Genomic DNA, 121,896 nt, shown 5'->3' with positions numbered 1-121,896 from the left:
GTCACCCTCAGAGGGAAGAAGTTCTTCCTCGGGTTCAGAAAAGGGACAAGACCTCAGCGTCGCAGCACGCTGGTTGTGCCGGGCTGCACCGCGCTGTGCTGCAGCTATCCCCGTGCTGCACAGGACCATCGCACCGTACCGTGCTTCCCACGCCATCCCGCACCGTGCCGGCTGTACCTTGCCAGGCTGCACCACGCTGGCTGTGCCACGGTGGCTTGCCAGTGCGGGGCTGCAACTCGACAGCCATGGCAACGTCATGCCACGCCACGCTGCATCATTCTGGCTACGCCGTGCCGTGCTGCGTGGTGCTGCCCACGCCGACGTGCGCCGTGCCAGCCGTGCCGTGCCAGCCGTGCCGTGCTGGTGCTGCCGCGCCGTGCCGCGCGGCACTGCCCGCGCTGAGCTGCACCGCGCTGGCCCCTGGCAGTGAGGAAGCGAAGCCGGCGCGAAGGGGAAGTTGTTGGAAAGTCAGACCGGAATGGCTGATAGGGAAGGCAGAGCTGGGCTTGGTCGCAGATGGTTCCTGTTGGGGAAGGACGCGGGCGCAGCTGCCCGGCCTCCCCCCGCCCGCCGCATTATCGCTGCCCAGCAGCTGTTCACCTTCCCCCTCGCCATGGGACACGGCCCTGCTGCCACCCCGGCCCCGGCCGTCACATGAACGGCCCTCGTGGCAGGGCAGGCGCCGAGCGGGCAGGACACCCCGCGCCCCACCGCGCCCCGCATCTCCCTCCCCGGCGCGGGTCCCGCACCGACACGTGGCGGCAGGCTGGCTGTGCCGGCCCCTGCGAGGCTCGCGGCAGCGGGGTGCTGACACCCATCCCCTGGGATGCCCGGGGGACTCCCCAAGCCGGACAGCCATCCCTCCCGGACCAGGGCGGCGGGCAGGACCAGCCACGGTAAGGCCATGGCGGCGGTGGGAGGAAGGCGGTGGGTGGCCGTGGCTGCGCCATGCCCAAAGCCGTGGCGCAGGTGGCCTCAGCCCAACTTCAAGCACAGCCAAGGGTGGGCAGGAGGTCGCCAAGGGTGGCACGCGGCCGGTGCCCATCGGTGCATCCCTACGGGCACGGCCAGCGGGACTGGGGAGCCAAGGCATGGCCAAGCCCACAGCACCAGCACCACGAGCCACCGTGGGGTCTCTGGCACAGGGACCCATTCGGAGTCTGCTCTGCATTAATCTGAGTTCATCAGCCACGATTACGTTTTATTTACAGGGTTTAAATCCTCTGTTTACTGGGTGTTTTTGTTCATTCTCGGGTCAGCGGCTCGCGTGCGGCTCGGGAGCGCGTTCCCACAGTCACTCCCTGGCAGTGGCCGGAGCAGGATTGTGCCGCCGGGGTCAGGATCCTACCCTGAGGGCTCTCCGGGTGCTGCTGGTCGCTTGCAGCGTGGCAGCATCGAGACTCCGCAGGGCCCCGTGTCGGAGCATCGCCCCGGCACCGGCACCGCCGCACATGGGGTGAGGGGCACCCCGCAGCCCAGCCTCGGCCGAGGGGCTGCAGCGGCTCGGGGAGGGGGGTTCGGGGGGCTCCATGCCTGGTGTGGGCAGGAAAGCGGCTGCCGGCTGAGTCACCGGCGCTCGTCTGCCCCGAGCGAACAATACTGGCCCTCTGCCTCGCTTCGCCTCACACACCCCTCTCCCCGCCGGCACCACGCTCCGGCCGCAGCCCCCTGCCCCGCTGCCATCCTGGCACCCACCCCGCGGGTCGGGGACGTGGCGAGGACCGGCTGGAGGGCACGGTGTGCCGTGCGCCCTGGGTGCTGCACCCATCGTGCCGTGCTGGCTTGCCGAGGGTGGGAGCTGCGCTGGGGTCCCTGCCCCCAGACCCGCTGCCCGCAGCGTCATTCGGCGCATCCCGGGCGAGGGGCACGCAGCGGTACGGCGCTGGGGACCGGGCGGGCGCGGGGCTGCCGCGGCGGCTCGGCGGGCACCGTTGACCGGAAGGCTGAGCGAGGGGAGCTGGGCAGATTGACGCGGGCTCGCCAAGCTGCTGGTTAGGAGCTTGGCAGGGGAAATGTTTATTTTGTTGGCCAAATATCTCTGCAAACTTCCTGATTTCCTCGCGGCCGGGGAGGCGGCGATAGGGCTGGCGAGGCCGTTGCCTGCGCCGCGCTCCGGCTTCGGCGTGGAGAGCCGTTATCTCCGATGCGCAGCGGGCAGGGAAGAGGTGGGGAAAGGGAAATGAAATACAACAGAGGTGGCACATTTTTTGCTCTCGATAACGAGCCCTGCTTTTAGCCTGGGAACTTGGAAACGACGCAGGTGGCCAGAGACAGCCGCAATGTCCCCCGCTTGCATCTGGACCTCGCAGCGAATCCCAGACCTCCCCGCCGCGAGGCTGCGGCTCCCCACGGCACGGCACGGATCGGCGCTGACCGCTGCCAGGCCAGAGGCCGGTGCCGGGGCATTTTGGCCCCGGGGGCTTTCTGAAAGCAGCCCTGGGGCTCTGCTCCGCGCGTCGGGCTGCACCGCACCGCCTCCCGCTAGCTCCGATTGGTTTTTGCAGGGACCCGAGGTGTTGGAAGTGCAACGCGAGCTAATTAAATTCCCATCGTTAGAGAGCCCTGTGCAGGCAGTTGCAAGCCGTGGGATGGCGAGGGCTGGCAAGGAGACAAGTACCATGGTTTGGGGGTGAGGGGGGGAGTGTGAACCCGCTATGAACCCCACCGGGGCTGCCCGCTGGGCGAGGGGCAGGGAGGGCGGCCGTGGTGCCACGGCAGAGCGGAGAGATGCTCTCACCTCCCCAGACCTGGGCATTGCACGGGGGTCTTACATGGCCCAGGCAGCGTTAGGAGCAAGGCCTCGAGGACGTGGCTCTCATGGAGGCTCAGCACCTCCATCCTCCCTGCCCAGCCCTGCGAAGGCGAGCAGTGCCGTGGAGAAGGGAGCTCCCGGGGTGAGGGACCGGAGGAGCCGGAGGGGCCCTCCGCACTGCGGCGGGGTGCACAGCTCACCCAGGGTGCTGTGCTCACCGGGGCAGCTCGGGGGATCCGGCTCAGCATCTCCCAGCGGTGAGGCTGGCAGGACTCACCGACAGTGATGCCATCGGGTGGGTGACCCCGGGGGGGTCAGCAGCATCTCCGTGCCCCCCAAAGCATCAGCTCCCAGAGGCAGGGCAGCACGTGGCAGTCTCCGCTTCGAAGCTAAAATACTTTCTAGACTCCCCGTAGCAAAGATAAGCTGGAAACTTGGCCCTCAGCAGCCCCAAAACCATAAAGCACCCAGAGGAATGATGCCCTGTCCCGAAGTCTCCCGATGTTTCAGCCAAGCCAGTGATTTTTTCGGAGCCTGAGGTGCAGGGTGAGCGGGGATGGTAATCAGCAGGGGCCGGTTTCCCTTCGAATGCCATGGAGCAGGAACGAATCTGTCAGCCAGGAAAACAGTTTGGTTGGGGTTTTTTTTTGCTTTTAATTTTACAGAAGTTGTGCAAAAGCCGCAAAGCCCCCAGCTCTGCTTCCCAGTGGCGACGGCCGGGGGGGATCTGCTCCTTCCATCCCTTGACCAAGGAAGCGAGGGGCCGGGGCGGCTGCGGAACGGGTGGCCCCGAGGCCGGGGACCCCCGTGGGCGGGCGCGGAGGGAGGCCAGGCGCAAACGAACCCCTTTTCTTCAGAAAGGCTGGCGAGAGGCACTTCCTGCCGAGCAGATGTCACCGCGGCGGATGCAGCTGCGGCGGGCGATAGCCGGCGGGCGGGCGAGCCGTCTTCCCCGGCCGCTGGCTCCCCACCAGCCCCTTATCTCCCCCGCGCATTCCCCGATGAATTAACGCGCAGGGAAAGGCAGCGCCAGCCAAGGCTCCCGCTGCGAGCGAAACGCCAAGGGAAGAGCACCGGGCGCTGCAGCCCGGCTCCCAGAACTTGCTTTGGGCTGGATTTAGGCACTGAGATTCAGACCCCCGCGTCCGCGCACGCAGCCAGGGCAACGGGGCCGCCTGCGGTCACAGTGACCCCTTCCCGGCCCCGAGCACGGTGTCCCCGCGGGGATGCTCTGAGCGAACGGGGCCCTGTGCGAAACGGGGACCCCGGCAGCGGTGTGAGGCTTTGCATCGCTGCAGCTGCGTGCGAGCACCCGGCCCCACGCCGTCCCCCAGCTCCGCTCGGCGCTGCTGGCACAGCCACGTCTAGCGAGTAGCACAGAGAGGCACCCCGGGGATGCTCTGCACCCCGGCAGGGAGCAGACAGAGGTTGAGAAACCCAGACGGACAGACAGACTCGCTGGGGGTGACACAGGAAACCTGTGGCACGGCCGGGGCTGAGCGCCAGCACGGCTCGGTGCCTTCGCCTCCAGACAAGCGTCCCGCGAGAGGCAGGAACCCCCGGCGTGGTGCAGCGGAGGGGCTGCGGGTGGGTGCTCACGGGTGCTGCCCGCAGCGGGACAGGCCTGCTGCGGCTCCCGGCTGCGCGGCACGCCGGCGAGGGGGTGACTCAGCAGCGCGGAGAGGGGGAAGGTGTGAGAAACCAACACTGTTGGGCTTTTTTAAAAAGCCTGAGGCTTGCGAAGGGGGGATGCAGCCTGAATAGCAATCAGCTCTCGCAGGCACGCCGGGAGGCGATGGGGCTGAGCAAGAGCTCGGGCTGTGGGGGCTTGGGAGAGCTGGGGAGAGCGGAGACAACGCGGTGCCGGTGGGACGCAGAGTGAGGGGCTGAGCCAGAGCTACAGGGAGCGAAGCGGTGGGGCGGGAGGGATGGTTGGGCACCCACGGGGGGTGAAACGGGACCCCAAAGCCATGGTGGATGCAGAGACGTGAGTGGGGCACGGGGCTGCAGCTGCCCCAGTGGCAGCGTGAGCCGGTGGCACCCACCACGTTGCCCCCAGCCCGCGTGCGTGGCCCCGATAGCGGGCAGGGGTCATGTGCGCGGGCAGATACGGGGCCCGGACAGCACGTGGTGGTGACCATTTCCTGCGAGGGTTGGTGCCGGTCACCCTCATCTGCCCTCAGCGAGCACCTTATCTGCTGGTGGGTCCGTGCCAGGCCCCAGAGCCCCCCCCTCGACCCCGGGCTGTGCCTCGGGGAGCCCCTTCGCCTTGGGCAGATCCTTGGCAGCTCCCCGAGCCGCCCCGCTGCAGCCTCTCCCAGCGCACACCCAGCAGGGGGGGAGCACATCCCTCCTCCCCGCTGGTCCCATGAGCGGGAGCGATGGGTGACGGTACCGAGACATCCCACCCATGGGACCGAGACATCCACGGCACCGGCGGGAGCGGGGAGGACCGGCAGCGGCGGGTGCAGGGCAGGATGCGCGCTAGCGGGAGATGTCGGCTCCTCAAAAACAAAGGGACCACAAATCGCCGTGACATGTGCAGTTCATCCCCGATGCACGCCGCGCCGGCGTGACCGACACCGAGCCATTACAGGAGTTTCCACCCTCTCCGCCGGGTGGGAACCCGCCGGGGCCCCATCCTTCCCCGGCTCCAGATTTGCCAGGGGACAGATTGCCAGGCTCTGGGCTGGGACGGAGCCAGGCAGGCTATCGGGCCCTGGCAGGCGCTTATCGCCCGGCCTGGCCGTTGCTTTCCTGCCGCAGTGGAGCCCTGCTGAAGTGGGGCTGGTCCCATCGCCTTGCCCCACTGCCCCATGCACCCAGGGAGCTGAGCGATGGGGGATCACAGAATCACAGAATGTTGGGGGCTGGAAGGGCCCTCTGTGGGTCACCCAGCCCAGCCCCCTGCCCAAGCAGGGTCACCCAGAGCAGGCTGCACAGCACCGCGGCCAGGTGGGGCTGGAATATCTCCAGAGAAGGAGACTCCACAGCCTCCCTGGGCAGCCTGGGCCAGGGCTCCGTCACCCTCAGAGGGAAGAAGTTCTTCCTCGGGTTCAGCTGGAGCTTCCTCTGCTTCACTTTGTGCCCGGTGCCCCTTGTCCTGTCGCTGGGCACCACTGAACAGAGTCTGGCCCCGTCCTCCTGACCCCCACCCTCAAGATATTCACAGGCATTTCTAAGGTCCCCTCGCAGCCTTCTCTTCTCCAGGCTGAACAAGCCAGCTCCCTCAGCCTCTCCTCACAGGAGAGATGCTCCAGTCCCCTCACCATCCTCGCAGCCCTGCGCTGGACTCTCTCCAGTAGCTCCTCATCTTTCTTGAACTGGGGAGCCCAGCACTGGACACAGCACTGCAGATGGGGCCTCCCCAGGGCAGAGCAGAGGGGGAGGAGAACCTCCCTCGCCCTGCTGCCCACACTCCTCTTGATGCACCCCAGGATCCCATTGGCCTTCTTGGCACCCTGGGCACGCTGCTGGCTCATGGTCACCCTGTCGTCCCCCAGCACTCCCAGTCCCTCTCCGCAGAGCTGCTCTCCAGCAGGTCCCCCCCAGCCTGTACTGGTGCCTGGGGTTGTTCCTCCCCAGGGGCAGGACCCTGCCCTTGCCCTTGTTGAACCTCATCAGGTTCCTCTCTGCCCAACTCTCCAGCCTGTCCAGCACCAACCCCAAGGATGCCAGACCCTCCCCTCCAGCCCCATCCGTGGGACCCACGCCTGTGGCAGACGTGTGGCCGTGGGGAACATGGCAGCACCCAGCTGGCAGCCACCAGCCGGGCTGGGCAGGGAGAAGGGCTGGGGGGGGGGGGCACGAAGGGGTTAACCCGGGGAAGTTTGCTCACTCTCGGCAGTGATTTAAACCAGACAGCAAGGTTCTGTCATCCATCACGCTAACAGCCAGATCATTGTGTTTTAAAGTGTCTGTAATTGCAGCAATACAGAGACCGGGAGGGAGATAAAGGCTGGGAAGATGCAAATGCGGAGGGGAAGCACCAGCCCCCCTGCACCCAGCGGGGAGAAACCCGGGGAGCCCCGGGGCCAGCCCTGCCCCGGCTGCTGAGCTGGGACGGGGTGGGGACGGCCGTGGGGACAGCCGGAGGGTGGCCCGGGCGTCCTCCTGCCCGCCCCAGCTCGGCCATGGCACAGGGTGGGTGATGGGGCACCCACACTGCAGGTGGGAACACCCACGAAGCAGCACCAGCAAACAAAACCTGGGGCAGGCGTGGGCAGGGAAGGGTCCGGAGGAGGTGCTGGACTTGGGTTCAACCAGGGCAAGGGCAGGGTCCTGCACCTGGGGAGGAACAACCCCAGGCACCAGTACAGGCTGGGGGGGACCTGCTGGAGAGCAGCTCTGCGGAGAGGGACTGGGAGTGCTGGGGGACGACAGGGTGACCATGAGCCAGCAGCGTGCCCAGGGTGCCAAGAAGGCCAATGGGATCCTGGGGTGCATCAAGAGGAGTGTGGGCAGCAGGGCGAGGGAGGTTCTCCTTCCCCTCTGCTCTGCCCTGCGGAGGCCTCATCTGGAGTCCTGTGTCCAGTGCTGGGCTCCCCAGTTCAAGAAAGATGAGGAGCTACTGGAGAGAGTCCAGCGGAGGGCTGCGAGGGTGAGGAGGGGACTGGAGCATCTCTGCTACGAGGAGAGGCTGAGGGAGCTGGGCTTGTTCAGCCTGGAGAAGACAAGGCTGAGAGGGGACCTTAGAAATGCCTCGAAACATCTGCAGGGTGGGGGTCAGGAGGATGGGGCCAGACTCTTTTCAGTGGTGCCCAGTGACAGGACAAGGGGCAATGGGCACAAAGTGAAGCAGAGGAAGCTCCAGCTGAACCCGAGGAAGAACTTCTTCCCTCTGAGGGTGACGGAGCCCTGGCCCAGCTGCCCAGGGAGGCTGTGGAGTCTCCTTCTCTGGAGATATTCCAGCCCCGCCTGGACGCGGTGCTGTGCAGCCTGCTCTGGGTGACCCTGCTTGGGCAGGGGGTTGGACTGGGTGACCCCCAGAGGGCCCTGCCGACCCCGACCATTCTGTGATTCTGTGATTCCCCCTGCTTTACTCCAAATATTACCTTTCTATTACCTTTACCTCCCTCATCACCCCCAGCTTGGTGCTATGCGGCACTGCTGTCCCCATCCCTTCTGTCCCACGGATGCCCAGGGACAGCGCGCGCAGGCTGGCGAGATCCCACCCGGAGCGCACGAGGAGGTGGCCGCGGGCACCCAGGCTTTGGCCGAGGACACGTGCAATCACGCTGGCGGGGAATTATTAACATTCAGACGAGGCCCGCCGAATAAAGCAAGCGAACACAAATGTTTATTTTCACAGTAGTGAATTATGACTTCAATAGACCGAAATTACAGGCTGCGCGCGCGGAATGGAAACGAAGCAGACCCCGCCACCCAAACGCCTCTGGAGGGGAAGGGGGGACACAGCGTGGCTCCCACCCACCCACGCTGCCCCACGCGTCCCGCCGTGCTGCTCCCTCCCCATGCCACCGGTGGGTGGGCACCGTCGCCTTCGCCGCAAAGACCCCGCGGACTCACGGCTCAGCCGCTTGGCTGGTGCCGGGTGTTTGACAGCATCCTTCACCCCAAATTAAACCGGAGCCGGAGAGGGTGTGGCTTGTCCCGGCAGGTCCCCGCGAGGTGCCCGTGGTGGGGATGGGGTCGACAGGGTGGCAGCAGGTCAGCGGGGACGGTCACCGCTGGGGTCTGGCTGGGCTCGTGGCACGGCACCGGCTGGGCGTTCGCGGGCGGGTTTCGCGATGCGTTCGGTGGCTTGCACCGCGTCGGGGTGGGTGTGTTCGGCCGAGAGCGTGGGCACCCCCGTGGGCAGGTCCCTGCTCTCCCAGTGAGCAGACAGAGCCCGAAGGAGCCCTGTGCTGGCACCCCAGCAAACCAGTGCCCTGCCTTGGGAACGTTCTCGGGCTGCCTCGGCAGCGGGTGGTGTCCCGCAACGCCTCGACGCGTGTGGGCACCGCGTTGCGTGTCCAAACGCACGCCGGCGTTTGCATGTGCCGGCCGGTGCCACCGATGCAAAGCTGGGCGGGCGGCGAGGCGGGCACGCAGCTGTGCACCAGCGTGGATTTTCCTCGTGGGCTGGTGGGGCCGTGACACCCACCCCCGAGAGGCTCCTCCAGCGAGGCCCCGCGGGGAATGAGGGCAGCGCACGCAGGAATGGGGACAACCCCAGCGCTTCGGGGTGCAGGCGGGTGCGCAGAAGGAGGGGGTGCAGTGCTGCCCGGGCACCGTGCAGCGGGCACACACCGTGCCAGCCGGCGTGGGCACAAAACCTGCCGAGACCTTCGTGTTCCCGCAGCCCAACAGCGGGGCAAGGTCCCCCCCCACCCCCCCCGTGGGGCTCCCTCTGGGAACGAGGGGTGCAGAACTGGAGCTGGAGGCTGGGATGGCCAAGAGCGGGCGGAGGGGGCTGCGCTGGGGGGGCTGCAGCACCGTCCGGGGGTGCTGGGGGCACGATGGGGAGCCCGGCCGCGCAGTGCCCACGCGGCGGGCGGTCGTGCCTGGGCCATGCACCGCCGGTACAGCGTCACCCAGCACCCCAGCAGCGGTTGCACGATGGCCGCTGCGGTCCCCAGCACCCCAACCCTGGGCAAGCGGGCGAGGATGAGTAAGACAACAACCACACGGGCGATGAAGGCTCCGCGCAGCAACTCGCAGAGGGAAGGCAGCTGCCAGGCGGAGTAATTACGCAAAGAGGCAGGGCTTGGGCTCGCAGGGAAATTAGCAGGGCTTGCGTTACCCGGCGCAGAAGCGAGCAACAACATCGTAGTAGGACTTGGGAGGGGGAATTTTTCGTGCCCCCCCACAGCTGGCACCCGGCACGCCGGGGAGTCGGCGCCCACGAACGCACGCGTCGCTGCCAGGCATCGCTGTCAGAGGAAGGACCGCGCTGGTGCCACGGAGCCCACCGAGAACGAGTGGGGTGGGGGCACCCCAAGGCCAGGTCGGGATGGGAACGTGGACCTTGGGGTGCCAACGGGGGCTGTGCCTGTGGGGTTTGTGGCTGCTCCTGTCGCAGCCTCGGCCCTCGGGCCTCCAGAGAGGGGAGTCGGGCAGCCACAGCTCCAGCCCCTGCAGCCCCCCAGCCCCTTGCAAACACCCCCACCCCACTCCCACCCCTGCAGACCCCAGCTCCAGCCCCTTGGCTGTTCCCACGGCCCCAGACAAGCCCTGGCCCCAGCCCCTTGCGGTCTCCCAACCCCATGCAAACAACCCCTGGCCCCATGCAGCCTTTCAAAACGTATGCAGCCCCCTACCCATGCATCCCCCCCCACTTTCGCAACCCTCAGTCTTCAGCACCCCCAATCCCTTGCGAACGCTGAGCCTTTTGCATACCCCTGCCCACTGCAGCCACCAAGCCCCATGTACCCCCCACATGGCCCCCCACTCCCCGTGCAGTCCACAGCCCCTGCGCTCCTGTGCAGCTCCCCCCCGTGCCATGCAGCCCCATGTCCCCTGGCACCCCCAGAGCTGTGCAGACCCCCCCCCGGAGCCATGCAGCTCCCCGTTGCGGTGCAGACCCGTGTCCTGGTGCAGACCCCCGGAGCCGTGCAGCCCCCCGGTGCGGTGCAGCCCCGTGCCCCCATGCAGCCCCCCGGCTGCGGTGCAGCCCCCCCCCGGTGCGGTGCCACCCCATGTCCCCAGGCACCCCCAGAGCCGTGCAGCCCCCGGAGCCGTGCAGCCCCCCCGGTGCCGTGCAGCCCCTGGTGCGGTGCAGCCCCCGGTGCGGTGCAGCCCCGTGTCCCCGCACCCCCGCTACCCCCGTGCCCCGTGTCCCTCCACCCCTGGTCCCCCCCGCACCCCGTGTCCCCGCACCCCCGCTCCCCCCCCGCACCCCCCGCTCCCACCCCCCGGTCCCCGCTGCGGTGGCGGCGGCGGCGGGGCGCCCCCTGCCGGTGGCGGCGGAGGCGCCGTCTAAGGCAGCGGCGCGGGCGGGCGGCGCTCACTCCGGGGCGGGCGGGCGGTGCGGCGGCAGCGGGCGGTGCGGGCGGGTGCGGGAAGGAGGGCCCGGCCCGGCACGGAACGCGGCCGCGGGCTCCCCATGGCCGCGACGCGACGCCGGAGGATGCGCCGGCGGGCAGGGAGCAGGGGGTGAACCGGCCCCGAGGATTTACCGGCGCCTCCGCCCTTCGCCGCTTCTCCGGTGCCCGCCCTCCGGGGGCGGGGGGGGGGGGGAAGCGCCCCGACCCCCGGGCTGGCGGCCCCCGGCGGCCCCGGGCGCGGCGAGCGGCGGCGGGCAGGTTCCCGGGGCAGCCGCCGCCGCGGGGCCGCGCTCCCCCCGCACCGGCCTTAACCGGGCCCGGGGCCGCCGCCGCCGGGGGCCGCTACCGGCTCTGCCCGCTCCTGCCGGCCCCCGCCTTGGGACTTACCTCACGCCTTCGCCACACCTCAGGACGGTAAGTGCCGACGGCGGCCGCGAACAGGGCGGGGAGGGTCCCGGTGACCGGGGGGGGGCCCCCGGGGAAGAGGCGTTGAGGGTGCTCCCGGTGCCCGGGGGGTGCTCCCGTTGTCGGGGAAGCTGTCGGTGCTCGGGAGTCGGGGATGCTCCCGGTGCCCAGGGGATGCTCCCGGTGCCCTGGGGATGCTGCCGGTGTCGGGGATGCTCCCGGTGCGCGGGAGTCGGAGATGCTCCCGGTGCCCGGGAGATGCTCCCGGTGTCGGGGATGCTCCCGGTGCGCGGGAGTCGGAGATGCTCCCGGTGCCCGGAGGATGCTGCCGATGTCGGGGAAGCTGTCGGTGCTCAGGAGTCGGGGATTGTCCCGGTGCCCTGGGGATGCTCCCGGTGCCCGGGGGGTGCTCCCGGTGCTCAGGAGTCGGGAGCGCTCCCGGTGCCCTGGGGATGCTCCCGGTGTCGGGGATGCTCCCGGTGCGCGGGAGTCGGGACCGCTCCCGGTGTCTGGGAGATGCTCCCGGTGCCCGGGGGATGCTGCTGGTGTAGGGGAAGCTGCCGGTGCGCGGGAGTCCGGACCGCTCCCGGTGCCTGGGGGATGCTCCCGGTGCCCGAGCCAGCGCGGTCCCCGCCGCCTCCGTCTCCCCGGCCCCGTGCTTGGCCGCGCCGGGGCCGCGGACCCCTCTCCTCTGCCGCGCCGGGGCCGGGGCTTTGCCTGCGTTCCCCTCCCCGCACCCCATGGCTGCTTTCCGAGGGCCGGAGCGGCATGGGGGTGGCCCAGCATCCCCGGGAACCCACGCGAGTTTGTGGCCCCCCCCCCCCGCAGAAAACCCTCGTGGCTCCCGACTTCTGCCCGGCGGGAGAAGTCGTTTCCACCCCCGCATGCCTCCCCGCAACCCGCCGGCTCCGCATCCCGCTCCGTGGCGAGGAGGAGTTCCTGGATCCGCTCGGGAGAGTTCGTGGGAGGAAACCCGGGGCTGGTTTGGGAAGTTCCAGCTCCGGGCAGCCGGATTCTGGGGTTCACAGGCGAGGACCCGCGTCCGCGCTTGGGGACACGCGCCGCGTCCACGCGTGTGGCGGGGGACGGTCACGTTGGACGCGGGTTTAGGAGGGAAGGTTGGCTTGGGGGTGGCCTCTGCCTCGCCGCTGCCCTGCTTCTGGTCCTCGCAGCCGTTAATCACGGTCCAGCTCCGTTGGGCGGCCTGGCTTTGCCAAGGGGATGCTGTCGGTGTGGCCATGGAGCGGGGCTGGGACCGCGCTCCTCCGTGGCTCCTCCGTGACGCCGGGCCCGAGCACGGCCGGCTCTCCCCATCGCTCCTCCACGCAGCCCTCGCCGCTGGATGGTGCCTTCAGATACGGCGGAGCCTTTGTTTCTCCGGTTAAACGCACCTTTGGTTGGATTCTTTGGGGTTTTTTGGTTTGTTGGTTTTTTTTTTCCGCTTATTAGCCAAGAAAAACTTTGCAACTTTCCTTCGCTCTCGGAGAGGAGCCGCTGCTGGGTTTCATTTTGTTTTTTTAATTTGAGGTCACGTGCACGTTGACAGCGCCTTTGAATCGAAGCGATGGTCTCGTCTCTAGCTGAGAAAGAGCTTCGGAGCTCTTCCCTCCGTTGTTTTCTCTCTGTTCAGGAACAAAGAGATTTTTCTGCCTTTTATTAAAAAGGAATATTCATCCTCCGCTCCTTTGCCGGGCGACTTGAAGACACTCTGCAAACATCCCACTGCGGCGGGGTGAGCTCTGCTGTGGAACGGGGCACGGCGATGCGGGGGAACCGGCCCGAAACCCCGCGGCGAGCGCGGAGCAGCAGCTGGGGAGGACGCTGACAGCCCCGGCGCCCGCGGTCCCGCGGTGAGGAGCCCGGCGAGGCCAAGCTGCCGCCCGGGACAGGCGCTCGTGTCCCCGGGGACGGATAGGGCAGGTCCCCGCGCGGCGCGTTTCCACGCGGGGAGAAGTTTTGAGCGTTGCTTTTTGCCGTGGTTGGGGGAGGAAAGCGGAGATGAACTTGGCTGTGCGGGGGGGGGGGGGTTCCCTGCCTGCTGCCTCCCGGCCGGTGTCTGCGCTGGCAGGTAAGGTTTCACCCGGGGATGGCCAGCTGTCGGGTGTGTTTTGTTTGAAGAACGTGTGACTGCAGATGTTGGCTCGTAGGGAGGAAAACCCGAGAAGCAGGGAGGTGGGGGAAGGAGAAGGGGTTCTCCCGCGGCGCTGGGTGGGTGCCAGGTTCGGGCAGGGTAGCAGTGAGGCCTCGCGTGGGCGCGGGATTTGCCTCTTCCGTCGGGAACTTCCAGGGCGCAGGATGGAAAAATACTCCGGTGCTCAGCCCTGCTTCGGGCTGGGAGGTCGAGCGGCCCCCCCAGCCTCTGCCCGTCGCTGCAGCACCCTCAGCACCGCTGGGCTCAGGGACAGCCCCGTGGGCACGGCCAGGGTGGGCTGCCCGTGTGCCAGGGACGGGCTCTGGCAGAACCCCTGGGGGACACAGGGCTGGCGGGTCTCTGCCGACGTCCCCCATGTCCCTTCCCGTGATTTCTGCTTCCGAGCCGCCGTTGTTTGCATGCGTGGAGAACCCCGGGCAGGATCCAGGCAGTGTGGCTGCGCGGCATCCGGCTCTGCCGTGGGAATGGGGTCTCAGCTCCGCTCACCGCCGGCAGCCGGCTGGAATCCCCGGCATGGTCTGGAGGCTGCGTGGTGTCCCCTGCCCACAGCCCCCCGGGGAAGGGGTGCAGGCTGCTGCAGGACCCTGTAAATATCTGTTATTCCGTCTCTTAGCCGGGGGCTGTTGATCGCTGGCGAGCTGGCCGGGGGGCACGGGGCTGCTGGCGAGGCATGGGGAGCGCTGGCAGTGGGGCAGGGAGCTGGACCCCCCCCGGGGGGGGACACACCACACCAACCCCCGCCGCCAGCGCTGCTTCTGCCCCCGGCCCGACCAGCACAGCGTGCACAAGGATTTGGGCAGGTCGGGGCCTGATCCTGCAAACGGGGCTGCCTGGGCCCGGGGAGGGAGCGGGATGCCCGTGGGTTGCACCGCTGAGCTCGGTGCCAAGCTGGGCTTAACCGCTGCCGCTGGGACCGAGGGGATGCGGGTCGGATGCTGCGGCCCCGGCCTGGGCTTTCCAAGCTGGACCATGGGTGGGGGGTGGATTTATTTGCCCCACCAGGCTGGGGACGAGGGGAGTCCCCAAGCTGGGACAGGTCCTGGAGAGTTTCACGATGGCGAGACCAGGCTGGTGGCACAGAGCAGGACCCCCCTGCCCGGGCGCTGCTGGCGTTAGTGCCATTGCCCGGTTCGTGGTTTATATTTAGATTTCCCGGAGCTTGTTTTCTGCCGTCCCTCCCAGCGCGCTTGGGCTCCCCAGGGGCAAACCCACCTTGAGAAGCCCGCAGCTTTCCTTTGGAAGATGCTGACCAACGTTTCCAGAAAACATCCACAGGATTTCCTGTTTATTTTGCGAAATTCTCGTTAATATTTTTTCCTCTGTTGTTCGATTCAATCTCACGTGGGCAAAATCGCCTTGAAATGGAGCCCGCGGTTAAAAAATAGACATAAGAGTCGGTAACGCAGCGGCGGCTGTGGGGATGCACGTCTGGATTCAGCACCCCCTCGGAGCTGTTACCACGCGGGCGTCTGCAGGGCAGGATCCGGCCCGGGGGTCCCTGGGGAGCCGGCAGCGCCTCGGCGTTCCCACGCTGCAGGGACCTCGCAGGGAGCTCCCGGCCGGCGCTGGCATGGGGAAGGGGATGTTTTCCCTTCCACAGCCGCTCTCCGCCTCCGGAATGCCCCGAGTCCCCTGGCTGCTGGTGCCACTTGTCCCCGCTCCTGCTGTCAAGGCCACCCTTGGGCACGCGTGTCCCTGTGCACGCGGCTGGGTGGCTGCAAAACATGGCGTTTTAGCCCGAGCCTCTCCCTGCCCTCGAAGAGCACCCGGCTGGGGCATCGGGCTGGTTTTGGGGTGCCCCTTCGGCCCCTTCCAGCGCAGCCGCCGTGGTGATGCGCCCGCAGCCCTTGCGCCGCGGAGGTGGTCTGCAGCCAAGACGTGGGTGTCTCCTGGGTGGGGGGCAGCTCCGGCCGGTGCTGCCGGTGCAGGCAGCCCCGTGCCACCCGTGTGCCTCCAGGCGTGCCGGGCTGGCGGCGGCACTCTGTTTACTCCCGGTGTTTAGCCAATATATTTAACTTCCAGGAGCGTAAGGCAGCTGGGGAGCAGCGAGGGCGTGTGTGTGCCCACCTCCTCCCACCGCCCGGGAGCTGCTGGCACGGCGGGTCAGGCGCTGCCGGCAGCGTTTGCAGCAGACGCTGTGCCCCGGCTGGGCGGCTGGGTGGGGGTCGTTGGGCGTCCTGCCACTCCTCCAGCACCAGCGGGTCAGAGGGACCCCCCCAGCGTGACCCTCTGCGTGGTGGGACCCCGCTTCCCAGCCCCGGCCGCGTCGCCGCCAGCCGCTGTTGACTCACAGGCTCTGACATCGAGTCCCAGGGCTGAGCCCGAGATGCTTTTACAGGCAAGGCTGAAACGCACAAAATGTTCGACTTGTAAAATATGTAGCGTGAGAAAATTGCCTTTTCTGCTCTCCTCCTCGCTGCCGCCGCTCCCCTGCCCCATCTGCTCACTTGGAAAGCTTCCCGCAGCTGGGGGGGAGGCGAGGGGCTGACGGCACCCAGGGTCCCTCGGCCGTCGTCGCTGGCCCGGCTCGAGGATGGCATCCGTGCCATGCCCGTGCGGAGGTGTTGCCCACCCATGGCAGGAGGGGTCCCGGGGGCAGAGCATCGAGGATGCCCTTGGTCCCGAGGTTCCTCTCCCCTGGGACACGTTTTGAGGGCAAACCCGGGGCCGGCGCTGGGAAAGCCAGCCAGGCTGCGCCGCGGTCACCACCGGCACGGGCGATGACGTCGGCGGCGTTGGTGCGTCCCGCGGGGCCCGGGGTTTCCGAAACAGGATGGCGCGACGCCTCTCGGGAGGGTGCTGGGAAATACCCCGGTGAGGCACCCGGCAGCACCCGGCCAGGCCGGGAGGGAGCTGCCACGCCGGAGCTGGCCACGAGCCACGGCTCTCACCAGCCACCTCCATCCATCATTATCTGGGCGCATTTCGGATCCTTGCCAAGAGCAAGGTGGGAAGGGGGGGTTGTGAGCATGCTTTCCCTATTCCCCTGCCATCCTTTTTGCTGCCTGTGTGTAATTAACAGAGTAATTAAAAACAGGATGAGTTAATTGGTATTCATTTATGTGGCAGATGTTTTTAATTGAGATACGAAACAATTTACCTGTTTACATAAACAATAGCAAATGAAGGCTTGTAAAACAGAGAGGGCGCCTTTTTTTTTTGGCTTTTTTATTTTTTTTTGCTGTTGTTTTGATGAAAATCAAACCCATCCCCACCCTCCCCGGCCGCACCGGCTCGGGGGGAGCGGGAGCCGGCTGGCAGTGCCCGCGCGCAGCCGAGGCAGCGGGTTTGGGTCCCCGGCTGGCTGGTGGTGGCTGGAGAAATGGGGGTTCTGTGGGGCTCGGGTGAGCTGATGTCCCACGTGGAGCCGCACTGTCGCTGCCCAGGGGAGGTGGAAGGGGTCCAGGTGTCGGGGTCTCTGCCGGCAGCCACCGCTCCGGAGCCCAGCGAGCACCCCGTGGCAGCGCTGGATGTCCCCGAGGTGCTGGCATCGCTGGTGCACCCAGCGCGGCCGGGGGCTGCTCCTGCGGTGGGGCTGGGGGGGAAGCAAGGCAAACCGGGGGGTATCTGAGCATGGTGAGCATCTTTAGTCTTGATTTTGGGTGGGTGAGGAGTGTCCCAGCCCGGCCAGCAGCGCGGGACCCATCGCAGGACAAGGGTCCTGTGGCATGTGGGCAAGGCGAGGGTGGCAGGGCCAAAGGCTGGCTCGCCAGCCGGTGTGGGGATGGCAGGTGCCACTCAGCCCAGCACCCGAGCTAAGCCGCAGGGGCACTGCCCAGGTTCCCGGGCTGGCTGGCGTGGCACGGTCATGTCCCCCCGGCTGGAGGAGCAGGGCAGAGCAAGTCCTGCACCGCTCGGGGCACGAGCATCCTTGCGAGGATCCCCAGGGGTGCAGGCAGGGCGCGGGCGCCTGGCAGGGCTGGGCACGGCAGACACCGTGGCGGGGCCCCGGTGCCAGCGCTCGCCGGGCACGTCTGCGTCCCGTCGTCCTCGCAGCGGCCGTTACCTGCGGCGAGAGCTCCCCACGCCAGCACCCCTGTAAGCACCTTCCCGGGCCTGGAGCTGGCCAAAGCTGGGTTCGTTTACATGGTGTGCGGAGGGCTTAATTAATTGGCTTTCCTTTTAAAATGCTTCATTTGTGCCGACAAGTGCTGGGGTTTGGATCGCCCTCCCCAGCCCAGCTCCCCAAAAGGTGCACGCGGGACACGTTGCCCATGGGAGAAGTGCTGGGGGTGGGCAGCATCCCCGCACCATCCCGGCAGCATCCCGCAGCCGCCCTCCTGCTCTCCCCTCCTCCACCTGCAGCGGGGGGCATGAGCCACCCCCAAGCTGCCCGCTGTCACCTACCCCCATCGTCACCACCGTGGAGGGGGATCAGGGTGGGCGCGGGAGAGGAGGGAGATGACGGTGCCCTGCGGCTCCCACCGCCTCGGCCGGGCTCGGGCGCGTGGCCGGCGCTGCTGCCTGGCACCGGGCGCTTCCCGGCGTGCTCCAGCTGGGACGGCTCGGTCCCTCGCCATCTTATCGGGGAGTTGTTGTTGGCCACGGCAGCAGCTGAGGAGCAGGAATGCTCGCCTTTGTTTTGGAGGCAGCCTGGCTTCAGGAGACGTCGCCTCCAGCATCTGGATTTCATTTGTGGCCATTTGGAGAGCATGAAGGATGCTGGTCTTTTAATTCCCTTTTAACCCCTTCCTCGCCCTGGAAGTCTCACCCAGCCTGGGAGGGGAGGGCTGTGGGAAGCTGGAGCTTTCCTGCCCTCTCCGTCCCCAGTGAGGTGGAGAGGAGAGGAGAGGAGAGGAGAGGAGAGGAGAGGAGAGGAGAGGAGAGGAGAGGAGAGGAGAGGAGAGGAGAGGAGAGGAGAGGAGAGGAGAGGTAGAGGAGAGGAGAGGAGAGGAGAGGAGAGGAGAGGAGAGGAGAGGAGAGGAGAGGAGCCGGCATGGGTGCTCCATAGTGATCGGGCTCACCCCAGGGCTGGCACATCCCTAACCCCGTCCCCAGCCGCTCCCTGGCGCTGCCCAAGGCTGCAGAGGGCAGGGGCCGCTCGCTGCCCGGGGAGGACGGGTACCCCGGGCTGGGGCAGAGCCTGCAGCGGCGGGACGGGCTCCCCGGGGCCACGGGAAACGGAAAACGCCGGGGCTGGGCCGGCTGCCGAGCCCCGACCCTTGGCACCGCGCTGTCTGCTGCTGCGGCTGCTCCTTGGTGTGCGCGTGCGTTGGTGCGTGCCGGCGTGTGCAGCTGCAGGACGCCATGCGTCGGTGCCCACCTGCATGCGCGGATGCACGGTGCCATGCATGGCTGCGAGGTGCCGTGCACTGGTGCCCACCTGCATGCATGGCTGCATGGTGCCATGCATCGGTGCCCACCTGCATGCATGGCTGCATGGTGCTGTGCATCGGTGCCCACCTGCATGCATGGGTGCTCGGTGCCATGTGTTGGTGCCCACCTGCATGCATGGCTGCGCGGTGCCATGCACTGGCGCCCACCTGCATGCATGGGGTGCATGGTGCCATGCATCGGTGCCCACCTGCATGCATGGCTGCATGGTGCCATGCATCGGTGCCCACCTGCATGCATGGCTGCATGGTGCTGTGCATCAGTGCCCGCTTGCATGCACGGCTGCGCGGTGCCATGCACCGGTGCCCACCTGCATGCATGGCTGCATGGTGCTGTGCATCGGTGCCCACCTGCATGCACGGGGTGCATGGTGCCATGCATCAGCACCCACCTGCATGCACGGCTGCACGGTGCCATGCATCGCTGCCCGCTGGCATGCACGGCTGCACGGTGCCCTGTTTTGGCGGCCGCCGGTGCGCGCGCAGCCGCGCGGTGCCACGCGTCGGTGCTTCCCAGCATCCAGCGCTGCCCGCTGGGGAGCACGCGGCTGAGCAGACCCCCCTGTCCCAGCGCCGGCCGGAGGCAGGGGACTGGCTGAACAGGCTCTCCCGCAGCTTCCACCCGGCGAGAGCGATGCACAAACTGGTGCCAGCGATTCGGGGGTTGCCGGTGCCCAGCGGGGTCACAAAGCCCAACCTCCGCGGTCCTGCCAGGGCGGCGCGGGGCCGGGTGCCACGGGCAAGCCGGGCGTTGTCACCCGGTAGCAGCCGTGCTGGTGCGTCACCCCAGCGGGTTCCGTGCCCGGACCAGGGTGCTGGGGGTTAAACCCTCCGGTGTGACAAACGGGGGGCTCAGGGTTGCGCGGGGGTGTGCGGGGTCCGGCATCCGCTGGCCCCGAGAGGCAGGGCGGGGGACGCCCGCTCCCGCCAGCCAAGGAGAAAATACTAATCCTTTTATTTTTATATTATTACTTATTCATCTGGGCTGCACAGGCCTAATGGAAACCAGATGGAGGAAAACAGACGCAGCCCTGAGCGGCTGGGACAAATTACCCCAAATAGAGGGGGGGGGGGAAGAAAGAAAAAAAAATTCCAGCAGAGTTTGAGTCATGTTGGGGAGTTATTTTTTGGAGGTGCTGCCAGGAGGCTGCTCTGTGCCCCCCTAAAACACCCCTCCCCCACCACAGAGCTTGTCCCATGCTGCAAAGGGCCTGGGTTGGTGCCACAGCCGTGGTCGGATCCTGTGGACATCCTGGGCTCTGTTTGTTTGGGGCATTTCTGGGCTGAGAAATCCCATCACGTTTGGGGCCATCCCTCACCCCCGTGCCCACAGGGCAGTGTTTGGGTTGCAGACACCTCGGGGAAAATTTATGACTTGGAGGAATGAAAAAAGGAAAAGACAAGAAAAAAGCACAGCCAGGTCCCGTCTCCCCGGGTATTTGCTCAGCTTCGTGGAAACTTTCCTCCCGATGGGAAGTTGTGGAAAAGACGTGTCGGTGCCAGAACGAGTGTATCCGTGTTTTCCCCTCGGCGTGGGCATGCGTGCGGAGTCAGGACAGCGAGGAGGGTGGGGATGGGGATGCAGGAAGGGACGCTGTGTGCCAGGGATGCAGGCAGGGGTGGGGCTGGGGCTGCAGACAGGAACACGGCTGCGGGTGGGGACGGTGCTGGGGATGCAGACTGGAACAGGGATGGAGACAGGGACGGCGCCAGGGCTGCAGACAGGGATGGGGATGCAGGCAGGGATGGGGCTGCAGGCAGGGATGGGGATGTAGGCAGGGATGGAGGTGCAGGCAGGGACCGTGCCAGGGATGCAGGCAGGGATGGGGGTGCAGGCAGAGATGGGGATGCAGGCAGGGACCGTGCCAGGGATGCAGGCAGAGATGGGGATGCAGGCAGGGACAGTGCCGGGGATTCAGGCAAGGATGGGGATGCAGGCAGGGATGGGGATGCAGGCAGGGATGGGGGTGCAGGCAGGGAATGCAGGCAGGGATGGGGATGCAGGCAGGGACCGTGGCAGGGAATGCAGGCAGGGATGGGGATGCAGGCAGGGATGGGGTTGCAGGCAGGGACCGTGCCGGGGATGCAGGCAGGGATGGGGATGAAGGCAGGGAGTGTGCCAGGGATTCAGGCAGGGATGGGGATGAAGGCAGGGGTGGGGATGCAGGCAGGGATGGGGATGCAGGCAGGGAGTGTGCCAGGGATTCAGGCAGGGATGGGGATGCAGGCAGGGGTGGAGATGCAGGCAGGGATGGGGATGCAGGCAGGGAGTGTGCCAGGGATTCAGGCAGGGATGGGGATGCAGGCAGGGGTGGGGATGCAGGCAGGGATGGGGATGCAGGCAGGGAGTGTGCCAGGGATGCAGGCAGGGATGGGGATGAAGGCAGGGGTGGGGATGCAGGCAGGGGTGAACATCTCGCAGCCTGCAGCCTCCTCCCTCGCTGCAAGCGACAGCAGAGCCGAACGCGCCGGCGCAGCCCCTCCGCTCCGAGAGCCGCGCAGGCAGCTGGCGCAGGTGCCTGCCCTGCTGTCCCCAGGCTGCTGCAGCTTGTCCCCACGCCCGGCGGCTGTTGCGTGGAGAGCCGGGGGCCCTCGGGCCGAGCACGTGGGCGGCTGCAGCGTGGCGGACGTGAAGAGCGTGTTGCAACGCCTGGCTGCGCCGTGCTCGGTGCGCAATGCCAGCCAGCACCCCGCGGCGCAAACCCCGGGCTCGGAGGGGGCGAGAAAGGCGAGGGGATGGTGCTGGTGCCCTCGCAGAGCCCTGCGTCGTGCAGAGGTGCTGGCCCTGCCTGCTGTGGGCAGGAGCTGGTGGGCAGAGGCGATGCAGGTCGTGGTTGACCGAGCAGCGCCCGGGCGATGCTGAGCCCAGGAGGGATCGCGTGGGCACCCAGCAGATCAAGGTGCCGCGGCTGAGCAGACGCAGCCACCCAGTCCGGGTCGCACTCTGTGCATGCCCGCAGCTCGTTCGCTGCCATCGGGGCTGGGTCCTCCTCTGCTGATTGATGGGGGAAGCCTGGAAGGGCTGGAGCAGACTTGCCCAGAGATGGGCACGTCCATGAAAAGGAGAATATATATTTTTTAAATAATATATATTTTTAAAAATTTGTTTTGGCAGGCCCTGTCAAGAAACCATTATTTACGTGGTGCGGGGGGATGCTGCTTGGTCTTGGAGTTTCTCCTGAAGCTGGAGTGGGACAAGGGGGCAAGGAAAGGGAAACTGGACCATGCCCATGCAGGCGTCTGCAGGGTTACGGTACCGCCCACGAGGCTCAGACCCCTGGAGTGGGGATGCCCCCCTGGTGCTGGAGCCATCTGGGAGGACGCTGTGACACCACAGTGGTGACCAGCCGGGCGTTTGGCCCTTGCCGCTGGCTCTCCCACCTCCCAGGCCACCACGCGTGGCATCGGCTGCGGCGCAAGCCCCGACAGCGTCTCGCTCGGGATGAGGCCTCGGTTTTATTTAGCCAGGACAATGTGCTCTTGCAGGGTTCAATTAATCTCGCAACAGTTGCAGCGGATTAAGCTTGCATATTAGATTAGTGTTTATCAGCCGTGCCTGACGGGGAGTGTGCCGGGGCGCAGCAGGGACCCCGGGGCCGGGGGGCAGCCGTGGCGGCCGCTTCCTTCTTTGGCTGGGGCTGGCGGCAGCGGCGACGCGGGCTGATGGACCGCCGCAGCTGCCCGCACGTGTGGCCACCCGTCACCGCCCGGCGCGGCAGCCGCGGGGCCGAAACCTTGCGCCGGGGCCGGAGCGCTGCCGCCGTTCGGAGGGGACGGTGCTGGCACGCTTGTCCCGGGGATGCCGCTGCCGGGTGTTATTCGGGGTTGCAAGCGGAGGGCGGTGGGAGGGAGGCAGCAACGCCTGGGGGAAGCCCTGCGTGGCGATGGCGGGGAGCCCTGTGCTCCCCGGTTTGGAGGAGCCAGCACCTCGCAGGGCTCGCTGGGATGGGAGGGGACAGCCATGGGTGGGTGCGCGGGTCCTGCCATGGGTGTTGCCACCAAGCACCCACCGTAATGAACCCAGGATTTGCTGCCTGTGCCCTTCTGTCTGAAGATGAGGAAGAACTTCTTCCCTCTGAGGGTGACGGAGCCCTGGCCCAGGCTGCCCAGGGAGGCTGTGGAGTCTCCTTCTCTGGAGATATTCCAGCCCCGCCTGGCCGCGGTGCTGTGCAGCCTGCTCTGGGTGACCCTGCTTGGGCAGGGGGTTGGGCTGGGTGACCCACAGAGGTCCCTTCCCACCCCTGCCATGCTGGGATTCTGTGGTTCTGTACCCGCTGCCTGGGGTGACGGCAGCCCCGCGCATAGCTGCCGGGGACAGCGAGGGGTTAGCGGGCAGCCGGGGATTCCCGAGACGCGGGCAGATAACGGCTGGCAGGAGGGTGCCAGGACGTGACAGTGATGGCTTTGCAGGGGTGGCCTCTCCGATAACACCGTCCTTGTGCTGGGCCGGGCTGGGCTGTGCCCCAGCTACGGCGCTGAGCTGGTGCTGCAGGGCAGAGCGGTGCCCTGCCATGTCCCCACCACCCTGCACCCACGCTGGGCACAGGGCGTTGTCCCCACTGCTGTACAGATGAATGGGGACCATGGTCACCATGGCCATCATCCTGCAGGCACACAGGGCACCGGGCACCATCCCCACTGCCCGAGCTGCCATCCTGCACCGGGGATCGGAGATGCCCAGGCCAGCCTGAGGTCCCCAAGGGTCCTCTCTGCCCCCGACCCGACCCCCGTTTGGAAGGGAAGGCTGCACACGCTGCTCACCGCCCCGTGCCCTCTCCCCACAGATAACGCGGAGACGCAAGCCGCCACCATGCCCGACTCGCCGGCCGACGTGAAGACACAGTCCAGGTCCACGCCGCCCAGCATGCCTCCACCACCGCCGGCCGTCACGCAGGGAGCCACGCGCCACCCCACCTTCACGCCAAACACCAGTGAGTACCGGGATGCCGGCGGGGACGGGATGCAGGGAGGCTGCCCGGCTCCCTGTGCCTCCGGGTCAGACGCTGCACCCGGGACCGGCAGCATCCTCAGGCTTCTGCGTGGTGCTGGCCACACCGTGGGGTGGCATTGGCTGTCCTTGCGCTGGAGAAGGGCTTTCAGCTGCGTGCCCCGAGCCCCAGGTCGTGCACGTGCCCGTGGGGAGCACCACGGCGCTGCCCATCGCCAGCACAGCCCTGCGAGGTTCTTGGGCGCGGAGATGTCACCGTGTCCTGTCTCACGGTCACCGAACGGTGGCACAGAGCAGCGTGTGGCCCCGGGCGCTGTCGCCTGCAGAGGTCTGGGTGGAGGATGCTGTGGGCTGGGGGAGTGTCCCCACGGGTCGGAGCTGGCGCCGTTGGGGGTCCCGGACATGTGGGGACCCGCCTGCCTGTCCGCGTGTGGCACCCGGCGGTGGCAGGGGAGTGTCACGGCTGCCCGCGGCGGCAAAGATGTCCTTGCCCTGCCCAGGTCACGGTGTGGTGGCATCAGGGGACTCGGTGGGGACTCGAGGTCCGAGTCCTCGGTCTCTGTGGCACAGTTGAACTGGGGGAGTCCGAGGCACTGGCTGCACCGGTGGCACGTGGGCTTGTTGCGTGCTGGCAGGTCTTGCACCGGGAATCAGTCCCTGTGCCAGCGTCACCGTCCCGGCACGCGGCCGGACCGGGCACACCTGGGGCAGGGGCCAGGTGGGCGGGGGCTGAGGCTGGTCCCCCCCAGCAGTAACAGCGATGGCCATCGCGACCGGTTGCTCCAGCTCCTCCGAGACGTATTCTGGTCGCATGCATGCACAGGGGGTTTGCTGGTAGCTGCTTCGCGCTTAGAAACCCCGGTGGGGAAGAAAACACCCCCCAAACCCTCCCTCCTCCCCCAAACTGCAGCCCCCCCAACAGCCACTGCTCACCGCCAACGGCCCCGCCGCCCTCCCGGCCGGATGCTCTCGAACGGCTGCGCTCTGAGGGGTTTTGCTTTTTAATCCGAGCCCGGCGGCAGACGCGGGGCCCTGGGCTCGGCTCGGCGTGGGACGCAGGGGCCAGCTCTCGCCCGCAGCGCGACGGTGTTTCGGTCGTTCTCGGTCTCGGGGATAGGTTGCAAACCACCCCCTGCGCGGGGGCTGGTCCCGAAATGCGGGGACCGTGTTAGGCACCCGAGCATCCCCCGAGTCGGGATGCAGGGACCCGGCTCCATCCCGGGCGGCTTCGCCCATGGCACACGCGCCACCGCCGTGCCCACCGTCGAGGAGCGTCGCCTGCAGGGACCCCCCCCCCGGCCGAGAGCTGCCCCCTCTGCTCTCTCATCATAGCGTGTTTTATTTTGCTTGCAGATCGAGACGCTGGCCCTCCGACGTTTCTGCCTCGCGGCCGTTTTCATGGTTGCTTGAAATGGTCGATGGTCTGTCTTTGTAAGTAAAATGAAGCATCTGCTCTCATGAGAGACCCGAGCCGCAGCCCCCCCACCCCGCAGAATCCCAGAATCACAGCATGGTGGGGTTGGCAGGGACCTCTGTGGGTCACCCAGCCCAACCCCCTGCCCAAGCAGGGTCACCCAGAGCAGGCTGCACAGCACCGCGTCCAGGCGGGTCTTGAATATCTCCAGAGAAGGAGACTCCACAGCCTCCCTGGGCAGCCTGGGCCAGGGCTCCGTCACCCTCCGAGGGAAGAAGTTCTTCCTCGTGTTCAGACGGAAGGCGCAGGGTCCCGCAGGGGGGGCTGGGCAGGGCGCGCTCCCCTGTGCCAGCCCCTCGCCCTGCCCCGACGGGTCACAGGGATGCAAAGCCCCGTTCCCCGGCCCGGCCGAGGGACATGTGCGGCGTCTAACTTAGTAACGCAGCTGTCGCGGGGAGAAAAGCAGTTGTGGCCGCCGGGTTATTTTGGGCACCTCTTTAGCGGGCGGCTGATCCTGCGGGGCCGTAGAGCGAGCGGGAGCCCGCCAAAGCCAGGCAGGGCGGCGCGGGCACCGCAAGGTTAGTGCGATCCCGGGTGCCCGGCGCGCCGCGGGGAGAGGTGTGCGGTGCATGCCCGGGTGCCGCGGAGCAGCGCGCGGTCGGGAGCCGGGGTGACGCGTGCCGTCGCCCGTGCCGGGTGCGGGAAGGTCCCTGCGCTCACGCGGTCTGCGCCGAGAGCGGGTGCGGGAGGCGGGGGCCCACTGCCCCCGAGGGGTGGCACCCCCAGATGTCACCCACCGGGTCCTCTGGCATGGGGTGCTCCAGGCAGCTCCTATCCTCCCTGCCTGGGCAACGGAGCCGGCGTGCTGCAAACCAGGCTGGGCTCCGTGGGAAGCGGCTTGTGGCATCTCCCTGGGGGGTGCTGAGCAGCTCCCAGTGGGGCAGGATGGAGCCCCTTCTCTTGTCTGCCTTGGGCATCGAGAAGCAGGATCAGGCCCTCGCTGCGCTGGGGCTCGCACTGCATCCCATCCCTCCCTTCAGCCTGCATCTGCCTGCTGCAGTGCCAGGGACCGGTCCAGGATGCGGCCCCACGGATGCAGCAGCATCCCGAAGCCTCCTGGGCAGTGCCAGCCCCGCAGTACCCAGCAGGATGCTCCGGTCCCCCCAGCCCAGCCTTGTCCCCGCAGTGCCACGGCATGGCCACCCGCTCTGACCTCCCGTCCCCTCTCTCCCCGCAGTGATGAACGGGAGCAGCCACTCGCCGACCGCCATCAATGGGGCCCCGTCCACCCCAAACGGGTTCAGCAACGGGCCGGCCACCTCGTCCACCGCCTCCCTCTCCACCCACCAGCTCCCGCCGGCCTGCGGCGCCCGCCAGCTCTCCAAGCTCAAGCGCTTCCTCACCACGCTGCAGCAGTTCGGCAACGACATCTCCCCCGAGATCGGGGAGCGGGTGCGCACCCTGGTCCTGGGGCTCGTGGTACGTCTGCCGGGCGCGGGGGGCTGGCGGGGCGATGCCGTGCCTGGGGGGGCCTGTGTTCTCCTTCTGGGATGGAGACGCTGCTAAATGGGGTAAAAAAGAGGGTCCTGTTGGCTCTGGGTTGACCTAAATCCTGGAAAAATGGGGGCTGTTTTTCTATCATCTCCTGGGATCACGGTGCAGGATTGGGTCCCTGCTGCTGGCGTTGCCAGCAAAGCCGTGAGCGTGGTTTCCCCTTGAGCGCGGCAGAGCCAGCGGAGGAGCAGAAAAGGGGGAGAAATGAAGGAGAAACAGCAAAGCATCCCCCCCCCCGGTGGGGTGCAGGGCGGGCGGGGGGGCTGTGGCCGGTGGCGCTGAGCCCGGGCTGTCCCCACAGAACTCCACGCTCACCATCGAGGAATTTCACGCCAAGCTCCAGGAGGCCACCAACTTCCCGCTGCGACCCTTCGTCATCCCCTTCCTCAAGGTGGGTGCCCCAGCCTGGGTGCCACGGGGACGTCGGGGTTAGTGTTGGCATTGCCAGCTACGGGGGGGGGACTTCGGGAGGTGGCTTGGAGGTCAGGGGTGGCAGCTGCCTGGGTGGCTGCCTGTGTCCCTGCCAGGCACACGTGTGCCCCCCACACGCCCGGCTCCTCGCACGTGTGGAGTCACACGAGGCCGGAGCTGTTTGCAATCAAGCGAGGGGTATGGCCCAGCTGCTAACCATTTGCAATTCGTTAAAAATCCCCCTTTTTTATAATTTTTTTTATTTGCCTTTTAATTTCACGCTGACTCTGCACTGTCACCCCGCTCCGGAGGGACTCGCTGACCGCTGGCACGCCTGGCAGCACCGGCGCTGCCGGCAGATGTTCTAAGCCCGGCGTCGCCTTTCCCTCGTTAGCAGAGGAATAACGAAAAAGTGCAAAAAAAAAGCCCCTTTTCCACCTTTGCCTCCCCAGCCCCCCAAAGCAGAGGTCCGTGCTCGCCGCAGGAATCCGCCTGCAAAGCTGCCAGAGCGGTTTGCTCCTGGCAGGGGCCGAAATGTGTCAGGGCTCAGCTGGGGGGGGGGACAGCAGAACCCCCTCACCCTCCTGTCTGCGGGAGCAGGGGGACGGGGCGTCCCCAGCCACGCAGCTCGGGGGTCCCGGTGGGCGCTGGTGGCCCCACGGCTCGGGGCGGGCTGGGAGCCAGCCGCTGTCCCAGTGCCAAGCCCCACCGGCCGCCCTGGCACCCCGCTCCCAGCTGTTCCCACTGCGGGCTCCAGATGTTTCCCATTACCCTAACTGCAACCAGCCGGGCTCGGCGTGCTTCCCAGACTCGGGGGCTCGCTTGTTTTTGCTGGGTTGTTCCCCCTTGGCTGGGGAAGGGGAGGGTCCGGCCCCGCTCGCTCCGGCGTGCACCTCCGGCTCGGGCGCTAACGTGTCTGACAGATGGGAATTTGGCTGCGGATCAGCTGCCTGAAGAGAAAACCAGAGCTGGAAGCTGGAGCACCCGGGCGAAAAGGGGTCTCTGCTGCTTCATTCTTGCGGCTCCGTGCAGTCCCGAGGGGCTGCAGTGCCGGGGGGACACACACGGGTGGGGAGCTCGCAGCCGGTCCTCATGCCCTGAGGGTGCTGGATGGGCTGGGGACTCCCTGGGCTGGGGGCTCAGGTCCCCAGGGCGAGAGCTGCGGGGACAGGGTGGCAGCAGGGGTGATGCTCTGCCAGGATCCAGGAGGGCTTGGTTGAAGCTGTGCCCGTGCCAGCACGTGGCCAAACCCTGTGGGGTGCTGTGAGTGTCCCCCCCTCCCCGGCTCCGGCATCCCACCTGGCCCGGGCACGCTTCAGCGAGTGGGGTCCCAAGGATGGGACGGTTGGACTTGATCTTCGAGGTCTTTTCCAACCTTAACAATTCTGTGATGTCCCCTTGGGGAAGGCGAGCGGGACCCCCAAGGGGAAGGCTGCTGCCCGCCCGCGGTGGGCTGGGGGCCGAGCCGTGCTGTGCCGGGGGTCTGCGCCGGGGTGGCCGGGCTCTGAGCCAGCCGGGTGCTGGGTTTGATGGGAGGGGGGGTCTGCAGGGCCACGGACTGGACTCTCGCTCCCGTCGCAGGCCAACCTGCCGCTGCTGCAGCGGGAGCTGCTGCACTGCGCCCGCATGGCCAAGCAGAGCCCGGCCCAGTACCTGGCCCAGCACGAGCAGCTGCTGCTGGACGCCAACGCCTCCTCTCCCATCGACTCCTCCGAGCTGCTCCTGGAGGTGGGCGAGAGCGGCAAGAGGAGGACGCCAGACAGGTGAGACCCGGGGCGTGTGTGCACTTGGAGGTATTTTTTGGGGACGCATCCCTGCCGCCCTGGTCCAAAGATCCAGCAGGGACCGACCTCCTGTCCTGCACCCAGGACAGAATCACAGAATGGCCAGGGTTGGAAGGGACCTCTGTGGGTCACCCAGCCCAACCCCCTGCCCAAGCAGGGTCACCCAGAGCAGGCTGCACAGCACCGCGTCCAGGCGGGGCTGGAATATCTCCAGAGAAGGAGACTCCACAGCCTCCCTGGGCAGCCTGGGCCAGGGCTCTGTCACCCTCAGAGGGAAGAAGTTCTTCCTCAGGTTCAGCTGGAGCTTCCTCTGCTTCAGTTTGTGCCCGTTGCCCCTTGTCCTGTCACTGGGCACCACTGGAAAGAGTTTGGCCCCGTCCTCCTGACACCCACCCTGCAGATATTTAGAGGCATTTCAAAGGTCCCCTCTCAGCCTTCTCTTCTCCAGGCTGAACAAGCCCAGCTCCCTCAGCCTCTCCTCGTAGGAGAGATGCTCCAGTCCCCTCCTCATCCTCGTAGCCCTCCGCTGGACTCTCTCCAGTAGCTCCTCATCTTTCTTGAACTGGGGAGCCCAGCACTGGACACAGCACTGCAGATGGGGCCTCCCCAGGGCAGAGCAGAGGGGGAGGAGAACCTCCCTTGTCCTGCTGGCCACGCTCCTCTTGATGCACCCCAGGATCCCATTGGCCTTCTTGGCACCCAGGGCACGCTGCTGGCTCATGGTCACCCTGTCGTCCCCCAGCACTCCCAGTCCCTCTCCGCAGAGCTGCTCTCCAGCAGGTCCCCCCCAGCCTGTCCTGGTGCCTGGGGTTGTTCCTCCCCAGGTGCAGGACCCTGCCCTTGCCCTTGTTGAACCTCATCAGGTTCCTCTGTGCCCAGCTCTCCAGCCTGTCCAGGTCTCGCTGGATGGCAGCACAGCCTGCTGGTGTGTCCACCACTCCTCCCAGTTTGGTGTCACCAGCAAACTGGCTGAGGGTACACTCTAACTCTTCATCCAGGACCAAAGAGAACGGTTTGGACCGAGACCCTCTGCACCCCGAGCACCTCAGCAAGCGGCCGTGCACCATGAGCCCGGTGCAACGCTACAGCCCCAGCAACGGGCTGAGCCACCCACCCAACGGGCTGGGGCACCCCCCCGCCCCCCCCCCCCCCCCGCCCCAGCACTACCGCCTGGAGGACATGGCCATGGCGCACCACTACCGCGACGCCTACCGCCATCCCGACCCCCGCGAGCTCCGCGAGCGGCAGCGGCCCGCCGGTGAGTGCAGCACCCCCAAGCACTGGAAAAAAGGCGGGGAGCAGGGGGCTGGGGAACCCCCCCCATTCCTCTCCAGGGAGAGGGGTGCTGCGGGGGGCTGACGCCCACCCCGTGCTTGCCTTGCAGCGGTGCATGGGACGCGGCAGGAGGAGGTGATCGACCACCGGCTCACCGACCGGGAGTGGGCGGAGGAGTGGAAACACCTCAACAACGTATGTAAAGCCCCCCCCCAAGCAGTCCCGTGCCACAAACCCACCCTGAACCCCCCCCACCCCGCTTTGCCCCCCATCCCCACCATGTCCCGTCCAGGGCTTTCCATCCGAGCATCCTCCTCTCCCCACAGCCGGAGCAGCACAACCCGGCACAGCCCGGCGTAGCCCGAATCCCCCCCATCACCGGGCGCTGCACTCTCCCCGCTGCTTGTGGCAAAGCCCCCTCCCCAAGCCCTGACGTCCCCCATGTCCTCCCCCCCCCCAGCTGCTGAACTGCATCATGGACATGGTGGAGAAGACGCGCCGGTCGCTGACGGTGCTGCGGCGGTGCCAGGAGGCCGACCGCGAGGAGCTGAACCACTGGATCCGGCGGTACAGCGACGCCGAGGACATGAAGAAAGGCAGCCCCCCCTCCGCCCGCCCCCACAACAGCTCCTCCGCCTCCGAGGCACCCCAGTTAGGTATTGACCCCCCCCAGGGTGCGTTCGGGGGGGCTGCGCCCCTCTCCGGGGTGCCCGTGCCGTTCACCCCCGGGGGTCCGGCGTCACCGGCGGGGTGGGTTCGGAGGGGACGGCGTCTCCTAACGGCGTCACCCCCCTCTCCTTCGCAGACGCCCCCCGGGAGTTCGCGCCGCGGCCGCTCTCCGGGTACATGCCGGAGGAGATCTGGAGGAAGGCTGGTGAGTGCCGCGTGGGCGCCCGTTGGCGTGCTGAGTTTGCAGGGTCTCTGCCCCGTCCTCCCCCCGCGCTGTGCCGGGCTGGCACGGGGGGGTCAGGGTGGGTTTGCGGCGCGGGGTGGTGGATGCTCGCAGCCCTCCCGTGGTGCTGCTGCAGAGGGAGGAGCACGGAGCCGGGGTTGGGGTGCCAGGCTCGGTCGCCTTCCTTCCAGAAGAAGCTGTGAACGAGGTGAAGCGCCAGGCCATGTCCGAGCTGCAGAAGGCCGTGTCGGACGCCGAGCGGAAAGCCCACGAGCTGATCACGACAGAGCGAGCCAAGATGGAGCGAGCACTGGCCGAGGCCAAGCGCCAGGCTTCGGAGGACGCCCTGACCGTCATCAATCAGCAGGAGGACTCGAGCGAGGTGGGGGCCGGCGGAGGCGAGCTGGGGGGACGGGGTCAGTGGCAGTGTGGGCGTTTGGGCTCTTCTTTTGCAACCGAGTCTGCAGCATCTGCGCGTGCAAGTGTGGGTACCGGGGGGGCTGAGGCAACACCACGGGATGGGAAGAAGAGGGGATTTCTTCTGGGGATGGGGTTCATGATCCAGGATGGGGTGCACAGTCCAGGATGGGGATGCACGGTTTGGGATGGGGATGCACAGTCCAGGACAGGGATGCACAGTCTGGGACGATGCACATGGCCCAGACTGGGAGGACGTGGTCCAGGATGGGGGAGCACGGTCTGGGATGGGGATGCACGGTCTGGGATGATGCGCATGGCCCAGACTGGGAGGACGTGGTCCAGGATGGGGGAGCACAGTCTGGTATGGGGATGCACGGTCTGGGATGATGTGCATGGCCCAGACTGGGAGGACGTGGTCCAGGATGGGGGAGCACAGTCTGGTATGGGGATGCACGGTCTGGGATGATGTGCATGGCCCAGACTGGGAGGACGTGGTCCAGGATAGGGAAGCTCAGTCTAGGATGAGGATGCACAGTCTGGGATGGGGATGCATGGTGTGGAATGAGGATGCATGGTCTGGGATGATGTGCATGGTCCAGGATGGGAGGGCGTAGTCTGGGAAAGGGGAGCACGGTCTGGGATGGGGATGCACGGTCTGGGATGATGTGCATGGTCCGGGCTGGGAGGACATGGTCCAGCCAGGATAGGGAAGTGCAGTCTGGGATGGGGATGCACGGTCTGGGAAGATGTGCATGGTCCAGGATGATGTGCATGGTCCAGGATGATGTGCATGGTCCAGCCAGGATAGGGAAGCTCAGTCTGGGATGGGGATGCACAATCTGGGATGGGGGTGAGACAATGTGCATGGTCCAGGCTGGGAAGACATGGTCCGGGATAGGGGAGCACAGTCTGTGGTGGGCATGCATGGTCTGGGATGATGTGCATGGTCCAGGCTGGGAGAACGTGGTCCAGCCAGGATAGGGAAGCGCAGTCTGGGATGGGGATGCACAGTCTAGGATGGGGATGCATGGTCTGGGACGATGAGCATGGTGCAGGCTCGGAGGACATGGTCCAGCCAGGATAGGGAAGCTCAGTCTGGGATGGGGATGCACGGTCTGGGATGGGGATGCACGATCTGGGATGATGTGCATGGTCCAGGCTGGGAAGACATGGTCCGGGATAGGGGAGCACAGTCTGGGATAGGGAAGCTCAGTCTGGGATGGGGATGCACAGTCTGGGATGGGGATGCATGATCTGGGATGATGTGCATGGTCCAGGATGATGTGCTTGGTCCAGGCTGGGAGGACATGGTCCAGGATAGGGGAGCGCAGTCTTGGAGCACAATCTGGGATGGGGATGCACGGTCTGGGACAATGTGCATGGTCCAGACTGGGAGGACATGGTCCAGCCGGGATAGGGATGAGCAGTCTGGGATGAGGATGCACGGTCTGGGATGATGTGCTTGGTCCAGACTGGGAGGACACGGTCCAGGATAGGGGAACACAGACTGGGATGATGGAGCGCGTGGTCCAGGATAGGGGTGCATGGTCTGGGATGGGGATGCACAGTCTGGGATGATGTGCATGGTCCAGGATGATGAGCTTGGTCCAGACTGGGAGGACACGGTCCAGGATAGGGGAACACAGACTGGGATGATGGAGCGCGTGGTCCAGGATAGGGGTGCACGGTCTGGGACGGGGGTGCACGATCCGAGGCTGAGGTTTGGCTTTGCATCCCCGCAGAGCTGCTGGAACTGCGGGCGCAAAGCGAGCGAGACCTGCAGCGGCTGCAACACCGCCCGCTACTGCGGCTCCTTCTGCCAGCACAAGGATTGGGAGAAGCATCACCACGTCTGCGGGCAGACTCTGCAAGGGCTGCCGGCCCCCGCCGGCCCCGCCGCCGCCGTGGGGCTGCCGCCGGGCCCGGGCCAGCCCGACGGAGTGGCCACCATCGCCAGCAGCCCCAGCGAGACGGGCTCGGCGGCCGCTTCCCGCGCCGGCACGCCGGCCACCCCGGCTCCGCTGGAGAGCGCGTCCCGCTGAGCCGCCCTGACTGCCGCCGCCGCCGCCGCTGCTACCGCCGCTCTCCAAAAGACACGGACTGCACTCGATGCAATTTCCTCAGCTACCTGACTCGTGTGACCTCCGAAACGACCTCTCTAGCTCTCACAAATAATCCTCACGGATCCTCAAACTGGGCTTTAAGTGGAGTTAAGGCAATTACCGGTCTTCTCTGTTCTCTCTTCGGTCTTTGTTTTGGCTTTTTCTTTTTTTTTTTGGTTGGTTTTCTATCGGTTGGGGAATTGTGGTTCGGGGTTTTTTTGTTGGGTTTTTTTTCGTGTTTTTTTTTTCCTTTTATTCTTTATGGATGAGGGATTTGGCTACAGCCTCACCGCGCAGTGACATGGGGAGAGGCCGGCCCCGGCCCGCATCGGCGCTGCCAAGAGGCTCGCTCGCAGGAGGAAAGAAACTTCTTTTCTTCATCTCTCTCTTCCTTTTTATTTTCCTTTTTTTTTTTTTTTTGTAAAAAAAAATAAAGAAAATAAAAAAGAAAACGTCGGACTCTTTGGCTTTAAGTAAGAAATTGTAAAAAAGGAAAAAAAAAAAGAAAAAAAATAAAAGAAAAATCCAAAAACCAGACGCCGCCAAGTCAAGCCGCGTGACGGACGCTCACCTGTAACTACCTTGCTAGCTAGCCAAGAACAGACCAGACTCACCTCTGCTCCAAAGGAAATCCAAAACCAAGGAAGATCCAAACGTCTCTCCACTGCCAAAGTTCGTTTCGTTCTGTCGTCGCTTCCTTCCCTTCCCCGCCAGGATGGACGGATGCGCCCCTGGGGCTTGAAAGAGTTTCTATTACAATAAAGCAAAAAAAAAAAAGTGGGTTTTTTTAAAAAAAGCGAGACCCCGAGGCGTGGGAGGGGAGATGGTGGTTGAGAACCGCCCGGGTGGGCGCAGCCGGAGCCGGCACATCTCTACCTCTGCCCGCCGCCGCCCTGGAAAAAGAAGAAAAAAGATTAAGAGACAGATTTTGGTTTTTCTCCCTTCCCGAAGCCGTCGGGGGCCGCCCGCAGCCGGAGCCCCCCAGCCCCTCTCTGTCGGGCTGCTCCCACGCCCCGCGTCGGATTTATTTCGCAAGGATTTTGAAGAGGAAAAAGGAAAAGGAAAGCAAAGCGAGCGCCGCCTCCTTCCTGGCCGAGGAGGCAGCCACGGACAACGTCGATGATTTTGTGTTTCTGGCATCGCTGCACGAAGCGCAGAGGACGGGAGTGCAATACGGAAAGTGCCCCGGCTCCGAGGAGGGAAGCCCCGCGCGGGGCAGGAGTGCTGTACGCTAATGTGAATGTAAATAGTGTTTGCAGAGGTCCAAAAAATAATAATAATAATAATAATGATGATGACGGTGATAATAATAAGAGACTTTTGCCAAATAAAAGATGATGAGAACCCGCTGGAGGCTGTGGCGTGGGGGAGCGAGGCCGGCCGGAGGGCGAAGAGAAGCCGTGTGCTCGATCGGAGCTGGAGTTTTTCCGCGTTGTCAAAAACCATCCTGTGCGTTTGCTCTAGGGGAGGAAGAGGAGGGAAGGGCTCGGCGCCGGGTCGGTGGTGCTGCCGGTCACCCAGGGGCCCGGCCGCCGGCGCTGCCTCGCGTGCCGTGCCGTGCCGTGCCGTGCCGTGCCGTGCCGTGCCGTGCCGCAGCAGAGCTTGGTGCATGGGGCACCCCCGAGGCGACGTTACCGGCCCCGAGCCCTGCTGCAGCTTGGTGCACCCCGAGACCTCTGTGCATCTCCCCAGGGGCGTTCTGTGCCCCCCCAGGTGTTGGTGCACCCTCCTGGGGGGTTCCTGTGCACCCCGAGACCTTGGTGCATCCCCCCCCAGGGGGGTTCTGTGCCCCTCGAGATGTTGGTCTACCTCCCTGGGGGGTTCCTGTGCACCTTGAGACCTCGATGCATCCCCCCCAGGGGGTTCTGTGCCCCCCGAGATGTTGGTGCACCCCCCCGGGGGTTTTCTGTGCACCCCAAGACCTTGGTGCATCTCCCCAGGGGGATTCTGTGCCCCCCTAGATGTTGGTGCACCCTCCTGGGGGGTTCCTGTGCACCCTGAGACCTCGATGCATCCCCCCCAGGAGGTTCTGTGCCCCCCGAGATGTTGGTGCACCCCCTTGGGGGGTTCCTGTGCACCCCGAGACCTCGGTGAAGCCCCGGGGGGGAGGGTTGTGCCCCCCCAGGTGTTGGTGCACCCCCCTGGGGGGTTCGTGTGCACCCCAAGACCTTGGTGCGTCTCCCCAGGGGGATTCTGTGCCCCCCCAGATGTTGGTGCACCCTCCTGGGGGGTTCCTGTGTGCCCCAAGGCCTCAGTGCATCCCCCTCCAGGGGGGTTCTGTGCACCCCAAGACCTCAGTGCATGCCCCCAGGGGGGGTTCTGTGCACCCCGAGGCTGGGAGCTTTGCCGGGTGCCCCTCGAGTGACTGTTCACTTTATTTATGGTGTGACATATGTAATATTGTCTATTTTTCTTACGTTTCCTGAGAAGAGGTAATATATAAGAGTACTGCAGACGCACCTGCTGCGGGGCCGCCTGCCCTCCCGGGTGTCCATCCTGTCCCTGTCCCCGCGTGTCCTCGCGTGCCCCCGGCCCCGCTCCGCACCAGGGCTCTGCCTCTCTACCTCCGCCTCGCCAGGAAACCGGGGATGAGAGCATCTCCACAGAGCCTGCTCTCATTTCCACTCCCTTTTGGTTTTTTTTTGGTTTTTTTTTTAATTATTATGTTCTTTTTTTTTTTTTTTTTAATTTTTAATAATAGTAAAAATACCCTACAGAACCTTGCATTGAAACCAAAAGCCGAGGGAGGGAGGGGACAGACGGCGCGGCGCTAGCAGACGTCCAAACCAGAATGACAGCTTTAAAGTGTAATATTTCCCAAAAGCAACCCCCAGTGACGCGGGGAGGACGGCGGCAGCGGTGCGGCTGCGGGGCGAGGGGACCGCGGTGGCCGGGGAGGTGCTGGCCGGCGCGGCGGGCGCTGCTGCGGGTTTTTGCTCTGAAATAATGTCGGGGCGTGCGGGGGGGGGCTGGGGGACGCGTGCCCCGTGCCATGCCCAAGCCGTGTCCTGCGGTGGCTTTGTGGCTGGTGGGAGGTGGCAGAGTGGATGAGCTGCGTGGTGGGGACACCGCGGTGGCTATGGGGCAGCTCGGCGACATGGGGTGCCGGCGTGGCTGGGTGCAGTCTTCTGCCAGGTCGGGTCCCCGTGGTCACCCACAGGTCCCCTTCTTCAGTTTTGTCCCTTCCTCGTCGTGGCTGGGGCTGGGGGACGGTGTTGGTGGTGTGGGGACAGCCTGCCCGAAGTCCCAGTCCCTGTGGGGAGGCAGAGCCCGGGGCGCTGGGTGCTGGGCGCTGGGTGCTGGGTGCTGGCTGTGCCACCAGGCTGGAGGAGGTGGCAGGAGAGACGTGGCTCTTCTCCGGTGCCGAGAGTGGCACGGGGCCCCATCCCCAGCGGACGAGGGTCTCTCCAGCTCCTTCCTCGTGTTCCCAACCCAAAATCCCAGCTGAAACCAAAGTGCCACATCCTGGCAAGGCTGGGCACCCCGGAGCGGGGGTCCCACACCTGCCTGGGCTTTGCTCCACCACTGCCAGAGACCCCCAGAACCCCCCCACAGCCTCCCCTCACCCTCCTCCTCCAGGCCTGCCGGGGTGCCCCCTTCTCCTCGGGGTCCCCCCCTGGATCTCGTGGGTTTGAGGTCGGGGACCAGATGCCACCTTGTTCCCAGGTCCCAGGCACTGTGCTGGCGTGTCCCCGCCACGGTGGCAGCCCCGGGGGCTCCTCCGAACACCTCGTCCCGGGGAGGGAGGTGTCGCGCCGCTGTCCCCACTCGCTCGCAGCTGCGTGGGCAGCACCGGTTCCCCAGTCCCGTGCCGGGCTGAGCCCTGCCAGCCTGGGGACCGCGATGCCGGGGCACGGGGATCCCTGGGGGGCTGGAAACCAGAGCCCCCAGCCAGGGCTGGGTGGGCACGGTGGCAGCCTGCCCTGCCCCGCTGCGTGGGTTTTGGGGGCCAGCCCAGAGAGATGACGTGGTAGGACTTTCCTTCGGCATGCTGTCCCCCCCCCCCTTGCTGTTTCCCGCTTTCTCTAAGTGTACTGTATGTTTGACCTGTGAAAGATGTAAACTTTATGATTCAGGTTATGTCTGTTCTTAACTCTGTATCTGTGTAATAAAGACGATTTAATATCAACCGGAGGCTCTGGGCTTGTGCTGGGTGCCCTCGCTCCCCTCTCCCGGCAGCACCCTGCACCCCGTGTCACCAAACCTGGGGGGGTTGGTATAGCCCTGGGGTCATTTGCCGCCCCACGTCCGGCTCTGAGGAGGGGTGACCACTCTGGGGGACATTCATGGTTGTCCCCAGGGAACCCAAAGAGATCTCCCCTCCCTGCTGCAGACGCAGAACCCCCTTGGGGTGCCCCATTGCTCCCCTGGTGCCGGGGTCCCCAGTACGACCAGCGGGGCCAGTGGACAAGGAAGACAGAATCACAGAATCACAGAATAGTAGAGGTTGGAAGGGACCTCTGTGGGTCATCTAGTCCAACCCCCTGCCCAAGCAGGGTCACCCACAGCAGGCTGCACAGGACCTTGTCCAGGCGGGTCTTGAATATCTCCAGAGAAGGAGACTTCACAACCTCCCTGGGCAGCCTGTTCCAGTGCTCCGGCACCCTCAGAGGGAAGAAGTTCTTCCTCATGTTCAGACGGAACTTCCTGTGCCTCAGTTTGTGCCCATTGCCCCTTGTCCTGTCACTGGGCACCACTGGAAAGAGTCTGGCCCCATCCTCCTGACACCCACCCTGCAGATATTTGTAGGCATTTATAAGGTCCCCTCGCAGCAGACAGAGGAGGTGTCCCCAAAAACCGGGGGGGAGGGGGGAAAAGCCCCCGCTTGGCCACACGTGTTGCCCCCAGGCACACGCGCGTGCCCATTGCCACTCCCGGGACTCGAACCCGCGACTCCCAGGGTGACAGCTGGGCAGAGCCGCCTCCCCCGCCCTGCCGGCACGGGGCGGGGCCTGGCGGGGCGCCGTGCCCTGATTGGCCACTGATGTATGAAAGTGGCGCGCCGGCGGGAGAAGGGCCACGTGGCGCCGCGCCGGCAGCGCAGCATGTTCGGGGGCCGGGCGAGGTGGGCCCGGGGCGGCGGGGGAACCGGGGCCGGGGCCCAGCCCGGTGGCTGGGGCTCCCTGGGCTGGAGCCGGGCCAGCTTCCCGCTCGGGGGGGGGGGGGGGGAGAGTTTGTCCCTCTGTGGGCTCGAACCCCGGGGCTGGCAGGGTGCGGGTTTGCCTTTGCTTGGGGGAAGCAGGGCTCCCTCCGCGCAGCCCGGGAGCTCTGCTGGTGGGGTGGGTCCTGCCTCCTCTTCCTCTCCCCTGCCGGCAGGCTGGGATGCTTCCACCTGGTTTTTTCACCCGAGGGAAGCTGCTTCCAGGTCCCCTCTGGGAAGCAGCTGAGACCTTTCAGCAGCCCTCGCTCCTGCAGCTCTGGGGTCTTGCCGCCAGCCTGCCTGCAGCGCTGAAACCAAAGCGCTGCGATGGTGGCTGTGCACCCTTCTGCTGGAAGCACCCTGAAAGCCTTCGCCCGGCTGGCGTTCTGCTGGGAGTTCTGCGTCAAATGGCTGTTTCGTTTGTTAAATGGCTTTTTTGCCCCTGTTTCTGCCCAGTCCTCTCTTCCTGGACACTTCAGGCATCTGGTGGCAGGACCCGCCATCCCTGGCAGCGGTGGAGGCGTCCTGGGACGTGGCAGAGATGGCAGCTCTGCGGAAGGCTGCGGATGACGACTCGGACCTGAGCCACCTGGAAGGGGACAGCACGGAGGAGCTGGCTGTGCCGGACCCGGTGAGTGCCTGGCTGCGGGTGGAATCAATTTTCCCTGTTTCTTTAAGGAAACGGGAAACTTTCTACACCTCTCTTCCAAAAATTAAGAATAAGAATGATCTCGGGCTCCTGTTGTTAAAATCTCTGAGCTAAGAAGCTGGAAATTGAATTGTCACTCTCCTCCTGCTTAGCTTTCGCTGCCGAGGCGTCGTCCTGGCTGAGCGAGAGTCCTGTTTGTCACCAGCTTAAATCTCCAGTTCCCTCTGGCAGCTCTGGTGCTGCTGGGACACCTCTGCTGCCGAGCACGCTGCTTCACAAGCAACCAGGGGAAAGGAAATATTTACCTGTGTGGGGTCTTTTTTTCTCCCCAGTGGAGCTGGGAGCAGAACTCCCCTTTTGTGGGACAGGCTGTTGTCCCCAGCAGCCAGCCCACCCTTGTCCCCAGCCTGGGGGGCACTGCTGGTGGAGGTGGATGCTGTGCCCAGGGTGGGGAGCAGGGTCGGGGTGTCCCTGTTTCATGGTGCCGCTCATGTGAGTCTTACTTGGGGTTTCAGGAGCTGGAGGCCATCAAAGCCAGAGTGAGGGAGATGGAGAAAGAGGATGAGAGGCTGAAGGAGTTGCAGCTGGAAGCTGAGAGCCGCCTCATCATGAGCTTGGAGGCAGGTAGGGGCTGTGCCTGGGTGCTGCTGTGTCCCCGTCCCCCCCGAGCCCCAGGACACCTCTGGGGTGTGGTGATGGGAGCCGGAGCACGTGGCCCTGCTTCTCCTGGCAGCCCGGCACTGGACACGTATGGTGGGTGAGGGAAGGGGTCCCAGGCATGGCGTCATGCTAATGCAGGTTATATCCACTCTCACCTCCCACTTTTGCAGGCCAAGATGCAGTAAATTATGTAATTAAATTTAATTAAGTAATTGATTTTAGCACCAACAGCCCCAGTAGAGTGGTCACCCTGTGAGGCTTTTTTTGTGAAGGGGGGAGGGCGAGGGGATGGAGAAGGAGGAGGAGGTGGCAGTGGTGTGGGGATTTGGGTATGCCCAGATGTGACCAGGGACCCGAGGAGCTTTGCGGTGTGTCAGCTCGGCGGTGGCCGTGCTGGGAGCAGACCTGCAGGGACAGTTGTCCCTCTGGCAGAGGGCTCGTGCGACTCTGTCCAGCATGACCCCGTGTCTCTACAGGTTTCTTCCCAAAGACAACTGAGGAGAAGATGGAGGTTGACCAGCGATCCATCTACGTGGGCAATGTAAGTGGGAGATCCTGGAGCAGAGCCCACCTCGCTGCTGCTTGCCCAGCTGGACATATGTCTGCGATCCCTAGCATGGGGGCCTGTCTGCCCCCCACTGAAGGCTGGCTGGTCCCATCTGAAATGCTTCTCCTCTGCCCAGCCCGGACTGGAAATGTGGCTCAGCATCTGCCCGTGATCCTCAGCCACTTGCAGACGATCTATTGCAAGTGTCAGCTCCCCAAAATAACGCTGTGGGTCATGTGGTGTTGCTTGTTCCCTCAAAGCAAGGGAGCTGTCTCTTGGATTTGGCTTTCCAGGCTGGAGCATTCTGCTGGAGGGGTGTCCTGAACCTCAGGAGGTGGTGAGGCTGTGGTGGCAAGGTGTGGCTGGGGTCAGCCAGGCCCTTTGCCTCCCGTGATGGTGTGTGAATGCAGAGCCATGAGTCGGGAGGGGCTGGTGGTGCTGGAGCTGTCGTTGCAGGTGGACTATGGGGTCACGGCAGAAGAGCTGGAGTCTCACTTCAACAGCTGTGGGCAGATCAACCGGGTGACCATCCTCTGCGACAAGTTCTCGGGGCATCCCAAAGGGTCAGTGCTGTGCGCTGGGGGTGTCGAGGGCGCTGCCCTGTGCTCCCCAGCCTTTGGGAGCAGCGGGGTGTCCCTGGGGCTCTGCTCACCCTGTCCCCTCGCAGGTACGCCTACATCGAGTTCGAAGAGAAGAGCTCTGCGAAGGCTGCGGTGGAGCTGAATGAGAGCGTGTTCAGAGGCCGCGTCCTTAAGGTAGGAGCTGGATGAGGCCCTGGGGTGCTGCATCCCTCCCTCCCTCCCTCCCCAAGTGCATGGGGCTGTGCCCACCCCTGGTGCTGGCAGCACCGGCTGAGCCACCCGCTGCCTTCCAGGTGCAGCCCAAGAGGACCAACGTGCCGGGCATCAGCACCACCGACCGCGGGGGCTACCGGGGCCGCTTCCAAGCCCGGGGAGGGCTGGGCCAGCGGGGAGGCTACTATGGAGGGCAGCACCCCAGGGTGCGAGGGAGGATTTACAGGTGAGCGGCTGGGTGGGGGGTTTTCTTGTGTATTTGGGTCAAGATCATTGTGGAGCAGGGGGTCCCCAGGATGGTGTTTTCAGTGGTGCCCAGCGACAGGACAAGGGGCAATGGGCACAAACTGAAGCAGAGGAAGCTCCAGCTGAACCCGAGGAAGAACTTCTTCCCTCTGAGGGTGACGGAGCCCTGGCCCAGGCTGCCCAGGGAGGCTGTGGAGTCTCCTTCTCTGGAGATATTCCAGCCCCGCCTGGCCGCGGTGCTGTGCAGCCTGCTCTGGGTGACCCTGCTTGGGCAGGGGGTTGGGCTGGGGGACCCACAGAGGGCCCTGCCAACCCCAAACATTCTGTGATTCTGTGATGGGCATAACTGCCCCTCGCTTTGGCCATGCTCAGCTGCTTGGCTTTGCACCTTCCACCCTGGTATGGACGGGAGGGTGGCGAAGGGCTCTGGTGGGGAGTATCCTCCTGGAGACCTGTGCTAGGAACGTCTCCTGCCTGTCACATGCTGTTAGCATCACCCCAGTGTCTGCGGGGTCGGCAGGAGCGTGGCAGCTGGTCTGGCTGGGACGCAGGCACCTTGGGGGGACTGTGGGCAGCCAAGAGGGGGAAGGACCGAAGTGAGCAGCCAGCAGTGGCACAGCAGACCCATCCACGCTGCCGTCCCGGCGTCCCTCGTGTCCCCAGCGCAGGCCTGGAGCCATCTTCCAGCACACCTCGCGCTGCTCGTGCGTCTGCGAGCTCGCTGCCGATTAGCTTCAAAGATTCCCCGGCCCCTTCGGCACTGCGGGAGGAAGCGGAGAGGAGTTTTTTTGGGGGGGGGGGAAGCAACACCTGGAACCGCTCTGCTGTCCCCACATCCCTGCAGGGATTTGGGGGGCGGTGGGTGGGCGTCACGCTCCCAGCCTGACTGGTCCTGGAGCTGTTGCCTGGCTTTAGGGCTGCCCTGTCCTTTGTGGGTACGCTGGGTTGGGGCTGGGTTGGCTGGGGTGGAAGGGTGAAGCCCAGCTCTTGGCGAGGCGGAGGGGCAGGTAGCTGTGCTTTTTGGCCCCTCGGCTGAGCGATGGCCCTGTGCTTTAGGATGCTGGTTTTGTTCTCGTTTAGGGGCCGGGCAAGGCAGGTGCCTTGGTATTTTCTGTACTAGAGAGGACTGCACTGCCCTGGTGATGCCGACGGGACTGAAGTGAGGAGATGGGATTGGAGAGATTTAAGAATATGCCTGCCCAAGCCAAAAAAAGATTAATTTTAAAATGCCATCTGCCTGGCCGTGAGGATTACTGGTGAGGCAGCCGTGTGCCGGGCTGTGGGAGGGAAGACTGGATCTGCTCCCCCCGCGCATCGGCCGGACCCCTGCCAGCGTCCCAGGAGGGGCTCACCTGAGCTTTGCTTAGGGGATCGCGTTCTCACCGAGAACAGTCTCATTCCAGAGAACGCCCTGTCCTGGGAAGAGAAGAGCCCTCCCAGACCGCCAGTCTCATCCTCATCCTATAGAAAAGGGTTGTACCGGAGGGTTTGGTGTAAACCTGGTTTGGCTTTTAGCTGTCCAAGCGCCCTCCACCCCACCGCAAGGGCGGACCTCTCCTGCTCGGCCCACAAAGCACCCTCAGCTTTGCTGGCTGTTTCTACAGGAGCTGGATGCTGCTTTCTCTCGCCCGTAAGAAGATCCTAAAGACTTCTCCAAAGACTTTTCTGCTCCGGATCAGTGGAGAAAGTCTTGGGTTGCAGCGCTGGACCTGACTGCTGGGGAGCTTTGGCTTAACTCCATCAGCTTTGTGGCTTTCTGCCCTTGCTCTTGGGAAGAGGATGGAGCCTAACCATGTGGTTTGGGTTTGGTTTTTAGCTCGCTACTGCTGCTGTTGTACATCTAATAACCAGGGGAGGGAAAAGGCATCCCTTGCTGTTTCTCTAGAAGCCTCTGTATCTCCGTGGTGGTTAAACAAGACCTGGGTGTCACAAAACCCTTCCTCCCTTTTATTTCGGAAGTCAACAAGCCCCTCTTTCCCCCCCCTCCTGCTTTTATTCCAAAGCTGCAGGGATCACAGGGCACTGCTAACACATCATTTTACTTGATTTCTAGCAGCAGCAGTCGTCTCCACTGTTGCAAATTTGCAAATTTGGTCTGATCTTCCTCTTCACTCCTGTCACCACTCCTGCTCCAGATCCCTGTTTGGTGCTGAGCTTGGAGGGTCAGGCCCAAAGCACACCCAGGGAGCTGGGCGTTGGGAACAAGCCCTGTGTGGCACTTCCCCTTCCTGCGGAGCTTGGGCTTATGAGCTCTGAAACCACTGATTTTCAAAGGGGAAGACTTGGTTAAAAGCGGCAGACCACCAGCAGACTGCGTTCCTGCGTGAAGTTCTGCGCTGAAATCAGTTTATTATGTCATTCTCACGCTAAGCTTTCGGGATCCTTGGTTTAGGATTCCTCTAACCTGGATGCAACAGATGGAACTGACTCCTAAAGCAGCTTTTCACAGCTCAGGGGGCATTGCCAGGCTAAAAATCCCACTGATTTTTGTTTTTCCCCCTTGAGATTTCAAGATTTTTTTAAAGCTTGTGTCCTTAATTATTGATGTGTTGATTTTGCACTTTACCCAGTGTGGACTGTGCTGCTGAGGCTGGCCTTGGTCCGAGCTACCATTAGGCTTAGACTATAAAACTGGCTTTTTCTAGGGCTTTAAACTTTCCATTTCGTAGCTTTGTAAGTTTTTGAGACTTAATTTTTAACAAAAACTACTTTAGGGTGTTTGGGCTCTTCTGGAAGAGGAAATGCTGAGCTCCTGTCTCTGTGAGTGAAAAGAGTGAATACTTTTACATGAAAATGTTTTGGAATAGCAGCGTGAAGCTGTGCCTTGTTTAGATGGTGGGAGAGGCTCAGACACTTTCATCTCCCATTGTTTGACAGGTTGTTAATTAAATGTATTTAAGTTCTGTTTGAGAAGGTATTGTAAATATCACTTATTTTAAAAATAAATGATCCTGCTGTATGAACTTCATCTGCAGTGAGACCGCGCTGGCTGTGAGCTGACACGCTACGCTGACCTGGCTTTCTCCAGCCTTCTTGTATCCTTTGGAGCTGTGCATTTTTTATTTCTCTTTAGCTATGTTTTATATATTTTTAACTGATTAGGCACTTGAAGCACAGACTGCTGCCTGTGGCTCAGGAAAGACTTGGAGTAGAGGTGTGTGAAAAGCAGCGAGGAGCTGCGCAGCGCCTACACCTGCGTTACCTCTGCTGAACTTGCTGTACCTGTGCGTAGTGCAAGCGTACTGCACAAGTGATGAAGAAGATGGGATGCTTTTCTAGTTTAGTTTGTATTTTTCCTACATAAATACCTGCTATTGGTTTGGTAGTCTTTAATTAGGACAGCAGGGAGCTGCAGGAGGGGGGAGATGCTAATAGAGATTAGTTTGGGATGAGCCCGGCAGCTGTGCAATCCTGATGTCTTAATCTCTTGGTCTGGATTTATCCCAGCTGCACTACCTGTGTTCCCTGACCTGGGCTAGAAATCACTGGTCAGTGTGTGTGCCTGGCCTGTCTGAGTGAGGTGGTGCAAAGCGATGAGAGGAGTGTGGGCAGCAGGGTGAGGGAGCTTCTCCTTCCCCTCTGCTCTGCCCTGGGGAGGCCCCATCTGCAGTGCTGTGTCCAGTTCTGGGCTCCCCAGTTAAAGAAAGATGAGGAGCTACTGGAGAGAGTCCAGCGCAGGGCTACAAGGATGAGGAGGGGACTGGAGCATCTCTCCTACAAGGAGAGGCTGAGGGAGCTGGGCTTGTTCAGCCTGGAGAAGAGAAGGCTGAGAGGGGACCTTTGAAATGCCTCTAAATATCTGCAGGGTGGGGGTCAGGAGGATGGGGCCAGACTCTTTCCAGTGGTGCCCAGTGACAGGACAAGGGGCAACGGGCACAAACTGAAGCAGAGGAAGCTCCAGCTGAACCCGAGGAAGAACTTCTTCCCTCTGAGGGTGATGGAGCCCTGGCCCAGGCTGCCCAGGGAGGCTGTGGAGTCTCCTTCTCTGGAGATATTCCAGCCCCGCCTGGCCGCGGTGCTGTGCAGCCTGCTGTGGGTGACCCTGCTTGGGCAGGGGGTTGGGCTGGGTGACCCACAGAGGGCCCTGCCAACCCCTGCCATGCTGTGGTTCTGTGATTCTCAAGCACATAAACAGTGGCTGGGGTTGTAGAGAGACCTGGAACCTTCAGCTGACTCGCAGGGTTTCCCTCTTCCATGAACTAATGGAGTAAGTACACAGAGATCTGAGTGCTCCAGCTAAGGAAAAAGAGGACAAGCAGCTCAAGTCTGTTTGAGCATCCCTTGTGATGTTCCTGTGGGAACAAACAGTCCTGAGCAGCAGCAAAGGGGGCTGGCAAAGAGCAAAAGGGCTGCTGCTGCTGTTGGGCTCCTCCTGCTCTGAAGCACCAGTGCTTCTGAGGAACAGTGTCACTCTCTATGCATCTCAGCTGACTGCAATCTAGGCTGACCCTACTCATCATCTCCTGGCTGTCTCTTGTGCAGCTGTCCTTGCTCTAATCACAAAAGCAGCAGGAACTGCTGTTTTTACACACAGCCCAATTTCTACAGAAACATCTGAGCTGCACAGAGGCACAGCTGCACACGTTTCTGTAGGGAACAAACCTATCTGACACAGCTGACCTTCCTGAAGGAAGAGCTGGCTCTTGCAGCTCACCTGAAGGCATAAAGCTGAACAGTGCCTTCTGTGCTATACCCAGGTTTGCTAGAGTAGAAACACATGCAAACTTGGCAGCTGTCAGGTTTATTTTACATAGAATAAATTTTAAATATTACACAGAATGAAGACAATATACACATCACTTAGTAGGCACACTCCTGTACACGGGGAATGTTCTCAGCACTCGGATGAGAAGGGGCAGAGCCTCAGCACACCTGCATCATCATGGAGTTCACCATATTATCAAAAGCCCTAGAGAAGGAAATGAACACAGAATATTAAAGGAAGCAGCTAGTTCTGCACAGATCTCTTGTAACAAAACCAACAGCTAACAAATGCCTCTTACCAGTTAACAAGCTGTCTTTCCCCAGGCTGAATACATGGTTTCACTCTTGAACTAGAGCATGCTCCACTGAGTGTAAATAATGACTTTTTAATTAAGCTGAAGTAAGGACAGGTCTTATCCTGGCTGTGGACCTGCCTCAGCAAAGTGTAACAGAAGTTGTTCTTCCCTAGGCAATGGAAACTCCCAATGTCATTAACATTCCCTGTGAGATTCCAGATGAGAAATGGGGGGCACTGGCCCTCATGTGAGGAATTACACGTGCTAAATGCCCAGCTGTCCTTACCCAAAGGTAAGCCCTGAGCAAGTGCAGTTGTTCACTCTGTAACCTGCTCTACTTACCTATGTTTGTTCTCATATTTACCTATGAAACAAGTCATTTATTCTCCCCAAGAAATTAATTTTCTTGAGCCAGTGTTTCTAACGCTGGTTCTGAGGTGGGACTTGAGAGTTCAGTGTAACTTCTCCTGAGACTTAAAGTGTTTTCTGGTAGGCAGTAATGGCCCAAAGACAACACAGCTGTTCTCCATGTAGGGAATCAGAGCATGCACATCTGAACTGGTCAACCACAGGGGTGATGCTCTTGGTGCTGTTACATCATAGCTACACTGCAAGTTCCAGAAAGATGACAAAGATCAGTACGGCCAACCCACTTACCTGGAATGGATACGGTCCCCAGGGTTATAAAAAGGGTTACACATTATGTCTGTATACGAATTATGCAGCTTTCGGAACATCTGAAAAAGGATTGTAGTTTAATTAATTTTTTTTTTGCTTCTCAGCACTTTATGAACAAGCGGAAGTAGCAAAAAACACTGATGCAGCAAGTTGTGCTCTGATTTCCTGCACTTACACTGCGGATCTCATTGTCTCGAAGTGCTGTGTTTGAAGAATCCACCACCATAACAAACTTCACCTTCGAATTTGTCACGTAGCCGTATCTGCACAGCTGTTAAGGCATGTGCTCCTGACACACCAGAGCCTGGCAAAGCAGCTACAAGAAGGCTGGAATACACTCAAAGCAATAAACGGAGCAGAAACACGACATTCTTGCTGCGCCCAGCATATAACTAGGACTAGATGAGGTAAGCAAGACACCAGACTGCAGGAACTGCATCCCCCTTCTACCTGACTTCTGCCATCTTTGCTAACTCCAGGTCAAGCTCGCTCCTGTGCTGGCCAGCAAAGTGTGCCTTGCAATTTCAGAAGCAGCCTCCCACTAGTTATTTTGGTGAGGGTTTCTTCTCAAGAACCATTTTAATGACAGAGCCACCTTATTTATTCTTATTTGGGAAACACAATCAGAGACCTGGAGATCTTCTAATACCAGCCAGCATGACTGACCTGAGACTTCAAAAATGAACAACCCAGAAATATTTTTATAAAAAAAACCAGAAATCAGGTCTGCTGATAACTTCAATTTGCAGGATTCAGAGAAAAAGCCAAAGAAAGTTCAAAAGATCAACTCTGGGACTTAAAAACATTAGGAAAGCTGTGGCTGTGGAGTACAGATTTTAGAGAAATCAGACCACATACCTGGGATTTAGGTACTTGTCCAGAGACACCTTAATATTCCTGTTGCTTTCACTGGTGTTATCAAAGAGGCTAAGCTTTGTTCTAGTCCAGCCAACTGTTTTAGCTAAGCAGGAATAAAGCACCCAGTTTATGAAAGGTGAAGTCTAGCTGCACCAGACACTGTTCGCATGTTGCACTCCCTCACATAGGCTAAAGGTAAATTTTTCCATTACCTGGTTGGGCAACGAAGCAGCTGCTGAACTGACCAAGGCACCAAACCCGAACCTCTACATGACAAACTGGTCAGTGAACAAGTCTGTATTTTTTCTGCTGATGTCTTCAACATGACACCAAGTAGGAAGAGAGGTTTCCCACGTGGCGTCCCTCGCAAAAAAGAGCCCATAAATACGCAATGGCATGGCAAATGGCATTAGAAAGATACACTTTGTAGTCTTCAGTGGGGTAGAGGAGCCCCAGGTACAGTTCCCTCTGATCTACAAGAGCCTTGCCCATCGCAGAGATCTTTTCATCCACAACATCGAGGGAAGTGTGCACAGTGTAGTGGAACTTCAGCTCATTTTCAGTTGGAACGCTCCGAATGTAGAGGGGATAGTTCTGAGGAGAACAAATTATGCCAAGTGGGACCAACCACTCCGCTGTGTAAGCGATGGCTCCTGCCACGACAGTCCTTTCACCCAAAGAATTGCTGCTGTCAGAAGTAAGCTATTTTTTAACCATTTTGTGTTCACAGCCATCACAGCACAGCCCCCCTTTACACCTTGCAGCACTTGCAGAGCAGATCTGTCTCCGTACACCAGTAGCAGGAGAACCATTTGCACAGGCACTGCGCAAGGCTGAGGTCTCTCCACTGCTTGAGCTGCCCCCCCTGCCCCAGCAGAGCCTGTCCCCAGCTCTTTCCAAGGAAAACCCCTCTCCTCTCCCGGCAGCAGGACACCATAGGGCACCCTCGCACTGTCCCTGCGCTCACTATGCCAGCTCCCCCTGCCCTGGTCTCAGCCTGCTCCTGCCCAGCCCACTTCAACCTCCAGCATCACAGAATCCCAGCATGGCAGCGGTTGGAAGGGACCTCTGTGGGTCACCCAGCCCAACCCCCTGCCCAAGCAGGGTCACCCAGAGCAGGCTGCACAGCACCGCGGCCAGGCGGGGCTGGAATATCTCCAGAGAAGGAGACTCCACAGCCTCCCTGGGCAGCCTGGGCCAGGGCTCCAGCACCCTCAGAGGGAAGAAGTTCTTCCTCGGGTTCAGCTGGAACTTCCTCTGCTTCAGTTTGTGCCCGTTGCCCCTTGTCCTGTCGCTGGGCACCACTGGAAAGAGTCTGGCCCCGTCCTCCTGACCCCCACCCTGCAGATATTTAGAGGTATTTCAAAGGTCCCCTCTCAGCCTTCTCTTCTCCAGGCTGAACAAGCCCAGCTCCCTCAGCCTCTCCTCGTAGGAGAGATGCTCCAGTGCCCTCCTCATCCTCGCAGCCCTGCGCTGGACTCTCTCCAGTAGCTCCTCATCTTCCTTGAACTGGGGAGCCCAGCACTGGACACAGGACTCCAGATGGGGCCTCAGGCCTCTGCCCTGTTCCCTCCATACCCGCCAAGGCTCAGCCCCGCTCCCCTCACTCATGCCCAGCAGCCTGAGACCCTGCCCCACAGCCTCGCCCGGCCCCCCAGCCCCGCTCCCCCCCTCAGGCCCCACAACCTCAGCCCGACTCCTGCTCAGGCCCACAGCTCCACCTGGCCACCCCCCCCCCCCCATGCCCCTCAGGCCCAGCCCCGCTCCCCTCACCCCTCATGGCCGCACCCGACCCCGCTGCCCTCACCCCCGCCCCACCTCCTTGGCGATCACGGCGACGCACACCGCCATCTTGCCCCCGCCCCCGCCGTCCTCCCCGCGCGCGTCACGTGAGGGAAGGAGGGCGGGCGGGCGGCGCTCACGTGACGCGCGGCGGGCGCGCGGGGCGGCGGTTGCCATGGCGAGGGCGCTGCTGGTGCCCCTCTGCCTGTGCTGGGCCCTGGGCCCCGCCGCGGCCTCCGCGCCTCCCAACCTCCTCCTGCTCCTCATGGACGACGTGAGTGGCGCCGGGGGGACCCCCGGGGGACGGGGCGCCTGTCACTGGGGGGCAGGGGCCCGTGTCGCTGGGAGGGTGTCACTTGGCGGGGTGGGGGGGGTGGGGGTGTGACACTGAGGGGGGCATCACTTGGCGGGGGGGGCGGGGGGTGACAGCGAGGGGGGCATCAGGGTGGAGGGAGGGGACGTTGGTGATGCCGTGAAAAGCCGGAGTTGAAGACTCAGTAGTCGGAGGGCTATGAAGCAGAGATTCTTTGTTGCTGCGCCGGGCACACGGGGGATCTCTCCTCCAAACGTGCGCCCCAGACACCCTGTCACTTCAGGTTAAATACAATCACAATATACATATTTATTATACTTCCGAGAAATGCTTCCCCTCTGCTCTGCCCTGGTGAGGCCCCATCTGGAGTCCTGCGTCCAGTTCTGGGCTCCCCAGTTCCAGAAAGATGAGGAGCTACTGGAGAGAGTCCAGCGGAGGGCTGGGAGGATGAGGAGGGGACTGGAGCATCTCTCCTGTGAGGAGAGGCTGAGGGAGCTGGGCTTGTTCAGCCTGGAGAAGAGAAGGCTGAGAGGGGACCTTCGAAATGCCTCGAAATATCTGCAGGGTGGGTGTCAGGAGGACGGGGCCAGACTCTTTCCAGTGGTGCCCAGCGACAGGACAAGGGGCAACGGGCACAAACTGAAGCAGAGGAAGCTCCAGCTGAACCCGAGGAAGAACTTCTTCCCTCTGAGGGTGACGGAGCCCTGGCCCAGGCTGCCCAGGGAGGCTGTGGAGTCTCCTTCTCTGGAGATATTCCAGCCACGCCTGGCCGCGGTGCTGTGCAGCCTGCTGTGGGTGACCCTGCTTGGGCAGGGGGTTGGGCTGGGTGACCCACAGAGGGCCCTGCCAACCCCTACCATTCTGTGATTCTGTGATTCATGACTTTTCCAAGAACTAATTAGCATATGTTAATATCTTTCACGCATGTCTGTTAGCATCCTCGGGTGGTCTTCGGGGGTCTCAAGGTGAAGGCTCATACTCCTCATCACAGTGTCTGCTGGTTGACCTTTGTTTCTGCGCAGACTCAGTTTTAAGGTTACGTATCCCGTGTCCTTCCAGGTTGTTTTGCTCCGGTCTTGTTGCCCTCTTGGTGCCTCTTTCTCTCTGTAGCTTGGTACATCTGCCCTCCCAAGGCTGAGCTGTCTGGGGCAGAATTATTTAGGAGCCTCTCTATCTTAGAGCTTTCCTGTCTTCTCAAAACAGCAAGTCAAGTTTGTCGAAGTAGTGTTATTGAGGAGCCTCTTTATCTTAAAGCTTTCCTGTCTTCTCAAAACAGCAAGGATCTAGTTTAGTTAATTACAATCACTCTGGTAAGTGGAAATTTTACATTTACAGGTATCATTGGTGAGCGGGGAGGGGGACCTGCTTGTGACCGGGGTACCTGTCCCCAGAGTGGGGCTTGCGTTCCTGGGGAGGGGTTGGTGTGGCTGAGGGAAGTTGGGGCCTCGGCTCCGTAGGGTGCTTGTGACAGGGGGGCTCATCATGGGGGTGAGGTGGGCTGCCGTTGTGGCCCACCCATGCCCAGGCCCTGGTGACGGGTGCATGGTGGGGCATGGCATGGGTGCCAGCGCCGTGCGGGCAGGGACGCTGTGGAAAACGTTCTGCCGATGTCTGGGAAACTTGGTCGTGGTGCGGGCGCGGCGGAGGTGCTGTGGTGGTGGTCCCTGAGCTCACGGGAGCGTCGTGGCGCGTGGGATGGGTCATAAGCTGTACTGGTGCTGAGGCAGAGGCCTTTAAATAGAGGTTTCATCAAGCTGGCTCCCCGTGAGCCTTATCCTAAGAATTAGTCTTTTTCTGGACATCTTCCTAAGCGCACGTCAAGGGCCATTTTTGGGCCTGGCAAGACTTGTGTTTTGAATTTCTTTGCTTCTTTGTGCTCCCTGGAGCTCTGTCTCACTGACTCCTGCAGAGCAGAGCTCTCCCTGATGTGCGCAGTCCCCCCTCGGTCGCAGTCTCCAGGTTGAAACATCATTCCTTCCAGGTTGACCCTACCGTGAAGGTTCTCCCTTCTGTGGGAGAGCACATGAACAGGGTCTGTACCATGATTCATGCTCAGAGGTCTTCAGCACAGTGATTCAGGTTGATGTGACACTCTGGAAAAGTTTGATTGAAATAAGCAGGAATATTTGAATAAGTTTGGAAGTACTTGTTCTGAAAGCTGTTGTGCTCAGTTGCTTTCTTTCTCAAGTCCTTTATAAATTTTGTGTAATAAGTGGTGACGAAATGAAAGGAAGGCCCAGGCTCAGCATTTCACTGCCCTGCCCCTGCTTCGGGGCAGAGCTGCCCTAGGTGACCTGCACTAGAGACACGGCACACGCACCTCTCGTTGTTCCTTGTGTCTGGATGTCCTGCTGAAAACCAATGACCTGGATGAAGATTTAGAATGTACCCTCAGCAAGTTTGCTGATGACACCAAACTGGGAGGTGTGGTAGATACACCAGAAGGCTGTGCTGCCATTCAGCGTGACCTGGATAGGCTGGAAAGCTAGGCAGAGAGGAACCTGATGGGGTTCCACAAAGGCAAATGCAGGGTCCTGCACCTGGGGAGGAACAACCCCAGGCACCAGTACAGGCTGGGGGGAACCTGCTGGAGAGCAGCTCTGCGGAGAGGGACTGGGAGTGCTGGGGGACGACAGGGTGACCATGAGCCAGCAGCGTGCCCTGGGTGCCAAGAAAGCCAATGGGATCCTGGGGTGCATCAAGAAGAGTGTGGCCAGCAGGACGAGGGAGGTTCTCCTTCCCCTCTACACTGCCCTGGTGAGGCCTTATCTAGAGTACTGTGTCCAGTTCTGGGCTCCCCAGTTCAAGAAAGATGAGGAGCTACTGGAGAGAGTCCAGCGGAGGGCTACGAGGATGATGAGGGGACTGGAACATCTTCCCTACGAGGAGAGGCTGAGGGAACTGGGCTTGTTCAGCCTGGAGAAGAGAAGGCTGCGAGGGGACCTTAGAAATGCCTCTAAATATCTTGAGGGTGGGGGTCAGGAGGATGGGGCCAGACTCTTTCCAGTGGTGCCCAGCGACAGGACAAGGGGCAACGGGCACAAACTGAGGCACAGGAAGTTCCGTCTGAACCCGAGGAAGAACTTCTTCCCTCTGAGGGTGACGGAGCCCTGGCCCAGGCTGCCCAGGGAGGCTGTGGAGTCTCCTTCTCTGGAGATATTCCAGCCCTGCCTGGACAAGGTCCTGTGCAGCCTGCTGTAGGTGACCCTGCTTGGGCAGGAGGGTTGGACTAGATGACCCACAGAGGTCCCTTCCAACCCCTACCATTCTGTGATTCTGTGATTCTGTAATGAGACTTCTCAGATCTATAAAGTCAAGCCCATATGCAAGTCTTTTGGAACTGGGGCTTACACACCACCGTACCTTATCTAGAAGTCTGATCATCTTATGTAGCAGTCCATTCATAATGACTGAGCAATTAACTCCTCGGCAAAGGATTCCACTGGCTGGTAAATGTTGAAAACCAGGGCGTCTTGGTGATTTTCAAGATTGATAGAATAATTCTGAAGTTAAAGCTTGGTTTTGTAGCCTGCAAAAGTAGTTGTAGTGATATCTTCTAATGCTAGCAGTGGATGCAAGGGTAGTAGCACTGAACAAGGCACAGCTACGGTGTCAGCAAAGAAACTCCAATACATTTCAGTAAATGTTTCAGAAACCCAAACTTACCTCCTGAAAAACTAAACAAGAAGGTGACTAATTGTGCCATTTTTTGCTCTCTGAACTAGGGGGGGGGCAATACGTTGTTAAAGAGAGGACATAATCACAGATTTGCTTCCAGCTAAAAGTCTTTTCACTTTTGCACCTTGCAGTGGTCTTAGCCAGACGGGCAAGGAAATGTGTCCGTTTCCAACACGTTCAAGGTGCTGCCATCTTCCTGTTTTGCTTCTCTTCTGATATTTTCGTGTCTTCTTTCAGGTCTGTTTGCAGTAGAAATGAGTTGTGTGTTGATTTAAGCTGCTCGAAAAGCTAACAAGGGCGGATATGTGACTCGAAGGGTGGGCAAGCTCTTGCCGCCTGTTTGGCTCCATTTTGCCAGTTCAGCATGGCTGTCTCGCTGTTGTTTTCATAGTGCTGCTACACTCCTGTCCAAGATAATTACCTTGTAAGCCTGGTTCTTCTGGCCAGTTGAGCCTCCGGCAGTCTGTCTCAATTCTCCATTCAGGAATACTTCCCCCCAAGCTGGCATTTGTAATTTTCAAGACGAAAGCTCCTTGGGACAGTGATTATCCCACTCTAGAAGTGTTGGTACGGCATGAGACATATGAGGCACAGATCCTGACTGGAGCTTCTGCAAACTGTTTACTTATTTAATATACTATTCATTAAAAATACATCTCCATGGTCTTTTTCCTTTGATCCTTCAGTACCTTCTGTGACTCTGTCACTGTGTGTGCATTAGAGCAACACGATTTTTTTTTTTCTTTCTTTCTTGATGATAAAGTTACTGAGGAATTGAGAACTCGGGGGTGATCCCGTTGAATCCATTTTGATTCCACATCCTAGTGTTAGGTGGTGCCATTTAATTGCTCCTCGCTCAAACCTCAACAGCCGACTCTGCAGCTCTCCAACAATTTTCTTTTCCAAACTGCACCGCTGCAGTGTAAATGTTAGACTCTCAAATGGGACCAGACAGATGGTTTTCTAAAGATCTCGATACATTACACCCTCCATATCGGTTGCTCACCTGATACGCATCTGTATTAAAGAAAGCTATTGCCTTTTTTAAAGCATAATATAATCTCCAGCAACCATGGTGCCTAATTGCTCATTAAGTTGTTCCCTTCTAGAACCTTCTGTTTTAAGTCACTTACTTTTATTTGTATTATTACCAGTAATAGTTCTCAGCAATGAACGTAGGCAACATGATGGTAATTTTATGGTTCTCCTGGCTGTGTGACCCCTCTGAATTAGCAGGAAGACGCAGGGTGAAGCCACTGTCTTGGAAATAAGCAGAGTGACATATGATGCCTCTGGCAGGTTTCTCTCCAGAGCTTGCTTTTTAAAATAAACACTTTCTCTCTTTTCCTGCAGCACTGCCTGTGAGTCTAGACCTTTTCCTTGCATTTTTAGCTACGTCTGCACAGGTGCATAGATAGACAGAGGCAGCGGGCTGAGCTGGGCTCTTGGGGTCAATGGTCCAGCACAAAGACGCGTAGCCAGGGACTGAAGGATCAGACTTTGCAGCTGTACAACACTGAGCATATCACGTGCAACTTCCTTTTCCTCCCTCATATGTGTGTGCTTGCCAGTCTTCAGGCACTTGAGTAAGAGTGGTTTAAGAGTGGTAAGCATTAGGGTTCTTACCCAGTTCTGCTGTAAGTGTTTGAATGCCTGTTAGCAAGGCATTTAATCTCATGCGTGCCTCGATTTCCCATTTGCCAATGAAAACTGTAATAGTTCCCTGCTTCACAGGGCTGGGGAAGATCATTTTTATCACGTTTGTGAAGTACTCCCTAAATAAGGAGATGAGCCCTATAAAGATTTAGAAATAAAGGAATTACAATAAAAGTGTTATGTGGGCCCAGAAGCATTGTCATTGTGGAAAAGTAAAAGTACTCTTAGATCTTTCGGTGTCTTCTTTTTACAGATGGGTTGGGGTGATTTGGGAGTTTTCGGAGAGCCTTCTAAGGAAACTCCTAACTTAGACCAGATGGCTTCCGAAGGGATGCTTTTCCTGGATTTTTATACTGCCAGCCCCCTCTGTTCTCCGTGTAAGTAAACTTGAGTTTTAAACTTGCATATAAGCATGCCACCTTCTGAGAAGATTGGGAGGTTTGCCAGCATCTGGCATGAACTAGCAACCAAACCAGTGATTACCCTCAGGGCAGAATTTGGATTTGGTGCTTTGATCCTGCATTTTGCTCCCTTTTTATTTACGTTTCGATAGGAAAACCTACAGTCTTCAGTTCATACAAAGCACTGTGTTAGTGATCCAGTCAGTCCAGCTAAAGGGTTTTTTACAACGTTACGGTTTCGTATTCTAGCCTCAGTCATTGCATTTTTTCATCTTTCTTATTTTGGGATAAACAGGCAAAGCAGTATCTAAATTGTTGCATATGTTAATATCTTTCACTATGTACATAGTTTGTACATAGTTTGTCTGATTCCATTGGCTTTGGTGAGACTTTTATGCAAGGAATGGCAGCAAGTTGTGTCCTGTTTTCTACCCTGGTGTCTTGCAAGGTGCTTGGGGAAGGGACAAGAGATAAAAGAAACGTTTGGGTCTGGGAGACGCAGATATTTTTATCCTTATTGTTTTTTCTGCAGGGTGGGTTTTTTTTTTCTTTCTTGTTTTCTCAAACCTGATTGGCAGCCAAGAACTGAAACAAAAATGAGAAATGGGGGCTTTCTATTTGGGCTTTCATTTAGGATATCGTTTGGCAGGGTGCCGATGACGTCCTTGCTCAGACAAGGCATTTAAAATATGCTGAAGTCCTGCTAAGTCCAGTGGTGACACTGCGTATGCTTAAAGCTGAACATCTGTTTAAATGTTTCCTGCAGTCAGGACCTGACTTTCGTTGTCAAAACCGGACAGCTCTTTCTTCACTGTTGCACGACTTTTGTTGAGGCAAGCTTGAAAATTTAGCCTTAAGCATAGAATCAGTTTGTATTACAATTTCCTCTTACACATATACATCAGGTATTCCTTTTAGAATTACTGAGATGGGAAAGCTGCTATACTGACTATTGAAAGTAATTACTCTTCAGCAGTGGGTAATTAAATAAAGGGGCCCGATTTCAGTCGGGCTTGTCTTGGTGTCCTATCAGAACCTGTCTATCTCCATGGCTCACTGGAGAGGGAAGCTGCTGCCTGTTCTAATGTGAGTGATCTTAGTAGCTGACTGTGGCAAAAGGACACTGACATGCTTCAGTCAGTGCATTGTGCTCAGCTTTAATATAATAAGATTAAGATTAAGCAGAGAACGCATGTAAAATAAAACGTTTTTTGTTACTTGCAGCGAGGGCAGCACTGTTGACAGGCCGTCTCCCAGTCAGGAATGGTTTTTACACCACGAATGCACATGGCAGAAACGGTATGGGCTTCGTTCCTCATTTCTTTTCCTCTCTTGATTTCCCTCTGTGCTTTATAGGAAGTTTTGCTTTGAACGAAGGCCTGGCTCGGTGATCTTCCCCTATGGATCTTCCAGAGTGGCACAAAAACATTGCCATGTTAACTGCTGGTAATAAGCGTGAAATTTATTGCTTCCTCCTCACCAAGCAGAAAATGTCCTCAAATTAAGAGACGTAAACGAGGCTGGTTGATCTGTTTGCTTCTGCTGGCTGAGAAGTGCTTCCTCTGGGCAGTCTAATTGGTGTCTGGTGAAAGAAGGTCACGTGGGGTGTATGTTAACACCCAGAGTAAAGAACAAACCGCTTACAGTTTTATTCAGCAGCCAGTTTTCTAACCAGTTCGGCCTTGGCAGTTTTGTAGCACCGTTGTGCCCGTGGTGCCTCCAGAGAAGATTACCCGTTTGTAATGTCCCTGGGTCGATTTTGGTTCCTGCAATTGGTTCCTGTGTGACAGAAGCCGCATGCTTGGACGTGCTTGGGCAAGAATCAGCAGCCCTGTACTGACTCACGCTGTGTATCATCAAGTGTGCTTGGCTATCTCCATCCTAACCAACGTCACACCTTAGAGTGTCAAGGGCCAGAGGACTGTGGACTGTATCATTGCTTTCAGCTCTTGCAGTCTGAGCAAGTTTATCAATCATTTTATTTAGGAAAAAAATGCCTTCATTTCAGAAAACATAAAGCAGATTTGCAACAGTAAAGGCAACTCCAATGCATACCTAAAGCACTTGCTTTCTTTAAGGCCCCTCCTTTCTAGGGTCTCGCCTTCGTTCTGTGATGGCAGCCCCCTTGATTATTGGCCATGGTGTGCGAGTGGGTGGAGATCTCCCTCTGATCTCTCTGAATCAATTTGTTCTCTTCATCTCGTGGCCTGGGAGGACTTCCAAGGGGTGACACGGCTGGGACTTCAAACTAATTGCTATTTCTGATCCAGTAACAGTGCTTCTAATAATGGGTGGCCTTAAGCTGTTTGCTCTAATATTTGTAAGAGTCGGAAAGATTTTGTTTGTTTTACACAGCATACACGCCACAGGATATAGTAGGAGGAATCCCAGATTCTGAATTACTGCTTCCAGAGTTGCTGAAGAAAGCTGGCTACATCAGTAAGATCATTGGCAAATGGTAAACTTATTTTAAGGTCTCTTGCTTTGAGATTTCAGTATGTGTGTGTATGTATTGTGAAGGAGCACCAGAACAACCAGAACTGCAGGGAAAAAATTGTTTTGAAGCTCAGATATCCAGCTTTTGAAATCTCTGGTGGATCTTCCCCCCTGCTGTGATCAGTTTCTGAACTGAGTGTTACCATTGCAAGTACATGCATATATCTTCACAGGAAGAGTTGTTGGGGGTTTTATGTGTGTGTATATATATATATATATTTGTGGACCCTTCAACTCTTTGTGCTTTCAGGCACGTATCACACAATTTAATCAAAAAGCACCAAGATGTTCTGTTGGAACTTGCCTTCAGCACCTACGTGCTTTTAATCTTTGGCCTTTGCTATATGTTGTTTTTTTGTTAATAGTCTAAATTGTGAAAGCTTGTTTTTGCGGGGGTAGAAGTGTGCGGTATAGAAATAGAGATGCAGACATCTCCAGGGCTACATTGGAAATTGTTCATCAAATGTAGAAGGTCAGGGTAGAAGGGCATAGACTTGATCAGGGTGGTTGACACCAGGGGTTTTAGAAGACCTAGAGGGCTGATCCAGTACTCTGTGAGTATTGTCCTTCGACTTTATCGACTTTCGTGGAAGTACAGTATAATCTTCCTAGGGTATACAAAAGAACTTCTGAAAAACAATGTTTTGTGACAGCTGCAAAGAATTGGAAGGGAAAAGCCTGAAAGATATTCAGATCAAACAACCACAGTGGAATTACGAGTGTAGTAGTTGAAATTGGTGCTTTTGTAGCATGAGAATTTTAAATGCGCTTGTGGGCTGTAATGGAATCCCATGGGGCCCTGGGATCTCTGAGCAGTTGATTCAGTTTGGAACAGTGCTATGATAAATAAATGCATAAATATCAACTTCAAAACTACACAGACACCGGAGCAGTAGTGCTTGGTTAACACAGTAATTGTTAATGAAGAGACTTCGGACAGGAGTAGTATCAGAGGGATACTGTTTGGGAAGGTAATGGGATACAATTTATTTAACTGTTTTGTTAACAAGTTAGAGAAGAGTGAGACTGAATTGTGGTTGGATTCACTGGTGCTGCTGAAATTGGAAAGAGAGCAAACTAACCTAAGACGGTGAATTATTTATTACCTCAAATCCAAACAGCAGAGTAGCCATGAAGAATCGGATCAGTGGGCTGAATGCAATAAGATGCAGTTCAGTGCTAATAAATGTAAATTCATACACCCAGGGAAAAGAAATAAACAACACAAATACAGATTGGTTCCAGGCAGTTATTTGGAAAACAGCAGATCTGGAAGGACCTGCAGCTGTTAGCAAGAAGCAGACTAAATATGAATGTGCAGTGCTCTGTCATTGTGCACCCAAGAGCTGTTACCCTGGACGGGACCAGGGAGTGATACTGTACAGCAGCAGTCTCCATCGTTAGTGCACACCACCTGCTTCCTAGAAAGGTGTAAAGAAATGCAAAGTGCAGTAGTTAAACTGGAGTCTCATCCTAGCCGTGCATAGAATTTTAGGGCTTTGAAAGATTTTTTTGTTTTGTTTTCCAGCAGCAGATTTTTATATCCTTTCAACATCCCTTTTAAAAACTTTTCAGGGTGTCCTGTGACAGTGAGTTCCACAGTTTAATTAAGTGTTTGCAAATCAAGTATTTCCCGTGACCGTTTTAAATTTTGTTGCATTTCATTAAATAGCTCTCTATTTTTTATGTCACAAGAGGGAGAGGATAATCAGCATCTCAGTAATTATTTGATACCTTTTTCAGGTCTCTTCCTCTGTAAGTTCTCATAGGGCTTTTTTAGAATGAAATATTTTTTCCTGTCCCCTGCTGTAGAAACGGCCAGGAGTAGCTTTGTATTATCATGTATATAAATGAGGGAAGGGTAGAATCCTGCAGGTCAGACTTGCAGTTATGCCACTGAGATATCAGCATAGCTGGAATGATGATTATTTTCTGTTATAACTCATTTTGGAATAGCTCAGAATGGCACCATGGATCATTTTAGTTCAAGTAATGAATTTTATGCCCCGTATGTTCAGAAGGTGTGCAGAGGGTGATGGCACAAAATGAACAAGTTGCAGATGCAGGCTTGTGAGTGGAAGCTGGAATGGTTAAATAAACATTAAGCTACAAAGATGTCCTTCAGAGACTGGGAGAGGATGGGCGTTCTCTATCTTGAATATAGTATAAATGAAGGAAATGGAGAATTTGCAGTGTAGAAGTTGGAGATTAGAGAGGAGCTTCATCTTGAAGTGAAGGCTGGAGAATTGTCAAGCTGCGTAGTAGAATGGAGCTGTCCTCAGGAGTAGCTAAAGGTGTTTAATGTTCACATGTGCCCGTAAAGAACTCATTCTCATTTACATTCAGGTCTCTCTGTACCATTTTGGTGGAATATATCCTCCGTAAAGGGAATGCAGATATAATGGTACATTTCACAAGCTTCACCTTGTGTTTTTACAGCTTAGTGGTGTATAAGTGACTTGTCGTAGATCAGACTCCTGAAGTAAAACATTATGTGTGTCTTTGCAATGGCTTTGGGCAGTGTAGTCCATCAACACAGATACCAAGACAGCATGAGAGAAGACACCAGCAGAAGGAAATAATGGAAAACAAAGATTGGACAGTAGACTAAAATGGGATATATGTAAGCACTGGAGTGAGTCTGCATGGAAGCACTTGCAAAGAGTATGAGAATGATCAAGATGAAGCTCTGCAGTCATTTATTTGATTAAAATGCTTGAAGTTTTTCTTCTTACGCAAAGATTGTTTTCTTGCATGCCATTCTGATGAGATTATTATTTTCTTCTTTGCAGCAGAATTTTAACTTGTCCTTTTCTTTTGTTCCTAGGCATCTGGGTCACCGGCCCCAGTTCCACCCCCTGAAGCATGGGTTTGATGAATGGTTTGGATCCCCAAACTGCCATTTTGGACCTTTTGATAACAGAGCGCTCCCTAATATCCCTGTGTATAGGGACTGGGAAATGATTGGCAGGTAATTCAGCTACTTGCCTGGTAATGGTTTTTTTCTTTGCTTTGCCTGCTGACATTACAGTGCTGGAAGATAAGTGCTAGCGTAGCAAACCCATTTCAGTGAAAAGGGGTTGGCAAAAACAGCAGCTGCTTCAGAATCAGAGTTACAGACTCAGCTGGATGGGCAGCGATCTACAGGTACTTCACCCTGTGCAGGGGCCTGCTATAGCATGTCAAACATTGGGAATATCCTGCCTCATATAAAATCTGAGACGCTTACTACAGAGTGCCTTGAATATCCTGCAGTTCAGCCATAAGCCAGTGCAGAAAAGGTTCTTGTGAAAGGTCATGAAACACATCAGCAGCCCTTCTGGGTCAGGCCCAAGGCTCATTTGATGCTTTATACGCTGCAATGACCACTGGTAGTGAATGCTTATAGGAAGGGTATAAGAAAGCAGATATGTGGAATGGTCCTTCTCTTGTATGGTTGTTCACCTTCATAGACTGAAGGTTGTGTCCAGATCTTTAATAGCCACTGACTTCACCTCTGTGAACTAGTCTTGTCTCTTTTCTAAAGCCATTCGTATTTCTGGACTCTCCAGCATCCTGTGCCAGGATCTCATCTCTTGCTTTGCCCTCATACTTTTGAACAAGACTTTCCCTCTAGTCTAGGGATGGCCAATATCCAGCTTTCAAGGTCTGGGTGGTGGTTTCCATTGGAGCGAAGACAGAATTAAGGGAGAGCCTTGTGGGAAAACGCACAAGGCAGGCAGAACGGGGAAGGTATGGATTAACCATCACGAGGGATGTGAGTTTCACATCTAGGAGAGGAAGCAAGGAGAGTCCTTCCTGGGGGAAGAAGAGGTTTTGAAGGCAATGCTGGCAGCAAAGTGTACTTACTCAAGCACTGTTGCCTGGGCAATGCCTGCTGCTTCTCAGTTGTGATTGTGGCACTCTGACTTTTCCAGTTAAGCTGAGACAATGCAGACCTACTTCTACGATATCGATGCCCCTCAGAGACTCGGCACAGTAGCTGACTACTAAACTTTATTTTGAACTTCTAAACTGCTTTTTCTAGGAATCCTGTCTTCCTCATCTCTACCTTACCGTCTAAATTTAAAGTTGAAGCTCATTAAATATGAAGCTAGATGTTTGATTCTGAGGATTAATAAAGGTCTGAGTACCAAGGCAAACATGCACATCTCATGTGGACCATCTAGGGATGTGACTGCTCTAGAGTGCCTCCGTCCCAGAGATGTTTGCTTATCCTGTCGTGCCCTGGAGGCTTCCTGTGATGATTTCACTCCACTACTTCTCTTGGAAGCTGGTTCCATTCTGTACTGAAAGACCTCTTTATTCCTTCTCTTCCTGTTTGTAATAACTTTTTGTCTGTTTGCGTAACTACATTCTGTGCTCCAAGTCTGCAGTCTGTGCCATTCTTGTCCATTCACTTTTGGGCCTGGTATCATCTTATTTCGCTTGCTGTTATTCTCTGGAGGATTACCCCCCACCCTGCTTTGTTTAACTGGTGTCTAAAGATACTTCTAATGTAATGTTTTCAAAGCAGCCCAAGTTCTGATTCCAGGATTGCTATCTTTCACTGAAAGTTGTTGTATACTTCTGCAAATTTTACTCACCCGTGAAACATCTCTCTACTACTACTCTTGAAGGAGTAGTGGCATAAGATCTTAAAGCATACTACCCCTATTCTAATAGCTTAACAGTGAAAAGCTGGTGGCTCAGCTGTGTCCAAATCTTGCAGTCATTCATTCGGATCTAGCCATTTCACTGCTTTCTCCTATAAGAAAATTATGGTGACATTCTTTTTAGTAGCTGAAGAGAATCTGCTGAGTAGCATCAGTGACCTGCTTGTGTAAGCAATGGGAGCGAGAGGAAAGCCTGTTTATGTTGTGTATTCCTTAGGATTGATTATTTTTTTCTCTGATTCATTCTATCTTAAGATATTATGAAGATTTCAAAATTGATCTGAAGACGGGTGAAGCCAACTTGACTCAGATCTACCTGCAGGTACTGTATTTTTAAATGCTGGTTTCTAAACCACAGTGATTTTATGCTTCTTTTTTTGGAGAGATTTAGATGGCAGAGGATGATTCCATTAAATTCATTTTTATTGTTTACAGGAAGCTCTCGATTTTATTAGCAAGCAGCAGGCTAGCCAGCAGCCATTCTTTTTATACTGGGCAATTGATGCTACCCATGCTCCTGTTTATGCCTCCAAACATTTCCTGGGCACCAGTCAGAGAGGACTGTAAGTTTTGTTTTTGTAGGTGTTGATTTTGTTGGGTTCTTTTTTTCATTAATACCTTATGCTGCAGAAACAGAAAACCTAAGCAATGTTTATTATATCCAAGTATATAGATCGTTTCTCAAAAGTGTATGTCTGTGCTGAAATACATTAGTTAGCAAGGACTTTGTTTGGATTAATCTTAAATAATTTTGCTGTAATCTGAAATGAAGATCATGTGACTAAAATGGGGGAGAAGGGGGAGTCTAAGCTCCTTTGCCAGTTGTGTGAGTAATGAACTGCTGTATGTGGCACGAACGGTTTTTTGGGAGGCTTTTGTATGATTAGTGCCTGTTTTAAAAGCCTATAAATCAGACCAGCAAGTAGAAAAGCATGCATGAAAAACAGGAGGCAAAGAGTTCTGTAGGTATTGCAAGCCTTGCTTCTGACAGTGCAATTTCAAGCCAGCATCCATAAGCAGAACTATGTTATTAGCTTCAAGTCTACGGCAGACTGGCTTTGCCTATATTTGAGAGCTTTATAGCTAAGTTTATATCAGTTGCTGGTCTCTGCCCAAGAGTGGCTCACATCTGAACAAATTCTGACTCTTAATACCCAGGAGAGGTTGCTCTCTGCAGGGGGGGGACACAGGTTGCAATGAGAGTGGAAAACTTTATTACAATACCTGATGTATAAGAGAAGTATTGCTGCAGCGCAGGTATAAATTACATCCACTGAAGGCATTGTGGCTGATTGCAAGGTGTTATGCTGTGTGACACTTTCCCTCTTTTGCTGCCTTTAATGTTTTGCATCTACTTTTGCCTTAGATATGGGGATGCTGTGCGAGAAATTGATGATAGCGTTGGAAAAATCCTAAAACATCTTCAGAATCTGGGTATCAGTGAGAACACTTTTGTGTTTTTCACCTCTGATAATGGGGCTGCTCTCATTTCAGCTCCCAAACAAGGTGAGTCTCGGATGAGCAAACCCGAGCTGGGGTTGTGAAATCACAGCCTAAATCCCTGTGTCTGAGGGAGAAAGAGACCCATGCCTGGGGTTATCCGTTATGCAGTTAGGAGAAACCTCAAAATGCAGAGCGCTGACGTTTAGAGTTAGCTTATGTGCATTACTTCTGGTCACTGTTGGAGGAGGTGTCCTTCTCTCAATGGACTTTTGGCCTAACCCAGTGTGGCTGTTCACCTGTGTGCATTTCTGCTTTGTGCTCAACTGTCAGGGGGTGAATATTTTTTAATTTGTTTGGGACCACACACAATAACTTAGCAGGGTGTTTACTCTCCATCTGCCAAATGCATATTTGGCTTTCTGAGTAATTACAGAGAGTTCAGGAGTCCCTCCTTCTTCAGCTCCCATGCATTATAGCAAGAAGAAAAAGTATTTTTGTTACTTCACAATTTTTTTTTTTTGTTAAAATGATTGTTTTGCTCAAACAGAGTCGTTGCAAATTGATTTTATGACCCAGTCTCTGCTATTTGGAGGCAGGCTGTCTCATGGTTATCGGACCACAGAGCAGGTAGTATCCTGAGTTCTGATTTCAGCTGAGCCACTGTGTTTGACTGTGTGTGACCTGGAATCAGTCACAGGACCTCCCTGTTTGGTCCTCAGTAAGCTTAGCTAAAAGGCTGGGTTAAAACTCAGGCATTCCTGCAAAGCACTTGCTGTCACTGAGAGTGAACATTCAGGGAATGCATGATAATTTTTCTCATTCTCATATCTGCATCTAATACTGCTCTGGTACTTTGAAAGGATTATGAAAAAAAAAATCACTATTTCTGCCTAAAAGTGTCAGATTTCCTTTAGTTAGAAACAACAGTTAACATCCTTAAAGGGAAGGAAAATGTCAGCAAAGTATTTTCTGTTTGTTTGGGGTTTTTTTCTTTGTTTGGTTGATAGCAAGCTGTGTTTAACTGTCACTTTCTCCCTGTGCTGGAAAGACACTCCTAAAATTTCATCGTAAAGGGATTTTTAAAAAACAAACCAACCAAACAAAAAATCCCCAAAACAACTCTGGACGTTTTATTTGAAGGATTTATGCAGAAGTGAAAATTAATTTAAAACTAGCTGAAAGATTTCCTGGATGACAGTGTCCCTTTGAAATATGATATTGACATATTGTGTTTTATGGCTTCTTTTCCTTCTCTAGGAGGAAGCAATGGTCGTTTTCTTTGTGGCAAACAAACCACGTTTGAAGGTGGCATGAGAGAGCCAGCTATTGCCTGGTGGCCCGGACATATACCTGCAGGAGGGGTGAGTATCCGCTTTTAACAATTCTGATCAGTCTGAAGAGGACTGAAGTGAATGGAGTGATTCTTGCTGGGTTCGGTGGGCTTTGGATCAGACTTTTTAACATGCCCGATGTGTCAGTCCAGGCGCTTGTCTAAATAAGGAGCTGAATACTGCCCCTAGAGAACGATGCCATTCCTGTTCATTTTTGCAAATTCACATTTGGAGTGCCTACAATCAACGCTTCTGTGAGCACTGAGTGGTCTGGTCTTTTTGTCTTCCTGCTCTATTTAAACTCTTCGGTGTTTTGGACCACAGTATATTTAGTGGGTTACGTGCTTGAATAAATTGGAATATAAAGACAGATTGCTGATGTGTGTCCCAGTCTAGAGCAGGAGTGTGTTGCCCACACACACTCTGTGCCCTGAAGTATCAAGTGATTTGACCTCGCAGCTCTCGCTTTGCTGTTTGATAAAAGTTCCACTTGGGGAGGTCTGGATACCAGACTATTGCTCTTTTCTGCCTGTACACAAATTCAGATATGATCACTTCAAAATAATCCTCCAGTGGCACTACCAGCCTCTCTTGTCCCACTTCTCATTAAAGAAAGACGCAATCAATTCTTCTGCAGGCAGGGTTCACAGTAAATGATACAGATTCCCTCGCCTTTGTGAGCATCTCTCATCCCTGAAGAAAGTGATACTTCATTAACTGGGCGCTGCGCTTAAGACTGCAAACTATTCATAAATCATTTTTCTAAGTTGCATTCCTTTTCAGTGGTTTAATTGAGTCAGTGTAATGATAAATTGTCATTTACATTTAGGAGGAAGCCAGCAGATAGCTTAGATCTGCAGCTGAGGGCAGAAGGGTAGTTTGGTTTCGTCATTGTTAAAGAGTTCTCAAAACCTACTAAGGATGTTTTATTTTTTTTTTTTTAATTTGAAATGAAAACAATCTTTTTGTTTAAATTTAAACATTTCCATAAAGCCTTTACAAGCCAAGTACAACAGCCTTGGGCTAACATATGAGAACATGAAACTGAAGCTGACTGTTTTGTTTTCCATGTCCAAACTGAATAATGTGCTAAAAGTAAACATGCATTATAAATGGGGACAAGTAAATACCAAATTTTAAAATTCTTTCCATTGTAGTAACTCTGAGGATAATTAAGAACATGAGTAGAGAAATCATTGGGCCTGCTTATTTTCTAACTGTAGCTGGCTGGTACCCCTCTCACAGGTAATCCTTTGCATGTAGTGCAGCAGTGAAGCTTTATGTGGTGCAAAAACGTTCTTAGTAGCCTGGTGTGATGCATGGCTTCCTGCCTGAGGCCGCAGCCGAAGCTGCCGTCTGAATTCCTGTGAACAGTCATTTCTGATTGCATAGGTGGGTGGACTGACCGCCGCCGTGCTGGCATGAGCCCGTGCACGCTCAGCGAGCTGGAGAGTGTGCTTAAGGCTTATCGGGCAGGTACGTGCCCGAAAATCCCCTCCTCCACGACTGCTGATATCATCCTTGGCACTTAAGCACGTGCTTAGCTTTAAATCCTTCCTATCCTGGGATTGAATTCACGATGCTGCCTGCCAAACGTCTGCACGTGCAGGTGTTACGCTGCCAGGTGCCCTCCTGGACTCCACTCGGGTACCAAACTCTGTCCCCAGGATGTGCTGCTTTGCTCGGAGTTAGACCCCCATAGGATGCTACTGATAAGTAAACGTGTGATAGCTGCTTATACGTCTTTTCTGCTTGTGTTCTTGCCACCGAGGCTCCGGCACTGGTACCCACAGCAGCACTGACCGCAGGTGAGAGGTTTGGCGTTGCTTCTGTCTAATGCAGCTCACACTACGTTGGCCTGTAGGGCACCTGTAGTCATTGCTTCATAATTGCCTCTTTCACTGGCATAGTAAGGGAACAGACATGTGTTTGCTAGTAACATTTGTGGCTTATTTTCTGTATCTTACAGAGTCTGTACCTTCAACACCTTCTTGGCTGCACGTTTAAACTAGTCAGCCTAAGTCCTGTGTAGTCCAGGAATCTGTAAAATATGGGGGAAACTGCTCCAAAGTCTCTCGTTGCTCTTTCTTTTCAAAAGAGTTGAAGCAAACAAAGGCTTGGGAACCCTGAACCAGGGTGAAAGCAGAAAGCTCCTCAGGAGTGCCAAGCGCAAAGCTGAAGGGTCAGCTCCTCCTTCCCGCGCTGGGGTTGCTCCCAGCGCAGTGGTTGCTCCTTTCCAGCCGTGGACGTTTTGAGGAGCAGGCGGAGGGGCCAACGACCGTTTCAGTTGGCACAACCGCAGCCAGAAAAAGAGAACTTGTGTCCCTGGCCAGTGAGATCCAGTTATTGGGTGGCAGGCTCATCCCGCTGATGGGCTCTGGCAGTTTATTAATATCTTATTGATACACAGGATTGGGGTTTTTTTTTGTTTCTGTTAAAGGGTACATTTGTTTGCTTACATAAAGGAGTACCTTTTTATTTAAACGAAGTTAGGTGACAGGATTGTGAACAGGACATTGATGGAGGTTGGGATAATTGGTGCAGTTGGCTGATTTGCAGTTTTTCTGGGGGAGAGGGATGCCTCGGGAGCGCGTGTTGCTCTTGGCATCAACATTCAGTTATTCTGGTCCCCCATCAGGAATATTTATTCACACACAAACAGCCTTTCTGCAGTTTCCTCCTCAGCTATGTTTTCCAGGTGAATTCACAACAAATCAGCATTTCAACATTCCCCACATCACATCTGCCTTCTGGAAGGATCCAGCTGGTAAAAAAAAAAAAAAAAAAAAAAAAAAAAGGACTCATATTCTGTTGGTATTTGAATCCTCCTCCTCTCTTCCCTCACCCTCCTCCCCTTCCTCTCCCGTGCCTGCTTCCTGAAGGAGAAAAGAACATATCAACCCAAAGACAGCATTGCAACCTTTTCTTCACTATCTCCCATGGGGCGTAAATTGAAATTGAATTAGACAGGGATATCAGGTCTGCTCGCTGTGATAACTGTAAAAGGATTTTATTTAAAAACACCCTGACATTTGTTCACCCAGTTTCAAATATTTAGCTTTCCTCCTTTCCATTCCTGGCAGGGGCGACTTTATTAATTGTCGCCTTTGATTCAGAGTTAAAGCTTGAAAGCACTGATAACAGCAGTGGTGACTATTTCTTCTAGCAACGTGGCCCACAGCAAAAGGATTTCATTTTCTTAAAGACGTTATGTGTATACTGAGAGTTTATTAAAAAGAAGGGGGGAAGGGAGGGGGGAAAAATCCGTTCTTACGTGCGTAATACCGGCTGTTTCTCACTGATACGAGCAGTATCTGATCTCACTCTTTTTTTATATATTATTTATTTTCTCTGGGCTGTTGCCCTCTCTGGGTTTTTCTTTTTCTTTTCTTAAAAAAAAAAAAGAAGTAAATGGGAATGGCAACTGGAATGAAAGAGCACTGTTGACAGGAGAAAATGGTAATTTTTTATTTTCCTCTGAAAATACTTCAAAGTTTTATATAAATATTAACCTTTTTTTTTTTCCCCTTCTTCAATGTGGTGCTGCAGAGCACAGATAAATCCAAGTGGCTGTGGCATGGGCATTTAATTTCCTTAAGAAGTTTTCTCTGCTTCACGGAAAAATGTTGTCTGAGACCAGAAGCGTAATGGGATGATTAAAGAGAGTCATCTACATCTGGTTATGGTTAATAAGGGCCAGTACAAGAAGACTGCGGTGGCCCCACAGGATTGTCACAAGGCGATGTATAAATTAGGTGATATTAGAGGCACGAGTCTCGGGTCAGCCTCTTGCTGCCTGTTATCAAAAGATTGAGGCAAGGGAATGGAGCGACAACAAGAAAAGTGACTTTTGGATCTGCGTTATAAATTGTGAGAGACCTAATTACAAAAAGTCTCAGGCACCAGTTTGCCCGCCTGCTCCTGACGTAGCAGTTGTCAGGGAGCAGGCGTGTGCCAGATCTCCTCTTTATTAGACTCTCAGCTCTGCATATGGTGTTCTGCTGACCCTGCAGCTCTCTGAAGGCATGCTCAGGGTAAATTAGCCAGCAGATGAGCCTGCGAGGGACTGAGCATCTTTGCAGAGATGCTGAGCGCTCGTAATCCCCTTTGACTTCAGAGGGAGTGCAGCGTTCCCAGCACCCGTGGCTCATGAGGCTGTCCAGCTCTGTGAAGTGTGATGGTTTGATTTTGGGGGGTTTTTTTGAACCTATGTGTACTGTGGTTTTTTTAATGTCAGTCTTTTTGGCATGCATGTCTGAGACCGGAGAGGAGCCTGTGCAAGGGGACAGTCCAAGGAGCATGCAGCACTGTCCCACGGTTAATCCCGTGGGCGACACAGCCGGCTTTGGTTCTCCCCAGTGGTCCACATTTGCCGAATGGGCCCGGGGAGAGCAAGAAGCAGGGTTACCCCCTGAGAAGGCTCCGTTCTGTCTCCTGCTCCCCATCTGTGTATCAAAGATCCGCATCCTTTTCTCCATGCAGAGAGGGAACTCCATGCGTACATCTGCTTTTTGTGAGGGCTTTGTGGGCTCGTCTCTATTTATCACTGCTTCCAAGAACAGGCTGAGCACGACCTCTTTCAGGCTGCCTGCTGCAGCAAGGTCCATGAAGAAGGCTTAACCTCAAGTGCCCGAGACCTTCTGCAAGACCTGCTGGTCTTGGTCAACTGATCCAGCTGCTTTCCTGGGCAAGGGTTTCCGTGGTCAGGCTTCCCCTTGTGCTGAGAGCTTTGCGCTTTGATTTCTTCTTAAGAGTTGTGGAAGTATTGTGGCATGCAGCTTTAATATTATGTGTTCCTGCCAACACCTTTTGATGAATGAAAGCCATTAAAATTTGAAATTACTGTAATCAAGTAACGTGGTATTGTAGTGTTAAACTTGTAATCAGCCCCCTGCATGTTGCTTTCTCCAGTTTCTTTTTTTTTTTTTAACTTGTTAATTCTTCCTTTAACTGTTCACTTTTTTCAGCCCGGTCTCTTAATAAAAGCCTTAGTATCCCGGCAAAAATAGCATTTTTCCTTCAGTTTTTTTTTTTTTCTAGAGCCAGCATCTCACGAAAAATCATTTGTCATGTTATATGTTGTGGTATTTAAATAATTAGCGACAGCTTGCTGGCTGGGGTCTGTTTGTGCGTAGAAAGAGGATTCAGAGATAAAATGTCTTTGATAGTCCCAGCATCGTAATGTTCGCACTGACGTTCGCAAGGCTGCTGCTAGGACTTGGATTTCAGTCAGAAAGTGCTTCTGTACTTACAGATGTGGGCTTGTGTCAGATGGCTTCTTATCTCCGAACAAGTGGTGTGGCTGAAAAGGCTCTTTTCACGTCGCGCCTCGTGCTGGTGCATCCTGGTGCAGAACAGTCTGGCTTTTGATTTGAATGTATCTGCTTCGGTTTAGCGTGTCGCAGGCTAATTAAACATCCTGCAGCACATAGCTGTAGCATACGACAAGCAGGGTGGGAGCAAAGATTCAGAAAGAATCAGTCAGAACAGACTTTTTTAGATTTTTAAAATATGGATAATTAAGACCAGAGAGATAAGTATGGCGTCCAATTAAGGAAGAAAAAAAAAAAAGGCAAGGGAGGGGGGAAAAAAAAGCTTGCGCATCTCCATTGGAGCCAAAACCAGATGTTTTTCTCCCTTATTAAAATATATACTAAAAATACCACAACTTTACAGTTCTTGAATTGTTGGAAATGGTTTGCAGATGAAGTCATCGAGCTCTTTTTGTTATTATCCATCTATCCCTGTGCTTTCTGGGAAGTCTGTCAGGGTATTCTGGACTCCAGTGATGACCTAGAGAGAGAACAAATCAAGGACTTTTTATTTTCTTGGTTTAAGTGCTGATTTTTCAATCCACAAATGACTTGGAATTTGCTAAATTAAGTTCAATTCTGTGAAAACACGCTCCTGTAAAGTGAATGCATAGAGAGAAGGGAGAAGAAAGAGAGGAAGAAGAAAAAATGAACCAAAATGCAAATGCGCCCTGGAAGTGGAGAAATACGGATCATGTCCTTTCCTTTATTATTTTAGTAGGAGGTTTGCTGGTGACTGCAGCCTTGTGAAGGGAGATATTCTCAAAAGCTGCTTAGCCGAGAAGGAGGTTCAGAAAGCAATACTGCTGCTTTGGTGGAAACCAGCCTCTTTTGTTTGGGCTTATACCGAAAGCAACATTTTTGCAAATGCCTTTCTGTTGATTTTTCAGGTCAGTCATCAGCTGGGCAACGTGATGGATCTCTTCACCACCAGCCTCTCCCTGGCGGGACTGCAGCCTCCCAGTGACAGACACATTGACGGCATCGACCTTTTACCTGCCATCTTGCAGGGCAAGCTAATTGACAGGTTAGTTATGAGCCCAGAGCTCCGATTCTTGCCTCCGAATGGAAGTGATGCCAAATTTTGGTTTATTTTTTAAATCAAGTTTACAGAAATACTTTATAAACTGAGTTGATGTGTCTTTGCTCCTGCTCACTGAAGTGGGGTAGCACCAGAGCTTTACGCTGTGTGCTAACTCTCTGGTGGTGCAAGCAGGGGTGGGATTTCCTGACATACAGCGGAGTCTGGGGACAGATGAAAATGTCAGCAGGTTAGCAGGGATCCCTGGAACAACATATGGCAATAGGGGAGATGAAAGCCTGAGAACTGTAGCCTGGATAGGGGAGAATACATTATTTATTACTGGAAAAACATCTGAGAGTATGCTGGGTCTTTATCGCCCCTGCTTGAGAGACGTTGGAGGTAAAGGCTGGGCGGCTGCGATGATGTGGAATCTCACCTCCTCCCAAGGTCCTCTTTCTCTGGATGCTGTTGCAAGAATAGATTTGGGTTAAAGACCTAGGATCTTTACAGGCATGGCGGGGTGCTGTCAGCTGTCGGGCACAGGCACTGAGATCTGACAGCAGATACCCTTGGCTCTCTCGTTGGAAGGGTTGCAGGTCAAGAGAGGTCTTGTAGTTATGATTTTGATGAGGAATTTGGTAGCCTGGGAAATCCAAATACAAACGTATTCTTTGTGAGGTAGCGAGGAAATATATGCATGGAAAACATATTTGAGTTCTTTTCTGTGTTGGATGTGAGCCTTTGTTCTGTAAAAATGCTTTTGTGCCTGTTAAGCAGAAGCATTGCATACAGTATTACCTGAGAGCTCAGCCAGTGGCTGACGTGAGGCGTTGCAGGTTCCTCAAGCACAGCCTATCCCACCTTTACTGCTGAAAGTTTTTAAGGCTTCTTTGTTATTTTAAAAGAGAATGTCATTGCAGTCACCAACCCCTTGGAACTGGTGCTGTTTGTGTTACAATAGCAGTCACTCAAGGCACATCCATGGCTTTTTCCCTTCTTTTTTTTTCCCTTCTTTTTTTTTCCCTTCTTTTTTTCCCCCTTCTTTTTTCCCCCTTCTTTTTTTCCCCCTTCTTTTTTTTCCCCCTTCTTTTTTTCCCCTTCTTTTTTCCCCCCTTCTTTTTTTTCCCCCTTCTTTTTTTTCCCCCTTCTTTTTTTTCCCCCTTCTTTTTTTTCCCCCTTCTTTTTTTTTCCCCTTCCCCTTCTTTTTTTATTCCCCTTCTTCCCTTTCCCCCCCCCTTCCCTTCCCTTCCCCCCCCCTTCTTCCCTTCTTTTTTTTCACCCTTCTTTTTTTTCACCCCCCTTTCTTACCACCCCCACCCAAACCTGACCAGGTCACAGTTCCCACAGCCTCCAAAAATTTTCCAGGGGATGCAGTTGTTAAAAAGGAAAAAGTGAACAGGGAAGAAAGAAATCGGTAATAGCAGAATTTTGAGTACAAGCTGTAATCCTCTTTCAAAGATGGAAAATACTTTTTTTTAAAAGTGAAAACCTAACCCCCACACCTTCAATCGAAGGGACGCACAATAGCTTGTCACGTAGTGAGCCTTATGGCAAGGAAAAAGGAGACTGGCTTATTTTGTGGTATGTTTGTTTGGGCTTTTTATTTAGTTAATGGGGCTGGCGTAGATCAGGTTCTGCATTTTGGCAGAACTCTCGAGCTGCCTTTATTTCACCAGCGTTTCAGGTGCGTAAGGATGCAGGAGCAGGCACTGCTGGCAGCATTGTTCACGGGCAGCGCCTGGTGACAAACGAGAAAAGCTCATTTTTTTTTGTGCAAGGAACCCGGAGGGGAGGCTACAATTTTAAAGTAGAAGAGATCTAAGGCCACTCCTGACATTCAGATGTGGAGATTTTAATCTTATCTTGTATTTAAGGACCGTTTATTCAAGGTGGCATCACCAGAGTGAGTAGGTTTTGCCAAGTGGCATCTCTGAATGAAAGGCAGAGATGTGTGTACCCTACCGATAGTGATAAACGGCTTCACGATCCTGCCCCGTCAGCAGCCTGAAACAACTGGAGAGAGCTGACTATGTCTGATGTCCCTGTCCGATGAAGCCACACCAACAAATCAAACCTCTCTCCTGCAGTCATTTTTTATACTGTTCCCTCAAAAAACAAGAGCACGTTATTGGGGAAACCGACTGGAACGTTGCTGGGATGCCCAGCATGTACATGTGTGCAGACCAAATGCTCTGAGTAAAGTGCATTTCTGAAATGTATATTTAATTAGGAGGAAAACCTCTGGGAAAAAATTGCAGTTTTCAGTGGTATGTTTAGATGATGCAAAGGGAGGTTTTGGGAAAAAAAAAAAATGGACGGGAGTTAAAAATAAAGCATGTCTGGCTGCCAAGTTTTTCCATATGGAGTTTTTCTGAGATGGCGTCCAGAACAGGCTAGCATCTGGTGTCCTCCCCGGCCACCCTGTCCATGTGACACCAACGGCACGTAGCTTGGTGCTGCTGTAAAGAGGAGACTGAGCGTCACGGAGTCTGTGAATCCCCGTTTCTCTCACGCATACACACGCGCGCCATTTCTGAGACATTTGGTGTTTAAATCCGCACGCTCTGTAGGAAATAACAGGGTCTGATAGTTCAAGGATTAACAATCACTGGCAGCCAAGCTGTATAATGTTTCATTCTTGCGCGGTGTGAGCTCTCAACTTGATGAACACTTTAAAAAATGTTAATTGAAAAGCTGGCGGTGGAGACTCTTAGGAGGCAGCCTGTTTCTGCCTGATAGCCGAATCGGAAGCCAGACGACATTACAGTGTTTGTCTCCCTTATCAGCCAGGCTGCTGCCGTGGTGGCTGCCCGGCTTGGCGTGTTGGTGGTTCTCATCCAGCTCTGCTCTCCTTCTCAGGCCCATATTCTATTATCGTGGCAACGAGATGATGGCAGTGAGAGTCGGGCTTTACAAGGCTCACTACTGGACCTGGAGCAACTCCTGGGAGGAGTACAGCAAGGTAACAGCTCACCGACCTGCACCCTGGTCTCGTTGGCTCTCCTGAGGAAAAATAAACCTTTAAAGCAGGGTTTTAAACTGAGCAATGTCGCTGTGCACTTGCAAGCCAGCCTTTTATTCACAGTCTCTTAAGAGCTGCCAGATCTGCTGCAGAATCTAAGGGGACTGGTGTCACAGCACCCCTCTGCTGAAGTCAGAGACAAGCAGAGCAAAGGAGCCAGGCCCGACTTGTTTGGGGGGGTGCTCCCTTTAATCAGCACTTAACACCCATTAATATTACGCTTCTTTCCCTGCTGAGTTCTGAGCTTTCGAGTGTACCCTTCCAAAGTTCGGAGTCGGCTGCCGAACTGATCATGTCTCTCACAATTTCCAGTACAGAAGACCTGGTGCCCTGAACTATTTAAATGGAATAGGGATGAGTTGGTTGGTTTGGGTTTTTTCCTTGAAAGGAAAAAGGAAAGCCGTAGGAACCGCACAGTGGAAAGAACAGCAGTTTTTGAAAACAGCAGAGTACATGTGTTTAATCTATTATCAGCACTTTTGTGAGCCCGTATCATACTATGAGATGTTTTACATTTTATTTGCCAAATAGGCACAGCTTTTGTAATTTCCTGGCTGATCTTCTCGCAACTGGATGTTAAGCACTATTATTTTTCTTCTTTTGTATCTTCCTTGCCTCAGACTTGGGTACTAAACTCTGGGGCATTTCTTGAATGGCAGGTTCACACATGTGCCTTGCTGATTATACCTTTAGACATGAACTAAATTCGTTATGGCACAGCTCTCAGCGATTTTGACAGCAGGCGGGTAGTGGGGAGGGATTGTTTGTATGATTTTTTTTTTAGTGTCTTTTTGTTTTTTTACCTTATGATGGGTCCTCAAGGCATCACAGGTGCAGAAGTAAGTGCTGATGACATTTGTGGATGTAAAAGTGCATGGTTTCTTTCATTGGGATGTCCTGGGGGTAGAAGGAAACATCAGCTCCAGGGGAGCCATTTACATTCAGGGCTGTAAATATGTGTGTTTGTGAGACTGTAATGCTCCAGGAGTCAAGGTTTCTGTTTTACACGGAATAAGAAGGAAAGGAAAGTTGGCTCCAAAAATGCATTGCACGCGCTGTCTCGATGCTAATTCTACACAGCTAAAATGAGATCATGTATTTGTCTGGGTTAGTATGCGAGTAAGACCCGTGTATCACACGTGGCACAGTGTGGAGGGCTTTCCCTGTGTGAGAGGCACCGGGAGGCCGTGTGGACGCGTGTACGGGTATGCGGATGGGCTCGGAGGCGTGCTGTCCCGTGTGCGTGGAGGAGAATGTCACACGTGAATAATCGCTCTCCATTGCACGTACATACGCATACGTACCTAGTTGGGGAAGAAATAAATGTCTGTATTGATCTAAACGTATTTGTACGTCTGAGTATGTAATGGGGACCAGTTACTCATTTCAGAGACTCTCCTACTGAGAGCAATGGCAGTTGTGCAATTAAGGAATATTTATTTCTTTCTAAGTCTTTGTTTAAATCCTGTCTGATAAAAGTCAGCAATTATACTGTACATCAGAGAGATGATTAAAAATTCACTTGCTTTCCTGCAGCTTGTATCACATGTGGTTGATGTGGGTAAAATTGGAGCACATTAGTGGACAGACTAGCCATTAACAACATGCAGAGGAAGCTGAGGCTGAAATTTGTTCCAATTCTCCTCATGTCCTCAAGCCATCAATTACAAGCCTTGCAAGTTTAAAAATAGAAATAAATCAGAATGCAGAACAGTTCCACAATTCTGAGTGCTGTTTTAGGAGTTTTGTAATCTCACCTTACGATACAGTTGCCTCTTTCAGTGACTGGTGGTCTCAGCTGTATTGACATTGGACTACGGTTTTGCTGCCAGAATCAAAAAGGCCGATTTGTTTGGTAATTTCATTTGAAAAACATATTTAAATGCATGTACATGTGTGGCATTAGGAATTCTGCCTGTCAGCAGGTTTGCTGGTTGGAAAGTTTGATTTGCCCTCCCAGTAGAACTTCAGCTAATGAGGCCTTGTTAATTGTATGATCTTTAGCGTAGGTCCTTAAATTATTGTGAATTCAACGTGAAGATTTATTAAACTTTCAAGTATGAAATGCTCTACGTCCGAAGGTCCAAATTCAGACGTGGAATAAACAAATGACTGTGGTTGGCACATCATGCATTTGAAAGAGATCTGAGATTGGCCAGATGTGTCAAAACAGCTGTCTGCAGATTTTGAAGAGGTTTATTTTATGGGCAGTTGAGAATCTCATTGTATTGACAGATACATGGCACGTTTTAGCCAAACCTCCTTTCACTTTCAAAATTACCTGGTTAATTGACAGCGTGGGAAATCATTGACACAGAAAACTTACACTGTTTTTAATCCACACTGTGCATTTTTGTTTGTCTTTTAGATGAGATTATACCATTAAAGTGGCCAGAACCGCATTTTGATGTTGATATTGGAAAATGTGAAATTGGTGCCTGTCCTGGGTCTGTTTAGGACTCCGAGGTCTTTCAGGATTAACTAGAAAGAACATGTGCAATTTTGGCCTCTAACCTGGAAAGCTATGTGTTTGAATGTGGTATAAGTAATAAAGTATGTATATACAAATAAAAATGTACCAGAGAGAAGCAGCTTACAGAAAGCAAAGCCTAGGGAAGCATAACAGGGATATGAATGCTTCTGTTTACGCTGGAAAGATCCCATGCAAGCAGTACACAGGTTTACAGTCATCTTAGACTCCCATGACATTAACATGCCCTTGCTGGTCTGCATCCTCTGCCTTATGGCCTGGGATTAAAATTTGTCATCTGTCGCAAAGATGAAGTGTGCTGTTCTGTTCTTCCTGTTTTTTGTTTGTTTATTTTTTAACCCCCGAGCAAGATTTTTCTAGTCTGACTCCTGTCATCAAGTCTTGTAGTCTTTCTCCGTGCTGGAGGATGCCTTGATGCCGTCTTTTCTGCTGGCTTAACTCAGTTACTTGGGTAACTTGCATTCTTGACTGGTTAGTCTCTTGAAAACATGAAGGGAAGGCTCACTCACCAGAAGCAAGTGGGAGGAAGCACTCTGTGGGACATTTTTCCTGTCGATTGCATAGGGTGCGTATTTGGGTCTGTTTACCTGGCTTCCATCTCCCTTTCATATAGCTGGCTCATGTTTACGTAGTTTGACATCTCTGACGTCCAAGAGGTGATAAATGGGACAGAATTAGATGAAGGGAAACTTTACTTGAAAAATGCTTTTGTATTTTTAAATAGTAAAAGATTTTTAAATAGTTTGGTACAGGGAGAGAAATCTTCACCGTGCACAAGGGCTGAGTCCCTGTTGCTGTAGGGTGGTGGATATCAGCGCATCACCTTTTCCACCATCATTGACCACCTTCCTGTAGCAAAAATCAGCAGTGCTATAAATAGCCACGTGTTGTGTGTTGGAGTAGAAGTAAGAACTAAGGATAAACCTGAGGAGATCCCTCTCTTGTATGGCGTTAACAAACAGGAATTTTCCTGGACGCCACCTTCTTGTTGCTCTTATCATCCATCCTTTTAGCCTGTACGTCATGCTTGCTCATTACCAAATTTGACCTGGATTGCAAAGTGCATGACAAATATTGCATGCAAACCTGGCGTTTCTGCCTTACTGCTGCTGGTGCCCACAGCCGTGGTGCTGGGTGCACAGCTTCCACTCCTAAAATACGAATGCTCAGTGCCAGCACTGTTATGAGTTGTTTTGTCCACTGGATTGAAAAGAGAGGTACATTGCACCTTCCTTTTTTGGAAGGAGAGATCTAAAAGGGGGAAAACAATGGGTTTTCTCTACGGTTTTATCTGAGTAGCTAGCAAGTCCTTCAGGAACTGTGTAGTTTCATGCTGTGTAGAGGAGGCAGGAGTGTGAACTAGCAGGAGAAAGGAAATTTCCTTCTCTCTGCCTGCCACAGACACTATCCAGCAGAGGATAGTTCTTGTGCCCTCCAAGAGCAGTGATGCAAGAAGGTAAAAAAATAATTAAGAAAAAAACATGGAAAACGCCCTTTGGTTCATTGGAGAGTGGCTGATAACATCAACCTTTCTGCTCTCAGCTCAGTATCTTGTTAGTGGTCTTCAGTGGTTTTTCGTGAGCGCTCCTGTGTCTTTAAATGATGGGTGTAGGTGCCTGCCAGAAGACCCTATTGTTTTAATGTAAAATGCCAAAGGGGTTATTCCTGCTGCAGTCTGTCTGATTGCCCTTCTCCTCGACGTGAAGGGATCGATAAAGCCTCTTCTGCAAGGGGGATGTGAAGTCAAGTAGAACCTCACAAATAATGACATTTGATTGTGGTCCTCTGAGCATATGAGCTAGCCATTGATCGCTTCTGCTTGAGAGCCGCTGGAGGCTTGCTGATCTGCCCATCTTCTGGGGTCTCTTCCAGACAGTTAACACATTAGAAGCAATTTTTGTTCAACGGGGTTGAAGCCTGGCAGTCACACTTCCAGGTGTCTGGTCGTGTAGAGCTCCAGTTTGGGAGGCTTTTGCTGGGAATTGCCAGGGGAGTGAGAATGGCCACTTACCCGTGCTGTTCAAACAGCAAGAAGCAACGTTCCTGGCTTAAATTAACTGCTGTTCTTTTCTCCTTCCAATATTAATACAGTTTTGCTGGTCTGGGTTTTGTGTGGTGGAATGAGGAGCCATGACCAGGAGACAGACCCCAGATTTGCTGCGCCACTATCAAAGTCTGCAGCCGCTTGTCTGGTCGGAGGGATCTGGGATAGCGCCAGGGTGACGAATTGCCAGAGGGCTTACGTTAACACAAGTGGTGATTCCATCACTTGGCGGAGAGCCCAAACTGGCAACCGGCTGTATTTGTCTCATGTCTATATTGACATAGCATCTGTGGTCCATTTGCTCTGGAAATTAAAGCATAAGCTGTGCAACCAATAGCTGCTAGATCTTAGGAACGGAAAAACAATCCAGGTTACACGATTGCTGGGGAGAAGGGCAGAAAGACGTGCTCACTGAAAGGTTTACCTGATGTGCAGGAAGTGTTTTGGGTTGGGTGGTTTTTTTTTTTGAGAAGAAAAGAATTACTGGAATTTCTCCTACAGCAAACAGGTCTGTGTGGTGGTGCAAAACATTGCGCCCGTGTAAGAGACCGCGTGCAGGAGCTGAGCGATTCCTGGTTGCCATCTGATGCTCTGTTACGGGCTCCCTTAGAAGGCACAGAGCTAACGGGCTCTAGATTTTCATGCTGTTATAATTGAGGAGAAAAGATCGAGGAATTTGCTTAAAAACAGGGAGTGACCTTTCTACTTTAATCAGTGTTACTTGTAAACATGCAAATTAGCTTCGATAATGTGCAGAGTAAAATATTAGGCACGTGCTTGAACTGGGTATTGATCACCTGCATATTGTTATTAACAGTCTGCCAAATAAATAGCTTAAAGGACATAACAGCGGATGAAGTGGTGGCTGATTGAGTTTCGTTATCCTGGTGGACAGGGCAGCCATAGCTACCTCTTTGCTCTTCTCCCACATAATGTAACTTTATTGTTGGGTGAAGTTGCCACCCTGTTGGCAGTGCCAGAGAGCTGAAGCTGGTCCCTCGTCAGTGGAAATGGGGAGAGCTTCTGTGCAGCCCAGGGAACGACGCGGGTTTTGCTCCAGCTGAGAACCCAGCACCTTCACACTGATTGTTAAATCCTGCAGTGTTCTTGGGATCCATGGGGCGTGTTGTCAGCTCAGGCTTTTATAAGAAAAAAAAGAAAAAAGGGGGTTCTTTAATGAAGAGCAAGAAATGATCCAAAACGGTGACATGATTTAAAATTATCGTCTAGAAGAGAGTCCCCCTCCTCAGCAGGTCTGCTGTCCTGCAGCCGCTTGGGCTAGCAGAGCTGGAGGGCAGCTCCTTCTCTCCCCCCAAGACATACACCAGGAGTTTTGGCGTGCCCTCCGCCCCAGCTCCCAGTACTACACGTGACCAAATTTGCACACTTTCCAAGCGACCAGAGGCATTGTCCAGATGCTCCAGAGTGTGGATTGTCTCGTCTTTAAATACTTCTCAAATCTCGAGCAGATTTAATTTATACTGGTTTTGCTCCAGAAAAGAAAAGCAATCCAGACTTGGAGATTCCAGGCTTTCAGTTCACTGGTATGGCTGATTTTTCTCTTTCCATCCTGACAACTAAAAATGCTTTGACTTACCAAAAAAAAAAAAAAGAAGACGTAGTTGTGGGTGCTAAGTTAAGGGACGGAAGACTAGGCTCCTCTCCCTGTGTCTGTAGTGTATTACTTACTGTGGTGCTGGGCAATGCCTTGATCAGGGGTGTGAGGATATCATTTTACCTCTTTTTGCTCATTTGTTGATAAGCAGGTAGAAAATATTTTAAGCTCTCTCTGTAGTTTGAACATTGGCAGTCATGCAGTACGTAAAAATAGTCAATTTTATTTTGTGGACATAAAGTTGAAAGGCCTTAGAAATTCGTGGGGTGGTTTCACCCACATTTTAGGAGTGTTATTTATCAATGTTGTGAAATGGTATGCTTGATTTCTATTTTTTTTTTTACTTATTTTATTTTTTCCCCAGTAGACTACTTTTGAAGAGGGCATTGAGTGCTTAGGTTAGAAAGACAGCTTCTGGCTAGTGGCATCAGGCGAGTTGTCACAGCATTTTCTTTCCTGGGAATCTTTGGGACGTAGCCTGGGCTGTGTTCTGGAGTCTCGGCTCTAAGGATTTTATAAGAAATAAAAGATAAAATGTAAACAGAGCAATGTATAAACAAATACCCAAGAGACTAAAATCTTCTTTCCAACTAAAGCATTTGCAGCCGAAGAGCGTTGTACCAATTAGCAGGCTTTTAATTAAATTGTTTGATTTGCATCCAATTTATAATTTGGATGTTATGTAGGCTGTGATACCTTTTCATTAACTGTTCCTTTTGAGAGGAAAAAAAATAAATCTATTTTTTACAGTGTGTTTCAGAGGCCTGTGGCATCACAAGGTGAAAAGGCCAATCATTTTTGTATCCATTTAAAGTCCATTATTGGTAGCCCACTACAACCTATCAAGCAACTCTCTTATTTTTCCAGTCAGTGATTCAGGAATCTATAGCTCTGTGCAGATAAATGGGATTTCATGGCCTTCTAAACTTCTTGCTTTATTGAAAAGCAGAATATTAACTGCTCCACTGACCAGCTGTCCGTTAAAAACACAGGATATTTTTAGAAAATTGTTTGCCAATCAAATCCTACCAACATCTGTAGAGAGCCTTTTCAGTTTGTTTGTTTTATAAGCAAACGCTACAGCTGCTTTCCCACCTCCATTGAAATATTCCCATTTACCTGCTCTCCATGTCTCTGTCCGTGTCTCGGGGCATTCTGAGGCATTGTAAGGAGCGCAGCGTGTTAGCTGGAATTGTAAAACTGAGCTTTAACAAGTCCATTTGGTGCTGGTCCTTGCTGGTCTATGGGGCCCCCTGCTCTATTTGCCGTTCAGTGAAATTAGTGCCCTGCATTTTTTGCTATTCCCAGGGCTTAAATGGGCTCTGTTAGCCCTCAAGACTGCAGGCCAGGCTCTAGGTGATTAGGGAGCTCGACACCTGGCTAATAACCGGCTGGGCTTCGGGGGATGCAGCCTGGCAAGGCGTGCAAGGGCAGACGCAGAGAGCTTGTTGCTCTGGTCTTGCGAGCTGGCAGCTCGCTCTGTCCCTCGGTGGCCAGCAAACACTTTAACCCGTTGCTGCTAGCAAAGGGAGCGTGCCAGTACTTCTGCCCTTCCTATCCACTGCCGGGAAAATGCCAGCTCCTGACCCCGTAGACTTGAATGTTAGTGACAGGAAGAGCTGAAGAGCTACTGGAGAGAGTCCAGCGGAGGGCTACGAGGATGGTGAGGGGACTGGAGCATCTCCCCTACGAGGAGAGGTTGAGGGAACTGGGCTTGTTCAGCCTGGAGAAGAGAAGGCTGCGAGGGGACCTTATAAATGCCTACAAATATCTGCAGGGTGGGTGTCAGGAGGATGGGGCCAAGCTCTTTTCAGTGGTGCCCAGTGACAGGACAAGGGGCAACGGGCACAAACTGAGGCACAGGAAGTTCCATCTGAACATGAGGCAGAACTTCTTCCCTCTGAGGGTGACGGAGCCCTGGAACAGGCTGCCCAGGGAGGTTGTGGAGTCTCCTCCTCTGGAGATATTCAAGACCCGCCTGGACAAGGTCCTGTGCAGCCTGCTGTAGGTGACCCTGCTTCGGCAGGAGGGTTGGACTAGATGACCCACAGAGGTCCCTTCCAACCCCTACTATTCTGTGATTCTGTGATTCTGTGAACATCTTCAGACTTAACACAGTTCTTCCAGCCCCACTGTCATTCCCGGGTGGGTGCCTCAGCACCAGCTTGCTATGAATCAGATCAACAAATGCACCCGTGTTTGTTTAAAATTCACCAGATTTGCTTTGTGCTTCAGTGAAGGAGATCCTTCAGGTCTGGTGCCAGGTGCTGGCAGGCTGGGATTTCAGGGAGGCTGGCAGGTCCCACTGCCTCTCCGGGTGACGCCCCGTGGTTTGGCTGGATGTTTCCTCTGGGACTGCTGCTTTTCGATCAGATATGCCAAGTGACCTGATCCTCTCTGTGTATTTTGAAGCCATAGAAATCAAAGACAGAAGATATTTTCCACATGCAGAATTCTTACGATTAAATGTTTTCACCTCTGTCTTTTGTTTTGCCACTTCATTTTAATGAATATTTTATAGAGATTATCTTTTTATAAGGCAAAACTGTAAGGTCTGCTCCAGCTTTTATGTCAGTGCAATGCCAACTTTGCCACCTTATTTTACCCCATCAGATCAGAATCCATTTTGCAGACTGAAGTGGACTCTCAGTTTAAAATAATTCTGGGTTTTGTGGTATATCGGAACAAGGTGCTGAAGAAAGTGGCGTCAGCTAAAATTTTGCTCCCTCCCTTGCTTCACCCTTGATGACCCCTCTCCTCTTTGCTGCAGGGCATTGATTTCTGTCCTGGGCAGAATGTCTCTGGAGTGACAACACATACGCAGGAGGAGCACACTACCCTGCCGCTGCTTTTCCACCTGGGGAGGGACCCTGGAGAGAAGTACCCATTAAGGTGAGCCAGTTAACGAAGATTGAAAACTCTCGGCATTGTCAGTGTATGCTTTATAGAATTCATTTGCCTTGGTAGCTGTTTCTTGCAATCTGCTTGAAAACTGTCCCAGAAAGCCACTGCTGGTGAGAGTAGTAGAAAGAAAGGAACAAACCTTCCTTTTCAGATGGTCAGGTTAGAAGGATGTGGACGTGTCTATGGCTCAGCTCGTCAGGCCGGTGGTTCTTGTTCTGTGTCCTGCCACCCCTGACACAGAAGGGAAAACATGCACTTTTGGACAGGAGGGGACTGAGTGCAGGGCAGCTGTGGAATAAAGCAGTGGTGCTGATTCTCTGTGTGTTTTGGGGCTAGGGAAGAAATGTCTAGTGATCTCTGTGTTTTTCCTCCGTGCCTTCCACGATTCCAATGCAAACACCGTAACCTTCCAATCTCCCAGCCCTTGCTAAAGGAGCTTCTACAGAGGGTCTTTAGCAAGAGGACTATCTGCCCAATTTTGTTCCCTCTTTGGACTCTTCTGGCTGTCTGAATCCATTTTCCTATAAGCCTACTATTGTAATATTTATCTCCGGCACACACCATGCCCTGGGAAATTTCTGTAGGGATTTATGTAGTCATCACCAGCACAGCCTACATGTAAACCTGCCACCTCCAAAAAAGCTCCCAAGGTGTCCTCACCTCCCTCCCTCACTCCTTTGACTGACTGAGTTTTACCCTGTGGCAAAACTACCTGCAAACGGGGACGCGCAGCCTCGTCCCTCACCAGTGGCTCTGACTCGGAGAATGTGGAAATAAATAAAGAGAAAACTAATGCTGCTGTGACTGCCTGCACAGAAATGGTTTTGTGCAGCAGCTTTAACAGAGAGATGTTTTCTGAGCTGACAGGACTGCAATTACTCAACTGTTTTAAATAATTGAGTGGATACACTCGCTCCATTACTTTCAAAAGAACTGAGCCTGTGCTGTCCACTAAGTGTTTTCACTAGAGAGAGAAGGGGAGAAAAAATATTTTCACTTCTCTCTCACTTAACAGACAAGCACCCTAGAGGTGCATTATGCGGTGTATAAAGCTCTTCAGAAGCCCAGCACTTCAGCTCTCGCTTTCTATTGCATTTCAGCACTAATGAATAAAGCAAATCTGCAGCTCTTGTCTTTTAAATTCAGCTCAGTGAAACTACGCTACTGGGGTGGGATTCCAGATGAGACTATGCCCTGTTTGGTTTAACAACCATTTTATTTTAGGAAGATGAGTGGATAGAAATGACCTCTTTTTCCAAAAATCAAACAAATGGGTAGTATTAAGTGAACTGTAGTTTGCCTGCTGTTCGTGTTTCCTCTGAATTTGAGGGAGAGGAGCTCTTCCCTAGGAGGTGTTTGCAGGACACTTGCTTCCCTGTTACATAGGTGCTCCTGACAACTCCCATGGATTAAGCATTGAAATAAATTCCAGTGTTACATCTGCAGTCATTTCTCATGTGGTTCTATTGATTTTTGGACACTCACAAGCTGTTGCTTTGATTGAATTTTATGGCAAGATTATGACATGATTATGGAAAGCTGTGATGTTGTTTAATATGAAGACCATAATAGAAAGCCTCTTTTTCCTAAACGAATCTTCCTTTCTGCAACACGTTCTGTTGCTATTGTCTCCTCTCTGGTCACAATGGAAAACTCATGGGAAGTGGGTCTCCTGTATCGAATGTGGTAATTAAATTATCGTCATTTGTGGAGCTGTTACTGTTGTGTATTTTTATTTAGCTTAATTATCCCCCTTGGCAGACAGCCTGTTGGGAGTCCCGACACTAATGTTTCTCAGAAGGGAATCCAGCATTCTCCTCCAAGCGTGCATCTGTCTGTCCGTACACGCTGGGTGTGCTCGTATCGCTTGTGCTCCAGCCCGAGGTTTGTGTGTGTTCGCAGTCCGTGTTGGCCACGCTCCTCTGTTCCCCCTCCTGCAGCCCTGGAGGAACAGGCTCTCTCATATAGCTGTTTCACCACCTTGGCACTTCTGGTGCGTCGTTATGTTGCCAAAGCATTTAGAAAAATTTGCATTGCACCCCTGATTTATTGGTACCTCTCCCTCTTTTATGTAATTTACTGTTATCGCTTTGCTTTGTTAAATCTGTACTGGATTTTATTAGTTTTTCTGCTGCCATGAAGGAGGCTGTGAAGGAGCAGTATGGCACACCAATGCCCTCTTCTCTCTGCCTGCTTTTGCTCATGTTTGGTTTCATCTATTCCTTATTTTAGCGCAGCCTTTTCTTCTCCCTAAAATAATTTTTAAAATCTGTCATATCTCTTGATTTGCATTAGTGTGGAGTGGGGTCATATGCAAAACCACTGGTAAGAGGTTCCATTGCTGGGCGTGAAGGCCAGGCGCCACACGCACCTCCAGAGAAATTTACTGCTGATATATTTGAGCTCCTGCTAGGATCCTAGGAGATGTAGAGGCAGGGCATCCTAAAAATCAGTCTGCTCAGTCAACTGCAGCAACACTGTTGACTTGCAGGGTGCTTGTGCTCGGGCAGTCTCATCTGAGACGTCTTTGGGTCGTGACACTGTGCACACGAGGTACTGCACGACACTGAGACTTTTTCAAGGCTACCATTTCAGTTCATCTCATAACACGGGGATTAGCCTTTCCAGTCTGCGTTGGAGAACTGGCTGCTAAAGGGATCACTGAAGACCAAAGTCCTTTGAGATCTAGAGACAGCACGTAAAGTTTTCAGTTCTCTGGGTTTTGTGGTAAAGCAGGACAAGTCCTTCCTCTTCCTGACACAGTTCACTGGATTTCCTGGGGACTGTCTGGAAACAATATCGGCAAAAGCTTATCCCCACAGGACCACTTTTCATGCAGTGGAAAAACTGGTCAGGCAGTTACAGGCAGGTCCTGTCATCGTGCGGAGGACACGTCTGGCAGTGCTGAGCCGTATGGCACGCTGCATTTACGTTCCTCTTCATGTAAAGCTGTGTGTGCATCCCTACCCGTGTCTGACTCTAGGAACAGACCCTCCCAACAGGGCTGGGACTGTTCATCCCGCTGTTGCCCCTCTGTTTTTGGCTGAACCGCCTCCTGCACCCCAGCGTCTGCCAAGGGACGCAGTGGTGTTTGCCTCCTTCGCCTTCAGAGATAATTACTGATGTTTCTCAGTCTGAACTTGAGCTTCACCCCGGCAATCCAACAGCCTCACAGACTTTTCATGTTGTTAGCTGGGATTCATAGCAGTGCCAAATGCGTGTTATGAGTTCTCATGCTGCCTGAGCTTGCCCAAGCGGTGGCATATTTACATCATCACATCAGTGGGCTGGATGGAGCAAGATCCCTGTCCTGTAGTTGACCTTCAGGACTGACACTCAGCACTAGCTTCAGATACGTTCACTAGCAAGCTCTTACCCCCTCTCTGCTGGAAAGAGGAGGACTCCCCTGAGAATTGCAGGACTCTGAGGTCCCAGCATAGAGCAAAGCTTGGCACCATAGGGTGAGCTTGGCATTTATATGGCTGCAGGATGAGGTAGGGCATGAACACGCCTGCAGGTATTGACGAGGCCAAATCGGCATCTGCAGAGGTGCTGGTAATAAGAACACCTGCAATACCAGCATGTAAATGGGCCGTATATTTCAAAGAACTGTGGTTACTGGCAAATAATCTTTCTTTTGGTTGCCAGAAGTGGTATTGTAACTGCAGTTATAGAAGTAAGAGTTACCTTGTTATCTGCTCCTTGTGTAGTGAGAAGTGAACAGTTTGTGTCTTTTGTCATCCAAGAGATTGACTTGATCTGTGTAGGCTGGGGGATAGAAGATACCTCTTTTTTATAGCCCTCAACTCTAAAATGTAAATAAGATTGTGTGTTAGGCAGCACACAAAGCAGAATCATTTCTCTCAGTCTACGCATTATTTTGTTTCCTCCCTGGATGCAATTACTAGGGATTTTTGCTTCATATAAAACATTGAAGCTGTGTGATGTCCTTTGTTACCAAATTTATCAGAATGGAGAACTAAAAGATCTGATAGGTCTTTTCCTTTACGAAATTCTGTTCTGTTTGGGGTGTTGTGTGTCCGCGAAGTACCTTGTTCCTGCATTCAAACCGCATGTGACAAATTCAGTAAAATTATCTGTTGGTAACATCTTCACAACCAGTTGTCAGTTTTACTACCCCCGTCACAGCCTACTGTTTACACATGCCTTTGCTAAAATAATTCATTGCCAGTCGGGAAGACCAGAAGTACTAACATAGAGCAAAAGCTGGCGCAGCTTAAAATACCGTTAACAAAATACCCAATGCAGACTGAAGTAGAGAGAGTGTTCTGAGTCAGACTCCAAAGCTTCAAAAAGAATTTGTAACAGAAATCTCTGAAATTCTCAGTTTGAGCCAGAGGTGCAAAGCCTTAATAACAAGTAAGTACAGCATGCTCGTGTCTTGTTGATACTCCAGGATACCAGCAACTCCTGCTTTAAGCAATGAGCCTCTGTTCATAACTCGATTTACTGAATTTTGAATGTTAAAATACCTGTGTTTTACTTAGGGCAATAGATTTTACTGTTATGGAAAAAATGGAAGTGATAAGGCTTGGTTGATGAACTTAATGATTTTAGAACACATTAATTAACAAGAGAGCTCACAAGTGCCTATTTTGAGCAGATGGAAAATCCAGGAAATCATCAGAGAGGTAATTGCACTGGTTATGGAGCCAGAAAAGAAGGGAAGAAGCTCCTGAAGGGAAGCTAAAGGGGAAAGAATCTGATAGAAATGTTGCCAGTCTCGCCTTACTGATCAGGGCAGAAACCTCTCTGTGGAGAAAAGAGAGAAGGTGCAAAACAGGGAAAAAAACATCTGTAACAAAGAACCAGAATCTTGCCGAGGGGAGATGCCGACTCCTCATCTGCTTGAAAAAGAAGGAAATGGCACCAGCTGCATTGCAGGGGCGAATTAGCTGCTGCCACAGGAGAGGTGGCATTGAGGAACATGGAAACTGTGGCGAGCTGCGAGCGAAGAGCCTCAGCGATGCCAGTGAAGAGCATCCAGCATCGACCATGCAGGGGCTGGACGGAGAAAGGTTGTCAGGAGTGTGCAAGCCAGGCGTCACAGCTGGTACACAGCCAGCTCTGGAGGGAAGAAGGCTGAAGAAAAATACATCTGTGGAAGACAGCAGCTAGCCTAAGAATGGAGGCAAGCTCGCCTCGATCGATAGCTGCTGTTTGCCCGGTCTGGGATCGGCGCTCTGCGTTGTGGCACGCCGTCTGATCAACCTGTAACTTGTGCTTAATCGTGGCAGACCAGCAGCCTGCGGGTATTTTGGTGAGTAACTGGCTAGACTAGAGTGATGCTGTATAAAAAGGAATATTAGAAGTGAAAAGCCCCGTGAACCAGTTTCAAAAACGCAAAATGCAGTTTGAAATGGGCATCATCTTCAGAGACAGGTCCAGGCAGCGCTACAGCCTCAGAGAGTAGCCTGAAGGACATATTGCTTAAATTATGGTTCAGAAATACCACTGGAGCAACTAGTGGGAAGGTCAGGTGGATTGTCGTTATCTTCTGTCGCCTGTTCACGCAGAGACTAAGGCTTTACGTAGTCACTCTGCCTTGATCCCCGCTGCCATTTGAATGCTGTGGTCGCTCGCGGTCTGGTGGAAAGGTGGGATCCTCAAAGCCAGGGAGTTAACAATGTCTGTGAAAACAGGTGACCAGGTAGAGGCTCAGCACGATCACATCTCCTTGCCGCAAGGAAAGCTGTGGACACCATTAGGGAGATCACACAGGGCAGAGGCATCATCAGTCCTCCCAAGTATTCGTGTGGCTAACTGGCCACATGCCCTGCACGCCTCCGGGGGTCTTTGCATCTGGGACCCACAGGTGCTCCTGGACCAAAGAGGTGAATTAAGGTATGGGCCACCCTTCGGTCTTCTCTTGGATTCCTTGTTTGTTTTCCTTTGGCTCTGTGAGTCTCTCTGGTAATTGCAAGTTGCCGTGTTTCAGCAGCAGAGCCCCAAACCTGTTGTCTGCCTCATTCATTGTGCAGACTTTAAATTGCAAATAGACTTGATAATAGAAGAGAGGAACTGAGGAAGACTGAATAATAGGACAAGATCAAGACTTGGATACTACAGTGCTGAGCAGCCTCAAAGCAGTGATAACAGATAAAATCAAATTACCTGAATCTGGGTGTATTTCACAATTAAAAATAATGTTTTTAATTAAAATAATTCCAGTGGAGAAGGAAGTAAAATATACTAATCATTAGCCAAGTTTTATGCTCTTCCCATAGCTTCGTGTGCATCTGGTAGAACATGCTATAAATCTGCAAGCTACTATTAAGAGCCCACTGTCAGGTTTCTATGAAGCGCACTATATAATACCCATTTTGTTACATTCTTCTCGATAATAACATGGTCCTGTCACTCCCAGGACAGACATATTGCGCTGTGCACATACATGAATCATCAGGATGAGGTATAAAGCATCAAGATCTAGATTTTAAAAAGTGCTGAAAATGCTCTTTAATTTGCTCTGTGTGAGGGTGTATTTGTGATGGTAGAGAATCGCCCTCTCCCTCTCCTTCCAGCTCAGGTTGCTAGCAGACCCGGAGGTGAAAGACTGACGACTGCAAGGTGGAACAGGAGCTCTAACACCAAAAGCAGCGTGTGAGACAAACCCTCCTTCTTCCAAACCTGAATTTCAGTGTAGGGCATGGTGGGGTTAATAGCAGAGCAGGTTACACTGGAGCTGTTTGGCGAGGGAGGAGATGGGAACAGATTGCCAAGGCACAATTACACTAAATGAAGGAAGCACGGGCCACACCTGTGCCTGGGACCCGGCGCTCAAAATCCAGCCCTGATTGGATCCCCAGAGACTTCCCGGAGGTAAAGTGTCAATTAGTGTAATGACCCTGGACTTTGTCCACTCTGTTCGCTCATTCTGAGCGTGGAATAATTTCATGTACGCTGGGGGATCGCTTTTAGCAAACTCCTCACAACACCACCTGCTCACCCTCTCATTCTTCCAGTGCTATTCCCAGCTCTCCTTCTGCAGGATTGTTGAACTAGAATATGAAATGCAGCATGCCCCGGAGGCAGCGAGGTCTGGATCTTCCTGCAGACAGTAATGCCCAAACACCTGTATAGATAATACCATCTTTTTTTTGAACAGAGAATGTAGCAAACCCTGCCCTTGCAGCCCACGTCCTGCATGTGCGTTCAGGGAAATGATGGGACTCCACGTAACAGTAAGAGAGGCTCCCAGCTCCCTTAACAACTCGGGCTGATTACCACGAAGTAATTATCCCCATCTTACATACGGATTAAAGACCCTCTTCTCGTGTAGGTTTTCTCTCAAAATGCACTTCTTGCGTACGGCTGGAGACAGTTTCAGCCCCCGTGTGCAATCAGTAAACACTTTACAGATTGCTGCGTGGAGATGGGAGCTTGGTGGGCTTTGTGGAGCTGAACAGGTTGGTCTGAGCAAAACCTGAGCTCATCGGAGCGAGGAAGGGGGATCTCCATGGGGCCAAGACAGGAAGACCAACCCTCAGGGCCGGCACAGCCCTGTCTCTGCGTGACTCCAGTTTCACGTGAACGCCAGCCTGCAGGCATTGCAGTCCCCTGCTGCGCGTGGAGACTTGATACCCGTCTGGATGAGGAAGATGGCCCATGTGTTGCGCTGAGGCATCTGGAGATGAGCTGTGATGATCTTCCAGTATTGAATGACACCTTACAACACTCGGGGTCCATCGCTGTCGTGTACTGCACCACAAGGAAGACAGCTGCGATCGGATATGTTTTAAGCCAGTGTCAACAGGTTTAGCCAGCTTAAGAGCATGTTAAGCCCTCCTGAGACGAGGTTTGTAGGTTAGCAGTATGACTGGGAGCATAATCTATGCAAGTTCTTTAGCCAGCTTTGTACTTACATGAGCAGTGCGAGGCTTTTATAGGTGCCAAGCCGTTTCTATCATGCTTCTGGGGGAAGTAATTTAGCCTATGCTAAATGCTGAAATAATGTAAAAGCGTAGAAGCTGCAGGGGAGAGCAGTTCAAAAACACCAGGAGCTGAGGTTAGGCCAAGATTTCCTGTCACTGCTGAGCTAGCTGAAAAAGCCAGGAGTGTCCTGAACATGGGAATTAACGCAAAAAGATGATTTAAATACTTGAGCCTACTTTGTTATGCTGCGACGTTCACATGTCTTAGGTTGCTAATGAGCAGCAATGCCGTGGATAAATGCAGTAGTTAAGATTATAGCAAAAAAAGCTTTTTTTCACTGCAACAGGACTGGCATATTTAGAGCAAAAAGCAGCGGTCGTGAGAACATATTGTTTATCTTTCATCCAGAGCACAGCTGTGTTTTCCACTGGTCTGTCCAGATTATAGCTAATTTGGAATCCTATGTATGAAAAGCCGTTTCGGTGGATGAAATTGGGCGCTCTCTTTAGCACTTAAATATTTGCAAAGATGCTGTAGAGCTTAATTAGTTAGCAGCAACATTTTATCTTAGGGGTCCACTTCCAGAAGAAGATCTTCAATACTGGAGAGATGACACAAGTATGTGACAGAAATAAGCACATTAGATAGTTACAAGAGCGGCAGTAGGAGGCATGAAATGATTTGATATCTGCAGTATCTGTTAGACTCTAACAATTGATTAAAATATGTATTAATTCATATTGATCCTTAATACGAGTATCTTAATCAAGTGTGATTAGCTCAGGTGTGGAAGAGTTTTCAATCCTGGCACAACAGGTGCATTAGAAATCTGAAACACTGAAATGCACGTGTCTCCCGAAACTGCATTTCAGCTCGGTTTCCCTCACTGGAGTACGCAGGCTTTAAAATGTTCCTGGCTGCCCTGTTTCACCCAGCCTCCAGCTCAGGGGGCCGACGTGCTGGGTGCGTCCCTGGTACTCGCCTGCGGTTTTAGGCAGCCTCCCTCGGTGTGTTTGCCTCTGCAGCCTTTGCTCTCCGCGTGCAGGCTCTCCCGTGTTCGCTGTGCTCTGCGTGTCGACACAGGTTAGCTTTAAACCCTCTCTGCCTCTCTTTAAAAATCTGTTTTGATTTTTTTCAAGCGTGCTGCCGGGCTGGCAATCCTGCGTGCTTGAAATGCGACCAGAGGGCTTCCAGATAAAATCTCGCCGACCCGAAAGGCCGTTGTGCCACCGGGATGCAACAGTGGCCGAGCCGAGAGATTGCTGCCTGGAGTGTCCTCATCAGGGTGTGAGCCAGAGCCTTTGGCAGCTCCCAAACTTCTGCCTGTCCCTCTGTTTTCAGCAGTCTTTGGGGCAGCTGTGAGAGCTGAGGTGGGATGCATGGGGACAGAAGCAAGCAAATTCAGGAGCTTCGCAAGAATAGTCTGAATTTCAGGGTGGTCCGTACAGATCGCACAGCCGGCCCCGGTGATAGCCTCTCCACCAGGATACAGCTAGCTGGGTGTGAGAGCAACAGATTAGTTTGCTCGAGCTGGTCATTTTGAATTCCCTTCCGGTTCTCTATCAGCAAAGCTCAGGCCCATCCCCACAATCAGCTTCTCTCTGGACGGTTGCCGAGATGTGATATTTATAGGCTTTACTGGAAACTGTTGGCACATTACCGGGCTTCGAAATGTGATTGTTTTGCAAAGAAGGAAATTAGCTGGAGTGTGGGGCTGGTGGCCAGCTTGGACTGTAAGCAAAGGGAGCCTGAGGTCAGGACCAAGCTGCATTGTTTCTTTTATCTTCAGAAGCAATTTGCCGCTCTCTGTTTTTTAAGTGACTCTTAACGTGGTGGACAAAATGAGATCATGGGGTAGTAATCCCCCATTTTAGAAATACTTGAAGTATTAGTGAAGTACACCCTGAACCACTTAAACAAGTACCTACTGGAGTAATCGAGTGGATAGCAGTCTAGTAATTTATAACCCTGTATGAGGGGTTGGAGCATGACAGATGGGTCCCAGCTTGGAATAATAAAGCTGTAATCGAAGAATGTAGATGGGGCAGAACCCCAGGGTGATGTTGCGAAATGCAGGAGGTATTCTTGTCTTGGACAAGTCACTTCTATTCTTCTTCTCCATCTTCCTGTTTGCATAATATTAGTTCATCTTATTTGGTGATTGTGAAGTTTTACTAGCCAACGGTTGTATTTGAAACCCTTAGCTTGAGAACACTCTTGGAGAACAAAGTATTGACATTACCTTCCTTTCCCTACAATAAATGCTTCTACATGATTCACATGTTCAGAAAAGCACTTGAAAGAGCGGAGGATGAGCGTGCAGAGAGCTGGGTGACGTCTGGAAGGATCGCCTCAGCAAACTTGTTTATGTACTAATGTGTCTGGCAAGGTGTTTGTCCTGTGTCTGGGAAGTCTCCCATGATAATCATTGAAGGTACAGCTCTAGGACAACCCCAGAAGCACCCTTCTTTGTACATGCGGCCTTTGCCAACAAGATCCCCCTTGGGAATCAACACAAGCTTGCAGCGTGTCTGCCTGACTGCAAAGCAACACATTTGGGGCCACTGGGACTAGCAGGTTTGAAAGCTGAAGCCCCATGCTGAGATGATCTGCCAGGAGCCATGTGCTGCTTTGCTGGGGAGGGCAAGCCATCTGCCGTCCTTGCTGCCCTAAACAGAGCATCTCAAACCTGCAGGCCCCAGGCCCAGCCAGGCTGGACTCTGTCAGCCCAGATGTTTCACTCCCCTAGAGACCTGTGGGCAATTAGTGTCAACTGGATGTTTACGTATTCTTCTCTTTTGCTGTAGCCCAGGAAGAGTCTTCTGACCTAGCTTAGTGATGTGGACACTGGAATGATGCCGTCCGTGTATGAAGCCCCGCTGATAACACCTGTATTTTTTTCATGTTCTAGTTTTGCCAGCGATGAATACCAAAGGGCTATGGAGCGAATATCTATCGTTGTCCAGCAGCACAAAGCAGCCATGGTGCCAGGGGAGCCACAGCTTAACGTGTGCGACAAGGCCGTCATGGTGAGCAGTCGAAGCATGAACACATTTGAGAGTCCTTAGCTTAAAATGTATTTTGTAAAGGCTTTATAAAATGTCACCTAATGCTGGGAAGGGATGGAGAAGAGATGCGCGCTCGGCCGTTGGGAGGGCTGTCTGGCTGTTCCGTGGAGGAGAGGGCTCTTTGTTACCTGTGGAACCCAGCGGTGTAGGAAGGCTCATACAAAGCGAGTGGCGTTAGGTCTGGAAAGTCTACCAACGTGCTGTGATAAACTCTGTGGCTTCCTTCCTTAGAGATATGGCACTTATCTGCAGCTGTAGAACCTTCTTCTCCTTTCTAATCCCCTTCTGCAAATCTCAAAAGTCTTCGGCTTGGAGTGGTGGGACTGGGACAGTGGCTCTTTCTCAGTGATGTGTGGGGGTAACTTTGGTCTTGCTCAGTTTCCTCCAATTCCACCCATGCCTGACTTTTCCAAAGTTTTTATGGCTCGAAACATGACAAACATTTTCAATTCTGTTTTCTGTTTCCAATTGCTTGCTGGAAAGTTACAGTTTGGCTTTCCTGTCAAATGCTGCTTGGTTTGTTGAGAACCTGGGAAAGAAACTAGATGGTTTGTGGGAGGTAAAGTTGTCAGATAACTAAAGCCTGTGTAGTCTAAGGGAATGGGCCTGTAGACTGACACAAAATAGTAACAGGCAAAAATCTTTCTGACGCTGAAATAATCTTTTGAAACAGTCAGTACCTGCTGCTTAGGCTCTATCTCCAGCCAGACAGAAAAGTACAGAATGTGGAGCTGGGTCTCCTTAGTGAGAAGGCAAAGATCTTTTTTAGCTTTGTCATATCTTTTTATTTTTGGATGTGAAGTAGGAAAAAGATTTGAAGGACTATTGTTTCTGTGTTGTTTTCTTTCATTATTCAACTTTTCCCTTAATAAACACTGTTTTGTGCTCCTCTGGGACCTTCTGGGTTCAGGCACTCTCCCCAGTGCCTGGCTGCTGCCAGAGACCTTCACTGGAAAGGCATTTCTTCTGTGCTAACTCCAGCTCAAAACTGGTCCATAAATTGCAGGCATGCTCCACTCTTCTGTGGCTGCCCCCGGGCAGCGTGTCTAGGTGCTGTGAAAACATCTGGTATCCCTGTTTGTCAACAAACAGTGTTGCACAACGGGAAGAGTGCTGGACTAGAGGTCCCGTACTTCATCCCGTACCCCAGCCCTCTCCGTGGGGCTATGCAGAGTCAGTCTTCTCCCTGAGCGTGCCTTGTTCTGTCTCAGCTGAGGAGAAGTTTTGTAGACCATGGGCTGCCACTTCTGCTTTGGCTGTGGCAATGTCCAGGGCTTGGCCAAGTCCAGTTACACCTGCCTGGTCTGTGAGCAGAGGCAGCTAATGACTACTCCGATGCTTGGCCTCAAACCAGATCATTCAGGTCATCTGTGGCAGAGAGCCCTCCCCGGTGCGCTGAGTAGGATTCTAATCCCAGGAGAAATGTTCAAATCCCAGCAGTAAGCTTTTTTACATTTTGAGTTTTCTATTCTATGTAAACTTCTAACAGGCTACATGGTCAGAAAACTAAAGTAAACAGGCACTAAATTGTTGCCTTTTGAGACCAGAGATGAAGATAACCAAATCTTTTTGGAGTGGTAGTATTGCTGGGGTTGATAGGGCCCAAAATCTGGTTTTGGAGGAGATAAATATCTCCTACTAATACTATGCTCAACACGGTCTTCTAAATTCTGTCACCTATGGGTGATAAGGGCATTTAATATCCTTTCTGGGACAGAGGAGAAGAATTGTCTTTACTTATATGTAAGCAAAGCAGATGGATTGTTTTGTAGCTACTGCGGTCTTGGGATTGATGTTGGACTTGATGGTCTCAAAGGTCTTTTCCAACCTAAACGATCCTGTGATGTGAGCACAGCAGCAGCAGCCCTCCTGAGCAGGGGAAGCATTTGCTGGCCCGTCCGCGGTGTAGCCCACCAGCAGCGTAGATGAAGCTCCCGCAGAGCCAGTTCTGCTGGGTTTTCCTCCTGTGGAAGTGTAGGAGGAATTGCTCCATGCAGCGGAGCCGTGCTGGCTTGGCCGTGTGTTGTACTTGCAGCACACATGGTGTCCTCAGGGCTCTCGGCGCTTACACCACGGATCCAGGAAAGCTGACTTGGACTGCGAGACTGAAGCAGATACGATCACAGAATCACAGAATCACAGAATGTTCGGGGTTGGAAGGGACCTCTGTGGGTCACCCAGTCCAACCCTCCTGCCCAAGCAGGGTCACCTACAGCAGGCTGTAGAGGACCTTGTCCAGGCGGGTCTTGAATATCTCCAGAGAAGGAGACTCCACCACCTCCCTGGGCAGCCTGGGCCAGGGCTCCGTCACCCTCAGAGGGAAGAAGTTCTTCCTCGGGTTCAGCTGGAGCTTCCTCTGCTCCAGTTTGTGCCCGTTGCCCCTTGTCCTGTCACTGGGCACCACTGATCCGTTTTTTTTTTCGAAAGAACAAACATTTCATTTCATTTCATTTCATTTGTTTCTTTGGATCTCTGTTGCTTCTACAGAGTGGTCAGGCACCTGGAATTTCCAGCAGTGATTGCGCATTTTAAAATTGAGAAACGGATTTAGAGAACAGCATGAATGGTTCTTAAACCGTCTGGAGCCCTTGGTGCAGCGAGGTGCCTTCTGCCAAAGCTCCCCTCTGTGCTCTGCTCCTTCTGCAGAGATAGCTGGTGTCTCACTGCCATCTGTTGTCAGCTCCATGGAATAGAAACCTGCTCCGGCATTTCTTTCTGGGGTTAAGCTTTTCTTTTCCTCTGTAGGAATTTAGTTCCAAGAAAACGTAAATGACTTGAAGGATAAAAATAAGTAAAATGAAAGGCAATAGGTCAGAGCTGAGCTGAGCTTTAACAGCTGATGGCAGGAATCTCCCATGGACGGACAGACCTTGAGAGGGAGGGACAGAGGATGAATGCAAAAGATTTCTGAAGGCAGAATGAGAATTGTAACATGCCATTCACATAACCGCAGTCCCAAGTTTTAAATGACAAACCCCCATGTACCTGAAAAAGTTTTTGTCCAAATTCCTTCCTCTGTTGATCCCTTTGGAAGCTGAGGTTTGCAGTGGATTTCCGTGCTGACGTCGTTTCTCTGTTGTACACATGCTGGAGAAAAGTAGTTCAAGAAACACAAAAACAAGGGAAGCAAATAGTTTGGTCTGCATGCACTGGAGTAGTTGTCTTATAAATGCCTCCTACTCCATCTGTTCATGAATTCATCCATCAAAATGCTTATTAAAATACCAGCATTCTTACCTCGCTCACAGCCTTGGCCTTCTGTTGCCTTTTGCTTGTTTCCTCAAGAAAGCGCCTGGGTATCTTAGTGCTAAGAAGGATAACTCTTTTCTGGATCTCAGGAAAATTGGGGGTTTCACCTCATGACGGTCTGCTTGCTCCATGCTACCAGAGCAAAGAGAGGAAGGTCGCCAGAGCCCCAGCAGGCTGCATTTGTACAGGAGAGACCACTGTATCTCAGAAGAGAGAATCATCTGCTGCAGAAGGATTTGTAGTCTTTCCTAAAGCTTTTTTTGAATAGCGTTTGGAGTTGGGAAGTTGATGAGCCCAGGAGCATCAGCTGCAAGAGGAGTTTCATTTTTCAAGCAGGACATAAGAACGTCTTTGTGAGATTCAAAATGGGTTGGTTAGGGTACAGGGCTTAGCAAACACTTGATGTGAATAATTTTTCTGTAATTTTTTTGTTTGTTTTTAACAGAATTGGTCTCCTGCAGGCTGTGAGAAGCTAGGGAAGTGCCTGACACCGCCCAAGTCTGATCCTAAGAAGTGCTTTTGGCCTCACTGATCTTCTCCGCAGCCCTCAGGAGCTACACAGAACAGCTACAACGGACCGGACATGCAGTTTACAGTGCATGTCTTCTCATGTTGGCACTCCTGTTTACACAAGAAGGGTGGGATGTACGTATGACATCATCATCTGCTCTTCCAAAAGGGCCAGTGTTTATATTGCTAATGCTCAGGGTTTAGCCTGTACTCTTCTGCTGTTTTAGTTGTTTCCGTACATGGTAACTTTTCAGTGAAGACTATTTCAACTGTAAAAGCTCTCTGAACAGCCACCACTCTGCCATCACCTCAGAAACGCCATGGATGCACCTTTCCTCTTGCTGCTTGCACCCAGCCTGCTCTCTCAAATCATTGCTTATTCGGATGCCGCAACAGCAGCCGTGGGGGACTGTTAAGGAAACTTCCAGCCGCCAGAAAACCCTGCCCAAACTGCCCTTGTTTTGTTTGCCTGTAACTTGTTGTTTTAACATTTGATTTCCATTGTGAACTCTTTGGACACCAACTTGTTTTTTCTTTCTTCCTAAACTGGGAAGTACTGGGTGCAGCTGTACGGCCCAGACTGCTGCTGTGCATCGCTGGGTGCTGCAGACAAGTGCTCCCTCCCCTTCCCAACTAAGGGGCTGGCTCCAGGGAGGAGAACACCCTTGCCTGCCTTCCATCTGTAGCTGCTAACATTCCCTAGGTAAGGGTATAAAGAAATGTGAAGATCATGTTCGTGCAAGTACTGCCTTATTGATGGTGTGCCGGATATCCTTAGGGCGCTGGGGGTTGGTTGTTCATTTAAGGGGTTTTCTTCATTTCCAAAAATCTGGGCCCAAATATGGTTTAAATCATGCTTCTAGTCTCATGATCCGGGCTCAGCCAACTGCCGGCTCAGAAATGCCCATTTACATCAGATGTTAGCTCTTGACCCTGTTTCCAGCGTACACTCTCTGAGGAATTCTCTTTGTGCAAACTTTCCACAGCCTGGGTGTAGGACTTCTCTAGACAGAGTTCATGGTCAATGCCGATCACAGAATCACAGAATCACAGAATCACAGAATAGTAGGGGTTGGAAGGGACCTCTGTGGGTCATCTAGTCCAACCCTCCTGCTGAAGCAGGGTCACCTACAGTAGGCTGCACAGGACTTTGTCCAGGCGGGTCTTGAATATCTCCAGAGAAGGAGACTCCACAACTTCCCTGGGCAGCCTGGGCCAGGGCTCCGTCACCCTCAGAGGGAAGAAGTTCTTCCTCATGTTCAGACAGAACTTCCTGTGCCTCAGTTTGTGCCCGTTGCCCCTTGTCCTGTCACTGGGCACCACTGAAAAGAGCTTGGCCCCATCCTCCTGACACCCACCCTTCAGATATTTATAAGCATTTATTAGGTCCCCTCTCAGCCTTCTCTTCTCCAGGCTGAACAAGCCCAGCTCCCTCAGCCTCTCCTCGTAGGGCAGATGTTCCAGTCCCCTCCTCATCCTCGTAGCCCTCCGCTGGACTCTCTCCAGTAGCTCTTCATCTTTTGCACAATTTCACATTGCAAATTTCTCATCTGCTTTTGAGCCTGTTTCACACCCTCCACTAATAAATGTCTTAAACAAAACCGAGCGAGGTTACTCTGGGGCTTCAGGGGATTAGCTAGAAGCAACCCCGAACATGCTGTTTGCACCACTGACAGCTCCACTTCCACCACTCCAGTGTTTTATACAGTGCACAGGCCCTCTCTGCGTGGCGTTGTGCTGCCTTGGGAAAAATCAAGGTGCTCTGTGCCTACAAACAGCCCTAATTCCTTCCCAGGCAACCTGGGGCTGGCTTGAGATGGGTTGAGAGCTCTGCTTCTGTGGTAACTGCTGTGCTACTGCCTGCTACGGGCTTCTGAACTGCTTGTTCTTACCCTCCCTGTAATCCCAAACACTCTCATGCTCTCTGTTCCCATGGTTTACGTTACCTGTAATCCCCTCCACAGTAATTCCTGCTGTACATCTCATGAAGCTGGATAATCCTGTAAGATTATAAGAACAGCACTTGAGTCAGCTCTTACTATTCCACCTATCACAAATCCCAGCCAACTTCTCATCGGCTGGCAGAGCCTCTGAATCTGTTTGCGCATCTGCAAGTGGTGTTTGTTTATAGTCCAGATTTCCTAGCTGCCTTCTGATGGTGCTGATTGTCCTTCAAGTATATCAAGGCATTTCCAGTTCATCCATAACATTTCTCCTGGTTTTGACATTGTGTGGATAGCTCAGGTCTTGAGGGATTCTGATCAGCCTGGTCTTCAGTGATGCTATATGAGGAGGACTGGTGGGGGGACTTGCAGCAGTCGTGTGCATCTGTGAGCACAGGAGACCGGCCAAACCCAGAAACTTCCCATTTTCTGGGTGCTGTCCGCCTCTGCTTTAGGGCGTCTGTCACCCAGAAGTGTTCAGAGCCCTGCGGTTCACGATTATCAGCAGATAACGATACCACCAGAGGAGGGAGTCTGTCGCTGCAACTCCTTGAAAATCGCTATCAGCCCTCAAATAGTTATGACCATGTCTGCTGCCAGCTTTGCCTTTCTGCCTGCTGCTTACACAGGATCGCAGCTCGTCGTCTCAGCCCTGGCCCAGACACGTTTCTCAGTTCTCGGCGTTTGCGGGACGCACGCCGTGGGTGTGCGGGGTGCCTGCTGCCCCGTGTCCCCTGCCTGCCTGGCTGCCGCTTCGTTCTTTACTCTTGCACAGTTTGCAGTTTTGAAGATAACTGCTTTTCCCCGGTCTGTGTAACTTGCTTGGACAAGCCGTCCTGGTGTCAGCACACACGGTGTTTGGCTGGTTACCCAGCACACAAAGTCCTCGTTCCTCGTTGAAATCATCTCTCGGTGCACAGATACTGGATGTAAACTTTGCACTACAAAGCTGACTGCTGAAAGTGAATTGACATCTGTTTATGCTCTGCTTCATGTCCTTTTATTATAAAAGATCAAAGCTTCATGTGATGAAGCTACCGCTTTAAATAAGAATAGTGGTTTCACAGCTGGATAGCTAGGAAGAATTTTAATCAATGCCTTTCCCAAAGATGTACAAATTCTAAAGTTACAAGATGAAGAACTAATGAAGAAAAATAAACTAATTTATCAGAAACGCATTATCTGATTTGTCTGTGCGCACCTGTTAAACAACTGAATAGTACCTTGCTTTGGGACAGTCTCACAGATACGCCTTCTCGATCATGGGACTGACTTGGCTTAAAAATAGCTTGTTTTGTTTTCCCTGTATTATTTTTAACGTGGATCAATTTCCCAGCCCACACGGCTGCCCAAGTACAGTTCAGAGGCTGGTGTGCGGACCAGGGGCATACGTGGCCTGAGGCAGCACCCGCCGGCACGGCCACAGGGACGAGCACTGCCAGCCTGCAGCCTTAGCGTGGGGCACCTCAAAAACCCCGGCACACGCCTCGGGTCGCAGATTACCACATCTGCTCTGAGCAATCGTCCTGAGCCTCTGATCTGAGGCTGGTCCGTGCGATAGCTGCCCAGTTTGGGGAACTGCCCGTACTGGGGGAGGTGTTGGCTTTGCAGGGGCTGCCTGGGGGACCTGCCTGGGGTGGGGGGGGTGTGCAATAGCGATGGACAGAGGAGTGGGTCCAGTGGGATTTACTGGCGGGTCAGGGACCTGCAGCAGTGGAGCTGCTTTGTTGGTGGCTTCCTTTCTCAGGCTGCAGGACATAGGAGCTAAAGGAAAGATGATGTCTGTCTGAGACCGCTTCTATGTAATGTTTCTTTCTTTATGTTTAAATATGTCTGCTAAATGCTAAAAGCTTAATATCTGCTTGGGCTAAGAGTCCAAGGAATTTCTTCCTTGCCTTTAATTTCCAATTAGCCGAGCCTCCCAAGTCTCCCCGCTCTGCCCCTGAGGCTGTGTTATCATCCGACCCTCCATGCAGAGAAGCTTCTGAAGTTGATGTAACTACTAATCGTGGAAAAGTCCTACTGCATTTACAGTCTATGGCTGCAAAAATGGAGCCTTGATTTAAAATCCTGCAGCGACAAATGGATTATTTCGGTGGCAAATTAGTCTCTGTGGACCAGCAATTTGGGGATGTGAACACTGGAATTGGAAACCAGAAGATCAATTCCGAACACTTAGAGCCAAGGTTAATGCCCTGCAAACTGTATTGAGCGCAGTGATGGAAGATAACATGCCTCTGCATTTTAAATGGGAAGCCGAGGAACACGAGATTAGAAGTGAAAATGGGCAAGTTCGGAGCGAGAGCAAATGATACCCCCGTATTTGCTAATAAAACGTTTCGCTGTGTCTGGGGACTGAGTTTTCAGGCAAGCGCTGGGGATGACAGTGGGCTTTTACTAGAGAAACTGGAACTAATATCGCTGAGGAGGAGGCTGCTGAACTCGGGACGCTCGCTGCCGCATGGAAGCTGGCGGTCCTGGCCGAGTCGAGCCTTTCCCGAAGGTGGGGGACGGCTTCCAGAAGCCTCCTGGTTTCGCAGAGAGCAAAGCGGCTGAGATGAGGATCACCCGATGGCTGGAGAACACTCTCCTCTTCCACTGAGGACATCTTTGCAGTCACCGTGCGAAATCATTTCAGCAGCTGAAGGAAGACCTTTTGAAGGTGAGAATGGTTTGAATCGGGGCTTTTTTGGGGGGAAGGTGGTGCTGGGAGGCAGTTTATTGCCTGCAGAGTTGCCATCAGCCTCTTCAGCACAGCTAGATGAGAAATCTCTCCCCAGGGATCTTGCTGTTGTCCTCAGCACTGGGAAACTTTTACAAACTACATGCACATAACAAGAGTTATGCTGGAGTGCTTGTTCAGTATCCAAATAACTGTTTTGCAGTTAAGAGTGGCTTGTTTTCCATTTTTCTTGACAGTTACGATACTTGGAAACAGACTTTTGCTTTTGTTTTCTGATAGTATTTAACGTGAGGTTTTCATATGTTATCAGAAAGCGACACAGCGGTGCCTCTTGACTTACACTGTTGGTTTTTCAGAGGAGTTGTAAAGGAAGAACTGAAATCTCATTTTAGGTTCTTTTTTTTCCCTTGGAAACTGGCTGTTCAGAACACTGAGAAAAGACTCCTTTTGCCTCTTTTCTGTATATCCCCTTCCACCATTTATAGCTTTGTTGTTGCTCGAAGTCTAGTTCAGATTATACAAATCCTAAATAACGGTGGATGCCTAGCCAAAAGCCTGCGGTTTCTTAGGAGTGTAAAAAAACCTTTGCCATCCAGCTTCTTGAGAGAGCCAATCTGGCAGCTGGCATGGGATTCTCTATGCCTTTTCCCTCCTGGAGTCGCTTAATACCCTTCTGGGTGATATGTATGTTGGTAGCACGACTCCCATCTGAAGGGGATGGGGGCTGAAAAGCCCGTCGGCCCGTTCGCCAGCAGCAAAGAATGCGTCCCAAATCCATTAGCTCTGGATCGGACTCAAAATCCCCTCCCAGCTCACCAGGCTGGCCAGAGAGAGAAGGGTTTTGTGTCTTCTCCGAGGGCCTGATCCGTCCTGCTGCAGCGAGCAGGAGGTGCTGGGCTCGGCTCCGTGCAAACAGGGGTGCTGTGGAGGGGCAGAGCTGGTTCATGATGCCGTCACCTCTTTTAGGGGGGACAAAGCCAGCTCTTTATTCAGTACGGGAGCTTCGGTCCCGAGCCCAGGGAGCTGGCTGGGGAACTGCATTCTTCTGCTGTTGAAATAAGAGATTTCAAATTTGTTTTTTAAAAAAAAACGGGTTTAAAGTGCATGTGTTTCTAAAGCTGAAATTGAAACGAAACGTTCCAGTGGATTTGAAGGGAAATTTCAGTTCTCATTTCCCCTTGTGGGGTGTGTTGAAATGTTGGGCGTTTTGTTCCACTTCACGCTGAAGTTTGAAAATCCTTGACGGAACAGGAACTTCCACACTCGGCACAGCTCCGCTAATTGCCTGGTTAAGCTGATTAGAGTTAGCTTGCAAGCTTTTCCCCCCCCAGTTTTGGTGTTCACAGCTTAGTAACATCTCCCCTATCAGGCTCTCCAAGTACTTTCAAATCACCGATTCCCTCTGTGCCCAGAAGACGGGCAAAGCCAGCGTCCCCCTGCGACAGCAGCGGCGGGGGGGTCCGGAGCCGAGGCGGGGGTTCCTCCGCCAGGCACAGAGCAGCCCCTAAACCTCTCCGAGGCGCGAGCGGATGTGGAGACACCGCCCCGGTGATATTCCAGAGCCGAAGCCCTTTGACATCACATTTGGAAATTGATCCTAGGAAAGTTCTTTTCGGATGGAAATTGCAGTAGGAGTCAGGGCTGTTGTTTGAAAGGTTGAACAATTACAGGGAAAACTAATTTACTTTGGATGTAGAAAACCAGTCTGTACTGGTAGGTGCAATTCACGTCCTTTGAAATGGAGGATTAATGGGGTGCAGTTCTGACAGAGATCTGAGAAATGTTGTTTTTTAAACCTGAGCTAGCATGTGGCATAATTTCTGGCAGCTGAATCCTTGGGAAGTCCGATTTGGTGTAACCTTTATGCTCTTCCTGGCAGAACTGATGGTGTCCAAGAGGCCTGATCCCACGTCAGAGGAGGAGAGATCCACCCGGCTGCGGGAGGCAAAGGGACCGTCGGGAGCCCTCGGCAGCTCGTCCCGGTGAGAGCTGCTGGTTTGCCTGGGGTCGGTCAGTGTGAGGGGCTGGGAACCTCGCTTAGTCTCAAGAAGAGCGTGGTGGTGTCTTCTGCTGGTCATGGTGGTGATTGTGTAGGAGGGTCACAGACAAGAAAAGCGTGGTGAAGACCCCGGCTTCCAGCTCCTCCGTCAGTGAAGGCAGGGGTGCCTGTGTCTGCGCTGCAGGCAGGCTGCGAAAGAGCCAGCTCCTGCTTATTTCCATGGCAGGCAGACAAATTCCATCACTTCCATCTGCCAGGAGGAAGAGGAGTTGCTGGAACAGCTCGTTGTCCGCTATCGGGGTTGGTAAGGTTACAAGAGGAACCCTTCCAGCTCACCCGAAGGAGTGAGGGTGTCGCGAAGCCCCTGTTCCAGTGGAAGGCTGCATGCTTGGTCCGTGTTTGCTTCCCTGGAACAGCTGCTCGAGAGGATTTTTCTGGTGCCAAAGAGATAATCTGACTTCAGGGAAAATCTTAGTCTGTGAGGGAACGGTTGTGAAAGGAGGCACGCTGACCTCCTGTGCAGGCTGTCTCTGGCAATAGAGAGCTTAACGAGAAAGGGAGCAGCCTTTGCGCCGGCCTTCAGCTCGGCTCGTTTGCACCTCGGGCAGACACCCATTAAACAGGTCTCTCTTGCTGCCCCGAGATGAATGGGGAAGGAAACAGAGCAGCGGAGGATTCCGTGTGCGGCAAATCATTCCATGAGGAAGAACTTCTTCCCTCTGAGGGTGCCGGAGCCCTGGCCCAGGCTGCCCAGGGAGGCTGTGGAGTCTCCTTCTCTGGAGATATTCCAGCCCCGCCTGGACAAAGTCCTCTGCAGCCTGCTCTGGGTGACCCTGCTTGGGCAGGGGGTTGGGCTGGGTGACCCACAGAGGTCCCTTCCAACCCCTGCCATGCTGGGATTCTGTGGTTCTGAGGGTTCGAGAGGTGACAAGGGACAGAAAAGCGGGAAATAATTTAGTCCTAACAAGCTTGCTATCTGTGCGAGGCACAGGGCAGGGGTGAAGGGGGTTGGGAGCATAACCCCCAGGCAGGGGACTACTTTCTGAAGATGGCTGGGGCAAGGCAGTGTCCCAGGGCTCCATGTGCTTGGGCAATACGGCTCCATACACTCCAGGTACCAGAACACCGGTCAGAGGGGAAACTGGGGCTCCGTACACTGGGACGGCCGGGCTCCGTGCAGCAGGGGCACCCAGCCTCTGTGCAGCGGGGTACAGAGCACCCCGCACTGCAGGTGTCGGGGCATTGGGCATCGAGGTACCAGGGCTCCCTGCTTTGGGGTGCTGGGACGCTGTGCGTGGGGGATAACTGGGCTCCCTGCACCAGGGTACCAGAGCTCCATGCTCTGGGGTAGCAGGGCACCATGCGCTGGGGAGATGGGGCTCTGTGCATTGGGGTACCACGGCTCCATGCCCCACGGTGCCAGAGCTCTGTGCACCTGGGGATGTGGGCTCCGTGCACCGGGGTATCAGAGCTCCACGCACCAAGGGGATTGGGTCTCTGTGCCCTGGTGTGCCAGAGCTCTGGGCATGGGTGGTCAGTGCTCCTGGCATGGGGATGCCAAGGCTTCATGCCCCAGCGAGACTGGTGCTTTGTGCCCCAGGGCACCAGACCTCCCTGCACTGGGGGTACGGGTGCTCTGTGCCCTGGAGTACCAGACCTCCATGCACCTGGGGATCAGGGCTCCATACCCCAGGTTGGCAGAGCTTCATGCACTGGGGTACCAGAGCTCCATGAACCCAGAGGTCGGGGCTCTGTACCCCGAGGTACCAGAGCTCCATGCACTGGGGGGTTGGGGCTCCGTACCCCAGGTTGGCAGAGCTCCATGCACCTGGGGGTCAGGGCTCCGAACCCCAGGTTAGCAGAGCTCCATGAACCTGGGGATCGGGCTCCATACCCCAGGTTGGCAGAGCTCCATGCACCTGGGGGTCAGGGCTCCGAACCCCAGGTTAGCAGAGCTCCATGAACCTGGGGATCGGGCTCCATACCCCAGGTTGGCAGAGCTCCATGCACCTGGGGATCGGGCTCCATACCCCAGGTTGGCAGAGCTCCATGCACCTGGGGATCGGGCTCCGAACCCCAGGTTAGCAGAGCTCCATGCACCTGGGGATCGGGGCTCTGTGCACAGCTTTATCAGAGCTCCATGCGGGGGGGGGGGGGGGGGGGCCTCTGGGGTACCAGAGCTCCATACATTGGTGGTCAGTGCTCCAGGCATGGGGATCCCAGAACTCCATGCACCAGGGAGACTGGTGCTTTGTGCCCCAGGGCACCAGACCTCCATGCAGTGGGGGTCAGGGCTCCAGGGTACCAGAGCTCCATGCACCGAGGGATTGGGGCTCTGTACCCCAGGTTAGCAGAGCTGCATGCACCGGGGGGTTGGGGCTCTGTGCAGGGGGTTATCAGAGCTCCATGCACTGGGGGTTGGGGCTCCAGGATACCAGAGCTCCATGCACTGGAGTACCAGACCTCTGTGCACCTGGGGGTCGGTGCTCCATACCCTGGGTTAGCAAAGCTCCATGCACCGGGGGGGACTGGCACTCTGAGCACTGGGGTGCCAGAGCTCCATGCACTGGGGGGTCAGGGCCCCGTACCCCGGGTTATCAGAGCTCCATGCACTGGGGGTCGGGGCTCAGGGGTACCAGACCTCCATGTACCGGGAGGTCAGGGCTCTGTGCACGGGGTTATCAGAGCTCCATGCCCCGGAGTGTCAGGGCCCCGTACCCCGGGTTATCAGAGCTGCACGCACCGGGGGTTCAGGGCTCCGGGGTACCAGAGCTCCATGTACCAGGGGGTCAGGACTCCGTACCCCGGGTACCAGAGCTCCATGCACCGGGGGGTTAGGACTCCGTACCCCGGTCTATCAGAGCTCCACGCGCTGGGGGTCGGGGCTCAGGGGTACCAGACCTCCATGTACCGGGAGGTCAGGGCTCTGTGCCCCGGAGTGTCAGGACCCCGTACCCCGGGTTATCAGAGCTCCACGCACCGGGGGGGGCACAGCCCCCGCTCTCTGCCGGGGGCCGCCCCCCCCCCCCCGAGCCCCGCCCCGCTCGGTGCCGCTCGGCGGCTGCGCAGAGCCGGGTCCGCCATGAGCGAGGAGCGGCTGCGGCGGGTGCGGGACCGGGTGCGGCCCTTCCCCGACTTCCCGGTGCCCGGCGTGCTCTTCCGGTGCGGGCGGGGATGGAGCCGGGATGGCGGCGGGGATGGAGCCGGGATGATTGCGGGGACGGCGCGGGGGTGATGGCGGGGATGGAGCCGGGATGATCGCGGGGATAAAGCGGGGATGATGGCGGGGATGGAGCCGGGATGATGGCGGGGATGGAGTGGGGATGATGGCGGGGATAAAGCGGGGATGGAGCGGGGCCCGGGGGAGCTGCCCACCCTGCCCCTCCCATGCTGCCGGCAGCACCGGGCAGGACCCGCTCCCCCCCCCCCAACCCGGGCCCAGGAGCTCGGTCGGGGGTCAGACCCCCCCCCAAGCTAACGGGCTCTCCCTCCCTTTGCAGCGACATCAGCCCCTTGCTGAAGGACCCCGCGGCGTTCAGGACTTTGATCGATCTCCTGGAAGATCATCTGAGGGCATCTCGCCCCCAGATTGACTTCGTCGCGGGTGAGTGGCGGGCGAAGCGTGGCCGAGGCCGGCGCGGAGCAGCAGCGTGGCCGCCGGCTTGCCCGGGCGCGAGGCGCGGGGAGGTCCCTCCGCTGACGGACACGGTGATCGCCCCGACGTTGGCCTCGTGTCCTGTGGTTGTACCCCGAAATTACGGCGGTAGTTTCCGGATATACTGGTTTTGCGTGTGGCAGACGCCATCTGAGGATACTTCAGGGCCGATTTTGTAATTCACCGTTAAAAAAAAAAGTCGGGGAGTACTGGAAGGCGGACATAAAGCCTTAGAGCCGTGCCCGTGAGGTCTGGTGCAGCCCTTGCGGCCGGCAGACCCTGTTCCAGCGTGCGTTCCTTCTGGGGGGGCCTTTCCAAGCCAACAGAATCACAGAATCCCAGAATGGTCGGGGTTGGCAGGGACCTCTGTGGGTCCCCCAGCCCGACCCCCTGCCCAAGCAGGCTCACCCACAGCAGGCTGCACAGCACCGCTTCCAGGGGGGCTGGAATATCTCCAGAGAAGGAGACTCCACAGCCTCCCTGGGCAGCCTGGGCCAGGGCTCCGTCACCCTCAGAGGGAAGAAGTTCTTCCTCGGGTTCAGCTGGAGCTTCCTCTGCTTCAGTTTGTGCCCATTGCCCCTTGTCCTGTCGCTGGGCACCACTGGAAAGAGTCTGGCCCCGTCCTCCTGACACCCACCCTGCAGATATTTCGAGGCATTTCTAAGGTCCCCTCTCAGCCTTCTCTTCTCCAGGCTGAACAAGCCCAGCTCCCTCAGCCTCTCCTCGTAGGGGAGATGCTCCAGTCCCCTCCTCATCCTCGTAGCCCTCAGAAACAGAAACACTGTGGTGATAAAGTTCGAGGCATCGACACCAGCCCTGGTCCGAGCGCCTGACGATAACTGCAGCGTGCGCCCCGGGGGTGCAAAGTCTCCGGCTGCGTGGCCGGCCTGATAGCGGGGCTGGGCTCAGCTTATCTTAAGGAGAGCGAGAGAGGAGGCGGACTGGGCTGGGGGGGGGATCGGTGCGGTGCCCCAGGGCACGAACACGGGCGGTGGGGGAGCGAGGTGTGCGTTTATCAACCCCTAGAAGTGGCCGTGAGAGCAAACGGCTGCTGGAGACCCCCCCACCTAGACACGGGAGGGCGAACCTGGGGTACCAAATGGCTCTGTTCTGAGGGCTTGTGCTGCTCTGCTCCCCCCAGGCCTGGACTCCCGCGGCTTCCTCATAGGCCCCCCCCTGGCTCAGAGGCTGGGGGTCGGCTTCGTGCCGATACGGAAGAAGGGGAAGCTTCCCGGTCCGACCGAGTCGGTCTCCTACGCCCTGGAGTATGGCAAGGTAACGCTGGGGAGGAGAAGAGGGTTTCCAGGCTGGTTGGTGGAGGGCTGGGGGGTGTCAGCGAGGGGATGGGGTGATAAAACTCGGGGAGGAGGGTCCCCAAGGTGGGTTTCACGGCCAGCGCTGATGCGAGGGGCGGGCAGGCACGGCGCAAGCGTGGGGAGCGGTGCTGAGCTTCGCCACCCCCAGGCATGGCAGCTCCCTCCCCGAGCTGCGCCGGGGTTTCTGGGGAGGGGGCGAGAAGACCTGGTGCTAAATTGCTTTCTTTGGCTTGAATTCAGGGGCATGAACGTGGAGTGTGTTTCCCACTCTTCCAGTAAGTGCTGTGAGTGAACGCCTTTACTGCATGGCTTCGAAAGCGAGCGCTCGCCTCGTAACGCCGCAGCCTCCCTAATTAACGAGCAGAGGCGTAAGGCTAATAACGCGCTACCCCTGGGTACTAACGGCAGCCAGGACCTGCAGCAGAAACGCCAAGCCTAGTCCTTATTTACGAGGGTTGCTTGGGCCAGCCCCGGCGTGGGACAAGTCCATGTGACACGGGACGTGTTTGGTGAAACACTGGCCCAGGCCGCCCAGAGAAGCTGTGGCTGCCGCCTCCCTGGCAGTGCTCAAGGCCAGGTTGGATGGAGCTCTGAGCACCCTGGGCTGGTGGAAGATGTCCCTGCTCATGGCCGAGGGGTTGGAACCAGTGGATCTTCAAGGTCCCTTCCAACCCAAACCATGCTGTGATTCTGTGCCTGTGATGGTCTGGATGTGTCACGGCAGAGCTCTCCAGCCCACTGCGTTACAGGAGATTTCCCCCCCCGGAGAGCTGCCTGGGGATGAGGTTTCACGATGGGACCGTAACTCACTTGATGAATGTTGGGGATCTTGACGTGCCGGAGGCTTGGCCCAGCAATCTCCTAACCCGCTGTGTATTTCCGTGGTGCTCCCCTGTAGCTGGGGTCTGTCTTTTGGGGGGCTTTAGGTGCTGAGTGTTAAGGTTGATCTCACTGAAGACTTGTCTGCGTTCCACCACGTGTTAGCAGTTCGTGAAGTGTTTCTCTGTGAGGCAAGGCTAAAACGAAGCTGCTCTTTCCACCCTGCAGGCAGAACTTGAAATTCAGAGTGACGCCGTGGAACCGGGGCAGAAAGTAGTGATTGTAGATGACCTGCTCGCGACTGGAGGTGAGAAAAGCAGACGGTGTCAGAGCACGCGTGACCCACGTCCGCGTGCGTTGGGATGGCCATGGGCTTCGAAGCTTCCCTTGGCACCGCTCCTCGAGCGACGGCGTTTCTGCTCATCCGCTGTGTCCCGCAGGTACCATGCGTGCAGCCTGCGAGCTGATGGAGAGGCTGAAGGCCGAGGTCGTGGAGTGCCTGGTGATCATCGAGTTAAAGCTCCTGAAAGGGTCAGAAAAGCTGGGGCCCGTCCCTTTCTACTCCCTGCTGCAGTACGACTGAGGAGGAGCCGGGAGAAGGGAGGGCACGCCGGGAGCTGTGTGCGAGCTGGGGCTTTACTCAGTGACTTTCTCGATGTCACGAGGGGGTGGGCGGGGGGGGGGAACCTATAATCTGGCCGGATCCTAGACAATCATAAGTCCTATTTATTTTCCAAGCCCCAGACCAAGGTGTACTGAGTGTAAGGATCCTTTTCGGAGTTCATCCTTTTGGGAAGCAGGAACAGCCTGCTTGTGTTGGGGATGGACACCAAGTGCTGATTCTTTTTTTTTTCAGGGGACCAAAGTGAAGACACTGCTGCTCAGGCAGGAGAGGTCTGGTAGCTTAGGGGGCCCAGCATTCCCTTTCACAGAATCCCAGCATGGCAGGGGTTGGCAGGGACCTCTGTGGGTCACCCAGCCCAACCCCCTGCCCAAGCAGGGTCACCCAGAGCAGGCTGCACAGCACCGCGGCCAGGGGGGCTGGAATATCTCCAGAGAAGGAGACTCCACAGCCTCCCTGGGCAGCCTGGGCCAGGGCTCCGTCACCCTCAGAGGGAAGAAGTTCTTCCTCGTGTTCAGACCTGTGCCTGGTCAGCCTCCTGGGAACCTGCTGAAATCTTGCCAAAGAAACACAGAAGACGGGCACAAAGTGGTTGTTTGTCTAAGGGATAAATCCCTCTGTAGTTGACCTCGGAGGGTGGTCTGGGTGCTGTCTGCTCTTCCTCACACCGGAATAGGTTGCTCGTACGTTAGGGTCGTGCTTGTTCAGGAGAGCAAAGTGCCTGCCCGGCGCTCTGTCCTGAAATCGGGCGGCAGCCGCTGCCAGCACAGCGGAGGTTGCTGGCACGGGTGAGCTCGACCGCCAGCTCTGCTCGCGGGCTCCTTCCCTCGAGACCGCGGGGAGCTGACGGTCTCCGTTGTAGGAAGCCGTCTGCCTTCCCATGGGCCGGGGTGATTCTCAGCAGTGGATTTTGCGGGGCTGGGAGCAATCCCCAGCAGGCTGTTTGCCCGCCTCCTGTCCTGGCACCTTTTGCTGAGCACCCATTCCCCATCCACCACAGTACATCTCCCCTCCGCTCTGTTATTCCGGGGGCATTCGGACGCTGAAAGGACAATCCCAGTTTGGAGCCTGTTCTTGTTGCTGCGTTTGGTGTCGGGTAAGGCCCCAGGAGAGAAGGAGAAGGCGTTAGGCTTGCGGCCGAGCTCTGCTGGTCTCGGTCGGGGTGGGTGCTGGATGACGGGGATTTTTGGGGATGCTCCCAGAGCACGGTTCCGTTCGGTCACAGATCAGACCCAGCGTGCCAAAAGCTTCCACGTGCCTGAAAACATCAGGGACCACATCCCTGTCTTAGCAGCTGAACTCACTGGTAAAATAAAACGTTGGCTAATTTTTATTTTTTCTAAAACTGCCTCAGAGCTGTTTTTGCAGTAGCTCATTAATTAATTACCCTTGCGAGAGCCTTTCTCCCAACCCAGGCTGGCGGTGGAGAGCAAGGCTGCGGCGTCAGCTCCCCCTCGGCCCCCCCAAACGCCTGGGAGGAATCGCTTGCCGGGATGGAGCCCTTCAGGTATCTTCTCAGTGCCTGGCCCCAGCCTGAAGCTGGAGGAGGGCACCCAGGCTGGTCCCACTGGGGTGCGGTGGAAGTGCCCGGTGCCGGTGGGAGTGTGGCCCAAGCCTCCGCCAGCTCTGCTCACCTTCCCCACCCAGCGCCCGGGGATGCCGCACGCCCTCCCCTTACGCTTGCCAAGGCTGCTAGGGCTATTTTTAATCACTATTTCCTGAAAAGCCACTTTGGGGCTGAGAAACACCGTCCTCCTGGGAGAAGCCTACCCCGGGGCACTTGTTTTCGCAGCCAGCCCCTGCGCGGAGCCAAGGGGAGGCAGAACCTCGCACGCAGCCTTGGCACGAGGAGAGGGTCCCCGCTGCGAGGCGGAGAAGGGGAAAAAAAAATTCAGTTCCAGCCCAAAGAGCCGTGGAAAGCAGCTGCCTGCTGTGGAAGCGAGCATTAAGCCCCGCCAGGGCCAAGGGGTGACATCAGGGGACGCGGGGACGGTGGCTTCACGCCCGCCGGGCTGCGAGCAACCGCTGACATAACGGCCCACGGACCCAAGGCCACGCAGGGGTGGCTGCCAGGCAGGAGGACGGTTTTTCGTCCCAGGCAGCAGAACGGGAGCTGGCTGCGAGCTCCCCTGGGGCAGGTGCTGCGTGCCAGGCTGCCAGAAGCAGCTCTTCTCCGCTGCCCGCAGCGCAGCGTCCCTGGAGCGGCACGGTCCCTCGCCCAGAGGGACAGGGGACAGTCACCCTTCTGCACAAGCCCTTGACGTCCCAGGCTAAAACCAGCCCAGTTTGGCTCACAGAGCTGTGCCCAGTGGGCAGCTCCCACGCTGACCCGGGCGCTGGGCCAGGCTGGCACCTCTGCAGCCATCAGCACCCTCTTCCTCCCTCTTCCCAAGCCACTTCAGGGCTTTCCCCTGGGAAAAAGCCCCCCCTGCGCCCAGCCCTGCCTGCTCCTGTCCCCCCCCGGAGCTGCTCCCCATCTACAAAAGCTGCATTCAGCTCCCTGCGAACCCACGCTCACTTTTTCCAGCCGGTCTTTCTCCAGGAGCTTGGAAGACGACCCAAGCCCTTCCCCGATTGCCATGGAGAGCGGCGGTGCTAACGCGGCGCAGGCGGGCAGCTCACCCAGGAGGAGCGCTGGGTTAACACCAGTCAGCTATATTTAAAACATTTAATACAAATATGTTTTGACAAGTCCTGTAGTTGTTTCCAGTGAGAGCTGGAGATGCGTTTTTCCCCTGCCTTAAAAACGGACCGAGGCCCAGAACTCCAAAAACATCAAATCTGTGACTCCTTCTCTCGCTCCTTCCTGCCGGTCACCCCCTCACCCTGCCCCATCCTGCCTCCACCCCACCAGTCAGTGGAAGAAACCAAGATGGGGCACCCAACCTTCAGGAGGAACCTCCCTGCACCCAACCTTCATGAGGAGCCCCCTGCACCCCAACCTTCAGGAGGAACCTCCCTGCACCCCAACCTTCAGGAGGAGCCCCCCCTGCACCCCAGCCTTCACAAGGAGGCCCCCACACCCCAACCTTCAGGAGGAACCTCCCTGCACCCAACCTTCATGAGGAGCCCCCTGCACCCCAACCTTCAGGAGGAGCCCCCTACACCCCAACCTTCAGGAGGAGCCCCCTACACCCCAACCTTCAGGAGGAACCTCCCTGCACCCCAACCTTCAGGAGGAGCCCCCCTGCACCCCAACCTTCAGGAGGAGGCCCCCACACCCCAACCTTCAGGAGGAGCCCCCCGCACCCCAACCTTCACAAGGAGGCCCCCACACCCCAACCTTCAGGAGGAACCTCCCTGCACCCCAACCTTCAGGAGGGCACAGCAAAGCCAAGAAGAGCTCACTAGCTCCTCTTCACCGCTTGTGTCATCACTGCAGGGTGGAGGACCGCTTGCCCGCTCGCGGGTCAGGGGAGCGATGGTCCTCATGGACCCCGGCAAAGGAATTGGTTAAATTAAGGCGTTTTTGCTCTTCCTCAGCCATCCCCGAGGAGAAGCCCCCCCCACCAGCCCACACCAGATCCCGGAGCGCGGTCGGGATTTGCTACGTTCCAAGGAGGTTGCACGGGGGAAGCCTCCACCCTTGGGGGGCTCAGAGGGCTTCTGCCTCCTTCGCCGCCTTGGCGAGCCTCTCGGTGACGAGGCCGAGGTCCTTCTCCTTGTCCAGTTTGATGTAGGTGTCCGTCCTGATGGCATGGATCCCCACCCAGTCGGGGAGCAGCTCTGCGAAGAGCCGCAAGTGTTTCTCCATCTCGCCTGCGAAAAGGTCAGAGAACTCAGCTCCCCAGCCCGTTCCTCCCTGGAAGACCCCTCCCACGCCGGCGAGGAGACCCCCAACCCCCCCACCCAGCTCTCCTACCAGGAGGCATCTGCACGTCGTAGCTGTCAGCCATGCGGGCACAAGCCACCTCCATGGTCAGCGCCTGCTTCTTCTCGGCCACGAAGACGTTGCGCAGGATGCGGGCCATGGCCGGCAGCCGGCCCAGCATGGCGAGCCGCTCCTCCTGCCGCGGGTCCCGCGTCATCAGCGCCCGCAGCTTCTGCGCCTCCTTCGCCCGGATCTTGGGGAGCGGAGGAGATGGGGTGAGACACGGGCAGGACCCCCGGGCGCCGGCGTTGGGGCCGGGGCTCCATTACTCACTCACCCTCTCGAGCAGGTCCTGGGACACCCCTTTCAGAGCGCTGGAGGAGGTGCTGGCAGGGGACGGCGCTTCGGAAACCACCGGTTCCCCCGCACCGGCTGCGGCGGTTCCTAAGGCCAGGTTGGCAAGAGCTCTTTCCATCTGCTCATGTGGAAGAGGGAGGAGGAGTTGGGTTACGCTGGGAGCCGCTCGCGCTGGAGGAAGGCAAAGTTTCCCCTCCCTGCAGCCCAGCGCGGCTGAGCCATCCCTGCCTGCACGGAGGACACCTCGGGGTGCTTCACCTCCCCTCGGGGTGCTTCACCTCCCCTCCCGGCCCCGAAGCCAGCGCTGATGGCTCCTCGAGCCCGAAGCCAGCCCTACGCCGCAACCTGCGGTGGTGACGGCCAGGCTGGCGTTCCCACCTGCTCACAGTGCTCCGAGATGACGCTTCCCAAGCCCTGATGGGAAACATCTCCCCGGAGAGACGGCTGGTTTGAGGTCCACCAGCCGCAGATGGAGCCAGACCCCGGTCCGGACCCACCTTGGGGGTGAGCATCCCCCGAGCGGTGCTCAGCACCTCCTGGGCCGTGGTGAGCCTGTCCTCGTGCGGCGGCCGCGGCAGCTCCGCCGGGCTGATGTCCGGCACCTCGTCCACGTTGAAGCGGGGATGCCAACGGGTCAGCTTCTCCTCCGGCACCACCATGGGAGGGCTGAGGGAGGCCAGGAACGCCTGGAGAGGGGCGAGAGCCGCGTCACGGCACCTTGGGGCCAGGTAGAGGGGAGATGGTCGTTCCCCCATGCTCCCAGCACAGCTCAGCAACACGTGGCAGTGGCTTGGGGGAAATTCAGAGCCAGGAGAGGTGCCAGCGGCCGTGTCCCCTCCCCACACCTGCCGAGAGCATCCCACAGCCACATCCTTCATCCCAGATGCCAGCCCGCTCCTCTAGTGACCAGCGCGACCCCAGACCCCAAAAGCGGAGGGTGCCAGGGCAGGGGGGGGGGCCTCACCTTGTGGTGCTGCTTGACGATGTTCACCAAGCTGCGGTTGAACTCCTTCCTGCGCTCCAGCAAGCGCGACGCCGACAAGTGCGGGCGGCCGTCCGCTTTGTCCTCTACGAGGAGAGGACGCGAGCGTCACTGGGCCAAAGCACGGCAACGCCGCGACGGGGCCCGGAGCTCGAGAGCCGCGGGGAGGGCAGGATGAGGGCCCCGCCATGGGGCCAGAATCGCTGCCCTCTCATCCTCCCGCTCCTCCCAGAGGTGTTTTCCACTTCAACACCCTCACACGCCAGCTGATTATCCAACCGAGCAGAGAGCATCCCTCGGGATTCAGGGATCCCCCCCAGCTCTCCCCGCACCATACGCACCTTCCCCCAGCACCGGCTCCAGCGTGAGCTGGTAATCTGTCTTCTTCACGCCGTTGCTGAAGGTGGGGACGTTCTTCTCCCGGCGCAGCCTGTACGAGGTGGGATACACAGCCTTGATCTGCCCCACGTGCCGCTCCTCAAACTGCCTGCGGACCGGAGGGGTCACAGAATCCCAGAATGGTCAGGGTTGGCAGGGCCCTCTGTGGGTCCCCCAGCCCAACCCCCTGCCCAAGCAGGGTCACCCAGAGCAGGCTGCACAGCACCGTGGCCAGGCGGGGCTGGAATATCTCCAGAGAAGGAGACTCCACAGCCTCCCTGGGCAGCCTGGGCCAGGGCTCCGTCACCCTCAGAGGGAAGAAGTTCTTCCTCGGGTTCAGCTGGAGCTTCCTCTGCTCCAGTTTGTGCCCGTTGCCCCTTGTCCTGTCGCTGGGCACCACTGGAAAGAGTCTGGCCCCGTCCTCCTGACACCCACCCTGCAGATATTTCGAGGCATTTCTAAGGTCCCCTCGCAGCCTTCTCTTCTCCAGGCTGAACAAGCCCAGCTCCCTCAGCCTCTCCTCGCAGGAGAGATGCTCCAGTCCCCTCCTCATCCTCGTAGCCCTCCACTGCACTGTCTCCAGTAGCTCCTCATCTTTCTTGAACTGGGGAGCCCAGCACTGGACACAGCACTGCAGATGGGGCCTCCCCAGGGCAGAGCAGAGGGGGAGGAGAACCTCCCTCGCCCTGCTGCCCACACTCCTCGTGATGCACCCCAGGATCCCATTGGCCTTCTTGGCACCCAGGGCACACTGCTGGCTCATGGTCACCCTGTTGTCCCCCAGCACTCCCAGTCCCTCTCCACAGAGCTGCTCTCCAGCAGGTCCCCCCCAGCCTGTCCTGGTGCCTGGGGTTGTTCCTCCCCAGGGGCAGGACCCTGCCCTTGCCCTTGTTGAACCTCATCAGGTTCCTCTCTGCCCAGCTCTCCAGCCTGTCCAGGTCTTGCTGGATGGCAGCACAGCCTGCCGGGGTATCCACCACTCCTCCCAGTTTGGTGTCATCAGCAAACTTGCTGAGGGTACACTCTAACTCTTCATCCAGGTCGTTGATGAAGAAGTTAAACAAGACGGGGCCCAGTACTGACCCCTGAGGGACACCACTCGTTACCAGCCTCCAACCAGACCCAGCGCCGCTGATGCCAACCCTCTGAGCTCTGCCCTTCAGCCAGTTCCCAGTCCACCTCAGGTCAGGAACCCCGAGGGCTGACACCGGAGCACCGGCCCCGACAGCATCAGCTGGGACCCCGAAACGGGCCGCCCGCTGCTGCCAACTCACTTGCGCATCATGTCCTGCACCCCCTGCTTGACCTTGGCGAAGGTGATGGTCTCGGCGCGGTTGAAGAGCATCCCGGCGATGGTGTCCACGCTGCGGAACATCTCCGCCAGCACCTTGAACTTGTAGGGCAGCGTCAGCCCCGGGGGCAGGTCCTGCGCGAGGGTGTGGAACCGCTGGTACGCGGGAGCCTTCTCGCTGCCGGGAAAGGAGAGGGGGGGGTCAGGGGCCCCCCAACACACCCCAGCCACCAGGCACGGCGAACAGGGTGCTGGGACAGCCCCGAGGGTGCAGCCGGGGACCGAGACCAGCCAGGACAAGGGGCTCGCTGCCAACAGCGCTGAGCTCAGAGCCCAGGAGCTGCACGCCCACCCCGCTTAGGGGAGACCCCTCTCCGCCCCCCACCCCCAAAACTCTGGGTCACATCGCCCACCCTCTGTGGCCTGGGGATGCGGGTGCCCCGACGTTCACAGCGGAGTGACCACGCTTGAGGGCTTCAGAGAAGCCCTCCACAGGCAGCGGGGCCAGCCAGCGCTCCCGCAGAGCCCCCCCAAACCCCCATGGGGGTGGGAAGCCCCCCGGCAAAACCGCCGCGGGGCTGAGCAGCGGAACCGGGCTGCGGCAGTCACCGGGACACCCCGATATCCCCTCCAATCCGGGGCTGCATCCCCAAAGCCGCTCCTCACCCAGCGTCTGCCGCAGGAGCCACCACCGCGGTGTCCCCGGACGGCGTCGCTCCGCTTCCCGCTTTCTTCTCACGGATCCGCAGCTCCAGTCGCCGCACGCGCTCCAGCCGGCTCCGCAGCTCGGTGCTGGACTGGGCAGGGATGGGGGGCAGCTGGGCAAGCTCCTGCACCCTCCGCAGGCGGCACCGCAGCCCGGCCAGGTCCTCCTGGGTGGGGAGGGGGCACGCGGTCAGAGCGGAACACGAAAATATCGGAGCAGAAAGCCGGGCTCGTCCCGTACCTGCTGCAGGCGCCCGGTTGTCTCCAGGGGGGCTGCGTCGGGCTGCGCCCCCCCGTCCTGCCCCCGGCCCGGGGAGCGGGTGCTGCTGGCTGGGGGGTCTGCTGGGGGGTCCGCTGGCAGGCCCAGCGAGGGCGGCGTCAGGGGACGAGTGGCGGCCGGAGGCGAGGGGCTGGCGGCCTGCGGGAGAGCGGAGCAGCGTTAGAGGAGGTGCAGGAACCCAGGACCCCCTCCCAGTGCCCCCCTCCCCCCCCATGGCCTTGCGCTCGGGAGGAGAAGCCACGGGGGTCTGCGCTAGGGGCAGGAGGCAAGGCCTGGGGGGGGGGGGTCTGCATCAGGAGATGGGAGGGGGCAAGCCCTTGGGGGGTGAGGGAGGGGGTCTGCTTCAGCAGACGGGGTGGCAAGCCCAGGGAGGGTGTCTGCATCAGGAGAGAAGGGGGGGTCCTGCATCACGAAATGGGGGGGCAAGCCCTGGGGGGAAGGGGTCTGCATCAGGAGATGGGGAGGGCAAGCCCTGGGGGGGGGGGGGGAGGGGGGTGCCTGCATCAGGAGATGGGGGGGGAAAGCTCTGGGTGGGGGGCAGGGGTCTGCTTCGGGGGGGGGGGGGCAAGCCCTGGGGGAGGGGTCTGCATCAGGGCAGGGTGGGGGGGAGTAAGCCCTGGGGGGGAGGGATCTGCATCAGGAGAGGGGGGGCAAGCCCTGGGGGGGGTCTGCATCAGGAGACTGAGGGGTCCTGCATCGGGGGGGAGGGGGGGGTAAGCCCTGGGGGGGAGGGGTCTGAATCAGGAGAGGGGGGCCAAGCCCTGGGGGGGTCCTGCATCGGGGGGGGGGGGGGGGTAAGCCCTGGGGGCGTGTGTACTGGGCGAGGGGGCCAAGCCCTTGGGGGGGGGGGAGGCTGCTCCGGAGACGTTGCCCCCACTTTACGGCTCCCCCCCCCCCCCCCGCCACTAACCCCCCCCCCCCGTTCCCACTTCAGGGCCCTACCCCGGGGGATTGGGGGAGGGGGGGATCTCCCTACCGCGCCCGGCAGCCCCGGTTCCGCGTCCCGGTGCAGCTCCAGCCTCTTCCGCGCCGCCTTCCCCCTCGGCTCCCCGGGCCGGGCCCCCCCGGCCGGCGGCTCCTCTTCCATCTCCCGGCGGCTCCGCTTCCTGCCCGCCGCGGCCGGTACCGCCGGGGAGCGGCCGCGGACGGGGGTGCGGGGCGAGGCGGGAGGCGGGCGGGCGCCGAGCCCCGCCGGGGCCGCGTCCTCCCCCGGCTCCCGGAGCCCCGGGGCCGCCTTCCCCCGGCGCTCCCCGCCGCCCTTCCCCGGGGCTCCGGTGCCCGCCTTGACGCGGCCGTAGAAGTCGGTGAGACGGAGCTGGGCCATGGCCGCGGGGGTCCCGGTAAAGCGGGGGTCCCGGTAAAACGGCGCGCCCGCACGCGCCGCCCTGCGCGCCAAACGCCGCCGCTCGTGGCGGGAAAGCGCGCGGCGGTAGCACCGCCCACCGGGGCGGGGAAACGGGGGGGGGCGGTCACGTGGGGCGGAATTGGCGCCGCGGGGTTCTTAAAGGCGCCGTGCACCCGGTGCAGGGTGCTCCACGTGGGGACCGGGGCGGGGATCAGACCCCTTCCGGGGGACCAGACCATTTCGAGGGGGGGGCTCTGCCCTCTCCCGGGTCAGGGCACCGGCTGGGGGGTCTGGGGGGTGGGAGCTTGCAAACCGGGGGACCCTGAGCGGGGCAAACAGCGTCAGAAATGGCGCTGGCCCTGGCAAGCCCCTCTGGGCTGTGGTTGCCCCCTCCTCTCCGCTCTCTCCAGTGCCAGCCGCGTGCTCCCAGCTCGCGTGGGACCAGGCCCTGCCAAGCCCCCAGCCCCAGCTGGGGGTCCCTCGATGGGCGCTGGCACTGCCGCCTTCCCCCACGCCCGGTGTCCCAGCTGGGGACAACCAGGCTGTACTCATCTGGAGTCCTGCGTCCAGTGCTGGGCTCCCCAGTTCCAGAAAGATGAGGAGCTACTGGAGAGAGTCCAGTGCAGGGCTGCGAGGATGAGGAGGGGACTGGAGCATCTCCCCTACGAGGAGAGGCTGAGGGAGCTGGGTTTGTTCAGCCTGGAGAAGAGAAGGCTGAGAGGGGACCTTAGAAATGCCTCTAAATATCTGCAGGGTGGGGGTCAGGAGGACGGGGCCAGACTCTTTCCAGTGGTGCCCAGCGACAGGACAAGGGGCAA

The 121,896-nt window shown here is 55.6% G+C and overlaps 6 protein-coding genes and 1 long non-coding RNA gene across 17 annotated transcripts; 4 read left to right on the top strand and 3 right to left on the bottom strand.

The window, feature by feature from the left end:
* The first annotated feature begins 616 nt into the window (after nucleotides 1–616).
* CBFA2T3 (CBFA2/RUNX1 partner transcriptional co-repressor 3) lies at nucleotides 617–34,351 on the top strand. Of its 5 annotated transcripts, none has more exons than XM_075433732.1 (12): nucleotides 617–896; nucleotides 23,415–23,561; nucleotides 24,932–25,009; nucleotides 26,230–26,471; nucleotides 26,848–26,937; nucleotides 28,539–28,720; nucleotides 29,740–29,999; nucleotides 30,126–30,211; nucleotides 30,477–30,672; nucleotides 30,822–30,890; nucleotides 31,103–31,290; nucleotides 33,071–34,351. In XM_075433732.1, exons 1-12 carry the CDS (start codon nucleotides 827–829, stop codon nucleotides 33,368–33,370), a joined length of 1,908 nt encoding a protein of 635 aa, XP_075289847.1. In that variant the 5' UTR covers nucleotides 617–826; the 3' UTR covers nucleotides 33,371–34,351. The 5 variants fall into 5 exon arrangements, with proteins under 5 accessions (XP_075289847.1, XP_075289846.1, XP_075289849.1 ...); XM_075433731.1 differs by having other exon boundaries at nucleotides 618–896; nucleotides 31,100–31,290; XM_075433735.1 differs by lacking the exon at nucleotides 617–896 and adding an exon at nucleotides 11,025–11,154 and having other exon boundaries at nucleotides 31,100–31,290.
* On the bottom strand, nucleotides 33,779–34,468 carry LOC142362863 (uncharacterized). Its single transcript, XR_012765333.1, has 3 exons — nucleotides 34,307–34,468; nucleotides 34,045–34,180; nucleotides 33,779–33,833 (listed from the first exon to the last, which is right to left on the bottom strand). It is a non-coding gene; the product is annotated as an uncharacterized LOC142362863 (long non-coding RNA).
* A 4,007-nt stretch (nucleotides 34,469–38,475) lies between these two features.
* PABPN1L (PABPN1 like, cytoplasmic) lies at nucleotides 38,476–42,586 on the top strand. Its single transcript, XM_075433905.1, has 8 exons — nucleotides 38,476–38,495; nucleotides 39,027–39,201; nucleotides 39,735–39,843; nucleotides 40,356–40,420; nucleotides 40,883–40,989; nucleotides 41,094–41,181; nucleotides 41,301–41,446; nucleotides 42,547–42,586. The coding sequence occupies exons 1-8, from the start codon at nucleotides 38,476–38,478 to the stop codon at nucleotides 42,584–42,586; spliced, it is 750 nt and encodes a 249-aa protein (XP_075290020.1).
* A 3,605-nt stretch (nucleotides 42,587–46,191) lies between these two features.
* TRAPPC2L (trafficking protein particle complex subunit 2L) lies at nucleotides 46,192–49,961 on the bottom strand. The gene is made up of 5 exons (XM_075433463.1): nucleotides 49,821–49,961; nucleotides 48,424–48,596; nucleotides 47,320–47,407; nucleotides 47,124–47,203; nucleotides 46,192–46,375 (listed from the first exon to the last, which is right to left on the bottom strand). The coding sequence occupies exons 1-5, from the start codon at nucleotides 49,959–49,961 to the stop codon at nucleotides 46,330–46,332; spliced, it is 528 nt and encodes a 175-aa protein (XP_075289578.1). The 3' UTR covers nucleotides 46,192–46,329.
* GALNS (galactosamine (N-acetyl)-6-sulfatase) lies at nucleotides 49,960–103,409 on the top strand. Of its 6 annotated transcripts, none has more exons than XR_012765312.1 (15): nucleotides 49,960–50,058; nucleotides 55,685–55,808; nucleotides 57,057–57,131; nucleotides 58,188–58,290; nucleotides 61,156–61,299; nucleotides 63,239–63,305; nucleotides 63,419–63,546; nucleotides 64,350–64,489; nucleotides 65,684–65,787; nucleotides 71,960–72,096; nucleotides 74,953–75,055; nucleotides 84,036–84,157; nucleotides 94,977–95,094; nucleotides 98,828–99,595; nucleotides 102,762–103,409. XR_012765312.1 is itself a non-coding variant. In XM_075433457.1 (14 exons), the coding sequence occupies exons 1-14, from the start codon at nucleotides 49,960–49,962 to the stop codon at nucleotides 98,912–98,914; spliced, it is 1,551 nt and encodes a 516-aa protein (XP_075289572.1). In that variant the 3' UTR covers nucleotides 98,915–102,154. The 6 variants fall into 6 exon arrangements, 4 of the variants coding, with proteins under 4 accessions (XP_075289572.1, XP_075289575.1, XP_075289573.1 ...); XR_012765311.1 differs by having other exon boundaries at nucleotides 102,748–103,409; XM_075433457.1 differs by lacking the exon at nucleotides 102,762–103,409 and having other exon boundaries at nucleotides 98,828–102,154.
* A 1,745-nt stretch (nucleotides 103,410–105,154) lies between these two features.
* APRT (adenine phosphoribosyltransferase) lies at nucleotides 105,155–111,972 on the top strand. 2 transcript variants are annotated; one of them, XM_075433461.1, is made up of 6 exons: nucleotides 105,155–105,231; nucleotides 105,398–105,500; nucleotides 109,018–109,121; nucleotides 110,314–110,447; nucleotides 111,536–111,614; nucleotides 111,748–111,972. In XM_075433461.1, exons 2-6 carry the CDS (start codon nucleotides 105,403–105,405, stop codon nucleotides 111,888–111,890), a joined length of 558 nt encoding a protein of 185 aa, XP_075289576.1. In that variant the 5' UTR covers nucleotides 105,155–105,231; nucleotides 105,398–105,402; the 3' UTR covers nucleotides 111,891–111,972. The 2 variants fall into 2 exon arrangements, with proteins under 2 accessions (XP_075289576.1, XP_075289577.1); XM_075433462.1 differs by lacking the exons at nucleotides 105,155–105,231; nucleotides 105,398–105,500 and adding an exon at nucleotides 108,594–108,679.
* Nucleotides 111,973–115,378: 3,406 nt separating this feature from the next.
* CDT1 (chromatin licensing and DNA replication factor 1) lies at nucleotides 115,379–121,141 on the bottom strand. Its single transcript, XM_075433687.1, has 10 exons — nucleotides 120,710–121,141; nucleotides 119,695–119,871; nucleotides 119,415–119,620; nucleotides 118,732–118,926; nucleotides 117,421–117,566; nucleotides 117,062–117,165; nucleotides 116,595–116,783; nucleotides 116,078–116,215; nucleotides 115,792–115,993; nucleotides 115,379–115,688 (listed from the first exon to the last, which is right to left on the bottom strand). The coding sequence occupies exons 1-10, from the start codon at nucleotides 121,055–121,057 to the stop codon at nucleotides 115,525–115,527; spliced, it is 1,869 nt and encodes a 622-aa protein (XP_075289802.1). The 5' UTR covers nucleotides 121,058–121,141; the 3' UTR covers nucleotides 115,379–115,524.
* Between the last annotated feature and the right edge of the window lie 755 nt (nucleotides 121,142–121,896).

This window comes from Opisthocomus hoazin, chromosome 12 (assembly GCF_030867145.1).
Source record: "Opisthocomus hoazin isolate bOpiHoa1 chromosome 12, bOpiHoa1.hap1, whole genome shotgun sequence".
NCBI classification, from domain to species: Eukaryota; Metazoa; Chordata; class Aves; order Opisthocomiformes; family Opisthocomidae; genus Opisthocomus; species Opisthocomus hoazin.
This window is presented reverse-complemented; position numbering and strand designations above follow the sequence as displayed.

Excerpts from the sequence above, each read along its gene's own strand:
- APRT (XM_075433461.1), top strand. The coding sequence starts at position 105,403 with ATGGTGTCCAAGAGGCCTGATCCCACGTCAGAGGAGGAGAGATCCACC. Across the intron at positions 105,501-109,017 it reads GCCCTCGGCAGCTCGTCCCG|CGACATCAGCCCCTTGCTGA; the intron begins GTGAGAGCTGCT and ends CTCCCTTTGCAG. Across the intron at positions 111,615-111,747 it reads TGACCTGCTCGCGACTGGAG|GTACCATGCGTGCAGCCTGC; the intron begins GTGAGAAAAGCA and ends TGTGTCCCGCAG.
- CBFA2T3 (XM_075433731.1), top strand. The coding sequence starts at position 827 with ATGCCCGGGGGACTCCCCAAGCCGGACAGCCATCCCTCCCGGACCAGG. Across the intron at positions 25,010-26,229 it reads ATGGTCGATGGTCTGTCTTT|TGATGAACGGGAGCAGCCAC; the intron begins GTAAGTAAAATG and ends CTCTCCCCGCAG. Across the intron at positions 31,291-33,070 it reads AGCAGGAGGACTCGAGCGAG|AGCTGCTGGAACTGCGGGCG; the intron begins GTGGGGGCCGGC and ends GCATCCCCGCAG.
- GALNS (XM_075433457.1), top strand. The coding sequence starts at position 49,960 with ATGGCGAGGGCGCTGCTGGTGCCCCTCTGCCTGTGCTGGGCCCTGGGC. Across the intron at positions 58,291-61,155 it reads AGTAAGATCATTGGCAAATG|GCATCTGGGTCACCGGCCCC; the intron begins GTAAACTTATTT and ends TTTTGTTCCTAG. Across the intron at positions 63,547-64,349 it reads GGCACCAGTCAGAGAGGACT|ATATGGGGATGCTGTGCGAG; the intron begins GTAAGTTTTGTT and ends CTTTTGCCTTAG.
- CDT1 (XM_075433687.1), bottom strand. The coding sequence starts at position 121,057 with ATGGCCCAGCTCCGTCTCACCGACTTCTACGGCCGCGTCAAGGCGGGC. Across the intron at positions 119,872-120,709 it reads AACCGGGGCTGCCGGGCGCG|GCCGCCAGCCCCTCGCCTCC; the intron begins GTAGGGAGATCC and ends GCTCTCCCGCAG. Across the intron at positions 116,784-117,061 it reads TCGTCAAGCAGCACCACAAG|GCGTTCCTGGCCTCCCTCAG; the intron begins GTGAGGCCCCCC and ends GCCCCTCTCCAG.
- PABPN1L (XM_075433905.1), top strand. The coding sequence starts at position 38,476 with ATGTTCGGGGGCCGGGCGAG. Across the intron at positions 38,496-39,026 it reads ATGTTCGGGGGCCGGGCGAG|TCCTCTCTTCCTGGACACTT; the intron begins GTGGGCCCGGGG and ends GTTTCTGCCCAG. Across the intron at positions 41,447-42,546 it reads GTGCGAGGGAGGATTTACAG|GGGCCGGGCAAGGCAGGTGC; the intron begins GTGAGCGGCTGG and ends GTTCTCGTTTAG.
- TRAPPC2L (XM_075433463.1), bottom strand. The coding sequence starts at position 49,961 with ATGGCAACCGCCGCCCCGCGCGCCCGCCGCGCGTCACGTGAGCGCCGC. Across the intron at positions 47,204-47,319 it reads GAGACAATGAGATCCGCAGT|ATGTTCCGAAAGCTGCATAA; the intron begins GTAAGTGCAGGA and ends ATCCTTTTTCAG. Across the intron at positions 46,376-47,123 it reads GGGGACCGTATCCATTCCAG|GGCTTTTGATAATATGGTGA; the intron begins GTAAGTGGGTTG and ends TTCCTTCTCTAG.